We start from the raw sequence: 141,577 nt of genomic DNA, 5'->3' as shown, positions 1-141,577 counted from the left end.
AATGACAAAGCTCAGCATTGAGATCTGGGTGTTTAACTTTCATAGCTTTTCACTGCACTTCCACAACCAAGGTGGTCATTTCCCAACCTCCTCAACCAAGACACTCTGAACCTCCAGGTCCTTTTTCAGAACTTTCTTACCTGTTGTTGACCCCATGGTGCCACTGGGTGAGGTTGGTCAAACCAGGGTGGTTTATTTGGTGGAATCTGATCGTGAGATCCAGGGCCACGTGGTCCACCTGAGGCAGGATCCTGCACTCCAGACCCACTTGTGTCATACTCTGTAGAACCAGCCAGAGGCAGCTGAGATTTACCATCATCTGCAACAATTCAGAGACTATTGTCAGCCATCAAAGTCACGAGCAGTTAATAAAATATCAGCACACCAGGCTCCAGATGAATTTCTTATGCAGAAATCTAATTACTAGGGGGGACAGGATTTCTGATCCATTTAACACTCATCTCTTTGGTCGTTTTTCATAACATTGTCACCCAGTGATTTTTGCACAAGCCCCAGGTGAGCTCAGTACCTGCTTGTGTGACCGGAGCAGATGGTGGAGCCGAGGCTGGGGCTGCTGAGGGGGCTTGAGGTGGCGGTGTGGATTTCACCTCGTTCTCCAGAGGGGGGATTTGGATCTGTTGTTGCTGTTGCTGCTGAGTTAAACTGTTCACAAACTCCTCGTGTTGAGTTTTCAGGTTCTGGATCTGCTGTTGGAAAGCCACTTGCACGGGCTGTACAACCGTTGCGTATTCAGTGATCAAATTCGCCTGATAAAAGAAATAATTGCACATATAATACCCAGCCTATCCTCTTGTTCAGAATTCCCTGCAATGCCCTTCACTCCTAAAAAGCACATGAGGATCCCAGATAATGCTGGCAGAACCACCCAGTCTCACCATGAACCTTTGTGGAGATTTCCAAAATATTCTCTCAAGCAGCCCGGAACCCACCACCTTTCGTAGTGTCTTTCCAATACAGCTCAAATTAACAGCATTCATTATTATTATTATTATTATTATTATTATTATTAATAATAATAAAAAGGAAAAGTTCCTGCTGCCACAATAATTTTTATACTCAATGTATCCAATTTAAAGGATGTTTGCTTGTTTCCTTTTGACCAAATTGTATCAATCTGTATTCTATGTCCAGGACAATATCAGCAGCAGGATTATTGAACATTTGAAATAACAAGGTTATATTTTACTTTTTTTTTTTTTTTTTTTTTTTTTTTTTTTTTTTTTGTAATCCCTTGTAAGCGACTTCAAGGGAGGGGAGGTGGGGATCAGAAATCGATATTATTCTTTGAAAAGGAAAATAATTTTCAAAATATTTGATATTTTTGTGGCTAACCTGGTACTGGCCAAGTCCAAGAGCTGGGCTTTGTAACTGCTGAATGATGGACTCGTCAAAGTACCCATTTTTCTCCCATAGCTGAAGAAGCTGCATAAATAATAGTGAAAGGATTTTAGAAATTATGAACATTAAAAGAAAAAGTGAGGCACAGCGTTTTTGTGTCTTTGGCTTTTCACAAGGCCCAGGATTTTGGTATTTATTTTTGAAGCAGTAAAGCTTCAGGTGCATTCATCATTATGATAACTCTTAAACAAAGCCTAGGTACTTTAAAGTTCTATTTTAAATGTGCACTAGAGCACCTCCTGTAACAGACTTTATAAAGACAATCCGACCAGAAGAATCTTTTCTTGCACCTGCCTAATTTGTGAATTTACACAGCACCAACCTAACAAAGCAAAAGTTACAGTTAAACCAAAACCAGATACTCACCCTGGCAATTTTTTGTTGCTTATCCTCCTCCACTGCTAGAAAACTGGTACAATAAATAGGCACAACCACCTTCTGTAAAGCAGCCAGAAGATCTCGTGCTTGCTTCCGCTGGCTTCAAGAAAAGAATGGGAAGAATTATCTCTTTCACTATAAAACTAAGTGCAGTGGAATATTCAACTCATCTCAACTTCTGCTATACTACAAGTAGTAGAATCATGAAATCAAAGAGTTCTCTCCCCTAACAACTTTATTATAGAATCTTGCCTGGAGGAAAAAAATACACAAAATAGATAAAGCAGTTTTTTTACCTAAATTTGATTACTAAAGGACTAGATCCAAGCTGTGAAAGTCTGAGGACAGCTGCTAATAAATAATACGTTAAAATTATGCAGTGACTACTCAAAACAACACTGTATCTAGGACAGAAAGTTCATCAAATTCATCAAAACAGCAAACTGAAAGCCATAACTGAACTCTCACCAGTGATGCAGGACGTCATTGATTAAGTAAATGAGGTGCAGGCGCAGCTCAAAGTGAGCTCCTTCCGCCGTGATCCGGTTCCGCAGGTGCCCGGCCATCAGCTCACAGTGTGCAGGAGATTTGGCATTGCTGAACATCCAGTTCTTGCCAGCCTTAGGAAAAGCAAATTTGAAATATTTCAAGTCAGTTTAATTGTGTTCCCACAATACTGGGTTTCCCATAGCTCTGAAATAACTGCAGGATGGGGGGTTTTTCAGGTAACAGCTTTCATTTTACCTGCCACACGACACAGATATAAAGCTGTTGTTAAGATAAAGAGAATCTCAAAATTCAAATGAACCCTGTGTGGATTCAGATCACTTACTGAGATTGCGTCTTTCGTGCAAGTGTCAATTATTGGCTGCAACAAGCTGTCAAATTCATTCATATCTAACTGGGTTTCCTCCAAAACCTTTTGCATTTGTTGCTCAATTGCGAGGGCTACTGCTGATGTGACTTGTTCCTGATTAATAAAAAAAAAAAAAAACAGAAAAAAAAATTACATTATAGCCGACATTCTTTTAAAGAATGAAGCTGCTGAATCCTTATCCTCTTGGATGTAAGTAACTATCTCAAGGACCAAAATCTTTTACAAACTTCATGAAAACGTTTTGATTCTTTGGTTCTAAAAAGAAAAGACTCTTCACATTTTTCACAAGTCCAGTTTACTTCTACTTCTAAAATCCATCACGTAATAACAAATAATTGCAAGAAGCTCTTAAATGTAAGGAACATAACTGAGGCACAAGGAACTCTTTGGTTTGGTTTTTCCAGCTAAACATCTCCTGTAAAAATCAGGTAGTTGATAGCACACAGTTCCCTTCCAGCCCATGTCACATCAAAGTCAGAATACACAAACTGGAACATCTCGCAGCATTTAAACCATGGTTAACACAGTCACAATTTATTTCACTCTAAAACTAACAAGGTCTTTCAAAGAGGTTTTAATCAGAGATTAAATCATACCAACACAACCCAGACATCACACACACCCATTGCAGGGGAATTTTCTCACCCAACAAAAATAAGGAAAACAACATCCCTTCTCACCCCCATCAGAACCAAACCATCCTCTCCTCCTTCACCCCTAATTCCTGCAGCCACTGACAGCCCAGGAGACACCAGGTTCATCTTAAACCGACCTGTCTCATGGCGAGAAGATGCTGCTCCTGCTGCTGCAGGTTCCACTGGCTCTGCTGGATGAGTTCCTCCACGGACGGGGTGCCCTGCGGGGCCGGGATGGGCGCGGCCGGTGGGAGCGAGGGCTGCGCCAGGGGCTGGATCTGTGCTGAAGCCTCGATATCTTGGCTTTGCTTGCACAACACTGTTAATAGACAGAGTAAAACTTTGAGAGTAAACTTGCCAGAGAGACCCTCTACCGCCAGCCCACGGGTGAAAAGAGCTCTGGCTTCAAACAGACCCTCACTCTGAGGGGTTCAGAGGGGAATCCCGAGCTGTTTGGACAACGCTCTCATTTTCTCGAGGTGTCCTGCACAGAACCAGGAGCTGCTCTGTAAATTAACCTGCTGTTAATTTACTGCCTGAGAGAAAAGACTGAAAGTAATTATTGGCCAGTCTGACTTTCACATGAGTAAAGATAATCAAGAGATATCATTACTCTTGCTTTGAGCATTATCTGTATTTCATATTCACATGACTCTTAGGAGGTGCCAGGGCTCTGGTGTTAAGTCCTGATCTAGTATTTCATGAGCAGAACCTAAAACTTAGGTAGTATGTCTTTTACCTCTGAACAAGAGGTGCTTTGAGGCACCCATTTAGAGTCCCAGAATTGGCTTAACTTTTGGCTAGAAAAATGTCGTGTTCTATACTCTATTTTCACTCTGAACTAGCTCTTCTAGAATTCTACGATTCTAATGCAAAATCCCGGGTGGATGGTGTTGGCGAAGGGAATCAACAACTCCCTGTACAACACAACTGGAGCGATAACTCCAGGACGAGCCGAGTCCCGGCTCTCCGGGCGCTGAGCTCCCTCTCCTCACTCTGCCCGCCCCAAACCCACAAGGCGGGGGCCGTGAGGAGCCGTGAGGAGCCGCGGGCAGCGCTGAGGCGACTCCCCGGAGCCCAGAGCGCAGGGACAGGCCCGGAGCAGCACAGACAAAAGTGTCTCTGGAGCCCCGGGACGGCCCTGCCCTGCCCGAGCCGCAGCTCCCACTCACGCTGCTGCTGCTCCAGGGCCAGCTTGTACTTGTAGTAACCGTAGAAATCACCCCCGAAGAGAAAGGAGAATTTGGGGTTCTCCTTCTGCTTCTCCATCGTCATCTTCTCGAATTCGGGCCCGTTCCGCGCCACGAACTGCGCCAGCTTGTCGATGACATTCCGCAGCTCCTGATCTGTGGGGGGGAGGCAGGTCGGTCAAGCCCCGCTGTCCCCGCTCTCCCCGCTCTCTCCCCGCTGTCCCCGCTCCCTCCCCGTTCCCGGGGCCGCCCCCTTTGCCCCGATCGAGGGCCCCTCACCCTCGGGCGGCAGCGGCATCTCCATGGCCGCCGGTCCCGGGCCCGCTGGGCCGCGCCGCACGGACGGAAAAGCTGCGACACCCGCGCGGCCGCGCTTTACGGCCCCGTCGCCATGGAGACGGTCGCATTTCCCGCCCTTCCCGCCGTGGCGTCAGCGGTGGGAGTGACAATAGTGACCGGCCGGAAACAAGAGAGAAAGAATGGTTCCGCTGCAGGGACAGCACAGGCAGAGCGCTGCTGTTAAAGCAACTGGCCTGATGTTTGCTCGCGTTATTAATTTGTTTAAAATTAGTTTTAAAATTTAAAATTAGTTGACAGAAGCTGGGTTGAACAACGCCTTGAGGTTTAGTACAACGGTTGGGTGTGTTATATATATTTATTATATTATATATCTATATATTATAGATATAGATATAGATATATATAACATATATTTTATCTATATTATATTATATATATAATATATTTATATATATTATATTATTTTATACATAATGTAATATAATATATATATTATATATATTTTATATAAAGTGGGCTTTTCGCAAAATGTGTGCTATATGGTTAATAATGTTGTGGTAAGGATATGGAATATAAGTATTTTTATTTCTGCTTTTAGAAAATTAGCTATAGTGGTAATAACTGATGTAATGTGCTTAAACTGTCTGTTTGGTCAGAATAACATCCATGAACATATAAAGAAGACCCTGATATTGATATATCAACTATCAGCATCTCCCACCTAAAAAAAGCATAAAGCAAAGCCCAAACTAGAAGTGATAATAAAGACACAGCCATGAAACACTAAATGCTCTAAAAAGGCGAAGCCAAAGAAGAGCCATACAAAACAGTTGCTAAAATATGAAAACTAATTTATGGAATTTTATGAATATTCATTATATTGCTATAACGGGAAGGGCATTTAACGAGTGTCTCTGAAATAGCAAAGTGTGGACTTGGCTGAGTGCAGAGTCACCCAGCCAGCCATACTTGGCCTTTTTTATTTCCTAATTGTCTTAATTATTTTATTGTGGAGGTTCTTGGGCAATGGTTGGTTCCCTGTACCCCCCCTCCTGTTTCTACTAGTTGGTCCTTACAAATCTAACATCAAGAACTTTAACAAACTGGCTACAAAGAATTCTAACTTTGTAAAGGTGCAGGAACTACTGGAGAACAAATAAAACTTAACAGGTTCCAAACACTGGTTACACAGCAGCAAACTGAACAATCTAACAGGGAACAGGGAACTTCATTCAATGTTCAACCCACTGGCTGCATTACAGGAAACCAACAAAGAGCTTTATTGAATGTTTAACCGTAAGGGAGGATTCTAAATTCTATTTCCCACAGGAGCGGCCCGGTGAGGCCGGTCCCGGTCTGGTGCAGTCCCGGTGAGGCCGGTCCCGGTCTGCTGCAGTCCCGGTGGGGCCGGTCCCGGTCTGCTGCAGTCCCGGTGGGGCCGGTCCCGGTCTGCTGCAGTCCCGGTGGGGCCGGTCCCGGTCTGCTGCAGTCCCGGTGAGGCCGGTCCTGGTCTGGTGCAGTCCCGGTGAGGCCGGTCCCGGTCTGGTGCAGTCCCGGTGAGGCCGGTCCCGGTCTGCTGCAGTCCCGGTGAGGCAGGGGAGGGTCTGGGACAGCCCCGGTAATGTCGCTCCAGTCTCGGTGGGGCCGGTCTAGGCTCGGAGCAGCCCCGGTAGGGTCAGTCCCAGCCCCGGTCCAGCCCCGGTACTGTCGGTCTGGGCCCAGAGCAGCCCCGGTGGGGCCGGGGAAGGCCCGAGACAGCCCGGGGAAGGCCCAGGACAGCCCCGGTAAGGCCTGTCCCGGCCCAGAGCAGCCCCGGTACTGCCGGTCCCGGCCCGCTCCAGCCCCAGTAATGCCGCTCCAGCCCCAGCGGGGTCAGTCCAGCCCCGGTAATGCCGCTCCAGCCCCGGTCCAGCCCCGGTGGGGTCAGTCCAGCCCCTGTCCAGCCCCTGTCCAGCCCCGGTAATGCCGCTCCAGCCCCTGTCCAGCCCCGGTCCAGCCCCGGTACTGCCGGTCCCGGTCCCGCCGTTCGCGGCCACGTGGCGCGGGCGGCGCGCGGTGATGACGTCACGACGCGGCGCGAAGGTCACGGGGCGCGCGGGGCGATGGCGGCGGCCGGAGGGTGCCGGGTGAGCGGGGCCGGGACCGGGAACGGGCCGGGAAAGGGCTGGGGACAGCGAGCGGGGCGGGGGGACCGGGCCTCCCTGCCCTCGGGGCCCCGGGGATGGCGGCTCCCGGTGGGGACACCCTGAGGGGACGCCCAGCCCCGGTGAGGGGACACACGGAGGGGACACACAGACCCGGTGAGGGACACACGGAGGGGACACACAGACCCGGTGAGGGACACACGGCCCCGGTGAGGGGACACACGGCCCCGGTGGGGACACACGGAGGGGACACACGGTGGTCACACCCGGCCCCGGTTCCCGGAGGCTCCAGCGGGTCCCTGTCCCGGTATTTTGCGGTGTTGAGACTCCTCCCGGGGCTCTTTTCAGGGCGATTTCCCCGGGAGCGTCACCCGGAGCAGGAGGGGCCTGGATGGGTCTTTTGTGCCCAAAGTTAAAGGAGAAATTCGGGATTTGGGCTCAGTCCTCCTGCTCCAAGGTTTGGTGCTGCTCCTGAGCAAATCCACATTTTTATCTGGGATTTCTCAAATTCTCTCTTGCTCCAAGCTCTGGCTCTTTCCAGAGCAGAAATTTACAGTTTTGAGCTCAGCAGGGGCAGCAGAACCATCCAGGGATGGTCCCAGAGCTGGGAAAAAGTCATGTTTGAAAGAATTTTCCCCAGAAAAAAACCCGTTTCAGCTCCAGGATGGAATTGTGCATCACCACTGTCCCACCAGGATGGATTTGTGTCCCAAATTCGGGTTCTGGGAGCTCCTGGATCCTCCCCTGAGCTGCCCCTGTGCTGTTTTCCTGCAGAAATGTCTCCTCAGTGGCCTGTGGCTCCTCTCCAGGCGTTACCCCATCCCTGCCTTGCCCAGGAGTGCCCTGGACAGGATCAGCAGCTCTGCCTTGGCCCCTCCCCAGGTTGGTCCCACCTCCTTTTATTCCATTTATTCCATTATTTATTCCATTTATTCCATTATTTATTCCATTTATTCCATCCCCAGGGTGTTCTGGCAGCAGAGTCCTGAGCTGGATGTGTGGAAAAAGGCTGGAAATTCCCATTTTTTCAGTGGAATTAAAGGAATTTTGGGGTAGCTGAGGGTCCCTCACCCTCCTGCCTTTGGCACTGGAGTTTTTTGGGGTCTCTCAGCAGAGTCCTGAGCTGGATTTGTGGGAAAAGGCTGAAAATTCCCATTTTTTCCCATGGAATTCGGGGGATTTTTGGGATCCCTCACCCTCCTGCCTTTGGCACTGGAGATTTTTGGGGTCTCTCAGCAGAGTCCTGAGCTGGATGTGTGGAAAAAGGCTGAAAATTCCCATTTTTTTCCATGGAATTCAGGGGACTTTGGGGTCCCTCACCCTCCTGCCTTTGGCACTGGAGTTTTTTGGGATGTCTCAGCAGAGTCCTGAGCTGGGTGTGTGGGAAAGGACTGGAAATTCCCAATTTTTCAGTCAAATTCAGGGGAATTTTGGGGTTGCTGAGCTTGCAGCACCCTGGGGTGGGTGGGAGATGTCCCTGCCCAAGGAGTGGAATTTTCAGCCCAATCCATCCTGGAATTCCATGAAATCCATTGAATTTCACACGTGGATCTTTGAGAATTCCACAAAATCCACTGGAGTGACTTTTTGAGGGATTTTGAGGGATGAGCTGCTGCTTTTCCCACATTTCCCACCCACCCTAAAAATGCTCCAGGGTCTCCCTGGGGTCCCTCACCCTCCTGCCTTTGACCCTTGAATTTTTTGGGTCTCCCAAATATTAAAATATTTACTTTAAATCCCTTTTTTGGCATTAAATGGAACTGGTTTTCTGCAGTCCAGGTGCTCCTCCTCGGGAGGAAGGAAAGGATTCATCTCAGGCTTCGTGGAGAACATCAAACAGGAACTGGCCAAGAACAAAGAGATGAAGGAAAGCATCAAAAAATTCCGGGATGAGGCCAAAAAACTGGAGGAGTCTGATGCTCTAAGGGAAGCCAGGAGGAAATATGTGAGTTTTGGGGGTTTTCAGGTGGATTTAAGTTTATGGAGTTTCCAGGAGGAAATATTTGAGTTTTAAGGAGTTTCTAAGAGGAAATATGTGAGTTTAAGGAGTTTCTAAGAGGAAATATTTGAGTTTAGGGAGTTTTTTCCTGCCCTCAATTCCAGCCCTAATGGATTTTGCTCCATCCCCAGCTGGGTTTCAGTGGTTTCTGTCTCTTGATTAATGTTATTTTTTTTTTTTCCCAGAAAACCATTGAATCTGAGACAGTGAAGACCTCAGAAGTGATTAAAAAGAAACTTGAAGAAATAACAGGAACAGTTAAAGAGGTAAAAAAAAGGGATTTTTTTTTCTCTCAGGGAAACTCTGCTGAATTTGGGCTGGAATTGTCATTATTGGTGATTCCAGAGGTGGTTCAGACCCTGGAGCTTTTTAAAAACCAGAGATTTTAACAAAATAATGAATTGAGGGTGGTCAGAGCAGACTCAGGCAGGGATTCCTTCGGGATTTGGGGTTGGGAGAGAAGAGAGAGACCCACCTGCAGCTCTGAGAGGCCAAAATAAAGACCTGGAGCTGCTGGAGAGTCCAGAGGAGCCCAAAATAAAGACCTGGAGCTGCTGGAGAATCCAGAGGAGCTCCTGGAGCTTCTCCAAGGGCTGGAATCCCCTCTGGAGACACCCAGGGGTGCTCACCTGGAGAGGAGAAGCTCCAGGCAGAGCTCAGAGCCCCTTCCTGGGATTTAAGGAGCTCCAGGAGAGCTGGGGAGGGATTGAGGACAAAGCCTGGAGCTGGAATGACCTTTCCCTGCTTTCCTTTCAGAGTCTGGACGAGGTCAGCAAGAGTGACCTGGGCAGGAAGATCAAGGAGGGCGTGGAGGGCGCGGCCAAAACCGCCAAACAGTCGGCGGAGACGGTCACCAGGGGAGGGGAGAAGCTGGGCAGGACTGCAGCCTTCAAAGCCATCTCCCAGGTACTGCCGGGGCTCTGCAGGGGGCTCAGAGTCTGTGCAGAGGGCTCAGAGGCTGTCCAGGGCTGCCAGGGGCTCTGCAGGATGCTCAGAGCCTGTGCAGGGTGTCCAGAGCCTGTCCAGGGCACCCAGAGCCTGTCCAGGGCTGCCAGGGGCTCTGCAGGGGGCTCAGAGTCTGTGCAGAGTGCCCAGAGCCTGTGCAGGGTGCTCGGAGCCTGTCCAGGTCTCCCAAGGGCTCTGCAGAGGGCTCAGAGTCTGTGCAGAGCACCCAGAGCCTGTGCAGAGTGCTCAGAGCCTGTCCAGTGTGATCCCAGGGCTCCCAGGGGCTCTGCAGAGTGCCCAGAGCCTGTCCAGTGTCCTCCCAGATCATCCAGAGCTTGTCCAGTGTGCCCAGAGCCTCTGCAGGGTGCTCAGAGACTGTGCAGTGTGCTCACAGCCTGTCCAGGGCTCCCAGGGGCTCTGCAGAGTGCTCAGAGCCTGCCCAGTGTCCTCAGAGTCTGTCCAGTGTCCTCCCAGGGCTCCCACAGCCTGTCCAGAGTGTCCAGGGCCTGTCCAGTGTGTCCAGAGCCTGTCCAGAGTGTCCAGAGCCTGTCCAGAGTGTCCAGAGCCTGTCCAGAGTGTCCTGAGCCTGTCCAGAGTGTCCAGAGCCTGTCCAGAGTGTCCAGGGCCTGTCCAGAGTGTCCAGAGCCTGTCCAGAGTGTCCTGAGCCTGTCCAGAGTGTCCAGAGCCTGTCCAGTGTGTCCAGGGCCTGTCCAGAGTGTCCTGAGCCTGTCCAGAGTGTCCAGGGCCTGTCCAGAGTGTCCTGAGCCTGTCCAGAGTGTCCAGGGCCTGTCCAGTGTGTCCTGAGCCTGTCCAGAGTGTCCTGAGCCTGTCCAGAGTGTCCAGGGCCTGTCCAGTGTGTCCTGAGCCTGTCCAGAGTGTCCAGGGCCTGTCCAGAGTGTCCAGGGCCTGTCCAGTGTGTCCAGGGCCTGTCCAGTGTGTCCTGAGCCTGTCCAGAGTGTCCAGGGCCTGTCCAGAGTGTCCAGGGCCTGTCCAGAGTGTCCTGAGCCTGTCCAGAGTGTCCAGAGCCTGTCCAGTGTGTCCTGAGCCTGTCCAGAGTGCCCAGAGCCTGTCCAGCGTGCCCAGGGCCTGTCCAGAGTGTCCAGAGCCTGGAAATGTCTCCCTCCAGTGGGATTTCATCTTCTTTTTGCAGGAAATTCAGAAAAAAATCCCATATTTTGTTATCAAGCTGTGACCGCCCCACCCCTGTCAGCACCCAAACCACCCCAGGAGGGATTTTCACCTTCTGAGAAGCTAAAAATAAAATAAATCCACACTCAGGGGGTTGTTTTCTCTTTGCAGGGAGTGGAAACTGTGAAGAAGGAGTTGGATGAGAGTGTTTTGGGCCAGACTGGCCCCTACAGACGCCCCGAGAGGCTCCGGAAAAGGACGGAATATTCCGGGGAAAGGATCAAAGAGCAGAGAGTGTTTGAGGCCAATGAGTACGTGGGGAGATCCTCTTTTGGGTGTTATTCTCCTCTGTAATTTGATGGAAAATTAGGAATTCAAATCCCAGGAGTTGTGGGAGGTGGGAGGAATTCCCAACAGAAATAGGTGGTGCCAAATCTTGACATTTTAAAAGTCAAAACTTTTAAATTTTGAAGTTAAAACTTGAATTTTAAAGCTCAGATTTTATGTTGAGAGGTGAAATTCTCAGCTGAGCCTTGTTCTGGGTTCAGTTTTAACTTGGGCTGAGGCTGAGCTCCTTTTCCAGCTCCCTCTGAATGGGATTTTTATTTATCTGCTGCTTTATTTATCTGGAGTTTTGTTTATCTAATGTTTTATTTATCTCTGGTTTTTATTTGTTTTGTTTATCTGCTGGATCATTTTATGGGGCTTATCATTTATGGGGCCTGCAATTTATTTGTGATAATTTATGAGGGTCATAAATTTATCTTGTAATTGAGCTCATCATTCCCCTGCTGCCTTTAGCCTCAAAGTGCTGCAGGGAAATTCCTCGGGGTGTTGTTTGTGTTTGTTACCAGTTAATTTTTCCCAAATATCCCATGTTTTATCCCCTTTTTCTGCCCTCTCCAGGGAAGCCATGGGCATGGTGCTGCATAAAGACTCCAAGTGGTACCAGCAGTGGAAAGATTTCAAGGACAACAATGTGGTTTTCAACAGTGAGTGATGGGAGAGAGCAGCAGCTTCCCTTCCCTTCCCTTCCCTTCCCTTCCCTTCCCTTCCCTTCCCTTCCCTTCCCTTCCCTTCCCTTCCCTTCCCTTCCCTTCCCTTCCCTTCCCTTCCCTTCCCTTCCCTTCCCTTCCCTTCCCTTCCCTTCCCTTCCCTTCCCTTCCCTTCCCTTCCCTTCCCTTCCCTTCCCTTCCCTTCCCTTCCCTTCCCTTCCCTTCCCTTCCCTTCCCTTCCCTTCCCTTCCCTTCCCTTCCCTTCCCTTCCCTTCCCTTCCCTTCCCTTCCCTTCCCTTCCCTTCCCTTCCCTTCCCTTCCCTTCCCTTCCCTTCCCTTCCCTTCCCTTCCCTTCCCTTCCCTTCCCTTCCCATTGGAGAATAAAATGAGGAGAAAAATGGGGGAGAAAATCAGGGAATGAAATGGGGAGAAAAACGGGGGAGAAAAATAGGGAATAAATCAGGGGAGAAAAATGAGGAGAAAAATGGGGGAGTAAAATGGGGAATAAAATGGAGGAGAAAAGTGGGGGAGAAAAATAGGGAATAAAATTAGAAAAATGAGGAAAAACCAGGGAGAAAAACGGAAAATAAAACAGGGAATAAACCACCTCACAACCAGCACCTGGACCTGACCAAAGGCATTGAGGAGAGCTCATTCCCTGTCTGGGGGATGCCCTGTGAGCTCTCTGAGCTCCCTTTCTGCCCCTGCAGGGTTCTTTGAGATGAAGATGAAATACGACGAGAGCGACAACGCCTTTATCCGCGCCTCGCGCGCCGTCACCGACCGTGTCACTGACCTGCTGGGTACGGGAACACCCCGGGGTGTCACCACCTCCCTGAGCACCCTGAGGTGCTCCTGCTGCCCCTCCCTGCCCTGGGCACGGGGACACCCTGGGGACCCTGCTCCTCCCTGAGCCCCCTGAGGTGCTCCTGCTGCCCCCTCCCTGCCCCGGGCACGGGGCCATCCTGGGGACCCTGCTCCTCCCTGAGCCCCCTGAGGTGCTCCTGCTGCTCCTCCCTGCCCTGGGCCCGGGGCCACCCTGGGGTGTCACCTCCCTGAGCCCCCTGAGGTGCTCCTGCTGCCCCCTCCCTGCCCTGGGCACGGGGACACCCCGGGGTGTCACCTCCCTGAGCCCCCTGAGGTGCTCCTGCTGCTCCTCCCTGCCCCGGGCACGGCCCAGAGCTCTGCAGGACTGCCCAGGGTTAAATCAGGGGGTGAAGGGGTGGGAGGATAAACCACGGGATGGATTTTGGGTTTAATTTCCAGCCCTGGGTGGATTTTCCTGTCCCTGTGTCTGTCTGTCTGTCCTCACTGAGCTGTGCAGGGTGGATTTCCCTGTGTCTATCTGTCTGTCTGTCTGTCCTCACTGATCCTGTCCCTGTGTCTGTCTGTCCTCACTGAGCTGTGCAGGGTGGATTTTCCTGTCTGTCTGTCTGTCTGTCTGTCTGTCCTCACTGGGCTGTGCTGGGCGGATTTCCCTGTGTCTGTCTGTCTGTCTGTCCTCACTGGGCTGTGTCTGTCTGTCTGTCTGTCTGTCCTCACTGATCCTGTCCCTGTGTTTGTCTGTCTGTCCTCACTGAGCTGCGCTGGGTGGATTTCCCTGTCCTCACTGGGCTGTGCAGGGTGGATTTCCCTGTCCCTGTGTCTATCTGTCTGTCTGTCCTCACTGAGCTGTGCTGGGTGGATTTTCCTGTCTGTCTGTCTGTCTGTCCTCACTGGGCTGTGCAGGGTGGATTCCCCTGTGTCTGTCTGTCTGTCCTCACTGATCCTGTCCCTGTGTCTGTCTGTCCTCACTGAGCTGTGCTGGGCGGATTTCCCTGTGTCTGTCTGTCTGTCTGTCCTCACTGGGCTGTGCTGGGTGGATTCTCCTGTCCCTGTGTCTGTCTGTCTGTCCTCACTGAGTCCCTGTGTCTGTCTGTCCTCACTGGGCTGTGCTGGGTGGATTTCCCTGTCTGTCTGTCTGTCCTCACTGAGTTGTGTCTGTCTGTCTGTCTGTCCTCACCGGGCCGTCCTTGTCTCCCAGGGGGTTTGTTCTCCAAGACCGAGATGTCCGAGGTGCTCACTGAGATCCTCAGGGTGGATCCCTCCTTTGACAAGGATCGGTTCCTGAAGCAGTGCGAGAGGGACATCATCCCCAACGTGCTCGAGGTCACTGCACCCCTTGTTTGCCTTCATTTCCCCTTTATTATCCCTTGGGAAATGTTTTTATTTTAATTTTCCATTGTTATATTGCTTCCCTTTATTTCCTCTTTATTATCCCTTTTTTACTTTTCCATTGTTTCACTGCTTCCCTTATTTTCCTCTTTATTTTCCCTTAGAAGATTTTTTTTTACTTTTTCCATTTTTACACTTCTTTTCCCCTTTATTATCCCTTAGAAAATGTTTTTTATTTTACTTTTCCATTGTTACACTGCTTCCCTTCTTCTTTCCCTTTATTTTCCCTTAGAAGGTGTTTTTTATTTTAATTTTCCATTGTTACACTGCTTCCCTTCTTTTCCCCTTTATTATCTCTTAGAAAATGTTTTTTATTTTACTTTTCCATTGTTACATTTCTTCCCTTCTTTTTCCCCTTTATTATCCCTTGGAAGATTTTTTTAAATTATTTTAATTTTTTTTTTAAATTTTCCATTGCTAAAATCCAAAGCTGGGACAGAATTTGCTTTGGGAAATCCTTGGGATTTTTCCTCCCTTTTCCTCCCTTTTCCTCCCTTTTCCCTCCTTTTCCCTCCTTTTCCCTCCTTTTCCCTCCTTTTCCCTCCTTTTCCCTCCTTTTCCCTCCTTTTCCCTCCTTTTCCCTCCTTTTCCCTCCTTTTCCCTCCTTTTCCTCCCTTTTCCTGAGCTCTGGGAACTCTCTGTTCCCTCCCTGGCACCTTAAACAGGAAAATTTAATGTGAAACTTCACCTGGAATCTTTAAAAATATTTATTTACCCAAATTTTTACATCCCTTGGCTTCACCTCCTGTATTTTTATAAAAATCCTTTTCCCTGTTCCCCTTTCCAGCTCCAATTTCCCTCCCCAGAGTCCCATAAAATATGAGATTTAAGGAGTTTTTGCTGCTGATTTGTCTCATTTTGATCTAAAAGGAACTTTAAAACTTATTTTAAATTTTAAATTCTGTGTGATTTTTTTCCTCCCCAGGCTCTGATCTCAGGAGAGCTCGACATCCTCAAGGATTGGTGTTATGAGGCTGTGAGTGAAAATCCCCAAAAAATCCCCAAAAACTTATTTTTCTCTTGGAAATTTGGGTTGTTTGGGTGGAGGGGTTGGAATTCAGGGAGTTTCCTGAAAGGCAAAACTTTTCCTGATGTTGTTGTTTTTTATTTTGGGTTTTTGTTTCTCTGGAATTGTCGTGGTGGGAAATGCAAAATAATTCTGGTCTTGAAACCCAAAATAATTCTGGTCTTAAAATCCAAAATAATAAATCTGCTCTTAGAATCTAAAATAATTCTCTTAAAATCCAAAAATAATAATTTTGGTCTTAAAATCCAAAATAATTTTGCTCTTAAAATCCCAAAATTATTCTGCTCTTAAAATAATTCTGCTCTTAAAATCCAAAATAATAATTTTGCTTTTAAAACCCAAAATAATTCTGTTTTTCTCTTTAAGACCTTCACTTTACTCTCCAAATGAATTCCCTGTGCTGTTTCCCACCACCAGAGGGCTGGGAGAGTGATTTTTATATTTTAAATTTCATAAATCCTGATGAGCAAATTTCTTTCCTCCCTTTTCCTCCCTTTTCCTTCCTTGTTCTGCCCAGGAAAAATGGGATTTTTAATGGGAATTTAGTGAATCCCAAACCATTTGCTGCAGTTCTTTGATCCCTTCCTCCAGCACATTTACAAAAACAAAAAAAAAGACTTTTTCTTGTGGGTTTTTTGGGTTTTTTGGGGGGTTTTTTTTGTGGCTCTCTCCAAGCAAAAATTCCTTTTTTGTTTTTGCTTTGGTTTGGTATTTTTTGGAGGGATTTGGTTTGGGTTTTTTTTTGTTTTGGGGTTTTTTTGTTTTTGTTTTTGTTTTTGTTTTTTGTTTTGGTTGTTTGTTTGGTTTTTTGTTGTTTGTTTGTTTTTGGGTTTTTTTTTTTTTTTTTGTCTTTTGGGGGATTTTTTGGGCTTTTTTTTTTATTTTTTTGGGTTTTTTTTTTAATCTGCTGCTGCCAAAACAATCCCAAACCACCCCCAACCCTGAATTTATCCCCCCACAGACCTACAGCCAACTGGCCCATCCCATCCAGCAGGCAAAGGCCCTGGGGCTGCAGTTCCACTCCAGAGTCCTGGACATCGACAACATCGACGTGAGTTCCCTGGGGGATCCCCTGGGGCTGGGATGGAACCCCTGAACCCCTGAACCTCCCCTGGGCAGGGACTGAACCCCTGAACCCCTGAACCTCCCCTGGGGCAGGGATTGAACCCCTGAACCTCCCCTGGGGCTGGGACTGAACCCCTGAACCTCCCCTGGGCTGGGACTGAACCCCTGAACCCCTGAACCTCCCCTGGGGCTCCCCTGAACCTCCCCTGGGCTGGGACTGAACCCCTGAACCCCTGAACCTCCCCTGGGCTGGGACTGAACCCCTGAACCTCCCCTGGGGCTCCCCTGGGGCAGGACGGGGGTTTTGGGGGCATCAAATTAGGAAAATCATCCAGGATTGTAAAGTTCAAATTTTCTTTGTTGGGTTTGAGCTTTGGGGTTTGGGATTTCTGCTCTCAGAGGAGAAATTGTTATTATTGTTATTGTTGTTGTTGTTATTATTATTATTATTATTCGTGCTCCTCCTGCAATCCCACAGGCCTGGGGGATGCTGTGGAGTTGTTGTTATTATTATTATTATTATTCAATTTTTTAATTTAGTTAATTATTATTATTATTAGCATCTAAAATATCTCCCATTGCTGGGAGAGAAAATCCCAGGTCAGGGGGATGCTGTGGGGTTTTTATTACTATTTATTATTATTATTGTTATTATTGTTATTATTGTTATTATTGTTATTATTGTTATTATTGTTATTATTCCTGCTCCTCCTGCAATCCCACAGGCCTGGGGGGGTACTGTGGGAATATTATTATTATTACTATTATTATTATTATGTGATTACTATTATTAGTATTATTATTATTATTACTATTATTATTATTGGAATATTGTGGGATTATTATTATATTTTATTTTGTTTTATTTTTATTATTAGCATCTAAAATATCTCAGAAATCAGGCTGCAGTTGATTCTGGGTGGAAAAATTGGGATTTTTTTTATTTGGATGGATTTGAGCTGCAGGCTGGGATGGGATGAGGCAGTTACTGATCCCCCTCAGGGAATCAGGAAAAAAAAATCTAAATTTATAAATAAATTTGTTCCTTTGTGACCCAGCCCAGCCCCTCCTGGGGCTGCTTTCCTTTATTGGGGATAAAAGGGAATATTTGGGAACATTTCCCACAGAGGAAAATCCTGCTGTCCCTCAGTTCCTGGGATTTATTTCCCTTTTTGGGGCAGCACAGGCAGGAATTCCAGAGCCTCAATTCCCACAAAAAATAAAACAAAAAAAGAGATTTCCCACAATGGGCACAAAGAGAATTCTGGGGTTTTTAAAAGAAAAAAAAAGATGAATTTTTACTCCTTTTCCATTCCAGTGAATAAAGTCTTTAAAATATTTAATGGAATGGGAATAAATGGAAAAAAAAATCCTGGCAAAGGGAAGTTTTTCTGGTCAAGTTTTTGTCTGGTTCAGGAACAACTTCCCAACAAAAATTGATTTTAAAGGAGGAGAAAAAGCTCCATTTGATCCTTGTGGGTCCCTTCCAGCTCAGGATGTTCTGATTCCAACCATTTCCAGCAGAAAATTCCAATTTTTTTGTAGGGCAGGGTATTTTTGATTTTTGTTTTTAATTGGGAATATCAGAGCAGAGCTTAGGGGTGAAATAATTTTAAATTATTTAGGGGGAATAAATTTTTTTAATTATTATTATTATTATCATTATTATTAATTTTATTATTATTAAAATCTTTCATTATTTATAATTTAATAATTATTATTAAAATTTTTAGGGGAAATAAAAGTTATTAAATTATTATTAAAAATTTAGGGGGAAATATTTTTTAAAAACCCCAAAATTTGGAGAAAGCTTTGAGATACAAATTCCCAAATAATTTTTATTTGGAATTTTCTTTTTGGGAATATCTTTTCCAGGATATTTGAACATTGGAATTGAGGTCACTGGGCATCCAGGGGTGGGAAATCCAATTTTTACTTGGATTTTTTTTGGGGGGAAAACAGCTTTTCCAGGATATCTGAACATTGGGATTGAGGTCACTGAACATCCAGGGGTGGGGAGGGAAATTCAGGAATATTTTTCATGGAATTTTCTCTTTGGAATTGTCTGGAATTGTCTGGAATTCCCTGGAATTGTGTCCCCCACAGCTGGCCATGGGGAAGATGATGGAGCAGGGCCCGGTGCTGATCATCACCTTCCAGGCCCAGGTGGTGATGGTCATCAAGGACCACAAAGGGGACGTGGTGGAAGGGGACCCGGTGAGTGGGGACGGCTTTGGGGTCTGGGACAAGTCTGGGGACAGGTTTGGGGTCTGGGGCAGGTTTGGGGTGTGGGACATGTTTGGATTGTGGGACATGTTTGGGGTCTGGGACAGGTTTGGGGTCTGGAACAGGTTTGGGGTCTGGAACAGGTTTGGAGTCTGGGACACCTTTGGAGTTAGGGACAGGTTTGGAATCTGGGACACTTTTGGAATCTGGGACACCTTTGGGGTGTGGGACAGGTTTGGGGTCAGGGACACCTTCAGGGTCAGGGACACATTTGGGATCTGGAGCACATTTGGGGTGTGGGGACACCTTTGGAGTCAGGGACAGGTTTGGAATCTGGGACACTTTTGGGGCCTGGAACACCTTTGGCATCAGGGACACATTTGGGGTCTGGGACAGGTTTGGAGTCTGGGCACATTTGGGATCTGGGAGACCTTTGGGCTCTGGGGCAGGTTTGGGGTCAGGAACACCTTTGGGGTTTGGGGTACATTTGGGGTCTGGGACACGTTTTTGATCTGGATTTGGGGTCTGGGACTCATTTGGGGTCAGGGACACCTTTGGGCTCTCCCACTGCAGCCCCATCCCGTTCCCCGCTGGGTTTCCCTCCCCTTTCCTGGCCCAGCAGAACCTCTGGCAAACAGGGTGGGAGCAGAGTTGACTCACTGCATGATGATGATGAATAAAAAAAACAACCCCAAATCCACATTTTTATCTCCCCACACTGCACAAATAATGCCTCAATCCCATGAAAACCCCACAGGGAACACCCACACCTCGGGCTGGCTGTGATTTTTTGGGAACAGGGAATGATCTGTGGATCCCAAATCCCTGGAATATCCTGAGGCTCTTCCCTCCCAGCTGGAATTCCCAGAATTTGTGGCAGCAGCAGCAGCTGGAGGAGGTTCCTGGAATCCCAAATATTCCCAAAATTCTCTTTTCCAGGCAGCTCCAGTGGCTTTGTGGCACTTTATGGAGCTGCCACTTCCCAGCTCATTTTCCTTACAATTAACAAAATCATTTAACAAATAATTGACTTTTTGCAAATCTTGGCCTTTAATCCAGGCTGGGAAAAAAAAAACTAAAAAAAAAATAAATAAATGGGATTTAGGATTCATTTGAATGATGAGGCTGATTCAGAAACAGCTGATCCTGCACTCAATTCCTGCATTTTCCTGGCAGATAAATATTGATGGGGTAATTATTGAACAGGATATCAAAGCCTCGTTTGCTGTCAGGTCCCTCCTGAGCTGCAATAAATCAGAGAGAGGAGGAATTAAAATTCTCCAGTGCAACCCCAAAAAAAAAAAAAAAATTAAAAAAAAATCTCAGCTTTAATCGAGTTGCCTGGGCTTGGGTGGAAGGGCTGAGCAGCTCCTGGAGTGTTGAAAAGGGTTTGGAGAGGCTCAAATTCATGGAAATTTGGGGTTGGAAGGTGGGAAAAGTGTGCAAAACCCCCCTAAAACTGGGATTTTTTTTTTTCTGGAAGAGTGTGCAAACCCCCCTAAAACTGGGATTTTTTTTTTCCTGGAAGAGTGTGCAAACCCCCTTAAAATTGGGATTTTTTTTCCTGGAGAGTGGGAAGAATGTTCAAACCCCCCTAAAATTATGATTTTTTTTCCTGGAAAGTAAGAAGAGTGTGCAAAACCCCCCTAAAATTATGATTTTTTTTTTTTCCTAGAAAGTGGAAAGAGTGTTTAAAACACCCCTAAAATTATGATTTTTTTCCTGGAAAGTGGCAAGAGTGTGCAAAACCCCCTATTGGTGTTGGAAGGAGCTGGAAAGTGGGCAGAGTGTGAAAAACCCCCTAAAATTGTGATTTTTTTTTTTTTATCATTTATTTTCCTGAAAGGTGGGAAGAATGTGCAAAATCCTTTAAAATTGTGATTTTTTTTTTTTTCCTAGAAGGTGGGAATAGCGTACAAAACCCCCCTAAAATTATAATATTTTTTCTGGAAGGTGGAATGAATGTACAAAACCCCTAAAATGTTCTTTTCCCTGGCAGGACAAGGTGCTGAGGATGCTCTACGTGTGGGCGCTGTGCCGGGACCAGGACGAGCTGAACCCCTACATGGCCTGGAGGCTGCTGGACATTTCCTCCTCCAGCACTGAGCAGGTGCTCTGAGCAGGGCTTTGGCAGCAGCTCCAGCCTGGAATTCACCAAAAAAAAAAAACCAACAGGGATCAACATTCCAGGAAAAATCCTGGTTTTTATCCCAAAATTTGATGGATTGAGGGATGGGGGGACGAGCAGCTGTTGGTGCTGCTTCAAGAGGCTCTTCCCAAAAATGGGAAAATCCCTCTGAGCTCTTCATTCCCACCTGCTGGAACTTCGGGAAGGTTTTGGAGGAGGGTCTTGGCTGCCAAATCTGCTCCTGCCCCGAGTCCCCACCATGTCTTGCACTTTTTTCCCAAAGCAAATACAAACCAGGACTTTGCTGGTTTGAGGTAAAGCTGATTTCAGAAGGATTTTTTTCATCCACAGCTTGTCAGAGGGGAAAATTTTGTGGGTTTTGGCCACAAAAAGGCAGAGTTGGATCCTTTGGGAGGGTGTGGATGAGCAGAAGGATTGTGAGGAGCTTTGGGAAATTCTGATTTTTTTTCTGTCCCAATCCTTGTCTCACTCCCAGGAGGAATTTTTGTTGCTGTGTCTAAAAACTTCCTCAATTTGCTGCTGGATTGTGGGGTGAAATCCCCTTTTCAGACCCAATCTTAAAAAAAAAATGGGGTTTGAAAACCCCAAATCATGAAAAAAAAAATCAAGTTTTCCAGTGGGGTTTGGGACTTTCTCCTTCCTGAGCTTCTCCCTGCTGGGGGAATGTCAGAGGGGGATTTTGGGATTCTCCTGGAGGAATCTGGGAGCTGAGGCACCCCCTGCCCGTGGAAAAAAGAGATTGGGAAAAGATTTTGGGACGAGAAAATCCCAGGATTGCTGTGAGGGTGAGGCAGGACAGAGCGATTAAAGACAATAATTCCAGTTCCTCTTTCTCTGCTGAGTTTTCCAGAGCTTTGAACATCCCTGGGATCATCTCAGACTTTTCCCTGAACCCCTGGAACATTCCCAGAGTGTGGGGATGGAGCATTTCCCTGCTGGGACCAGCCCCAGGGCAGGATGAGGGTCACAAACACCCCGGGAGATGCTCCAGGGGCTGGAATTGCTGGGATGGAGCCCCAGGAGAGGCTCAGGGAGGTGGGGAAGGGGCTCAGAAGGGGAAAAAGAAGTTCAGGAGGGACCTGCACAAATCCCTGACAGGAGGGGACAGCCCCAGGCTGGGCCTGGGGAGGTTTAGGGTGGATATTATCCAAAAATAAAATCCTTTCATGGAGAGGGTTGTAAAGCCCTGGCACAGCTGCCCTGGGGTTTAAAATCCGTGGGGATGAGGCATTTGGGGCTGGGAATTCCCCTCCGGGGCTTTTTCATTCCAGCTTGGAGTGAAATGACATTTTTGGCCCTTCCAGCTCTGCCCAGTCCAGGATTCTGTGACCCCAAAGCTGCTTTTGGGGGGGCTGAGCCATCCCTCAGTGCTGTCCTGGGGCACTCCAGGGGCTTTTCCCCCCTGGATCCTGGAATTTGGGACCCCCAGCCCTGCCCTGGGGGTTTTTTCCTACAGTTTGGACCCCCAGCTCAGCCCTGGGAGTTTTTTCTGCAGTTTGGACCCCCAGCCCTGCCCTGGGGGGGTTTGTCCTGTAATTTGGACCCCCAGCTCAGCCCTGGGGGTTTCTCCTGCAGTTTGGGACCCCCAGCTCAGCCCTGGGGGGTTTTTCCTGCAGTTTGGACCCCCAGCCCTGCCCCGGGGGATTTGTCCTGCAGTTTGGGACCCCCAGCCCTGCCGTGGGGGGGGTTTCCTGCAGTTCAGACCCCCAGCCCTGCCCCGGGGGATTTGTCCTGCAGTTCAGACCCCCAGCCCTGCCGTGGGGGGGTTTTCCTGCAGTTCAGACCCCCAGCCCTGCTCAGGGGGGTTATTCAGGTTTTTTCCCAGTTCCCAGCTGGATTTGGATGGATTTGGTGGCTCTGAGCCCATCCCCAGGGATCCCTCTGTGCTCTTTGCTCCTCTGTCCCTCCCTCCAGCGCAGATTTTTTGGGCTGCAGCCCCTGCTGCCAGGTGAAATTGTCCTCCCTGGGCTTTTTCTGGCACTTCTTTCCAGCCTTCAGCAACACAAAACTGCTCTGCCAAGTGACAGCTCCGAGGGCAGGGCTGTGCCAAGCCCGGAGCACAAACCTCATTTAAAAACAATTCATTACAGGGGGAGAGATTTGGGGTTTTTTTGATTTTTCTTTTTTCAATGAGATGTTTTTTCATCTGGGAAAGGAGCTGGGACAGATCCATGGAGCAGCATCTTCTCCAGGGCTCAGCTGCTCTGCCAAAACCTCGGAGATGTTGTTTTTTTTTTTGTGGTGGATGGTTCCAAAATGATTCTTCTCCTGTCTCAGATCAGCTCCAGGAGCTCCGAGTCCTCCCTGGAGCTGCTGGCAGGAGTTTTGTCAGCCCAGGGAGGAGGGATGAGCTTTGCTGAGGGACGTGGGGAGATTCTTCTGCCTCTTGGGCTATTCCTGCCCAATCAAAATAAACAAATAAAGCTTAAATTAAAGGCCAAAGGATTAAGAGAAAACGCTTCTCCCTACGGAGGAAATTCCACCTGGAAAGGTTCTGCCTGGGGCTGCCCCATCCCTGGAGGGGCTGAGGGTTGGATGGGGTTTGGAGCAGCCTGGGATGGTGGGAAATGGGGAGAGGGGTGGGATTGGGGGGAATTTTGGCTCCTTTTAAACCCAACCCGACCCCTGATGGAGCCCAGGTGGGGACCTGGGGCAGCCTCGGGAAAATTCCTGGATCCCAGTGCTGGGCTGGGCTGCAGAGCCCAGCAGAGATCTGTTATCCGGAGGGGAAATGTTACCCCTGCACTTCGAGGGGCAACACGTTGTGACGTGGTGTGGACCCTCGGAGGGGACAGCAGGCACAGCAGGGTCAGACATGGAAAACTCTTTATTATCTGACTCCGATTCTACTTATATACATTTTGTACAGAGGGCCCAGATTGGGAGGTCACAACCTCCTGACCCCATTGGTCACTGTGACCATCAGTCAAATTCTCCTCTCAGGGAACAAGAATGCAAAACACACAGATAAATTCTGAGAATACAATATTGTTTACATGAAGCAGCGTGAGAAGCTGCTGCAAAGACTCAAACACTCGAAAGCAAGAAAGTCAGGGGTGACAGGGAAAAAAGAGTTTCCAAACATCCCCTGGGAGTCCCCAACAGGAGCAGGACCCTGAGACAGGAACAGGACCCTGAAAACAGGAGCAGGATCCTGAACAGGAACAGGATCAGGATACGGGAACAGGACCTGACACAGAAACAGGACCCTGAGAACAGGAACAGGATCCCAATACAGGAACAGGACCCTGAGAACAGGAACAGGATCCCAATACAGGAACAGGACCCTGAGAACAGGAACAGGATCAGGACACAGGAGCAGGATCCCAACAGAGAATCCTGACACAGGAACAGGACCTGACACAGGATCAGGATACAGGAACAGGACCTGACACAGGAACAGGATCCCAATACAGGAACAGGACCCTGATACAGGAACAGGATCAGGGCACAGGAAGAGGATCTGACACAGGAGCAGATCCCAACAGAGAATCCTGATACAGGAACAGGATCCTGACACAGGAATAGGACCCTGATACAGGAACAAAACCCTGAAAACAGGAAGAGGATCCTGATACAGGAACAGGATTCTGAAAAGAGGAACAGGACCCTGAAAAAAGAACCAGGATCAGGACACAGGAACAGGACCTGACACAGAACCCAGAGGGGCTGGAGCAGCCGGGACCAGCCCTGGGCTGTCCCAAAGCCTTGGGGGAGCTCCTGGGGATGTCCCTGGAAAACACCGGGAATCCCACAGAGAAATGGGATCCAGCACCTCTGGACCATCCATTAAAAATCACCCAGATTCCAGGGCAGTTTCCCAAATTCCAGGGCGGTTTCCCAAATTCCAGGGCTTTTTTTGCATTTCAAACCAGCCCCAGGGGAGGGAAATGACCGCGGGTAAGGGATGGACCCATTGATTTTATCCTGCCCTTGATCTCTGCCTTTCCCCGGGATGTTTTTAAAACTGCTTTAATTCATTTTTCCCCTGGGCTGCTGCAAATTGGGAACTGGGAGTATCTGACAGGATTTACACAGATTGTGAAACGGGGAAGGAACAACATCCAAAAATACCTCCCTTTTTTAAACCCGAATGCAGCAGAAACTTCATGAGACCGTTTTTCTTAAAATACCCTGAAAATCCACCGTGATTTTGATGGACCCCAAAATCCCCCGGCTCAGGTTTCCCGGGAATACAGGCTGAGATTTCCCGGGAATAAAGGCTCGGATTTCCCGGTGATAGAAGCTGATTTCCTTGGGATCACAGGCTCACATTTCCTTGGGAACACAGACTTACATTTCCTTGGGAACAGAGGTACAACATTCCCTGGGAACACAGGTTCACTTTTCCCGGGAATACAGGCTCTGATTTCCTTGGGAATACAGGTACAGCATTCCCAGGAACACAGGCTCAGTTTTCCCTGGGAACAGGAGCTCAGTATTCCCGGGAATACAGGCTCAGCATTCCTGGGATCACAGGTTCAGCATTCCCGATGACACAGGCTCAGTTTTCCTTGGGAACACAGGCTCAGCATTCCCTGTGAATACAGGTACATCATTCCCTAGGAACACAAGCTCAGTTTTCCTTGGGAACACAGGCTCATCATTCCCAGGACTACAGGCTCAAAATTCCTTGTGAATACAGGTTCAGAATTCCCAGGACCAGATCCCTTGCTCAATTTTCCCTGGGATCACAGGCTCAGCATTCCCAGGAATGCAGGTACATCATTTCCTGGGAACGCAGGCTCAGTTTTCCCTGGGAACACAGGTTTAGCATTCCCAGGAACACAAGTACAGCATTCCCAGGGAACAGAGGTACACCATTCCCTAGGGACACAGGTACAGCATTCCCTGTGAATACAGGTTCAGCATCCCTGGTGACACAGGCTCAGCTTTCCCTGGGATCACAGGCTCAGCATTCCCAGGAATACAGGTTCAGCATTCCCAGGACCAGATCCCTTGCTCACATTCCCTGGGATCACAGGCTCAGCATTCCCAGGAATACAGGTTCAGAATTCCCGGTGACCCAGGCTCAGTTTTCCTTGGGATCACAGGCTCAGCATCCCAGGAGCAGATCCCTCGCTCACATTCCCTGGGATCACAGGCTCAGCATTCCTGGGAATACTGGTATATCATTCACAAGGAACACAGGCTCAGATTTCCCGGTGACACAAGTTCAGCATTCCCAGGACCAGATCCTTTGCTCCCATTTTCTTGGGAACCCAGGCTCAGCATTGCCAAAACACAGGTACACCATTCCCTAGGGACACAGCTACAGCATTCTCTGGGAACAGAGGTACAGTATTCCCAGGGATCACAGGCTCAGCATTCCCAGGAATACAGGCTCAGATTTCCCTGGGAACAGAGGTTTAGCATTCCCAGTGACACAGGCTCAGCATCCCCAGGACCAGACCCTCTCTCACATTTCCCTGGGATCACAGGCTCAGATTTCCTGGGATCACAGGCTCTGCATTCCCGGTGACACAGGTTCAGCATTCCTGGGAATACAAGGCTCAGTTTTCCCTGGGATCACAGGCTCATTATTCCTGGGAATACAGATACATCATTCCCAGTGTCACAGTCTCACCATCCCCATGACCAGACCCCTCTCACATTCCCTGGGAATACAGGTACATCATTCCCTGGGATCACAGGTTTATCATTCCCAGTGTCACAGTCTCACCATCCCCATGACCAGACCCCTCTCACATTCACTCCCCGGGATCCCATCCCGGTCTCCGGCCCCACCCTGGGACGGGATTTCTCCTTTGGGGGCCCATTTCCCTCCCCGGGGCTGGAGCGGGACCCCCCCGAGCCCCCCGGTCTCCATTGGCACCGGCACGTCCGAGTTCCCCAGGAACGTCTGCCCCGGGCTCCGGTAGCCATGGAGACACCGAAGCCGAGCGCAGCAACACTTCACCAGCCGCTTTTTCCCTTTTTTAAACAAATTTTTATTTTTTTTTCCCTCTATCAGCCTCCTCAGGTCTGTGTGACTCTGTTGCAAGGGCTGATAATTTCTAGGGAAGGGTGGAATTGTCTGTGGAATGGCAGGAGAGCCCTGGCAGAGCTTCTCCTTTGCTCCCATCCTGCCACAGCAACGGGAACATCTTCCCATCTCCAGAATAAATTATTGGGAATAATTTGAGGGATGTGTGGGATGTGTGGGATGGGGGAGAGGGGAAGGAGCCAGGGAGAGCCCAGAGCTCCTTCCAGGGCCCAAAGGGGCTCCAGGAGAGCTGGGGAGGGACTGGGGACCCTCTGCCCTGGGAGGGAGGGCAGAGCTCCAGAGGGATGGATCCAGGTGGGAATGGTGCAGCAGCAGGGATGGGGTCGGGGCAGGGATGGGCTCAGGGAGGGCTGGAAGCTCCTGGCTGGAGGAGAGCAGCAGCTCCATCACCACACTCCTGGCTGTCCCTGCTGGCCCAGGGATCCTCGGTGGGATGGGATGAGCAGGATTGGGATGAGTGGAGTGGGATGGGCAGGATGAGATAAACAGATTGGGAATGATCAGGGTGGGATGAGTAGGAGTGGCAGGATTGGGATGAGCAGGGTGGGATGGGCAGGATGAGATAAACAGGTTGTGATGAGCAGGGTGAGATAAATAGATTGGGAATGAGCAGAATGGGATGAGCAGGATGGGATGGGCAGGGTGGGATGGGCAGGGTGGGATGGGCAGGGTGGGATGGGCAGGGTGGGATGGGCAGAGTGGGATGGGCAGGATGGAATGAACAGATTGGGAATGAGCAGGACACTGAGCACGACCAGCAGCACTGCTGGAATTCCACTCTGGCATTTGGAAAGGATCTTTCCCTGTTAAAAACCCCTGTAGGGCCTGGATCCCTCCTGCCTGTCCCAGCTCGGGGCTGCCCCAAGGCTGTGTCCCCTTCCTGTCACCCCCCCGGCCCCTCCTGTCCCCCTCACCCCCAGGGCCACTCCTGTCCCCTCCTGTCACCCCCCCGGCCCCTACTGTCCCCCCTCACCCCCAGGGCCACTCCTGTCCCCTCCTGTCACCCCCCCGGCCCCTCCTGTCCCCCTCGTCTCCAGGGCCACCCCCCTGGATGCTCCTGCAGCCACCTTGACCCCCAATCCCGTATCTTCACATCATTCCCATCCCTGCCCATCCCTGCATCCCCCGAGTCCTGCAGGACCACGCCCACTGCAGCCCCCTGTCCCTGTCCCCTGTGCTGTCACCTCCCCGGGTGTCCCCACGACAGCAGAGCCCCTGCAGCCCCAGGGTACCACACCCCTGCATCCCTAAAATCCCCACAGGGCAAAACATCCCTGCATCCCCCCAGGGTACCACATTCCTGCATCCCTAAAATCCCCCCAGAGCACCATATCCCTAAAATCTCCACAGGGCACAACATCCCTCATCCCTGCATCCCCCCAGGGTACCACACCCCTGCATCCCTAAAATCCCTATAGGGCAAAACATCCCTGCATCCCCCCAGGGTACCACACCCCTGCATCCCTAAAATCCCCACAGGGCAAAACATCCCTGCATCTCCTCAGGGTACCACACCCCTAAAATCCCCCCAGGGTACCACACCCCTAGCCCCCCCAAGGCCCGGCATCCCCTCCCCATCCCACCTGTATCCCCGGGTTACCATATCCCTAAAATCCCCCCAGGATAACACAACCCTGCATCCCTAAAATCCCCCCAGGGTACCACACCCCTAAAATCCCCCCAAAGCACAGCATCCCTGCACACCCCCCACCCCACCTGTATCCCCGGGTTCCCACATCCCCAAAATCCCCCTCCCGGCCCCGCCTCCCCCCTCACCCCCCCAGCCCCACACCCCTCACACCTTCCCCTCATCCCACACCTCACCCCATCCCCCTCCTCATCCTCTCCCACCCCTCCCTCCTTCCTCCTCCTCCTCCTCCTCCATCCCCCCCGGGCCGGTACCACACCCCCGCATCCTCCATCTCCCGCATCCCGCATCCCTCACCTCCCCCGCCTCCCTCCATCCCTCCGCATCCCCCTGTCCCCTCTCCCCCTCCCTGTCCCCCCTCCCCATCCCGGACCCTCCTCCCATCCTTTTCCCCCCCTTTTCCCGGTTCCTCAGCCCAATCAGGGCCGCTCGGAGGAATTCAAACCCCGCAAAGCCCCGCAAGCGCCTCCGCCGCCGCCGCTCCCGGTGGCTCCGCTCCGTTATTTCCCTCCCCCGGGCGGGAGAGGCGGTGCCGGTGCCGGGGCCGGGGCCGGGGCCGGTCCGGATGGGCGCGGGGAGCGGCGGGGCGGGCGCGGCCCCCGCGCGGTGCCCGGAGCGCAGGTGAGCGGGGAGGGAGCGGGGGGGAACGGGGAGGGGGGAAAACGGGAAAGTTTGAGGGTTTTTTATGGGGGGGTGCACCGGGCACCGCCCGCCCGCGGGTCCGCAGGGGCGCTGCGGGAGGAGAGGGGGCTCCGGTACCGGTGAGATCCCGGTGAGATCCCGGTGAGATCCCGGTGATGATCCCAGTGATGATCCCAGTGATGATCATCATTCACCGGGTGCTCATTCCCGGTGAGATCCCGGTGAGATCCCGGTGTCATCCCCAGTATCATTCCCGGTGAGATCCTGGTGCTGATCCCGGTGCTCATTCCCGGTGTCATTCCCGGTGCTGGTGCCGATCCCGATACCGCTCCCGGTGTCATTCCCAGTGCCAATCCTAGTGTTATCCCGGTGCTGATCCCGGTACCGCTTCCAGTGTGATCCCAGTGCCATTCCCAGTGCTGATCCCGGTGCCATTCCCGGTATCATTCCTGGTGCTGCTCCCGGTGTAATCCCGATCCCGGTGTCATTCCCGGTGCCACTCCCTGTGCTGATCCCGGTGAGATCCCGGTACCGCTCCCCATGTCATTCCCGGTGCCATTCCCGGTACTGCTCCCGGTGCTGATCCCGGTGAGATCCTGGTACCGCTCCCGGTGCCATTCCCGGTGCCATTCCCGGTACCGCTCCCGGTGCTGATCCCGGTGCGATCCCGGTGCCATCCCGGTACCGCTCCCTGAGCTCATCCCGGTGTCATTCCCGGTGCCCATCCCGGTACCGGCTGCCCCTGGGTGTTTCCCTGCGGGTCCAGTATCCCTGGGCAGGTTCTGTATCCCTGGGCAGGTTCTGTACCCCCGGGCAGGTCCGGTATCTCAGGCCGGTTCAGTATCTCTGGGCTCCAGGGGTCTGTGACAACCTGGGGTGTGAAGGGAAGAAAAAGAGGAAAAAAAATGAGAAATTTTAGGAGAATTCTCACCCGGGCTGGGCATTTTGGGGATGGGAAAGAAGAAGAAGTGGAAAACAAGGAATTCCCGCAGCTGCTGCTGCAAAGCCGCTGATTTTGGGGTTTTGGTGGACGGGGAGCAAAGGGGCGGCTGCTGAAGCCCCTCGGGCAATGAGGGATTTTTGGGGATTTTTGGGGTGCCCAGCCCGGCTCTGGGAAAGCGGCTGGAGGGGAAACTTTGGGGATGAAAAGGAGCTGCTGGAGCCCAGGGGGGATAAAGGGCTGAACCCCAGAGCCCCAGTATGGCCCAGTATGGCTCCAGTACAGCCCCAGTACAGCCCCAGCATGGCCCCAGTATGTCCCCAGTACAGCCCCAGTACAGCCCCAGCATGGCCCCAGTATGTCCCCAGTACAGCCCCAGTATGGCCCCAGTATGGTCCCAGTATGGCCCCAGTACAGCCCCAGTACGGCCCCAGCATGGCCCCAGTATGGCCCCAGTATGGCCCCAGTACGGCCCCAGTATGGCCCAGTATGGCTCCAGTACAGCCCCAGTATGGCCCCAGTACAGCCCCAGTACAGCCCCAGTATGGCCCAGTATGGCTCCAGTACAGCCCCAGTATGGCCCAGTATGGCTCCAGTACAGCCCCAGTACGGCCCCAGCATGGCCCCAGTATGGCCCCAGTACAGCCCCAGTACAGCCCCAGTATGGCCCCAGTACGGCCCCAGTATGGCCCCAGTATGTCCCCAGTACAGCCCAAGTACAGCCCAGTACAGCCCCAGTACAGCCCCAGTACAGCCCCAGTATGGCCCCAGTATGGCCCCAGTATGTCCCCAGTACAGCCCAAGTACAGCCCAGTACAGCCCCAGTACAGCCCCAGTACAGCCCCAGTATGGCCCCAGTATGGCCCCAGTATGTCCCCAGTACAGCCCAAGTACAGCCCAGTACAGCCCCAGTACAGCCCCAGTATGGCCCCAGTATGGCCCCAGTATGGCCCAAGTACAGCCCAGTACAGCCCCAGTATGGCCCCAGTACGGCCCCAGTATGGCCCCAGTATGTCCCCAGTACAGCCCAAGTACAGCCCAGTACAGCCCCAGTACAGCCCCAGTACAGCCCCAGTATGGCCCCAGTATGTCCCCAGTATGGCCCCAGTATGGCTCCAGTATGGCCCCAGTATGGCCCCAGTATGGCCCCAGTACGGCCCCAGTATGGCCCCAGTACAGCCCCAGTACGGCCCCAGTACAGCCCCAGTACGGCCCCAGTATGGACCAGTATGGCCCCAGTATGGCCCCAGTATGGCCCCAGTATGGCTCCAGTATGGCCCCAGTATGGCCCCAGTATGGCCCCAGTACGGCCCCAGTACAGCTCAGTACGGCTCCAGCATGGCCTCAGCACAGCCCCAGTGCAGCCCAATACACCCCCAGTACAGCCTCATCCCCATCCCATTATCCCCATCCCCACAGGGATTTAACACCGTGTTCAGGGCACACAGTCACTGCTGTCAGCACTGACAACGAGCCTCCATCACTTTTCCAACACAAACAAACCCCCGACAAGCCGGGACGAGCTCCAGGACCCCAAAAAATCCTCCATCCACCTGTTGCAGGTGTGTCCTGCTGCTCTCCCGCTGCTGGGAAAAATCTGCTCCTTCTCCTTCCCGGTGCCGGGGCAGCGTTCCTGGGGCTCAGCGGGGAGATTAGATGGATGGATGGATGGATGGATGGATGGAGGGATGGATGGATGGAGGGATGGATGGATGGAGGGATGGATGGATGGAGGGATGGAGGGATGGAGGGATGGAGGGATGGATGGATGGATGGATGGATGGATGGATGGATGGATGGATGGATGGATGGACGGACAGAGGGATGGATGGATGGATGGATGGATGGATGGATGGATGGATGGATGGATGGATGGATGGATGGATGGAGGGATGGATGGATGGAGGGATGGACGGATGGATGGATGGATGGATGGATGGATGGATGGATGGAGGGATGGACGGATGGATGGATGGATGGATGGATGGATGGAGGGATGGATGGATGGATGGATGGATGGAGGGATGGATGGAGGGATGGAGGGATGGATGGAGGGATGGATGGAGGGATGGATGGATGGATGGATGGATGGATGGATGGATGGACAGACGGATGGATGGACGGACAGACAGGTGGACGGAGGGATGGATGGATGGAGAGCACCGTGCCCAGCCCAGGGCAGGCAGGAGAGGCCCCAGCAGGGCCGTGGGCGGCTGCCGGAAAAGCCGGAGCTCAGAGCGGTCGCTCAGCGCCTCCCCCGACTCGGCGACAAACGGGTGACAGGAACGGTGACAGCAGCCGGTGACACCCCCGAGGGGCTGCTGGCTCTGCCAGTAAATCCTGTAAAAAAAAAATCCCCGAGGCAGCTGCTCCTCCCGGGGCTGGCAGGCGCCTGGAGCCGGCTCCAAAATATTCCCGACAAAAGTCGAATTGATGGAGCCGAGGCTCCCCTGACAAAGTAAAATTGATGGAGCTGAGGTTCCCCTAAAGGGGAATTTAAGGGCCATTAGGCTGAGGCTGCAGAGCAGGGAGAGGAGATAAAGCCGGGATTAAAGGGATAAATAACAGGGGATGGGAAATAAGAGATGGAGTGTGGGAGCCAGGGATGGGAAAGTGGGATTTGAGTGGGAGCTGGAGGCTGTTTCTGCAAGGAGGAGATGGAACGGGCAGGGAGGAGCTGTGGGGACACACAGAGGGATCTGGGGTGGGTTTGGAACTGAGGGGACCCACAGAGGGATCTGGGGTGGATTTGGAATTGTTGATCCATCTGGAAAACCACCCGAGATTCCCGAGGGGAGGAACCCACCAGGCCTGGCTGGAGGATTCCCAGCTGTGGGAAGGGCAGGATGCTGCTGGGATGTGGCTGAGGTGCAGATTTAGAGCCTGGGAAGCTCCCAGGACCCGCCAGCTCAGTTAAAATCCATGAATTTTATCACCCTCCCAAAGCTTTGTGTGGTTTCCCTTCCTGTCCTGGCCAGTCTCAGCATCCCAACCACCCACAGGAGGCAGAACCTCCTTCAGGGAGGATTTTTGGGATCCAAACCTTTTTTTGGAAGCTCATTTGGCCTCTGCAGGAATCCCTCAGTTTGTGAAATTGGAGCAGAGACCCCCTGAGCCCCCAGGAGAGCAGCAATTTGGGGTCACAGAGAGGAACAAACCCCAAAAAGGCCTGGCAGGAGTTACTGGATCCTATTCCAGCCTGGAATGGGCTCTGGAGATGAACCTGGATGGAGTTTGGAGCAACCTGGGACGGTGGGAGATGTCCCTGAGCCCTCCCAGCCCATCCCACAGCCCCAAAATCCCTTTTGTGGTGTCCCCGCATCCCCTGGCCCAGCCTGGGATGGGATGAGGGACCCTCTGGGGGTGGGAGAATTCCTCATCTCATGGAATCCAGCTGGAAAAATCCTTGGAGCTGCCCGGGGTGGGAAAGGCTCCTGAATTCCCGGGATCTCCCGCAGCCCCTCTGCAATGCAGGGCCGGGAGTTTGTCTTTAATTGAGCCGGGCTGTGCTAACGAGGGGATTAAGGGCTGGAAGGGTGAGCGGTGCCGGCCAAATTCCCTTTTCCCGGCTCCAAGGGCTGGGGTTTTGTAACTGCTGCTCTGCTTTCCTTCCTTCAGCCCTGCCCGGAGCGGGATCCGGGGCTGAGCCCTGATGGGGATGTCCCAAATTCCCAAAAACTGGGGAATAAAGGGCTGAGCTTTCCCAAAAACTGGGGGATGAACCTTCCCAAAAACTGGGGGATGAGGGGATGAATCTTCCCAAGGACTGGAGGATGAACCTTCCCAAGGATGAGGGGCTGAACCTTCCAAAAAATTGGGGGATGAGGGGGATGAACCTTCCCAAAAACTGGAGGATGAGGGAGTGAACCTTCCCAAAAAAACTGGGGGAGAAGGGGCTGAGCCTTTCCAAGGACTGGGGGATGAGGGGATGAGACTTCCCAAAAACTGAGGGATGAGGGGATGAGTTTTCCCAAAAATTGGGGAATAAAGGGTTGAGCCTTCCCTAAAATTGGGGGATGAGGCTTCCCAAAAACTGGGGGAAGAGGGAACACCTGGATGGACCCAAGGAGTCTTTCCAAAATCGGGGGGATGAGGGGATGAGCCTTCCCAAAAACTGGGGGATGAATTTTCCCAAAAATTGGGGGATGAGGGGATGAATCTTCCCAAAAACTGGAGAATAAGGGGATGAGCCTTCCCAAAAATTGGGGAATAAAGGGCTGAGCCTTCCCAAAATCTGGGGGATGAGGGGATGAGGCTTCCCAAAAATTGGGGGAGGAGGGGCTGAACCTTCCCAAAAATTGGGGGAATGAGGATCTGAGCCCTTTCAAAATCAGGGGGATGAGCGTTCCCAAAAACTGGGGGATGAGGGAACACCTGGATGGATCCAGGGACCCTTCCCAAGGACTGGGGGATGAGGGAACACCTGGATGGATCCAGGGACCCTTCCCAAGGACTGGGGGATGAGGGACTGAACCTTCCCAAAAATTGGGGGATGAGGGGATGAGTTTTCCCAAAAACTGAGGGATGAGGGAATACCTGGATGGGTCCAGGGACCCTTCCCAAGGACTGAGGGATAAAGGAACACCTGGATGGGTCCAGGCACCCCCGGGGGTCTCTGCTGGGCATTGGCAGCTTGGGGAATCCCAGTGAGGATCAGGATGGGCTCCAGGGCTGGGGGGGAGACTCTGCTGTGCCAGGAGGGTCTCCAGCAGCTCCTCTGGATCCCACAGAGCTGCTCCATCCGTGGGATCTCTCCTTCCCAGCTCAGGAGTGTGTGGGATGAGCCCAAAGCTCCTCCAGCAAAGGAAGGAGCTGCTGCCAGGGGCAGGGTTGGGATAATCTCATGGAATTCTCCTGGATTTGTGCAGGATGGGGGGATCAGGAGCATTTCCCTGAGCACAAAGGAGGGAAATTTGTCCCCAGGGGACCTGCAGCTCTGCCCTGGCAGTGCCAGGCCGGGGGCAGACACATCCCCGAGGCCCTGGATGGGGATTCCAGGCGGGGCAGCAGCGCCAGGGCCCGGCTCGGTTCCAAAGTGATTCCAGGAATGTCTCCCCTCCCCTCCCCGGGCACGGCAGGGAAATAAATCAGGGCCTGATGGAGAGTGCCTGGCACTGGGATGGCACAGAGTGTCCTGGAACGGGCGGGGACAGCCGGGGACAGCCGGGGATCCTGGCAGGGGATGCTGGAATGGGGTCCTGGAATGGGATCCTGGAATGGGATCCTGGAATGGGATCCTGGAATGGGATCCTGGCAGGGGATCCTGGAATTGGATCCTGGCAGGGGATCAGGCACAGGAGTTGCAGCCCAGAGCAGGGGCCAGGAGGGACATGGATCACCCCAGGCTGGGGGCTTGGACAATCCTGTCCCTCTGTCTGTCCCTTTGTCTGTCCCCCTGTGTGTCCCCTGTCTGTCCCACTCTCTGTCCCCCTGTCTGTCCCCCTGTCTGTCCCTCTGTCTGTCCCCCTGTCTGTCCCCCCGTCTGTCCCTGCCTGGCCCAGGGTGTGGGAAGGGTTCCAGCACTGGGACAAGAGGATTTGGGATCAGGTTCTGGGGACGCTCCTTCCCCTCCTGCCCTGTCCCGTGGGTGTCACCCCAATTGTCCCCATTGCTGGCCCTGGGGAGCCTCTGGCTGGGGGGAGAGATGGGGATGGGCCAGAGGGACCTGCTGGGATCCAGGGCAGAGCTGGGATTGATCCTGGGCAGAGCTGGGATTGATCCTGGGCAGTGCTGGGATCAATCCAGGCTGGGATCCAGAGCAGTGCTGGGATTGATCCAAGGCCCTGCCGGGATCCAGGGCCCTGCTGGGATAGATCCAGGGCCCTGCCAGGATCCAGGGCAGAGCTGGGATTGATCCAGGGCAGTTTTGGGATCCAGGAACCTTCCTGGGATTGATCCAGGGCAGAGCTGGGATCCAGGGCAGTGTTTGGATCGATCCAGGACCCTTCCAGGATCCAGACCCCCCTGGCTCTGTGGCCATTCCTGCTTTCCCTAACCCTGCCCTCCCCCAGCACATCCCTGGAGCAGAATCTGGACCTGGGGGTCTCACCGAGCTCAGCACCTTTGATCCACCAGCCCCTCCCAGCCCCTTCCCCTGCCCGATTTGCTCCAAATTCTGGGAACTGCGGCCAGGTTTGCTCGGGACCTTCCCCTGAGGGAAGCAGGAACGGGGTAAGGGGATCCCCCCTGTCCCCGCAGCCTCCCCGGGGTGGATAAAATCACCGAGAGCTCTGGGCAGAGGAACAGCATCGATTTCCCGGAGCTGAGCCCTGGCCCTGCCATCGATCTGCATTTTTATCAGCTCATCTCGGTGACGGGAGAGGCGCCGGCACTGCGGGGGAGGAGGAGGAGAGGAGAGAGGAGGAGGTGGGAAAGGAGGAGGAGGAGGAGGAGCAGCTCTGGGGGTGCTGCTGGTGCTCCCCCAGATCCTCGGGGCTCCTGCAGGGCCTGGAGGGGTGTGGGGAAGGAGGGATGCAGGGATACAGGGATGGAAGGAATCCAAGGATCCAGGGATGGAAGGAATGAGGGAATCAGGGATGGAAAGAGTGAGGGATGCAGGAATCCAGGGATGGAAGGAATGAGGGATCCAGAGATGGAAGGAATCAGGGAAACAGAGATGGAAAGAGTGAGGGATACAGGAATCCAGGGATGGAAGAAATCAGGGAGTCAGGGATGGAAGGAATGAGGGATCCAGGGATGGAAGGAATGAGGGATCCAGGGATGGAAAGATTCAGGGATGCAGGGATGGAGGGATGGAAGGAATCAGGGAATCAAGGATGGAAAGAGTGAGGGATGCAGGAATCCAGGGATGGAAGAAATCAGGGATCCAGGGAATCAGGGATGGAAGGAATCAGGTAGTCAGGGATGGAAGAAATGAGGGATGCAGGGATGGAAGGATTCAGAAATCCAAGGATCCAGGGATGGAAGGGATGAGGGATGCAGGGATGGAGGGATGGAAGGAATCAGGAATGGAAGAAATGAGGGAGTCAGGGATAGAAGGATGGAAGGAGTGAAGGATGCAGGGATGGAAGGAATGATGGATCCAGGGATGGAAGGAATGATGGATTCAGGAATTCAGGGACATTCTCCAGGTTCAAACTCTCCCCAGGGACAGCCTTGGACACTTGTCCTGCTTTGGGAAGGCCATGGACCCAATCCAGCCGGGCTTTGCTGTCCCTCCTCTCCTCCTCCCTCTCCTGCTCTGAACTATCCCAGAGAATTCCCAGGGCAGGGAATCCTCTCCTCTTTCCTCAGGAATTCCTTGATGGAATAGACCCTTGCAAAGTCCATTTTTCCTTGGATTTCGGGTGGGAGGAGGGGCTGAACCCTCCCCAGGACATGGATTGTCCCCCAGAGCCGGGACTGGACCAGCGGAACTGATTTCATTGGGATTTAATGGGATTTAATGGGATTTAATGGGATTGGGGCCGGAGATGAGCAAGGCAGGGCTGGGGAGGGATTTTGGGAAGGAATTTTTCCTTGGGATGGAATTCCCAGAGCAGCTGTGGCTGCCCCTGGATCCCTGGAATATCCAAGGCCAGGCTGGGACAGTGAGAGGTGTCCCCATGTCAAGAATGACCCTGAGTGAGATTTAAATCCCCTCCAACCCATCCTGGAATTCCATAACAAGACCAGAACTGGGATTGAAGATTATTTTTGGGAGAAATTCATCTCCATGATCCTCCCCCACCTCTCTGGGCGTTGCTTCGGCTCCAAACAGCGACTCCAACCCGGGAAACGATTAAAAAAATCCTTTAATTTTTACCACCGGAGCCGAATCTTTGCCCATTTTACTCAATAATTCATTGGCAGAGCCCCGGTAATTAAACGTTAAAAAGCTGATTTTGCCCGGGCGATTGTTTGCGGCTCCGTCGGTGCTTTTTTTTGAACGCGAGAAATTAGCGAGACATTTAATTGGTAATTAAAAGTAAATGATCGTTTCCCCAGAGCTCCGGGAATTACTCAGCGATTTCTGGGGTTTGTTTGCACACACTGAGAGAAGAAAACGCCCTTCCCCTGTTTGGTTTTTTATTTTTTTTTTTTTTTTTTTTTCTGTAAATTTATCCCTTGGATTTGTGTTCCCGTCCTGTTTTAATGGCTCGTAAAAAAAAAAAAAACAGGGAAAAATGAGAATTAACGCAAAAAAAAGGGAAATTCTTGTCTCTGTTCCCAGGTTCTCCCACTGCTCGTGGGTTTGGGGAGAGTTTGGGACTTTTAGGGGGCTGGATTTGGGTATTTGGACAAGGGGATTGATAAATATTTCCAAAATTATTGGCACGAGGAGCCGGGGTGAAAAAAATTGGGATTTGTTTCCAGGATCAGGCTGGGCCAGGGGAAGTTTAAATTGGAAATTGGGAAATTTTCTTCATGGAAAGGGTTGTCCAGGCCTGGGACAGGTGGGGTTCCCATCCCTGGAGGTTCCCAGGGCCGGTGGATGGGGTTGGGGACAGTGGGAGATGTCCCTGTCCATGGTACTGGAGGGGTTTAAGGTCCTTCCATCCCAAACCATCCCAGGATTGTGGAATTGGTTCCCCCGGCTGGTCCGGGGAGGGGTCAGAGGCAGGTCCTGGATCCCGGGGCAGGATCCCACATAAATCTGGGGGTGATGGAGATGGGGAATGTGAGTCGGGGATGGCAGGAGGGGAAATTCCCTCCTGTGCGGGAAGGGATGGTGACACCACAGAGATCACAGTGATCCCAGTGATCCCACAGTGATCCCAGTGATCCCACAGCAACCGCACAGTGATCCCACAGGGATCCCACAGTGATCCCAGTGATCCCACAGGGATCCCACAGTCATCCAACAGTGACCCCACAGGAATCCCACAGGAATCCCATAGTCATCCCACAGCCATCCCAGTGACCCCACAGTGATCCCACAGTGATTCCACAGTGATCCCAGGGATCCCACATCCATCCCAGTGATCCCGCAGTGACCCCACAGCGATCCCAGCCCAAGTCCATCCAGAAGCCATCCCAGTCTCGGCACCGCAGAAACGTTGTGGGAATGTCGGAGCAGCGCGGGGACATCCCAGTGCCAGGGCAGCCTGAGCCCCGGGCCACGGGCTGGGAACGGGACTGGGGGACTGGGGGGACTGGGATGGGCTGGGAGTGACACTGGGATGGGAGTGGCGCTGGGAAGGGTCAGGAACCAGGCACTGGGATGAACTGGGAAGAGCTGGAAGTGGCACTGGAATGGACTGGGAATGGCACTGGGATGTGTCAGGAACTGGCACTGGGATGAACTGGGAGTGGCACTGGGATGGGAATGGCACTGAGATGAACTGGGAGAGGCATTGGGATGAGCTGGGAGTAATTCCCATCTTTGTGTGCAGAGCCCTGGGAGCTCTGGGATTGCAATTCCAATATCTGGGAACAGAGAACAATTCCCAGATTTGTGTACACAGCCCTGCAATTGCAATTCCAAGATTTGGGAACAGGGAACAATTCCCATCTTTGTGTGCAGAGCCCTGGGAGCTCTGGGATTGCAATTCCAAGTCTTGGGGACAGGGACAATTCCCCAATTTGAGTGCAGATCTCTGGAGCTGAGCACCACCATTCCATGAGGAACTCCAGGCACAGATAACCTTTGATTATTCCCACCCTGGAGTTACCCTGAGCTGTTTTTTTTTCCCTGTTCAAGCCCTTCCAGCTGCCCTTTCCCTGCTCTCCCTCCCAAATCTCCAACTCTGGAGACACCTCGGAGCCAGAATGTGAATTAATAATGTGCTAAGAAAATAAAGACACTTCAACAGCCTCTAAATCAAGGGGAACAGCCTGTTAAAGGCTTTGGACAAATCCCATTACTCGGTTGTGCAGTTTTAGGGCTGCCAGGGATAAATTTCCCGGCGATTTATGGACGGTGACAAATTCTTCCAGGCCCCATGGGACGTTCCTTGTTATCCAGAGATTCTCCTTTGGGAGTTTTGGAGGAGATTGATGGGGAAATGTTGCCAGAATTTGTGGCCTGGAGCTTCTGGGTGACCTGGATTGGCACCAAAATCCTCCCCGGGGGCTCTGGGGGTGACAGGGATTGGGAATTTCCTGTTTTGTGGTGAGGAAAGAGGGATCAGGGAAGGTTTTGTGGCTCTGGAGGTGCCCAAGCCTCTCCTGGGGTTGTCACGGTGTCCCCAGAGCTCCCTGGTCAACCAGGCAGGGCTGGCCCCACTGTCACTGTCCTGGTTTTGGTGTCACCAACCTGGTTTTGGTGTCACTGCCCTGGTTTTGGTGTCACCGCCCTGGTTTTGGTGTCACAAACCTCTCTGGCTCCACCAGGGAGGGCTGGTTTAGGTGGAAAACTGTAAAAATTTGATTATCCACAGCCGTGGATTCCTCTGATTTCTTGTGTTTGCTTGACCTCAGAAATTCCTGCTCCTTTTTCCTTTTCCTTTTCCTCTTTGGAGCATCCAAAGGATTGGGATTTCTCCCCTCTTTTCTCAGTGGGAGCTGCTGGGGACAGGATGGTTTTGGTGTCACAAACCTGGTTTTGGTGTCACAAACCTCTCTGGCTCCACCAGGCAGGGCTGGTTTGGGTGGAAAACTGTAAAAATTTGATTATCCACAGTTATGGATTCTCCTGATTCCTCTGTGGGGTGACCTCAGGGAATTTGGTTTTCCTCCTTGACCTCAGAAATTCCTGCTCCTTTTTCCTTTTCCTCTTTGGAGCATCCAAAGGATGGGGATTTCTCTTCTCTCCTCAGCAGGAGCTGCTGGGGCTGGGATTTTGTGCAGGGAGAGTTCCCATCATGATCAGGGAACAGCTCAGGTGTGAAACATCCCTCACCTGCCCAGGAGAGCTCTGCAGGGCTGGGCTGGGAATTCTCTGCTTGAGCAGGGGAGCCTGGAAAGGACAGGACGGGACAGGACAGGACAGGACGGGACAGGACAGGACAGGACAGGACAGGACAGGACAGGACAGGACAATCCCTCAGTGTCACCAGGGATGGAAAAAAATTTGGGAATGAGCCCTCAGTGCTGCCCTGGAAAGGGGAGTGGGAGCTGCCCGGAATTTATAAATTAATACAAATTTTATTCAGATTTTATTCCTGTTCCCTTAGTAACTCAAAAAGTAACCCTTCAGATTTTATTCCTGTTCCCTTAGTAACTCAAAAAAGTAACCCTACAAATTTTATTCAGATTTTATTCCCTTAGTAACTCAAAAAGTAACTCTCATGGGATTGTGAGGGTTGGATAAAACCTTCAAGAATATGGAGCCCAAACCATTCCCAGCACTGCCAGGGCCCCCAAATTCCCTCCAGGAGTGGGAACTCACCCTGTCCCAAGGCCTTCCCACCTTTTCCATGCAGGAATTTCTCCTCCTGCAGCAGCTCAGTCTCCCAAATAAAGTCCAAAGTGATTTTCTTTCTTTTTCCTTAAATCCAACCTTCCACGGCTGGAACCTGCAGGAATCACAAATGGTTTTTTCCCCCAGCAATGATTTTTTTTTTAATTATTTTTATTTTTTCTTTTTTATTTTTTCTTTTCTTTTTTTGTTTTTTTTTTAATTTTTAAATTTTTTTTAATTTTTTTTAAAAATTTTATTTCATTTTATTTTTTGGGTTTTTTTTTTTTTTTTGGCCTGGAACTGGAGCAGCCAAGTGTGGGATTGTCCTCCAAGCAGGAAGAGTCACTCGGTGCCACAGGGCTGTACCCAGAGCAGCTCTCACAGATCCCTTTGTCAGCACTGAAAAAAAAGGGCTCAGATCCTGCCAGAGATTTATGGCTTTTCACGGGGAAGGGAGTCCTGATCAGAGGAAAACTCAGATTTTCCTCTCCCCAAAGCACAGGGCTGAGTGAGGGGACAATGCAGAGGCTGAACCTCATTTTAATGCCCAGGAGGAACCAAATCCATTCCTGTCTCCACCTGGAATTTGTTCAGCATCCCCCAAATTCTGCAGTTTCAGCTCCAAATCCCTGCTTTGAGGCAGGGCTGGGGTGGATATTCCTGAGTGCCAGAACCATCCCTGTGCCTCAGGGCACCTCCGTCCCCGGTTCCCCCCAAGGACCATCCAGATTTTTTGTGTTGTAAGAGGAAAAATCTCCTCAGCACAAGGATCTCCTCCAGCTCTGAAACCTTTCCAAGGAGAGAGGGAAGATGCACACAGCAATTCCCACAGGATGGGAGTTGGGGGATAAATTCCAGGGGATTCGGGACAGGCAGAGGAATTTTGGGACAAAAGTTTTGGGATTAAACTTGAATTTTAAAAAATAATAATTAAAAAAAAAGCCGAGATGGTTTGGGTTGGAAGGGAATTAAATCCCATCCAGTCCCATCCCTTGGGAATCTCCCACTGAACCAGGGGGGTCCAAGGGTCATCCAGCCCGGGGTGGGAAAATTCCAGGGATTCGGGAGATGGAGGGAGGGATGGATAAAGGAATAAAGAGATAAAGGGATGGAGGGATGGATGGATGGAGGGATGGATGGATGGATGGATGGAGGGATGGATGGATGGATGGATGGATGGATGGATGGATGGATGGATGGATGGATGGATGAAGAGATAAAGGGATGGATGGATCCATGGATGGATGGTGGATGGATAAAAGGGGAGACATTTAGTCACCCCTGGCCACATTTAGGATTTGGGGACAGGGACAGCACCAGAATTTCTCCAGAGGAACTCAGGGACCTGCCAGGGCAGCCCCAGCAGCTCCCGTGGCTCCTCCAGGAGCAGGTGGGGAGGAGACCTTGAGGAATCGTTCATCCATCCCCTCCCAGCCCTGCCAGGGCCCTGAGGACAAACAAAACAAAACCAATTTTAATTTCCCCCTGCTGAGGCTGCCCCGGGCTCTGAGCGCTCCCTGCCCTGCTGGAGTGTGGAAAACTCCCCGTGGGCTCCTCCCAGAAACACCAAATTCCACCAGAGCCGAGCTGGGCAGAGCAGGAAAACCTGGGGCTGTTTCCAAATATTCCCAAGGAATTTTCCCTGTGGGAAAGAGTTTCCCAAGGATCAGATTTGGGATTTGGGGAGCACAGGAGCTCCTCAGGGATCAGAAGGATTTTTTGGGATCCAGGAGCTCCCCAGGAGATCAGAAGGATTTTTTGGGATCCAGGAGCTCCCCAGAGATCACTGGGGAGGTTTTTGGGATCCAGGAGCTCCCCAGGAGATCAGAACGATTTTTTGGGATCCAGGAGCTCCCCAGAGATCAAAGAGGTGGTTTTTGGGGATCCAGGAGCTCCCCAGGAGATCAGAAGGATTTTTTGGGGATCCAGGAGCTCTCCAGGAGATCAGAAGGATTTTTTTTGATCCAGGGATGAGCAGCTCAGCCCATCCCCGAGCCCTCCCACAGTCTGGCTTTTCCCAGGAAACTTCTCCAATTGCTGCGCTCCACCTTTTTTTTTTTTTTTTTTTTTTTTTTAATTCTAATTGATTCCACATCGCCATAGGAACCCAACCCGCTCCAGCAGCAGCAGCGGCTCTGGGAGCTCCGGGATGCCCGGGGATGGAGCCCAGAGCCCGGGGCAGGCAGGTACCGCACCCCCAGGGGGCAAAACCCTGCCTGGGACCCCCAAATCTGCACCCCCAGGGGGCAAAACCCTGCCCAGGACCCCCAAATCTGCACCCCCAGGGGGAAAAACCCTGCCAGGGACCCCCAAATCTGCACCCCTGGGTGGGCTCAGGGCTGGGAAATGGCCCAGAGGGCGGGTGGGAGGATTTGGGGTGGGAACAGCATTTTCTGGGGGTTGGATGGGTTTGGGAGAAGGGTCTTGGTGGGGATTAGGGGGGTCAGAGATGGGAATTTTGGGGAATCTTTCCCTTGGATGGTCCTGAAGGGGATGGGACATCCTGGGCAACCCCAGGGATGGGATCTCCTTGGATTTGGGATCTCCCTGGATCTGGGATTTCCCTGGATTTGGGATCTCCTTGGATTTGGGATCTCCCTGGATTTGGGATCTCCCTGGATTTGGGATCTCCCTGGATTTGGGATCTCCCTGGATTTGGGATTTCCCTGGATTTGGGATCGTCCTGGATTTGGGATCTCCCTGGATCTGGGACCTCCCTGGATCCATCCCCAGTGGATCCCAGTGGATCCCAGCGGGTCGGATTCCTGCCATGGGATCACTTTGATCCCTGCTGGGGCAGCACAGAGGAGCAGCAGCCCCGAGCTGGGGCCACAGGCAGGAACAGGAGCAGATTTCACATTTCCAGGGACAAAACATCTTTGGGATGCACAACAAGGAAAGAGAGAGAGGAAAATTTGGATTATCCCAGCCTTGCCTTTTACTCCCAAAAAAAGAATGGGAACAGCTCTGGTCTCCCCAGGAGCTTTGACTGGGGCACAAATTTGGGATGGGGGGCACAAATTTGGGATAGGGGGTACAAATTTGGGATGGGGGGTACAAATTTGGGACGGAGGGCTCGGGGCAGCTCCTGGTTGATCCTGTTGGAAGTTCAGGATTCCCTGGAGCTGCTCCAGAGGCTGCCAGGCCCTGCCTCAGCAGCAGCATTGACTGAAAAAGGCAAAAGTTTGACTGCAGGAGATTCCAGGAGCTCCGGGGGGGGAGAGCAGGGAGCTGCCTCTGTCCTGCTGGGCACGGCTGGGACAGCTGGGACACATCTGGGACAGCTGGGACACATCTGGGACACATCTGGGACACATCTGGGACACCAGGATCCCGCTGTGGAGGTGAAGGGAAGGAGAGATGGAGCTTTCCCCCACATTGGAGGAGTTCAGGTCCCAAAAAAACACTCCAGGGAGATTTTCCCTGATGAGCAAGGCGAGGGTGGGGTGATGGTTTGAAGGGAAAAGAGGAGATTTGGGGTGGAAAGGAGGGAGGGATTTTTAGGATGAGGGTGGGGAGGGGTTGAGATGGAATTCCCAGAGGGGCTGGGGCTGCCCCTGGATCCTGGAGGTGCCCAAGGCCGGGGCTTGGAGCTGCCTGGGGCAGGGGGAGGTGGCGGGGTTGGCTTTGGATGGGCTTTACGGTGTTTTCACCCCAAACCCAGATCCTGCCCTGCACCCCAAACCCAGATCTCCACTCCAAATCTGGATCCTGTTTCCCACCCCAAACCCAGATCCTGCCCTCCATCACACCCAGATCCTGCCCTGTACCCCAAATCTGGATCCCATTCTCCACCCTAAACCCGGATCCTGCCCTCTACCCCAAACCCAGATCCTGCCTTGCACCCTAAACCCAGATCCTGCCCTCCACCCTAAATCTGGATCCTGTTTCCCACCCTAAACCCGGATTTTGTCCTCCACCCCAAACCCAGATCCTGCCCTCCACTCCAAACCTGGATCCTGCCCTCCATCCCACTCAGATCTTGCCCTGCACCCCAAATCTGGATCCAGTTCTCCACCCCAAACCCAGATCCCATTCTCCACCTCAAACCCAGATTGCTCTTCACCCCAAACCCAGATCCTGCCCTCCACCCCAAACCCAGACCCTTCCCTCCATCCCAAACCTGGATCTTGTTCTCCATCCGACCCAGATCTTGCCCTGCACCCCAAACCTGGATTCTGTTCCCCACCCCAAATCTGGATCCTGCCCTGCACCCCAAACCCAGACCCCATTCCCCACCCCACACCCCACCCCAAATCCAGGCCCCGTTCCCCACCCCACCCCCGGACCCTGCCTGGCCCTGTGCCGACCCCCTCCTTTGCTCCAAACAAACCCCTCATTAGGTATCTGCCTCTTCCCAAATTAACATTTAATTCGTGCCTCATTCCCAGAAAAAACTCGGAATTGTTGACAGTGATCCTGTTCCTTTGTGAGCTCCGTCCCTATTAAGCGATTTCCTCGCTCGTGTCTTTGGAGTTACTAAGGGAACAGGAATAAAATCTTAATAAAACTCCATCAGCTGTTCCTGAAATAACAGCGGCCTCCTCCTCCTCCTCCTCCTCCTCCTCCTCCGAGGGGCCCGAGCCGGGGACGGATCGGCTCAGAATTCCCGGGAAAGGCAGAGAACAGGCAGGGGATGGGATGGGATGGATGGGACTCAAAGGTCGTCCAGTTCCATCCAAAATTCAATCCAAAATTCAATCCAAAATTCAATCCAAAATTCCATTTAAATTTCCATCCAGTTCCGTCCAATTCCATCCAAAATTCTATCCAATTCCACCCAATTCTATCCAAAATTCCATCCAGTTCCATCCAATTCCACACAAAATTCCATCCAAAATTCCATCCAATTCCATCCAAAATTCCACTCAATTCATCCAATTCTATCCAGTTCCATCCAATTCCATCCAAAATTCCACCCAATTCCATCCAAAATTCCATCCAATTCCACCCAAAATTCAATCCAAAATTCCATCCAAAATTGCATCCAATTCCATCCAAAATTCCACCAATTCCATCCAAAATTGCATCCAAAATTGCATCCAATTCCATCCAAAATTCCACTCAATTCATCCAATTCCATCCAGTTCCATCCAATTCCATCCAAAATTCCATCTAATTCCATCAGAAAATCCATCTAATTCCATCCAATTCCATCCAAAATTCCACCCAATTCCACCCAACATAAATAATTTATAATATATATAAATACGTAATTAGTATATATATTACAAATTGTATATAAATTGTATATATAAAATATGTGATTTATATATATAAAATATATGAATCACTTGTATTATATATAAATATATAATTTGCATTAATATCTAAATAGTATAGCTAAAATTGGGTATTGGATACTGGATATTGAATATTGAATATTGAATATTGAATATTGGATATTGAGTACTAGATACTGGATACTGGATGTTGGATATTGGATGATGGGTATTGGATATTGCATATTGGATATGGGATATTGAATATTGGATATTGGATATTGGATATTGAATACTGGATATTGGATATCACTGCCAGGGAGGGCAGGGGATGCTCCTGAGCTCTCCCAGGGAAATTTTTGGGTGTTTTTCCAGGAAAATGGATTTTCTGGAATCTGAATTTAAGCTCCAGGATGCTGAGAGGGGACATTGGTGTGGATATTCCAGGGATATTGGTGCGGATATTCCATGGATTTTGGTGTGGATATTCCAGGGATATTGGTGTGGATATTCCATGGATTTTGGTGTGGATATTCCAGGGATTTTGGTGTGGATATTCCAGGGATTTTGGTGTGGCTATTCCATGGATTTTGGTGCAGATATTCCATGGATTTTGGTGCGGATATTCCATGGATTTTGGTGTGGATATTCCAGGGATATTGGTGTGGATATTCCATGGATTTTGGTGCGGATATTCCAGGGATTTTGGTGCAGATATTCCATGGATTTTGGTGCAGATATTCCATGGATTTTGGTGTGGATATTCCATGGATTTTGGTGTGGATATTCCATGGATTTTGGTGCGGATATTCCATGGATTTTGGTGTGGCTGCTCTCCTGAGGGGGTGGTGTCAATGTTCTCCCAGGCAGGATGACGTGGATGTTTTCCCAGGCAGGTTGTCATGGATGTTCTCCCAGGAATATTGATGTGGATATTCCAGGAACATTGATGTGAATGTGACACTGATATTGGTGTGAATATTCCAGGGACATTGATGTGAATATTCCAGGGATATTGATGTCGATATTCCACTGATATTGGTGTGGACCATCCAGGGATATCCCTGTGGATATTCCAGGGGCATTTGTGTGAATATTCCACTGATATTGGTGTGAATTATCCAGGGATATCTCTGTGGATATTCCAGGGACATTGATGTGAATATTCCAGGGATATTGGTGTCGATATTCCAGGGATACTGATGTGAATATTCCACTGATATTGATGTGGATGTTCCACTGGCACTGATATTGGTGCGAATATTCCAGGGATATTTGTGTGAATATTCCACTGATACTGGTGTGAATATTCCAAGAATATTGGTGTGGATATTCCACTAATATTGGTGTGGATATTCCAGAGACATTGATGTGGATATTCCAGGGACATCCCTGTGAATATTCCAGGGATGTTGGTGTGGATTTCTCCTGGCTGAGCTCCCCGGAGCCGCTGGCAATTCCAGAGGTCTCCCAGGACATTCTGCTGTGCTCCCTGCAGCTCCCACAACCCCATTAACCCTGTCCCTGTTCTCTCTGTCCCTCCCAAAGCCCCGGACAGACGGACCCCGCCGAGGCTCCCTGGGTGACGGGGCTGTGTGGGCTCAGCCTGGCCCTGCTCCAGGTGGGTGCTCCCATTTCCCTCGGGAATCAGCTCCAAACCCTGCAGGAATCAGCTCCAAACCCTGCAGGAATCAGCTCCAAACCCTGCAGGAATCAGCCCCAAACCCCCCGGGAATCAGCCCCAAACCCTGCAGGAATCAGCTCCAAATCCTGCAGGAATGAGCTCCAAACCCCTCAGGAATCAGCCCCAAACCCTTTGGGAATCAGCTCCAAACCCTGCAGGAATCAGCTCCAGACCCTGCAGGAATGAGCTCCAAACCCTGCAGGAATGAGCTCCAAACCCTGCAGGAATCAGCTCCAGACCCTGCAGGAATCAGCTCCAAACTTGCAGGAATCAGCCCCAAACCCCTTGACCTGATCCCCACCCAGCCCCTCTGCCCCCACAGCTCCTTTTTGGTGGGGATTTCCTGGGATTTGGGTTTCCAAAGGGTTCCTTGGGCATCTCCAGGGGTTGTTGGGGATTTATGGGCAGAGGAGGAGCCTGGAGCTGTGCCTGGAGCTGCCCACCAGCCCTGTGTCTTGTGCCCTCATCATCATCTCCCTGAGCTTGCCAGAAAATCCAGAATTCCCTGTGCACCTCCCCTTTGCCTGGTGCCTCCATCATCATTATCTTCCTGAGCTTGTCAGGAAAATCCAAAATTCCTTGTGAACCTTCCTGGTGCCCCCATCATCATCATCTCCCTGAGTTTATCAGAAAATCCAGAATTCCCTGTGCCTGGTGCCCCCATCATCATCATCATAATATTCCTGAGCTTTCCAGAAAATCCAGAATTCCCTGTGAACCATCCCCTGTTCCTGTTGCTGCATCCCGTGGCCGGTCCCTCCTCCCCATCCATCTCTGCTCTCCCCACATCCAGCTCCTTCTCCTTCTTCACCATCTGTTTTATCACATCCAATCCCTCCTCCCTCACCATCTCCTCTTCCCCCACACCCCAATTTCCTCCTCCCTCGCCCATCTCTCCCCATGTTATCCAATTCCACCTCCATCACTGACTCTGTTTTTGCCTTCCAGGAGCTCTGGGCTTGGCCAGGAGCTTCTCCAGAGGCTTTTTCCATGGAATAGGAGCTTTCCCAGGCTCCTGAAATTGGCTGCCCTGGGTGGGGGAACATCTGAATTCTCCCTTGCTCTGCTTTTCTCCCTCCTTTTCTCAATGTTATCCAATCCCACCTCCCTCACTGACTCTGTTTTCCCCTTCCAGGAGCTCTGGGCTTGGCCAGGAGCTTCTCCAGAGGCTTTTTCCATGGAATAGGAGCTTTCCCAGGCTCCTGAAATTGGCTGTCCCGGGTTGGGGTGACACCCAATTTCTCCCTTGCTTTGCTTTCCTCCCTCCCTCCCTTTCCCATCCCCATGTTATCCAATTCCACTTCCCTCACCAACTGTTTTTCTCTTCCAGGAGCTCCGGGCTCGGCCAGGAGCCTCTCCCGAGGCTTTTCCCATGGAATAGGAGCTTTCCCAGGCTCCTGAAATTGGCTTCCCCTGGTGTAGGACACCCCAATTCTCCCTACCCTGGATCCCCCCCACCTCTGCCATGAATGATGCATCCACCATGGATTATGAACTGCTCTCCCCATCCCTGGTGGAGCACCCGGCCGGCGCCTCGGGCATGGACGCCGAGCAAAAAACCGTCTTCGCCTTCGTCATCTTCCTCCTGGTGTTCCTGGTGATGCTGATGGTGCGCTGCTTCCGCATCCTGCTGGACCCCTACAGCCGCATGCCCGCCTCCTCCTGGACTGACCACAAGGAGGGCCTGGAGAGGGGCCAGTTCGACTACGCCTTGGTGTGAGGGCGGGGATGGGCCGAGTCTGAGCTCTGGGAGCCTCCAAAATCTGATATAAATTCGCTCTTCTGTCTTTTCCTCCTGGGGGATTTAGCTAGCTCAGTTGTCAGGAGGGAGTTATACTAAGGGTGAGGTGAGATATCTCTGTCCCAGGTGTTTATTCTTGGAATTTCTAGGGGGGAAAGAGGTAGAACAAAAGGAAGGGGAGACAAAGAGATAGAGCAAAGGAAGGGGAGATAATTTATAACCTCCTGGTTAGAGGAGAGATAGCTGGGCCACAACCAATGGGGTCAAGGAAGGAAGGAAGGGTCACTCTAAGTAGTAAAGGACTCTAGGGGGTCAGAAGGGAGAGATTATTTTCCTAAAGAATTACAACACACCTTGATCCCGGTATCAGCCCCTGGTCCTGGTATCAGCCCCGGTCCTGGTATCAGCCCCTGGTCCTGGTATCAGCCCCTGGTCCTGGTATCAGGCCCAGTCCTGGTCCTGGTATCAGCCCCAGTATCAGCCCCAGTCCTGGTCCCAGTATCAGCCCTGGTCCTGGTATCAGCCCCTGGTCCTGATATCAGCCCTGGTCCTGGTCCTGATCTCAGTCCCGGTCCCGGTCTCAGCCCCAGCCCCGTCCCCACGGTGGTCTCACCCCGCAGGGATGCTCAGGGCAGAGCAGGGCAGTGCTCTGATCTCTGCTGGAGCTTTTCTAGGCGTTTCTCTTCTCTTTTCTAAGCAGTTCTCTGGGCAGGGCATTGGGGGTTCTATAGGGGGTCTCATTGTCCCCCCAACCCCACCCCACCAAACCCCGGGGGTACCACAGAGGGGTCGGGATGGGGCATGGCGGGACCTGCCCTTGGGACCCCCGGGTTGGTGCCAGCCCCGAGTTTTGAGCCCCGGCCCCTCCTGTGCCCCCCTGGGGTGATGCCCGTGTCCAGTGAGTGTGTGTGTGTGTGTGTGTGTGTGTGTGTGTGTGTCCTGTAGCTGAGCTCTGTCTGTCTGTCTGTCTGTCTGGGGTGCCCTGAGCTCAGTGCTGGCTTTGGTCCTGCTGTGCGCCCCCCAAAAATGAGTGGAGACCCCCCCCCTCAAGGTGTGCAGACCCCCCCTTGGCCCTTCACCCCCAGCCCTGCCCAATTGGTGACACTGGGCTGAGCCAGGGACACTGAGATCCCCCCACCCCAACAGACTGGGGACACCAGGGGGGTCCAGGGTCCCCAAAAAACCCTCGGGAGAAGCTCCTTGGGCAGTTCCCAGTTCATCCAGTCCCTGCTGGGGGAATCCCAGTCCCTGCTGGGGTGGGATCCCAGTTCACCCAGTCCCTGCAGAGTGGGATCCCAGTCTTGGCTGGGGTGGGATCCCAGTGAGCCCAGTCCTGGAAGAGTGGAACCCCAGTGAGCCGAGTTCATGCTGGGGTGGGGTCCCAGTGCTCCCAGTCTGAGCTGGGGTGGGATCCCAGTGAGCCCAGTGAACTGGGGGCATCCCAGTGAGCCCAATCCTGGCTGGGGTGGGATCCCAGTGCTTCCAGTCCTGGTAGAGTGGGATCCCAGTGCTCCCAGTCCCTGCTGGGGGAATCCCAGTCTTGACTGGGGTGGGCTCCCAGTGCTCCCAGTCCCTGCTGGGTGGGCTCCCAGTGCTCCCAGTCCCTGCTGGGTGGGATCCCAGTGCTCCCAGTCCCTGCTGGGGGGGTCCCGAGGGCCTGGGGAGGGTTTTATGGGGGGATTTGAGCTCGGGGGGGGTTGGGGGGAGAACCTCACCCCCTCCATGGAAATAAAGCCGCACCGTGCCCACCCCACGCCGCCCCTGCTGCTCTTTGTGCGCCCCGGGACGGGAACCGGACCCTGAGACAGGAGGAGGAGGAGGAGGAGGAAGAAGAGGAGGAAGAGGAGAGCGGTCATTACCAGGAGTGACCAGCTGGACATGGGGACCCGCCTGTCCCAAATCCCCCAGGAGCTCATCCAGGGGTTTCCAGCTGCTGATCCAGGGGTTTCCAGCTGCTGATCCAGGGGTTTCCAGCTGTTCCAGCTCCTGTTTTCCCCTGCCTGGAGCTGTCCCTAGTCCTGGTTCTGGCCCTGATCCTGGTTCTGTCCCCGGTCCCGGTTCTGTCCCGGTTCTGTCCCGGTTCTGTCCCCGGTCCCGGTTCTGTCCCCGGTCCCGGTTCTGTCCCCGGTCCCGCAGTCCCGCCCGCCCTCTGCTGGCACCGGGCTCGGTCTGCGCTGGGAACTGAGAAGAGTTTCCTAAACCCGGGAATATTCCGGCCTGGAAGGAGCGACCGGGGTGGATTCACCGGCCCGACCCCGGGCAAGCCCCCCCAGGGCCACCCCGGCCATGGCAGGGACCCCTCCCACTGTCCCAGGGGCTCCAAACCCCAATGTCCAGCCTGGCCTGGGACATTCCCAGGGATCCAGGGGCAGCCACAGCTGCTCTGGGAATTCCAGCCCAGCCAGGAATTCCATCCCAATTTCCCACCCAAATTCCCCAGTTCCAGTTTAAATCCATCCCCTGTGTCCTGTCCCTTGTCCCCAGCCCCTCTCGAGCTCTCCTGGAGCCCCTTTAGGGACCTGAAAGCAGCTCTGGATCCTTTTCCCACTTTCCCTGGACCTTCCCAGGGATCCAGGGGCAGCTGCAGCTGTTCTGGGAATTCCAGCCCAGCCAGGAATTCCATCCCAATTTCCCACCCAATTCCCCCTTTCCAGTTTAAATCCATCCCCTGTGTCCTGTCCTTCCATCCCAAATCCCCCTCCAGCTCTCCTGGAGCTCCCTTAGGAACTGAAGCAGTTCTGAGGTTTCTCTGGATCCTTTTCCCACTTCCCTTGGGCACTTCCAGCTGCTCTGGGAATTCCATCCCAGCCAGGAATTCCACCCCAATATCCCACCCAAATTCCTCTTTTCCAGTTTAAATCCATTCCCTGTGTCCTATTCCTTGTCCCCAGTCCCTGGAGCTCCTTTAGGGACTGAAAGCAGCTCTGAGGTTTCCCTGGATCCTTTTCCCACTTTCCTTGGACATTCCCAGGGATCCAGGGGCAGCCACAGCTGCTCTGGGAATTCCATCCCAGCCAGGAATTCCATCCCAATTTCCCACCCAAATTCCCCTTTTCCAGTTTAAATCCATCCCCCGTGTCCCGTCCCTTGTCCCTTTAGGTCCTGGAGCCCCTTTAGGTCCTGGAAGGGGCTCTGAGCTCTCCCTGGAATTTCTCCAGGCTGGAAAATCCCAAATTTTGTCCCCACTGGAGCTCCAGGATGGGCCCTGCCCTTCCCCAGTCAAAGACAGAGCCCCCACTTAACCCAAAATAATTTTATTGTTGTTGCCGTTTGACTTCTGATACAAAAAAAAAAAAAAAAAAAAAAAAAAAAAAAAAAAAAGGAATTTAAGAATTTATTCACCTCTCTGTGAGGGATAAGGGGAACAGGTTTGGGGTTTCAACACTTTCCCCCCACCCCAAAAAAAAAAAAAAATTAAAAACAACCAGCAAGAAATGTCAATATGAAAAAAAAAAATTAAAAATTAAAAAAAAAAAATAAAAACACCAGAGAGGAGAGAGGAAAACCTCAAGCTTTGAAACTTTGGCTCAACACACACACACACAAACCCAGCTCTGCTAATTTATTATTATTATTATTAATAATAATACTTTTTGAATTTTTGGTTTTGTGGGTTTTTTTTAAAAAAAGGCACCTGTTGGAAAAACAAAAAAAATAAAACAAACAAAATAATAATAATAATAATAAAAAACAACAAAACAACAAAAAAAAAATAAATCCCAATCCCAAAAGTCAGGCCACCCATCCTTGCCACAAACTCTGGGAATTGTAAAATCCAGAGTCTTTTTTGAAGGAGCTGCTTTGAAGAGTTTTCAAGTTTACCTGGTACAGTAAACACACCCCGAGCCACGAGAAATTCCCGCCCCTCCAAAAAAAATAAAAAAAAATCCCAAAAAAATAATAATATATATATAAAGCTACGGGAAAATGTCAACACCGAGCACAGAGATCCTTTTTTTGGTGGTGATGGTTTGCCATAAATACGGGAGGGAGGGAGGGAGGGAGGATGGAGACAGTGCAGAACCTGATCCTGTGGGCACCCAGGGGTGGGGCTGGGCCCTGGGGATTAATGAGCACCTTTTTGTCCTGGGATTTGGCACATTTTTTATCCCAGGAATGAATGAGCACCTTTTATCCCGGGATTCGGCACATTTTAGGCCGGGATTCAGCACCTTTTTTATCCTGGGAATGAGCACCTTATATCCCGGGAATTAATTCAGCATTTGTTATCCCAGGAATAAATTCAGCACCTTTTATCATGGGAATTAATCAGGATCTTCAATCCCGGGAATGAGCATATTTTATCCCAGGATTCAGCACCTTTTATCCCGGGATTTGGAACATTTTATCCCGGGATTCAGCACCTTTTATCCCGGGAATTAATAAGGATCTTTAATCCCAGGATTCAGCACCCGTTATCCCAGGAATTTAATGAGCACCTTTTATCCCAGGAATTAATCAGGATCTTTAATCCTGGGAATCAGCACATTTTATCCCAGGGAATTAATGAGCACCTTTTATCCCGGGAATGAGCATCTTTTATCCTGGGATTCAGGACCTGTTATCCTGGAATTAATGAGCACCTTTTATTCCAGGAATTAATCAGGATCTTTAATCCCAGGAATGAGCATCTTTTATCCTGGGAATGAGCACATTTTATGCCGGGAATGAGCACCTTTTTTATCCCGGGATTCAGCACTTTTTATCCCGGGATTCAGCACTTTTTATCCCGGGAATTAATGAGCACCTTTTATCCCGGGCATCTTTTATCCTGGGAATTAATCAGGATCTTCAGTCCCAGGAATGATCATCTTTTATCCTGGGATTCAGCACCTTTTAGCCTGGGATTCAGGCCCTTTTTTTAATCCTGAGAATTAATTCAGCACCTTTTATCCCAGGGATTAATCAGGATCTTTTATCCCGGGAATTAATGAGCACCTTTTAAGCCGGGAATCAGCACATTTTTTCCCCAGGAATGAGCATCTTTTATCCCAGGAACTAACCAGGACTTTTATCCCAGGAATCAGCACATTTTATCCCGGGAATTAATCAGGATCTTTTTTCCCGGGAATTGGTGGAGAACAACAAAAGGATTTTGTGCCAAAATCCAGGGAATGGCTCAGCAGGGATCAGCCAGGAGAGAGACTGTCCTCCTAAAGAATCCCTGGATTGTCCTTCCTTCCCCTCCTGCCCACGGGAGAACCTGAACGGTCCCTTGGCTCAGGGTTGGTGATTTTGGGCTCGGCTCAGGCACCCCCTGGAGCAGAACAGCCTCAGAGGGGGCTGATCCCAGAGGGACATTCCCATGGATGGGACATTACCTATGGCTGAGACATTTCCTGTAGGTGGGACACTCCCCACCGATGTCCCAGAGGTGGCTGATCCCAAAGGGACATTCCCATGGATGGGACATTCCCATGGATGGGGCACTCCCCATGGATGGGACACTTCCCATGGATGGGACATTCCCCATGGATGGGACATTCTCCATGGATATCCCTGTGGTGACTGATCCCATCAGGACACTTTCCATGGATGTCCCAGAGGTGGCTGATCCCAAAGGGACATTCCCCATGGTGGGGACACTCTCCATGGATGGGACACTTCCCATGGATGGGACACCACCCATGGCTGATCCCAGAGAGACATTTCCCATGGATGGGACACTCTCTATGGATGGGACATTCCCCATGAATGAGACATTCCTCATGGATGGGACATTCCCCATGGATATCCCTGTGGTGGACGATACCAGTGGGACATTCCCCATGAATGGGACATTCCCATGGATGGGACATTTTCCATGGCTGATCTCAGACGGACATTTCCAATGGACATTCCCCATGGATATCCCTGTGGTGGACGATACCAGTGGGACATTCCCCATGAATGAGACATTCCTCATGGATGGGACATTCCCCATGGATATCCCTGTGGTGGACGATACCAGTGGGACATTCCCCATGAATGAGACATTCCTCATGGATGGGACATTTTCCATGGCTGATCTCAGACGGACATTTCCAATGGACATTCCCCATGGATATCCCTGTGGTGACTGACCCCATCAGGACACTTTCCATGGATGTCCCAGGGGTGGCTGATCCCAAAGGGACATTCCTCATGGCTGGGACATTCTCCATGAATGGGACATTCCCCATGGATGGGATATTCCCCATGGATATCCCTATGGTGGCTGATCCCATCAGGACACTTCCCATGGTTGGGACATTCCCATGGCTGTCCCTGTGGTGGCTGATCCCAAAGGGACATTCCCCATGGTTGGGACATTCCCATGGCTGTCCCTGTGGTGGCAGGAGAGGAGCCTGTCGTTCCCATTACTGTTCCCGCTGCTCCCATTGTCGTTCCCATTGTTGTTCCCATTGCTCCCGTTGCTGTTCCTGTTGCTGTTCCCGTTGTTCCTGTTGTAGTTCTCGTTGTTTCCGTTGCTGTTCTCGTTGTTCCCACTGATGTTCCCATTGTTGTTCCCATTGTTCCCATTCTTCCTGTTGCTGTTCCCGTTGCTGTTCCCGGGGTGTTGAGGGGCAGGGCTGCGCTGTGGGCTGGGGCTGGGCACTGGGGTGGGATGGGGTGATGGTGTTGGGGGGTCTCTGGTGGCTTTAGTAGAGCTGGAGCTGCAACTTCATCCTCAGTGCCTGGCCCAGCTCCCCCGCCAAATAATCGAGGTGGTTGTTGGCCTCGAGTTTGTGCAGTTCCCGCCGGCGCGGCAGGGCCACGCTCACGATCTCCAGCAGGTACGTGCCCGGCGGGATTTTCTTACGGCCCAGGTGGAGGAAACTGAGCCCTTCCTTGTGGTGGATGCGGAACAGCCCGTCCTCGTTGCCCTGGGAGATGGTGTAACGCACCCGGTTCTCCAGCGGCTCCACGGCCGGCAGCAGCTCCAGGATGTGCTCCTTGTGCGCCAGCTCCGACAGGTTCAGCGCCATGGACAGCGGCTCCTCCACGTCCATGCTGGCCAAGTTCACCGAGTGGTCCTGGAGGGAGTCAGGGAGTTCAGGGAATGCTCAGGGGAAGGGGGAAGGTGGGTTTGGTTTAGGGAAATTCAGCCCCAAATCAGTGACAGGTTTGGGGTTCTTGGTGTCCTGGTCCTGCCCAGGAATGGGGAGGGAGTTCAGGGAATGCCCCAAATCAGTTCCATGACAGGTTTGGGGTTCTTGGTGTCCTGGCCGTGCCTCTGGCACTGAGCTCCCAGCACACAGCCCCAGGGAGGATCAATAATTTCAGGATTATTCTCTTTCCAAGCCCTAAAAAGACCTGTCCTGCCCAGGGCTGTGAAATTCCTGGGAGAGTTTTGGACAGAGGCCAGAACTCTGAGGAACAGCACCATGGAATGCTCTGGGTTGAAAGGAACCTCAACAACAGCCTTGCTCCAGCCCTTTGAGACACCTCCCACCATCCCAGGCTGCTCCAAGCCCTGTCCATCCCAACCTTGGACAATTCCAGGAACGGGAAATGTGAACTTTTATTCCTTGGCTTCACAAGAAGGAATTTGGGGACACCAAACTAGCTCTGCCTGGCCTGAGGCAACAGGATCCTCAATTCCTGAAGGGATTCAGCTCCAGCCCCTCCAGAATTCCCTGAAATTCCTCACCTGGTGGCCCTGGGTGCCGTTGACGCTGCGCCGCTGCCGGCCCCTCTTGGGGTACCCATTGATCTTGCACTCGTAGCAGGTCTCTGGGGACAGCAGGTTGTCCTCATCCTCCTCCTGGGGCGCGGGCAGGTAGGGCCCCTTCCCGAATCCCAAACCAGAAATGCAGTGGCTGGAGGCGGGAGAGCAGAGAGAGGCAGCTCAGAGCCGTGGGAATGTCACCAGTGCCACATCCCTGGTGTTGGGGACACCCCCAGAGTCACCTGTGAGGCTGGGACATGGCACAGGATGTGCCTGAGAGAGGCCATAATGAGGTGGGTTCGTTAATTAATGGACTAATTAATGTCCATCTAGGTGACTTTATGATGTCCAATTGTCTGTTGTGTTTGTGTTGGATATTTTTGTTCTGTACCTTTAGAGGTGGTTCTGAGAGAAAAGGGCGAGGAAGAGAAGTGATTTTTCAGGAAGTTACAGAAAAAAATCCAATTAGTGAGTGGCTTTGGAGTGGAGAGCTTGATTACATGGGTACAGGGTGCATCCCACAGATATGGGATCCCTCCCACAGGTACAGGATGCATCCCAGAATGCACCCCACAGGTACATCCCATGGGTACAGGATACACCTCACACGTATGGGATCCCTTTTACAGGTATGGGATCCCTCCCACAGGTATGGGATACACCCTACAGGTACGGGATACATCCCATGGGTACAGAGTAACTCCCACAGGTACAGGATACATCCCAAAATACACCCCACAGGTACATCCCATGGGTACAGGACAGATCCCACAGATATGGGATCCCTCTCACAGGTACAGGATACATCCCACAGGTACAGGATTCATCCCATGGGTACAGGGGAACTCCCATAGGTACAGGATACACCCCAGAATGCACCCCATAGATACATCCCATGGGTACAGGATAAACCCCACAGGTACAGGATACATCCCAAAATGCACATGGGTATGGGATACACCCCACAGGTATGGGATCCCTCCCACAGGTACAAGATACCTCCCAAAATGCACCCCACAGGTACATCCCATGGGCACAGGATGCATCCCATGGGTACAGGGTAACTCCCACAGGTACAGGACACACCCCACAGGTACAGGATACATCCCAAAACGCACCCCACAGGTACGTCCTATGGGCACAGGACCCATCCCACAGGTATGGGATCCTTCCCACAGGTACAGGACACACCTGCAGCTTCCCGAAAAAATCCCTTCCTCCCAAACCACCACAAACCCATTTCCACCCACAACCCTGCCACCGCCCAATCCCAAACCCAGTACAGCAGGCAACACCACCACCCCAACACAAACCCACCAAAACCTCCCAAACCTCCTCCCACCACCTCCCCAGGTAATTCCCATCAGCAAACACCCCTCCAGCCTCTCCTCACCCCTGTCCTGCTCGGAAATATCCTCCGGGACAGCCGCATAGGTACCCCCCGTCCGTGTTGGAGCAGCCGTAGCTGCAGGGGCTGCCCCCGGCAGAACACTCGTCCACGTCCTGGCAGCCCCCAAAGGCCTGGTCAAAGTCGAAGCCCGAGGGACAGACGCACTTGAAGCTGCCCAAGGTGTTGTAGCAGGAGGCCGAGCCACAGGCGGAGGGGCTGGAGCACTCGTTCTCGTCTGTGGGAAGAGGTGGGGTGGAATCGTGGGGATGTGGGGTGTCCCCCCAAAGGGACAGGGTAAGTTGCACAGGGACAGGATACACCCCACAGGTGTGGGATACACTCCACAGGTACAGGATACATCCCAAAATGCACCCCACAAGCTACATCCCATGGGTCCAGGATACATCCCATGGGTCCAGGATACATCCCACAGGTATGGGATACATCCCACAGGTACAGGACACATCCCACAGGTACAGGACAAGTTCCCCCAGGTGTAGGACACTTCCCCACAGGTATGGGACACCTCTTCCATGTATGGGACATCCCCCAGGCAGGAGACACCTCTCCCAGGTGTGGGACAGCTCCCCCAGGTACAGGACACCTCTCCCATGTATGGGACACACCTCTCCCAGGTATGGGACACCCCCCAGTGTCCCCACTCACCCACGCACTGGTTCCACTGGTAGTGCTGCACGTATCCCTGGGGGCAGCCGCAGCGGTACCCGCCCAGCACGTTCTGGCAGCCGTGCTGGCACCGGTGGTTCCCGTCACACTCGTCCACATCTGCACCAGGGGACACACGGGGGGCTCAGGCACTGTCCCCTGGCCCTGCTGAGGGCTCACACACTGTCACACTGTCCCCTGGCCCTGCTGGGGCTCAGTCACCGTCCCCTGGCCCTGCTGGGGGCTCAGTCACTGTCCCCTGGCCCTGCTGGGGGCTCACACACTGTCCCCTGGCCCTGCTGGGGGCTCAGTCACTGTCCCCTGGCCCTGCTGGGGCTCAGTCACTGTCCCCTGGCCCTGCTGGGGGCTCAGTCACTGTCCCCTGGCCCTGCTGGGGCTCAGTCACTGTCCCCTGGCCCTGCTGGGGGCTCACACACTGTCCCCTGGCCCTGCTGGGGGTCAGTCACCGTCCCCTGGCCCTGCTGGGGGCTCAGTCACTGTCCCCTGGCCCTGCTGGGGGCTCGAGGACCCTCCAGGCTGCTCCTGTGCCTCAGCCTGGCTCTGCAGTGACACCTGGAACTCTGGAACTGACAGTCCTGGCTCCCAGATATCCCTGATGGGGTGTTTGTCAACCTGATCCCAGTGACACCTGGGTTGTCACCAGCCCTGCTCCAGGCTCAGATCTCTCCTGGTGGGATATGGGACCATTCTCTTCCCCAAGGATCATCCAGCCCAACCCCTGGCCCTGCCCAGACACCCCAACCCTCCCACCCTGTCCCTGAGAGCACTGGACAAACTCTCCTTGAATTCACATCTGGACTGAGGCTCTGCAGAGCCTGGGATTGCCCTGGGAATTCCCCCCATGGGAACACCCCAGAGCCAGGAATTCCCCCATGGGAACCCCCCAGAGCTGGGAATTCCCCCATGGGAACACCCCAAACACAGGAATTCCCCCCATGGGAACACCCCAAAGCCCCAGACATAGAAATTCCCCCATGGGATCACCCCAAACACAGAAATTCCCCTATAGGAACCCCCCAACCACAGGAATCCCCCCATGGGAACCCCCCAAAGCCCCAGACCCACCTTCACAGTTGACCCCGGAGCTGTCCAGGGAAAATCCCTTCTGGCACTCGCAGTTGTAGCTGCCGGGGGTGTTGAGGCACTGCCCCTTGGCCCCACAGAGCGAGGGCTGGGCCGTGCACTCGTTATTGTCTGCAAAAAAAAAAAAAAAAAATCATCAGGGCTCAGTGACCACCTGGACATCCAGCCCTGACCACCTGAAAGTCCATCCCAGGCCCCGTGGCCACCTGACACTGCCAGGGTGACTGCACAGGGGAAATATCTGATTTTTCAGCCTTCTGGTGTTTTTGCATCCTTGGATTGGAGTTTTTAGGCTTGTAATAAAAAGCAAGACTGATATTTTGGTAAATATTATGTTGTTCCATGGGCAATAACAAATTGATGGACTTCTAAGTTGACCATTAGAGTCAAAGAGGTGTTAACCTTGTCCCCCAATCCTTGATTAAATTCCAAACATTATAAAAGTCAAAAATCCCCAAATAAACTTCCTCTTTTTTGCTCATCTCACACCCTAATTCCAAACACTGTAAAAGTCAAAAATCCCCAAATAAACTTCCCTTTCTTGCTCATCTCACACCCTAATTCCAAACACTATAGAAGTCAAAATTCCCTAATAAACTTACACTATCTAGGTCAAAAATCCCCAAATAAACTTCCCTTTCTTTCCCATCTCACACCCTGACGAGTGAGTTTAGTCCTTTCCCTGTCCTCTGGTGACAGGGCAGCACTTCAGGGGCAGAATTTGGGGAGCTGGGAAGCCTCTCCTGATCTGGAGCTGCTCTTTGGGGACACTCAGGGCAGGAATTTTGCACTCACCAATGCAGGACGAGTGGTGCTGGGTGAAGCCAGGGGGACACTTGCAGTTGAAGCCCCCGATGACGTTGACACAGAGGAACTGGCAGTTGTGCTGTTTGGTGGAGCACTCGTCCAGGTCTGCAGGGACAGGAAAAGGTCTCAGTTCATCCCAGGGGGGCTGTGGCAGCTCAGTGGGTGCACAGAAGGAGGGACAGCACTGTCACCCTGAGACACATCTAGAGCCTTCACGCCCCAGTCCAGTGTGGCTCCTTCTCCCCACATCGTCCTGCTGATATTTCTCCACTCTGGGTGTCCTGTCCCCACTCCCCAAGCCCCAGTTTCTCCTTCTCCTTTTTGTTCTTCTTCTCCTTCTCCTTCCTCTTCTCCTTCTCCTTCTCCTTCTCCTCCTCCTCCTCCTCGTTCACGTCCTCCTTCACCTCCTCCTTCTCTACCTCCTCCTCTTTCACCTCCTCCATCTCCTCCTCCACCTCCTCCTCCTCCTTCTCCTCCTTCTCCTCCTTCTTCTCCTTCATCTCCTCCTCCTCCTCTTTGTCCTGCTTCTCCTCCTCTTTCTCCTCTTTCTCCACCTCCTCCTTCTCCTTCTCCTTCACCTCCTCCTTCTCCTCCTTTTTCACCTCCTTCACCTCCTTCTCCTTCTCCTCCTTCTCCTCCACCTCCTTCTCCACCTTCACCTCCTCCTCCTTCTCCTCCTCTTTCCTCCTCCTCCCCATCCTCCTCTTTATCTTTCTCTTTTTCTTTCTCTTTCTTTCTCTCTCTCCTCCTCCTCCTCCTCCTCCTCCTCCTCCTCCCACCTTTGCAGATCTTGCCGTCCTCCTGCAGGACGTATCCCCTGGGGCAGGAGCACTGGTAGCTGCCCTCGGTGTTCTTGCAGATGAAGTTGCAGGGCTTTGGGGACTGGTTACACTCGTCCAGATCTGTGTTCCAGGGGATAAAAAACACATCAAGTTTTGCTCCTCTCCCACCTCTCGGACCTCCCAGCCCACCCAGGGGGTCCTGAAGGTGAGGGGATCCCGGGTTTGGTGGCTCAGGGGTGAAATATCCCCATGGATTTGATGGATGAACATCCCATTTTTCTCCAGGAAAGGTGAGCAGAGCCAGGGGCTTTGGGGGAAAGAGCTCAGTTTGAGCCAGGACAACAAATCTGGGGTAAATCCTACAGAGAGAGACACAGCTGTGATTCCAGAGCCAACATCTGGATCCCCAACATCTGGATCCCCAACATCTGGATCCCCAACATCTGGATCCTCAACATCTGGATCCCCAACACTCGGGCTGGGTGGGACCAGCTGTGCTGCCCGGGGAGGGCTCAGCATCTCCCAAATTTCAGCTCAGGATCCCAATCCTCGCCAGCCCCTGTGACTTTGGGGCTCAGGGAAGAAAAGAAAGTCATTTTTAAGGAGTTAAATCTGGACTTTGAAGCACAGAGGAGCCCGAAACAGGGCGGGATATCCAAAACCACATCTCCCGGGGGAGGACGAGGGAGAATTCCCGAGGGAGAATTCCTGGGGGAGAATTCCCAGGGGAGAATTCCCTGGGGAAGAGGAGCAGGATTCCCAGGAGAGAATTCCAAGGAGAGGACTCCCTGGGGAGGATTCCCAGGGGAAAATTCCCAGGGGAGGATTCCCAGGGGAAAATTCCCTGGAGAAGATTTCCTGGGGAGGATTCCCAGGAGAAGGGAGAATTCCCAGGTGGAGAATTCCCAGAGGAAAATTCCAAGGGGAGAATTCCTGGGGAAGGATTCCCGGGGGAGAATTCCCCGAGTGAGGATTCCCAGGGGAGAAAGAGGGAGAATTCCCAGGGGAAAGGCCGGTCCCAGGAGGGGAGAATTCCCAGGGGAGGATTCCCAGGGGAGGAAGAGGGAGAATTCCCAGTGGAGAAGAAGGGAGGGTTCCCAGGGCAGGATTCCCCAGGAGAGAGAATTCCCAAAGGAGAAAGACAGACAATTCCCAATGGAAAATCCGACCCCAGGCAGAACTAAACCCCAAAAGATGACCCCGGGGCCCCCCAGGCCCCCGGCTCACCCTGGCAGGCCGTGCCCGCGATGTCCGGGGTGTAGCCCAGGCGGCAGTGGCAGCGGAACGAGCCGATGCTGTTGATGCACTGCCCGTTCCTGCACAGGTTGGGCAGCACCTTGCACTCATCAATGTCTGTGGAGGTGAGATATATATATATATATATATATATATATAAAAATAAATATAAATATATAAAAATGTGGAGGCGTTATATATATATATATAAAAATAAATATATAATATAATATAATATAATATAATATAATATAATATAATATAATATAATATAATACAATATAATATAATATAATATAATATAATATAATATAATATAATATAATATAATATATAAAAATGTGGAGGCGTTTTATAAATAAAAATAAACAAATAAATAAATAAATAAATAATATATAATATATATAAAAATGTGGAGGTGTTTTTATATATAAATATATTATATATATATATATATAAATGTGGAGGCGTTATATATATATATATAAATAAATAAATACATAAATAAATATATATAAATAAATATATATAATATATATAAATGTGGAGGTGTTATACATATATATAAAAATAAATACATAAATAAATAAATAAATAAATAAATAAATAAAAATGTGGAGGTGTTATATATAGAGAGAAATAAATAAATATTATATAAGTATCATATAAAAATTATATAAAATATTATATATAAATATTATACATAAATATTATATATAACTATATAAAATATATAAATATTATATAAAATATTATATATAGGTATTATACATAAATATTATATATAATATATAACTATATATAACTATATATAAAATATAAAAATATTATATATAAATATTATATAAATATTATTTATTTTTTTTTTCCCAGGGAAAATTTTGGAGGAAAAAAAGGAAAAAATTTGGGAAAAAATTAGGAAAAAGTATGGGAAAAAAATTGCAAAAAATTCTTTTCTTAAGGAAAAAAAATTTCAGAAAACTAAAGAAACCAGACCTACACTCCCTCTCATCCCAGGAACTCCCCAGGGTGAAACACCACAGAACCTTCAGGGTGGGAATATCCCTGCCCCACTCACCTCTGCCATCCGTGGAATACCCGGGGCCGTGGGGACACATTTTTTTGTACTGGGCAGTTCCTGGGAGGGGACAGAGCTCACACTGGGGACCCCAACTGCGGCCACTGTTACAGCAACACTCGGATTTGGTCACCAGGTTGCGGTTGGTGGACGACATCTGGCACATGGTCTGCAGAACCTCCGTGAAACAGAAACCCTGGCGGGTGTCTGGGGGTGGGAAAAATGAGGAATAAATGAGGGGTTTGAGGGAGTGGGAGAACCAAGGGGAAAGAGCAGGAGGTGCCAGAGGTGGTGGGGAAGGGATGGATAAAGGTGATGCTCCAGGTGAGAGGGATCCTGTCCTGCTCATTAATCCCAGGATGGGTTAAAGGGGCACAAATGGAGGATTTGAGGGAGTTGCAGCACCAGGGGGAAGGAACAGGAGGTGCCAGGGGTGGTGGGAGGGTGGGGGGAGTTGGATAAAGGTGATGCTCCACGTGAGTGGGATTTTTTCCTGCTCAGGAGTAAAGAATCCCAGAATGGGTTGGGTTAAAGAGGCACAAATGCAGGATTTGAGGCAGTGGCAGCACCAGGGGGAAAGGAAAAGGAGGTGCCAGGGGTGGGGTGGGGGGCTGGATAAAAATGATGGTCCAGGTGAATGGGATTCTTTTCTGCTCAGGAGCAAAGAATCCCAGGATGGGTTGGGTTAAAGGGGCACAAATGGAAGATTTGAGGCAGTGGCAGCACCAGGAGGAAGAGCAGAAGGTGCCAGGGGTGGTGGGAGGGTTGGATAAAGGTGATGCTCCAGATGAGAAGGATTCTTTCCTACACAGGAGCAAAGAATCCCAAAGGTGGGTTGGGTTAGAGGGAACTTAAATCCCACCCTGTCATGGGCAGGGCCACCTCCCACTGCCCCAGGATGCTCCAAACCCCATCCAACCTGTCCTTGGACACTCCCAGAGATCCAGAGAACCCCCAATCCCTCCCCAACACCCCATCCAACAGCAGAAACACATCCCCTTCATCCTTCTCCTCCCTCCCTTATCCCAAATCCCTCTCCCTCCCTCTGAGCCCCCCCAGCAGGTCCCTGTGGTGCCCTGGGGGGGCTGGAGCATCCCGGGGAGGGGGGAATTACCGATGCACTCGGTGCCCGAGGGGCTGACTTCGAAGCCCTCGTTGCAGTCACAGCGGTAACTGCCGGCCGTGTTGACACAGCGCCCGTTGGGGCAGATCCCGGGCTTGGTGCGGCACTCGTTCTCGTCTGGAGGGGAGGGAGCACACAGAGCACTGCTGAGCACCGGGACAGGTCTGTTCTAGATCCTGCTGTTCCTGGAGAGGTCTTACAGAGATCCTAAAAATCCTTTCCATGTGCTGGGGGAGCGGGGAGGAAACTGCACCTGTCCTGGGGAAACTTTCACCTGCTCTCGGGACAAATCTTCACCTGTCTTAGGGAAAAAACTCAACCTGTCCTGGGGAAAACCTTCATCCGTCCTGGGGAAAAACCTTCCCCTGCCTTGGGGACAAATCTCCACCTGTCCTGGGGGAAAAACCTTCACCTGCCCTGAGGAGAAAAACCTTCACCTGCCCTGGGGAAAGGCCTTCACCTGTCTTGGGGACAAATCTCCATCTGCCCTGGGGAAAAAACCTCTACCCATCCCAGACCTCTCTCCCAGAGCAGGGTGGTCACAATTCAGCTCCCTGCCTTGTCCACGCTCCAGCTGCTGCTGGGATTGGATTGGATTGGATTGGATTGGATTGGATTGGATTGGGTTGGGTTGGGTTGGGTTGGGTTGGGTTGGGTCGTGTTGGGTTGGGTTGGGTTGGACTGGGTTGGATTGGACTGGGTTGGATTGGACTGGGTTGGATTAGATTGGGTTGGATTGGTTTGGGTTGGTTTGGGTTGGGTTGGATTGGGTTGGGTTGGGTTGGGTTGGGTTGGATTGGGTTGGATTGGGTTGGATCAGATTGGATTGGGTTGGATTGAGTTGGATTGGATTGGGTTGGATTGGATTGGATCAGACTGGGTTGGATTGGATTGGATTGGATCAGATTGGGTTGGATTGGTCTGGATTGGGTTGGATTGGATTGGTTTGGGTGGGATTGGATTGGGTTGGATTGGGTTGGGTTGGATTGGGTTGGATTGGGTTGGGTTGGATTGGGTTGAATTGGATTGGATCGGATTGGGTTGGGTTGGAACTGTCCCTGTCCTGTGCAGCTCTGGATTTTTCATTCCCACCCATCCCAAAAGCAGCTCAGCACAGACTCGGGAAAACTCAAAGGGAAGGACACATTGCCCAGGGCTGTGTCACTCCGGGGGTCACACACAGCTCCAGGCATGGACAGAGGTTTTGTGTGTCCTGTTGGGACACTCTGGAGTCTGTGACACCCCAACCCTCCCACCCTGCCCCTGAGAGGGTTGGCCAAACTCTCCTTGAATTCCCATCTGGACTGAGGCTCTCCAGAGCCTGGGATTGCTCCGGGAATTCCTCCCCATCGGAGCCCCAGACCTGCCTGGGAAAGGCCAGGGAGGAGCCCAAGGATGTAAAATACAGAAGGATGTAAAGGAAAGAAGAATGTAAAAGACAGAAGGATGTAAAACATCGAAGGATGTAAAATACAGAAGGACGTAAAATACAGAAGGATGTAAAAAACAGAAGGATGTAAAACAAAGAAGAATGTAAAACAAAGAAGGGTGTAAAATATAAAAGGATGAAAATTAAAGAAGAATGTAAACCAAAAAATTATGTAAATTAAATAAGGATGTAAACCAAAGAAGGATGTAAAATATAGAAGGATGTAAAAGACAGAAGGATGTAAAATAAAAAATTACGTAAATTAAAGAAGGATGCAGACCAAAGAAGGATGTAAAATACAGGAGGATGTAAACCAAAGAAATAAAAATAAATAGATAAAATAAAATAAAATAAAATAAAAACACAGGAGGATGTACAGCAAAGCCCCTCAGAGGCCGTGGCCCGTACCTGTGCAGCCCTCGCCGTCGGGCCTGCGCTGCATCCCGGGGGGGCAGATGCACATGAAGGTGCCGATGAGGTTCTTGCAGAGCATCCCCCGGGACTCACAGTCGTGCAGCCCCTCTGCACACTCGTCCAGATCTGTGGGGAGAGCCATCAGAGCCCCTGCCAGCCCTCCCCTGCCAGCCCTGCCCTGCTCCAGCCACCCCTGCCTGGCACTCAGCTTAAAAAACATCATGGAACGAGTTGGGACTTTGAAACTCATCCATTGCCAGCCCTGCCGTGGCCACGACACCTTCTACCACCCCCAGGCTGCTCCAAACCACATCCAGCCTGGCTTTGGACACTTCCAAGGATCCAGAAACCTCCCCATCCTCCCAGGGAAGGATCCCTCCCTGCCAGGAGAACACTGAGGTGGGTGACGGTGAGAGAAGCTGGCACAGAATTCCCACCTTCCCTGCTCCCAGCTGGCCAAAGGGAGGGGCTGGGGGCAGCCTGGGCCGTGCCCCGAGGGCTGCAGGAGGGTTTTTACCTCTGCACATCCTCCTGTCCTCCCTCAGGGCGTAGCCAGAGGGGCAGGTGCACTCGTAGGAGCCGAAGGTGTTGATGCAGCGGAAGGCGCAGAGCAGCGGGTTCAGGGAGCACTCGTTGATGTCTGCAGGGAGGGCAGGGCGGGGCAGGGTTCACCTGGGTGCCCTCAGCCCTCCCCAGGGCATGTCCACCCTCCCTGGGCATCCAAACCATGAGAGATTTGTCCAACCCCTGCTGTGGTGTCCTCATGTAGAGGGACAGAGCCCTGGTGTCCTTTGATGGGAACAGGCTCTAATGCTCCTCCGGGAGGCAGCGCCTGTGCCCAGCCAGGGCTCCAGGCCTCCTCCTGGGGCTCCAGAGGGAGATGAAGGAGCCCAGGGTGCAGAGGAGCCTCATCCAGCTTCTCCACACCATCCATGGGGGGCTGACCCAGGCTGGGACATGGGGGGCCCACAGAGCCCAGAGTGGTGGGAATGAAAAGGCTGGACCAGGCAGGGACATGGGGGTCTCACAGAGCCCAGTGTGATGGGAATGAAGGGGCTGGACCAGGGGGGTCCCACACATCCCAGAGTGGTGGGAATGAAGGGGTTGGACCAGGAGGTCTCACACAGCCCAGAGTGGTGGGAATGAAGGGGTTTCCCCCCAGCTCCTCACCTTCACAGGTCATCATGGGCCCCGGCTCAAAGCCCTCGTCGCAGGCGCACTCGAAGCCTCCCACCACGTTGGTGCAGGTGCCGTTCCCGCAGGGATTGCCAATGGAGCACTCATCAGTGTCTGCGGAGAACAGCAGGAGGAGGAGGAGGAGGAGGAAGGGCTGGGCTGGGTTCTTGCAGAGCATCAAACCATCCCAGCAGAGCCAGGAGGGGAAGGGAAGGGAAGGGAAGGGAAGGGAAGGGAAGGGAAGGGAAGGGAAGGGAAGGGAAGGGAAGGGAAGGGAAGGGAAGGGAAGGGAAGGGAAGGGAAGGGAAGGGAAGGGAAGGGAAGGGAAGGGAAGGGAAGGGAAGGGAAGGGAAGGGAAGGGAAGGGAAGGGAAGGGAAGGGAAGGGAAGGGAAGGGAAGGGAAGGGAAGGGAAGGGAAGGGAAGGGAAGGGAAGGGAAGGGAAGGGAAGGGAAGGGAAGGGAAGGGAAGGGAAGGGAAGGGAAGGGAGAGCAGCAATTCCCTCCCTGCACATTCACACACAGATCCATCACCTCTGCAGTGAGAAGGACAGAGCAGGAGGGACCAGAACACCCCCAGAGACCCCCCCAGAGCCCCCCAGAGCCTCACCCACGCAGTTGACCCCGGTGTAGTCCAGGTTGTAGCCGAAGGGGCACTCGCAGCGGAAGGAGCCGTCCGTGTTGATGCAGGCACCGTTGATGCACACGCCCAAGTTCTCCGAGCACTCGTTCACGTCTGGAAAAGGAAAATTAAACTTCACACGCCCACAAATAGCCCTGACCCCTCGGGATTGACAGGGGAGGTTCAGGTAATCCCAGGATTTCAGGTGTTGCCTCTTGCAGAGCTGAGGATGAACCCCTGGTGATCAGTGGGGGTTTGGGGGTGCCCAAAATCCCTCAGGATCCCACCCTGAGGCTCAGCTCTGCTCCATTCCAGGTAAACCCTCCCCAGCCCAAAGTTCTGGCCGTCCCTCCAGGCCCCCTCACCTTCCCGGGTGTCCCCTGGGCCCGGGATGGCCCCGTGGCCATACGGACACAGCTCCTGGAAGGCGACTGCAAGAGAGGACACAGGGTGTGCTGGGGGGACTCTGCTCCCGGCAGGGAAACGGGCTGGGGGGGCTTCGGGAGTGCCGTGGGGACACAGCTCCCTTGGGGACAGACCCACTGATCCCATGGGGACAGAGCCACTGCTGCTCCCATGGGGACAAAGCCACTGATCCCATGGGGACAAAGCCACTGATCCCATGGGGATACACCCATTGATCCCATGGGGACACATCCACTGACCCCATGAGGACAAACCCACTGCCCCATGGGGACACACCCACTGATCCCATGGGGACACACCCACTGATCCCATGGGGATACTCCCATCCCTCCCATGGGGACACACCCATCCCTCCATGGGGACACACCCATCCCTGTTCCATGGGGACACAGCCACCCTTCTCCCATGGGGACACCCTCACTGCTCCTATGGGGACACACCCATCCCTCCATGGGGACACTCCCACCACTCCCATGGGATCCCACCCATCCTTCTTCCATGGAGACACACCCACCTCTCCATGGGGACACCCCATCTCTCCCCTGGGGACACCCCACCCCTCCCCGGCACACCCCCGCCCCTGTCCCCTCCGTACCGTTCCCCTCCTGCGGGCACAGCTCGCAGGGGTCTCCCCAGCCCTCCCCGGGCATTTTGCTGCAGCAGCACCGAGCCTTGGTGGTGTTGAAGGCTTTGGGCACCGAGCACTTCCCGTTATCGAAGCGAGTGAAGCAGAAACTCTGACGAGTGTCTGGGGAAGGACAAGGAGGTTCCAAGATGCGGAAAACTCCCTGGAATTCCGCTCCCTCCCGCCCAGCAGCGGCTGCACTGACCGAAGCAGCGGCGGCCGTTGTCGGACAGCACAAAGCCCGGGGGACACACGCACTGGAAGCTGCCGGGGGTGTTGGTGCACGTCCCAAAGAGACAAATATTGGGCTCCTCTTCGCACTCGTTGATGTCTGTGAGCAGCAGGGACACAACCAGAGGTCACCAGAAGAGCTGAGAGGGGTTTTTGGGTGGGCTGGACACCCATCCCTGTCCTACCCTTCAACCCTCTCACAGCATCCCTGAGGCCCTTGAGCTGGTCCTGCCCTGTTCCCAACAAGGATTTGGGGATGGTGACACCCTTGGGTGGCCTGAACCCCTTGGGAAGGATGGGATGCTGGGGACGTGTCGCCCTTGCATTTCTTGCTTTCAAGTGTTTGAACCTTTGCAGCCTGATTCTCACGCTGCTTCATGTAAACAATATCGTATTCTTAGAAATTATCTGTATGTTTTGCATAGTTGTTCTCTGAGAGAGAACTTGATCAAAAGTAAGAGTGACCAATGGAATCAGGAGGTTGTGACCTCCTTGGGCCAATCTGGGCCCTCTGTACAAAATGTATATAAGTAAATATGGGGATTCACGAGAGTAAGACAGACTTAATTAGCACATCTAGACTGGGATGCCCTGGAAAGAACAAACAGAACTTGGAGCTCATGAGAAGATGGGATTAGAAACCTGCTTAAGAGAAGAAAATTCAACCAACCCCCTACATGGATACGTTGAAAAATATATGAGTTGTTTGTATGATCTTCTAACCTAATTGTTGTAGTAGAAATTATTAACCTTACTGAAATGGTATAGAAGTTCTTGGATAAACCTGAGTAAAATCGGATTCTGATCATAAATCAGTCTCCCCGTCTCTCCTTCAATCGCCAATAAGTAAATTGAAACCAGATAATAAAGAGCCTTCCATGTTTGACCCTGCTGCTGCCTGCTGTAAAAATCCACACCCACGTCACAACTTGTTACCCCTCTAAAATCAGGGGGACAGGGCCCAACTCACCGATGCAGTTGTCGTTCTGCACCTCATAACCCGGGGGGCAGATGCAGCGGAAGGAGCCCTCCAGGTTCTGGCAGGTGCCCGGGGAGCAGGTCCCGGGAAGGCTCACACACTCGTTGATGTCTGGAGAGGGGAAAACAGACCGGGGTGGGCTCTGGGATCTGCACCGAGCACCCCAAGGTGCACCTGGCCCCAAAGGACTGGACACTGGAGTGGACACTGGGGTGGACACTAGAGCGGACATTGGAGCAGACACTGGAGCAGATACAGAAGTGGACACTGGAGCAGATACTGGGATGGACACTGGGATGGACACTGGGGTGGACACTGGGATGGACATTGTAGTGAACACTGGAGCAGACACTGAACTGGGCACTGGAGGTGGACACTGAACTGGACATGGGTGGACACTGGGGTGAACACTGGAGTGGACACTGGGGTGGACACTAGGGTGAACACTGGAATGGATGTGGGAGTGGACACTGGAGGTGGACACTAGAGTGGACACTAAGGCAGACACTGGAGCGGACACTGGGGTGGACAATGGAGCAGACAATAGAGTGGACACTGACATGGACACTGGAGGTGAAGACATTGAAGTGGACACCGCAGGTGGATATTGAACTGGACACTGGAGTGGACAATGGAGCAGACACTGAACTGGACACTGCAGGTGGACACTGAACTGGACATTGGAGCAGACACTGGGATGGACACTGGAGCAGACACTGGACACTGTAGTGGACACTAGGATGGACACTGCACTGGACACTGCACTGGACACTCACCCACGCAGTTCTTGCCGTCGGGGGTGCGGTCGTAGCCCTCCTGGCACAGGCACTGGAAGGAGCCGACGCTGTTGATGCACTGCCCGTTCCTGCACACCTGCCCCACCAGCGACGAGCACTCGTCCACGTCTGTGTCACCGAGAGCAGCAGGGTCAGACGTCACCTGGGGGTGTCACCCCGCTGTCCCCGGGGCCGGACACTCACCCATGCAGTCGTTGTTGTGGGTGAGCTCGAAGCCGGGGAAGCAGAGGCAGTTGTAGGAGCCCACGGTGTTCTTGCAGGTGCCATTGCCACAGGGCTGCCGGTCACACTCATCGATGTCTGCGGGGACAGGGGCACGGGTGACATGGGGACAGGGACATGGGTGACACAGGGACAGGGACACGGGTGACACGGGGACAGGGACACGGGTGACATAGGTGACAGTGCAGGGGGCTGCAGAGACAGCCTCGGAGGACCGAGAGGGGTGGCACTGACCAGGAGGGGTGACACTGACTGGGGAGGTGACACTAACCTCGAGGGGTGACACTGACTGTGGGGTTGACAATGACCCAAGGGTGGGTGGCACTGACTGGGGAGGTGACACTGACCCTGGAGGGGTGGCACCGACTTGGAGAGGGTGACATTGACTCAGAGGGGGTGACACTGACCCAGGGGAGATGACACTGACCCAGGATGGCTGACACTGATCGGGGGGTGACATTGGCTGGGGAGGTGACACTGACCCAGAATGGGTGACACTGACTGGAGGGGTGACACTGACTGGGGAGGTGACACTGACCAGGGAGGTGGCACTGACCCATGCACATGGTCTGCTCCCCGGTGGCCTTGAAGCCGTTGTGGCAGATGCAGACGTAGCTGCCCTCGGTGTCCACACAGTCGCCGTGGCTGCACACGTTGGGGATCTCCTGGCACTCATTACGACCTGAAACGGAGCCCAGGGGGGCAGGTGAGGGGCGGGGAGGGGACAGGTGGGGACGGCAGAGCCACACCCACCGTTTTGGAGAGGTGACAATGAGATTGATGTGCTGACATCCCCCAAAAAAAGGAGTGGGGTGATCAGGTGTGTCCCCAGGTGTGTTATAAGTGTGGACCAGGTGTGCCCCAGGTGTGTCCCCCAAGTGTGTCCCAGGTGCCCCCAGGTGTGTTCCAAGTTCAATCAGGTGCCCCCAGGTGTGTCCCCAGTGTCCCCAGGTGTCCCCCAGGTGGGTCCCAGGTGTCCCAGGTGTGTCTCAGGTGCATCCCAGGTGTCCCCCCAGGTGTGTCCCCAGGTATGTTCCAGATGCCCCTGAGTGTTTTCCAGGTTCAATCAGGTGTGTCCCAGGTGTATCTACAGGTGTCCCCACTGTCCCAGGTGTGTCACCAGGTGTGTGTAGATGTCCCCAGGTGTCCCCAGATGTCCCCCCAGGTGTGTCCCAGGTGGCCCCAGATGTGTGTAGGTAACTCCAGGTGTCCCCCAGGTGTCTCCCAGATGCCCCCAGGTGTGTCCCAGGTGTGTCGCTGGTGTCCCCCAGGTATCCCAAGTGTGTCCCGAGGTGTGTCCCAGGTTTGATCAGGTGCCCCCAGGTCTCCCCAGCTGTCCCAGGTGTGTCCCCCAGGTGTGTCCCAGGTGCCCCCAGGTGCCCCCAGGTGTCTCCAGGTGCCCCCAGGTGTGTCCCAGGTGTGCCCCGGGTGTGTCCCTCACCCACGCAGGCTCCCCCCGGGGACAGGCGGTATCCTGTGGCGCACTCGCAGCGGAAGCTGCCGGGGATGTTGACGCACTCGGCGTGGCGCTGGCACAGCGTCTCCCCGCTGCTGCACTCATCGATGTCTGCGGGGACAGGGGCCCGGGGCCCGGGGTGGTGTCACAGTCTGTCCAGGGATGTGATTTGCCTCACCACTGTCTCTGATGGTTGGGGACTGAGACCCCAGACTCTGAAAGGAGCCCCTGGCCTGGCTGAGGTGGGACGTTTGTCGAGTTTTGGAGGACTGGTGTGGCATCTCCATGAGAACGGAATGCAAGAACAATGGGACTGGTTACGGTGGACTGAGCCGAGACTGCTTGTCCCAACTGGTCTGTCCGTACCAGGAGCGTCAGTTTGTTCCTGAGCATCCAACCTTGACATAAGTTACTCCTGCCTTGGCTCTGTGCCCCTCGCTTTGGTCCCCTTTGGCTCTGTCCCCTCACTTTGGTCCCCACCTTGACCAACCTATAAAATCTCTGCAGACCCCGCTCACTTTTGTGATCACCCCACTGGAGAAGATCCCATCCATGGGCATCTCCAGGCCTTGAGGACTCGTCCCTCCACGTTGGTAGCTCTAATCCCCTTCCCCTCTTTCTCTCTCTTTCTCACTATTCTCTATTTTCTCTCTCCACTATCGCGTTTGTTGGCACTAAATAAAGGTGCATTATTTTGTTTAAGTAAACTGAGATGTCCCGGGGCTAGGAGGAGCCAGAATTCCCAGCTTGGGGTGTCCCGATGCCAGGAGGAGCCGGAATTCCCAGCTTGGGGTGTCCCAGGCCGGGAGGAGCCGGAATTCCCAGGATTGGCGGCGGTACCTTCGCAGATGAGCAGGATGTTGTTGTAGCTGAAGCCGATGGGGCACTCGCAGCGGAAACTCCCGATCTGGTTGATGCAGACGCCGTTGGTGCAGATGGCCGGGATCTCGCTGCACTCATCGATATCTGCAGGGATCCCACATCAGAGCCCAGCCCGGCACCCCGGGAATGCTCCTCAACATCACAATCCCTTCTCTGCATCCCGGGAATGCTCAACAATGTCAGAGACCAGCCCGACATCCCGGGAATGCTCCTCAACATCAGATCCCCATGAAGAGAAAATCAACTTATTTTCCACCTCTTCATTCCTGGCAGTGCCAAACCTCTTTTCCTTGCCCCAACCTTTCATTCCTCCAATGCAGCTCCCAGGGGGTGAGAGCAGAGTCTCAGGAGCAGCCCCAACTCACCGATGGGTTTCCTCGTGTGGATGTCGATGACGAATCTCAAAATCCGAACCCTATTTAAACCCTAAACCCAAACAAATTTCCTTCTTCTTCCTCATCTCACATCGTGACAGGTGAGTGTAGTTTTCTCATGTCCCTCCAGTGACACATAAAAGGCAGTGAGAATTTAGACAATAAACTCTTCTTTTTCTTCTGAAATATTTGGAGTTTTTCGTGTCCTACAGCGACACTTCACCACCAATTCCCTCTGCTGCACTTTCTCCCCAGGGAAAGAAAATCAACTTATTTTCCGCTTCCAAACCTCTTTTCCTTGCCCCAATCATTAATTCTTTTAATGAAACTCCCAGGGGGTGAGAGCAGAGTCTCAGGAGCAGCCCCGACTCACCGATGGGTTTCCCCGTGTGGATGTCGATGATAAATCCCGGGGCCTGGTTCCCACACAGGATCTGGTACTCGGCTGGGAAAGGGAACACCGAGGTCACTGCTGGGCCCAGGGAGGGACAAGTGGGCTGGAATTTGGGGGGCCTGAGGGGGCACCAGGGGCTCACTGCTGGGATTGGAGTCACCCCCAGAGTACAATCCTCTCTCCCTGTTTGTTTTGGGGGTGTCCGTGCCCCAGAATTTTATGGGAAAATTAATTTTTTCCCTTGAATTGGAGGGAAAATGGGAAAAAGGATGGGACAGGCACTCTGTGAGGGCACTTAGGGGTGGGACAGGGACCCCCTGAGGACACTCACGGCTGGCAGGGGTGGGACAGGGCTCGCAGGGTTTGTTCCAGGCCTTGCCAATGTTGTAGGAGCAGCAGCACATCTTCTTGGTCATGTTGAAGGAGAGCTCGTTCTCGCAGGTGTCGTTGTAGTTGCGGTAGCAAACGCTCTTCCTCATGTCTGCAACGGCAGGGCCGGGCTTGGGACAGCCCTGGGGGTGGCACTGACAACCCTGGAATTGTCACTGCCAGCCCCAGGATGGGAAATGACAACCCTGGGGACCCTGGGGATGGCACTGCCAATTCTGGGAATGGCACCGCCACCCTGGGGATGGCACTGACACCCTGGGAATGGGAAATGACAGGCTCAGGAATGGCAGGACAGACTCCCCAAAATCGAGCCCAACCCCTGCCTGATCCATCACCCAGCTCAGATCACCAAGTGTCACACCCAGCTCGGAACCCCAGCCCCCTTTTCCAACACTTCTGCTCCATCCCCTTGGCACAGCCCACTCAGGGATGGCAGTGCCAGACCCCTCCCCATGGGTTTGGGACCCTCTCCTTGGATTTGGGGCCATTCCCTGTGGGTTTGGGGCTCTCCCCATGGGTTTGGGACCCTCCCCGTGGGTCTGGGACCATTCCCTGTAGGTTTGGGACCCTCCCCGTGGCTTTGGGACCCTCCTCGTGAGTCTGGGACCCTCCCCGTGGGTCTAGACCATTCCCAGTGGGTCTGGACCATTCGCTGTAGGTTTGGGACCCTCCCCATGGGTTTGGGACCCTCCCCTTGGGTTTGGGGCTCTCCCCATGGGTTTGTGACCCTCCCTATGGGTTTGGGACCATTCCCTGTAGGTTTGGGACCCTGCCCATGGTTTTGGGACCCACCCCGTGGGCTTGGGACCCTCCCCATGGGTCTGGGACCCTCCCCGTGGCCCCAGAGCCGTACCCATGCAGTTGTTCCCCCCGTTGACCTGCATGTACTCGGGGGGGCACACACAGGTGTAGTTGCCCAGGGTGTTGTAGCAGGTCCCGGGGCCACAGATCCCGATGTGGGCAGAGCACTCGTCGATATCTGGGGGGAGAAAAGGGCTCAGGGCACTGGGCATGGATGGAAAAGGGCACAGGGTGGGGTTGGAGGTGAGGGATTGGGGTGGGTTTGGCACAGCGTGGGGTGGGGATGAGGGATTAGGGTGGTTTTGGCACAGGGACCAGGCTGGGCTGGAGTGGGGATGCGTTTGTGATGAGGAAATATGGAAAGGGAAGGGGAAGGGGAAGGGGAAGGGGAAGGGAAGGGAAGGGAAGGGAAGGGAAGGGAAGGGAAGGGAAGGGAAGGGAAGGGAAGGGAAGGGGAAAGGGAAGGGGAAGGGGAAGGGGAAGGGGAAGGGGAAGGGGAAGGGGAAGGGGAAGGGGAAGGGGAAGGGAAGGGGAAGGGGAAGGGGAAGGGAAGGGAAGGGGAAGGGATGGCCCCGACCATTGGTGGGGCAGCTCGGGCACACACGGGGCTCCTGTCACACATACAGGGTGTCCCCAGTCCCAGGTGCCACACCTTGTCCCAGTCCCAGTCCCAGTCCCAGGTGCCACCCGCTGTCCCCAGCCCCTGGAACAGGTCCCACCCCATGTTCCCAACCCCTGGAGCAGGTGCCATCCCATGTCCCCAGCCCCTGGAGCAGCTGCCACCCCTGTCCCCATCCCCTGTCCCCACCTCCTGTCCCCTACCCGTGTCCCCAGCCCCTGTCCCCAGCCCTGTCCCCACCCCTGCCCCGTACCCTCGCAGATCCGGGTGTCCTCGTTGAGGTAGTAGCCCAGGGGACACTCGCACTGGAAGCTGCCGAAGGTGTTGACACAGTTCCCGCCCTGGCACAGCCCTGGCAGCTCCTGGCACTCGTCAATGTCTGAGGAGGGACAGCAGGGGGACATTGTCACTGACTGGGCCACCCCTGCAGCTCCAGAGGGTTCAGCCCACCACGCTCAGCACGGCCAAGGAGAGCCACAATTTGTGTCCAGAGCTTGGTGGTGACACTGCAGAGTGTCCCCAAAGGCCACCAGTCATGGCACAGTGACCCCAAAAGGCACCACCAGCCATAGAGTGTCCCCAAAGGGCACCACCAGTCATAGATTGTCCCCAAAGGGCACCACCAGCCCAGTGTCCCCAAAGGGCACCACCAGCCCATGGCGGTGTCCCCAAAGGACACCTATGGCACAGTGACCCCACAGGGCACCACCAGTCATGAGAAGTGTCCCCAAAGGGCACCACCAGCCATGGCACAGTGACCCCACAGGACACAATTCCCAGCCCATCCCTCGGGAAGGGCTGTGGGAACGGGGCTCACTCACCCTCCAGGATGACCGTGATGGGGTTGGGCCGGAACCCTTCTCCCCCAGGGCACAGGGTCTTGTACTCGGCTGTGGAGAGAGGCGGTTGTGAGGCTGAGGGGGCTCCCCTGAGCCAGGACAATCCCAGCACGAACAGCCCACGAGGGTGTGCCCGGGGCCCAGCTCCATCCCCATCCCCTGCCAAACCAACCGAGCCATCCCACACCCTAACCCCAACCCTAACCCTAACCCTAACCCTAACCCCTAACCCTAACCCTAACCCTCCTAACCCCTAACCCCAACCCTAACCCTAACCCCTAACCCTAACTCCAACCCCAACCCTAACCCTAACCCTAACCCTAACCCTAACCCTAACCCCTAACCCTAACCCTAACCCTAACCCTCCTAACCCCTAACCCTAACCCTAACCCTAACCCTAACCCTAACCCTAACCCTCCTAACCCCTAACCCTAACCCTAACCCCAACCCTAACCCTAACCCCTAACTCTAACTCCAACCCCAACCCTAACCCTAACCCTAACCCTAACCCTAACCCTAACCCTAACCCTAACCCTCCTAACCCCTAACCCTAACCCTAATCCTAACCCCTAACCCCCAACCCTAACCCCCAACCCTAACCCTAACCCTAACCCCCAACCCTAAACCTAACCCTAACCCTAACCCCCAACCCTAACCCCCAACCCTAACCCTAACCATGAGGCAATTCCACATTCCCTCAGCACATTGCGAACAAAATATCCCAACCTGCATCCCCCAAACACACCAACCTTCCCCTCCTCACCACCCCACTCCACCTCTGCCCTGGATGGACCATCAAACCCTGAACTCAGCACCTCTATCCTGGCTCGGGGATCCATCTGGAACCTTCCCTGCCCCTCTCCCCTCCTTCCCAAGGCCACCCCAAGCTTGTCCCCACTCACTGGTGTTGGCAGGAGGGCAGAGCTCACAGGGGTTGCCCCAGGCCCGGCCCAGGGAGCAGCAGCAGGAGGCTCTGGTGACTCCCACGCCGATCTCGGCGCTGCAGGAGATGCCGCCGTCCCCTCGGTCCTGAGTGTCCAGGAAACAATTCCCAACACGGGTATCTGCAGGGAGACAGGGCTGCTGAGAAAAGCCTCTCCTGGGAAAACTTGTGGGTGTGGAGAGTTGATATTTCCCAAGCCTGAAAATTGCTGAGCTTCTCCCCGAGGAAAACTTTTCAACGGTTTTTCTTTTTCCCCAAAACAACCTGGTGTAAACAATATTCCTTTCCCATAACAACAAGTGTTATTTACTATTTCTGTCACTGAGTCAATGGGAGAGGTGTCAGTTCTGTGGACCAATAATGTGCCTTTAGCACAGGTTTATTATAAAAAATAAACCTTCTGATTTCTCCTGCCTCCTGACTGGAGTCAAGCATCTTTATTTCATGTCCTATTACGACCTGGGTGCAGGAGGAATTGTGGAATTGTGGAATGGTTTGGGATGGAAGGGAACTTAAAGGTTCCTCATCCTGCCATGGGGTGGAAAGGAATGTGAAATCTTCCAGGGGTAAGGAAAAATTGAATTGAAGGTTGCTGGGGCTCTGTGCTGGGAGCTCACAGAATCCCAAAAGGTTTGGGATCATCCTGGCCACGGGCAGGGACACCTTGGACTGTCCCAGGATGGTCCAAGCCCCATCCAACCTGGATTTGGACATTCCCAGGGGAATAAAACAGCCCCAGAGCTGCTCTGGAGCAACATTGCTGCAACCAGAGGGGCACCCACTGGGGTGACAGGGACAACCAGGAAGGGACAACCAGGCTGGGACACCAGGAGGGGACAGTCAGGAGGGGACAACCAGGTGGGGACAACCAGGAGGGGACAGCCAAGAAAGGACAGTCACTCTCGTGTCCAGTCCCAGGCACACAGGACCACCAAGAAGGACCCCAGGGTGCAGTGGAGGGTCCCAGGGTGTTGTGGGGGGTCCCAGGGTGTGGTGGGGGGTCCCAGGGGTGGGTGGAGGGTCCCAGGGGTGGGTGGGGGGTTCCCAGGGTGCAGGTGGGGGGTCCCAGGGTGCAGGTGGGGGGTCCCAGGGTGTGGTGGGGGGTCCCAGGGTGCAGGTGGGGGGTCCCAGGGGTGGGTGGGGGGTCCCAGGTGTGGTGGAGGGTCCCAGGGTGCAGGTGGGGGGTCCCAGGGGTGGGTGGGGGTCCCACTCACCCACACAGCCCACCCCGGTGGGGTTCAGCTCAAAGTCCTGGGGGCAGTTGCACAAGTAGCTGCCGGGGGTGTTGACACAGAGCCCGTTGATGCAGTTCACAGGGTCCGCACACTCGTTGATGTCTGGAAGGACGGACAGACGGACAGATGGACAGAGATCAAGGTGAGCACTGCCAGCCCAGCCTGAGCTCTGTGCCCTCAGGTGTATCCTCAACCCACGGTGCCCCTCAAAACCCCTCCCATATATATATATACATATAAGTATATAGATATTTTTATGTATATGTTTACATATAAATAAATATAAATGTATAAGTGTATTTATATATACAGGTGTTTACATAGCAATAAATATAAATATATATTTAAATATTTATATAATGTATATATATGTATATATTTATTATATATTTATATTTTTTGTTATATATATGTATACAAATGTTTACATATCAATAAGTATAAATGTATATATATTTATATATAATGTGTATATATATGTATATTATATATATGTATATTTGTGTATATGTATATATTTATAAATTAATTTATATTTTTATATATAATGTATATTGATATGTTTACATATCAATAAATATAAATCTGTGTATAATTATATATATTATATATATGTATATATTAATACATTTATGTAAATATTTATATAATTTATATTGATATGTTTACACACCAATAAACATAAATATATATTTATATAAATATAAATATATTTACACATCAATAAAGATACGTCTCTAAATAAATGTATACATATAGATAAATGCATACCTATAAGTATATATATATTTATTTATATATAAAATGTGCCACTCCCACCCCCCTGCCCAGAGGCAGAGCCACACCCATCTGTCCCTCCTGGCCACCCCCAACAGCAGAGACACCACAGGGGACTCTGAGCTGCTCTTAGGCTGCCCTGAATGAGCCCAGCAGAGCCCCGAGCAGCCCAGGAGCCCTGACCTGTGCAGTTCCCCCCGCTCCTGTCCAGCTCATATCCATCGTCACAGGCACAGCGGAACATCCCGGGCAGGTTCTGGCAGGTGCCGAACACACAGATGTTCTGGAAGGTGCATTCGTCGATGTCTGCAAGACAGGGACAGCTGGGGACAGCTGGGGACAGCTGGGGACAGGGACAGCTGGGGATAGCTGGGGACAGGGACAGCTGGGGACAGGCTGTGGCATGGACAGGTTGTGACAGGGACAGGTTATGGCAGTGACAGGGACAGGCTGGGGCAGGGACAGGGACAGGCTGGGGAAGGGACAGGGACAGGCTGGGGCAGGGACAGGGACAGGCTGTGGCAGGGACAGGGACAGGCTGGGGCAGGGACAGGCTGTGGCAGGGACAGGGACAGGCTGGGGAAGGGACAGGGACAGCTGGGGACAGGGACAGGCTGGGGCAGGAACAGGCTGGGGACAGGGACAGTCTGGGGACCCCGCTCACTTTTGTGATCCCCCCACTGGAGCAGATCCCGTCTATGGCATCTCCAGGCCTCGAGGACTCGTCCCTCCACGTTGGTATCTATAATCCCCTTCCCCTCTTTCTCTCTCTTTCTCTCTCTTTCTTACTATTCTTTATTTCTCTCCCTACTATCTCATTTGTTGGCCCTAAATAAAGGTGCATTTTTGATGGAGCAAACTGAGTTCTCCCCTCGCTGTGTCTTTTGCCCTCTGAGATCCCTAAATAGAACCATCAGGTTCCCTGCACATATTTACAGAACTGATGGAGAGCCTGGTGCCGAGGGAGGGGACAGGGCTGGCTCAGGAGGTGACAGCAGGGGACAGGGAAGGCCAGCAGGGGATCAGAGCCCCAGGACACTCACCCTGGCAGGCCCTGCTGTCCTCGGTGGGGTTGAAGCCCATCTCACACTCGCAGCGGTACCCGCCGGGCGCGTTCAGGCACTGCCCGTTCTCGCACAGGTTCACGTTGTCGGCACACTCGTCCACGTCTGTGGGGAGGGACAGCAGAGTCCTCACGGGGCTGGGGGCTGCCCTCAGCCAGCCCAGGAGCCCACCCACCCACCGCAATCCCTGCCTGGTCAAAGCCCTGCCAGGAGGTGCTGGAGGGGTGTGTGGGGCTGAGGAGGCTGTGCCAGGCTTGGGGGGACCTGGGTACAGGGAGAGCTGAGCCAGGATGGTGGGGCAGAGGGGCTGGGGGCACAGAGGGGCTGGTGGCCCACAGGGACTTGTGGCTCTGAGGGACTGGTGGCTACAAGGGGCTGATGGCTCTGAGACACTCATGGCTCAAAGGGGCTCATGGCTCTGAGGCTCTGGTGGCCCCAAGGATCTGGTGGCTCTGAGAGTCTGGTGACCCAGAGGGTCTGGTGGCCCCGAGGGGCTGGTTGGTGGCTCTGAGGGACTGATGGCTACAAGGGGCTACTGGCCCTGAAAGGCTCATGGCTCTGAGGGTCTGATGGCCCAAAAGGGCTGGTTGGTGGCTCTGAGGGTCTGATGGCCCCACGGGTATGGTTGGTGGCCCAGAGGGTCTAGTGGCTCTGAGGGTCCAGTGGCCCCGAGGGTCTGGTGGCCCCAAGGGTCTGATGGCCCCGAGGGTCAGTTGGTGGCCCAGAGGCTCTGGTGACCCCAAGGGGCTGGTTGGTGGCTCTGACAATCTGGTGGCCCCAAGGGTCTGGTTGGTGGCCCAGAGGCTCTGGTGACCCCAAGGGGTTGGTTGGTGGCTCTGACAGTCTGGTGGCCCCAAGGGTGTGGTTGGTGGCCCCAAGGGTCTGGTTGGTGGCCCAGAGGCTCTGGGATGACCCCTCGAGACCAGCCCCTGCCCCCTCCCCAGGCGTGGCACCCCAGGCTGACCTGAGCAGGAGAAGCCGTCGCCGTTGAAGCCATCGCGGCAGGCGCAGCGGTACGAGCCCGGCGTGTTCACACAGTTGGCGTTCAGGTTACACTTGTGCTCCTCGGTGGCACATTCATCCAAGTCTGGGGACAACAACAACACCCTGTCAGTGCCTGGTCTGGCTCAGCCGGGATGAGCTCGGGCTCCTGGAGGAGCTGGAGTTGTTTATTGTGGAACCACAGAGTGGGTTGGGTGGGAAGGACCTTCAGGATCATCCCAGGGACACTTTTCACTGGCCCAGGTTGTTCCAAGCTCTGTCCAGCCTGGCCTTGGCCACCTTTTCTTGCCTTGGCCCTGAGCCTGAGCAGCTACAGGGACACACAAATGGCCCAGGAGACTCTGTGGGCACTTGGAGGCTCCAATACACCCCTGGGAGTCTCTTAGGACGCTGCTGAGCCACTGACCACGTCCCCAAGTGCCACATTTACATGGCTTTAAATCCCTCCAGGGTCAGGACTGGACTTTTCCATGAAGACACTTTCCCAATACCCACCCTGACCCTCCTCTGGCCCAGCCTGGGGCCGTTCCCTCTTGTCCTGCTGTCCCCTGAGAGCAGAACCCGACCTCCCATGGCTGTCCCCTCCTGTCTCCAGAGCCACAAAGTCTCTTTTTCTCCAGGCTGAACCCTCGATACCCCAATGGAAGCTCATCCCAGCTCTCCCAGGCACCTGCAGAGCACCTGGAGAGGGCTCAGCCTGGGGACTCACCGTTGCACTTGAGGCCGTCCCCGAGCCACCCCGAGCGACACTTGCACTTGAAGCTGCCGGGGATGTTGATGCAGGAGGCGTGCATGTCACAGTTGTGGGCCCCGATCTCACACTCATCGATGTCTGCAGAGGAAAGGACAGCCAGGGCTGGCTCAGCTCAGCTCTCCCAGCGCTGCAGGGATGAGCCTGGGATGATTCTGGGCTGGTCCTGGGCTGGTCCTGGGCTGGTCCTGGGCTGGGGTTTGGGCACTGAGAGCTCCGGGAGCTCCTGGGGTCAAACAAAGCTCCCCAGAGCTCCCAGGGTCACATAAATCTCCCCAGAGTTCCTGGGGTTAAAGAAATCTCCCCAGGTCAAACAAAGCTCCCCAGAGCTCCCGGGGTCACACAAAGCTCCCCAGAGCTCCCAGGGGTCTAATAAAGCTCCCCAGAGTTCAAACAAATCTCCCCAGAGTTCCCAGGGTCAAATAAAGCTCCCCAGAGGTCCCAGGGTCAAAAAAAGCTCCCGGGGGTCACACAAAGCTTCCCAGAGCTCCCAGGGTCAAACAAATCTTCCCAGGTCAAACAAATCTCCTTGGAGCTCCCAGGGTCACACAGAGCTCCCCAGAGCTCCTGGGGTGAAACAAATCCCCCCAGAGCTCCCAGGGTCACACAAATCTCCCCAGGTTAAACAAATCTCCCCAGAGGTCCCAGGGTCACACAAATCTCCTTGGAGCTCCCAAGGTCAAATAAAACTCCCCAGAACTCCTGGGGTCAAACAAAGCTCCCCAGAGCTCCCAGGGCTTTGGGGTAGAGGCTGCCCGGGGTTGGAGGCTGCAGCTGAGGAGGCTGAAGGTGCAGGAGGAAGGGCAGGCTCCTGGCTTGGCCGTCACCTGGGGACAGGTGAGTTCCTGGCTCTCTGTGCTCGCCCAGCTCAGTGCACATCCCACAGCATCCCCCACACGGGATGGGGCTCTCTGCAGCTCTGGGAGCTTTTTTCTCTCTGAAAAAACGTCTCCTGTTTCCTCTCACTGGGAGCCCTTGTCCTGATTTTTCATCCTTCTGATGTTTTACATTCTGTACTGGAGTTTTCTCACTCAATGTGACATGAACAAAGAGAAAAACTCTGCATTTTTTTCCTGGGAGAACAAATTGATGGATTCCTAACTTTACCAGTGGGCTCAGAGAGGTGTCAACCTCATGGCCCAATTGCTGATCAAATTCCAAACACTATTTAAACCCTAATCCCAAAAATAAACTCAACTGGACAATGTCAGTGTGATTCTTTCATGTCCACACCACATCCCTAAAAACTGCTCACAAGTGACAGGGAAGGATTTCCACCCCTGAGGAAGATGAGGAGGGAGAGTGGAGCTGGTTTAGAATATCAGGGATGGTCTTTTTAACCCTGATTTTTTCAGCTTCTGATGTTTTGCATTTCTGGACTTGGGTTCTCACTCATGTAACATGAACAAAGAGTGATATTTTGAAAAACTGCATTTTTCCCTGGGAGAAGAACAAATTGATGGATTTCTAACCTGACCAGTGGGCTCAGAGAAGTGTCAATTACTGATCAAGTCAACACTATTTAAACCCTAATCCCAAAAAATAAACGCCTTTCTCTCTGCTCCCACAACTAAACAGTGTCAATGTGATTCTCTCATGTCCTCTGGTGACCAGCCCTGTCTCCAGGCGTGCTGAGCTCCCACCTGTGCACCCCGTGGTTCCTTTCTTGACAAAATACCCCAGCTGGCAGTGGCAGATGAAGGAGCCCTTGGTGTTCTCACACTCGCCGTGCAGGCAGATGTTGGGGTTCAGATCACACTCGTTGACATCTGCAGGACAAAACCACACCCCAAAGTGACTCTGGCGTGACTCTGGGGACAGGATGAAGGGCTGGGGACGTGCTCAGGGTCTCACCAATGCAGGTTTTCATGTCCAGGGATGCCATGAAGCCGTCGAAGCAGAGGCAGCGATACTCCCCAGGGATGTTGGTGCATTGCCCCCCGTCACAGATCTCGGGGTTGTCCTCACACTCATCGATGTCTGCACACAGGAGACCAGGGTGAGCACAGTGAGGGGGCAGGAGGAAAATCCCAAATCATGCAAAAAATCATCCCAGGAAAATCCTTGAAAAATGAGCTCCCCCCCCCATTGCCATAATTCTAAGCTTTCTGATGGTTGTTGACATATTTTCCTCAAAAAAACAGTCTGTGTTGGTTTCATTCTTCTCAGTAACGGACTTTTAGATTGACCACTGGGGGTCAGAGAGGTGCTCCCCTCATTGACCAAATCCCAAATACCATATAAACCCTAAATCATAACAAACTGTCTTATTTTTCCTGCTTCTACCTGAGTGTGGTTCTTTTCATGTCCATAACTGCAACATTGTCCTGGGTTGTGGTGTAGGATGTGCACACAGTATTTATCCCATCCCCATCCCCATGAGCTGTTGGAACCAGGTGGGGCAGTGTTTTCCCAGGCCCCTCCTTTGGGCTCTTCTGCTCATGGCCCATCAATGCCTTGCCCAGGACTCACAGGGAACTCCCTCCAGGAGCTCTCTCTGTTTAATGGGCCATCAAGGAGCCACTGCACGACTCCTCATCCCATTGGGAGATGCTCCCAATGCCCAGGGGGAGGAGCCAAGCATTCCCACCTGGAGAGAATCTGGGATTTGGGACAGGACAAGCAGCCCTGAGCCACTGGATTCCCAGAGGAGCAGAGCTCCCAGACCTTTCTGTGGGATCACTGCTTCAGGAAGAGCCCCTCACCTGGACTGCTCCCCCCACCCTGCTCAGGGTGTGTTCTGACTCTGGCAGTGCTCCTTTGTGTTATTGCATTGATTTTATTTTATTTCTACCTTTTTCCCTTTCTTCTTATTAAATGGTATCTCTGACTTGGAGCCTCTCACTCGATTTGCTTTCAAACCACGACAGACATGCTGGAGGGACACAGAGGACCCTGCAAGGGCCACCAAAGTGGTCACTGACCTGCACAGGACCTCTTGTCTGGCATCAGGGCGTAGCCCTCGCTGCAGCTGCACTCGTAGCTGCCCTCGGAGTTGGAGCAGTGGGTGTCACAGCCCCCGTTGGTGATGGTGCACTCGTCGATGTCTGGGGACACAACCAGAGGGGCCTGAGTTGGGAGGGACCCGCGGGGATCCAGCCCCAACCCCTGGCCCTGCACAGACAAGAGCCCAGGGAGAAGTTTGGGGCAGGAGGTGATGACACAAATCTCCCCCAACAACAGGAAAATTCCTGATCCTTCTCAGACAAGAGCCCAGGCTGCAGTTCGGGGTGAGAGATGAGGACACAAATCCCCTCCAACCACAGGAAAACGTCTCCTAATTTCTGCCCAACCCCTGGCCCTGCACAAACAAGAGCCCAGGCAGAGATTTGGGGTGGGAGATGAGGACATAAGTCTCCCCCAACCACAGAAAAACTCCTCATCCTTCTCCCCCAAATCTCCTCCAACCACAGGAAAACCCCTGACCCTTCTCCCCAACCCCTGTCAGAGCCATCACATCCCCATTCCAACACATCTTCAGCTGTCACTCCTCCAGGACATTTTTACCCTCTGAAAACAACACCCAGGAAGGTTCTGGGCTCACCCCAAACTTCTGTGAGGTCCCTTTGGGGCAACACTCACCCACACAGCCCTGCCTGTCCGGCGTGGCCTGGAAACCAGAGTCGCAGGAGCACTGGTAGGTGCCGATGACGTTGACGCAGCGCCCGTTGCGACACAGGTTGTCACTGAGGGAGCACTCGTTGATGTCTGAGAGGGGAAAAGGGCACTTTGGAGAAGCCAGCCCTGCTCAGGGTCATTATTTGGAACCCACCCTTGGGTGTCCCAGCTGGATTTGTCCCATTTGGGCAGCAAAGTGTCCCATTGGGCAGCATTTTGTTGTTATAAAATGCTGGGAATGAGCTCAGTCCCTCCTCTTGGATGAGATGGACTCAGTTATCATGGAAATTCAGAAGGTTTGGGGTGGGAAAGACCTTCAGGACCATCCATGGGCAGAGGGACATGGACAGGGACACCTTCCCCTATCCCAGGCTGCTCCCAGGGATGGGATGTAGGACCTGCTCAGGGCCATCAGCTGGAACCCACCCCTGGGTGTCCCAGCTGGATTTGTCTCATTTGGGCAGAAAAAGGAACAACAAAATGCTGGGAATGAATCTCATCTCTGGGATGAGATGGACTCAGTTATCATGGAAATTCAGAAGGTTTGGGGTGGGAGGGACCTTCAGGACCATCCATGGGCAGAGACAGGGACATGGGACACCTTCCCCAACCCCAGGCTGCTCCAAGCCCTCGGCCACTCCCAGGGATGGGGTGTAGAGAATTGGGAAGGAAACACCACCAGCCCTGCAGGATTCCCCTGTAGGATTTGCAGGATTTCCCTGCTGTGGCCCCCTGTAGGATTTCCCTGCAGGATTTCTCTGTAGAATTTCCCTATAGGATTTGCAGGATTTCCCTGCAGGATTTCCCTGCAGGATTTCCCTGTAGCATTTCTCTGTAGGATTTCCCTGTAGGATTTGCAGGATTTCCCTGTAGGATTTCCCTGTAGGATTTGCAGGATTTCCCTGTAGGATTTCCCTGCAGGATTTGCAGGATTTCCCTGTAGGATTTCTCTGTAGGATTCCCCTGCAGGATTTCCCTGCAGGATTTCCCTATAGGATTTGCAGGATTTCCCTGCAGGATTTCCCTGTAGCATTTCTCTGTAGGATTTCCCTGTAGGATTTGCAGGATTTCCCTGTAGGATTTCCCTGCAGGATTTCCCTGTAGAATTTCCCTGCAGGATTTCCCTGCAGGATTTCCCTGTAGGATTCCCCTGCAGGATTTCCCTGTAGGATTTGCAGGATTTCTCTGCAGGATTTCCCTGTAGGGTTTGCAGGATTTCCCTGCAGGATTTCTCTGCAGGATTTCCCTGTGGGATTTGCAAGATTTCCCTGCAGGATTTCCCTGTGGGATTTGCAGGATTTCCCTGCAGGATTTGCAGGATTTCTCTGCAGGATTTCCCTGTAGGATTCCCCTGCAGGATCCCCTGCTCTGGCCCTCACCGATGCAGGTGTTGCCCTCTGCAGTCAGCTCGTGGCCCGGGGGACAGATGCACTCGAAGCTGCCGTCGGTGTTCATGCAGATCCCGCCCCGGCACAGCAGCGGGTCCCGCTCGCACTCGTTGATGTCTGCAGGGAAAAATGGGATTGGTGTCCATCCAGAGGCTTCTCCAGGGGAGGAACGCCCCAGGACTGGGAATATCACAAAGGGAACAGGGCAGGGAGCACAGGACAGGGAATATCACACAGGGAACAGGGCAGGGATACCAGAACATGGAATATCACACAGGAAATGGGGTTTGGGTCCCAGAACAGGGAATATCACACCCATAACAAGGCAGGGAGTGCAGGGTTTGGATCCCAGAACAGGGAATATCACACAGGGAACAGGACAGGGAACAGGGTTTGGATCCCAGGACAGGGAATATCATACAGAGAACAGGGCAGGGATCCCAGGACATGGAATATCACACAGGGAACAGGGCAGGGAACAGGGCAGGGATCCCAGAACAGGGAATATCACACAGGGAACAGGGCAGAGAGTGCAGGGTTTGGACCCCAGAACAGGGAATATCACACAATTAACAGGGCAAGGATCCCAGAATATGGAATATCACACAGAGAATGGGGCTTGGACCCCAGAACATGGAATATCACACAGGGAACAGGGCAGGGATTCCAGGACATGGAATATCACACAGGGAATGGGGTTTGGACCCCAAAACATGGAATATCCCAGTGAACAGGTCAGGGAAAGCTGGATTTGGATCCAGGGTCTCCTGGCTGGACTCTGAACGTTGGGAAATCCCAGCAGGACCCAAAAGCCCCTCAGTGACAGCACAGAAAGGGACTGAGGTTGGGTATATTTGAAAAACCTCAATTTTTCCTCTCACGTTTCTTTCCCTGACCCCAGCCTTGGAAATTAAAAATGGGATGTTTTCCCTGACTTGCATAAAACAGGGATGAGATTTTTTTTTGGGTAAAGGTCCTGCCAAACACCCCCAGACCAGCGAGATCTGGTGAATCCCAAGCTGATTTTTCCTTTCTGGTGTTGTCTCCCTGCCCCAGGCTGGAAATAATTCCTCCCTCAGGAGGCTGAAGTCAAATTTCTTTTGCCAAAAACAGGTGGGAAGAAGTTAATCCCTGACCACAGGCAATGAGAAAATACAAAATGTCATCACCTCCTTTGGAGTGAGATGACTCAGCTCCCTGTCATCCAAAAGTAAAAAATAAAAAAATAATTAAAAAAAATAATAAAGTGGAATTGGATAAATAACAGCATTAAAAAAAAATTAAAAAAAAATAAGACAATGAAAAGAACAATAAAATGCTGTGAAAACCCACGCCACAAATTTTATGGAAAAGGCAAAAAACCCCTGCCAGGGTCAGCCATTTATTTTAAAAAGCACAGAGAATAAAAAATATGAAAAAAAAAATTAAAATAAACGGTGTTGAATCACAGCTCAAAGTAGTTTGAAAGCGCAGATTTATTTTAAAGAGCACAGAGAATAAAAACATGAAAAAATTAAAAATAAAAATAAATGGTGTTGAATCATGGCTTGAAGTGGTTTGAAAGTGCAGATTTATTTTAAAGAAGGGAAGAAACATGGAATGCCAGGAATTAAAGGACAGACAGAGTCTGGCTGAGCTGCTGGAGACAAACTGAGGTCACCGATGGGGTTTTTTTTCAAGCTCCAAACAAGAATTATTCAATTGGAAACAGATGAGAATAAAAATAAGGCTTGGGCAGACGGGAGGAGCTGTGGGGAATTGGTGGAGTAATTCTGAGTGATATCTGTTGTATTATTATAATCATTATTATGATACTTATTTAGATAATATCTGTATCTGAATAATATCTATTATATAATAATAATTAATATTATAGTATTTATTCAGATAAGATCTGTATCTGAATAACTGAATATCTGATATCTGAATAATATCTATTATTATTATAATCATTATTATAATATACTGAGCCAATAAAAAAACTCCTGTATAGAAACTGTAACTGCGGCTTTATGTAAACACCAAATGTTTAGATATAAATAAATATATATAAAAATATATATGCTTACATATAAATAAATATAAATGCATATGTGTATATTTATATATAAATGTTTACATATAAATAAATATATACATATAAGTGTATATATATTTATATGTATGTTTACATATCAACAAACATAATTGTATATATTTATATAAATATATACATATAAATATATACATATAAGTGTGCATATATATTTATTTATATGTTTACATATAAAAATATAAATTTATATGTTTACTTATAAATAAATATAGATTTATATGTTTACTTATAAATAAATGTATAAGTGTATATATATTTATGTTTACATACAGATATATTTATATAAAAATGTTTACATATCAATAAATACAAATGTATATATTTATATAGAAATAAATATACACATAAAAATAAATCTATACCTATAAATACTTACATATACACACATATAATTTACATTTATATCCAAACAACAAACACCTTCTATCGGACTAATACTGATTAATTTATTTCAATAACCCATTTTCCCCCTGCCCAGGTTGGGGGCCCAGCCTGACTCACCCATACAATTCTTCATCATCATGAAGCCGCTCTCGTAGCCCTCGAAACACTCGCACTCGAAGCTGCCCGGGGTGTTGACACACGAGCCGTGGCCACACAGGTCCGGGGAGATGCGGCACTCGTCGATGTCTGGGGACAAGGACAGGGACAGGGCAGGACAGGCCACCAGGGGCCGAGGCCAGGCGATCCCTCTGGGTGCCTTGGGAGGTCACAGAGCTCAATAGAGAGGCCTGGGACCCAAAAAGGGGGTCTGGGGTCTGTGCAGGAGGGTCTGGGATTGGTCCGAGGGGTCTGGGGTCTGTGCAGGGGGATCTGAGGTCGGTCCAGGGGGGTCTGGGGTCTGTGCAGGAGGGTCTGGGGTCTGTCCAGGAGGGTTTAGGGTCTGTGCAGGGGGGTTTGGGGTTGGTCAAGGAGGGTCTGGGGTCTGTGCAGGGGGGTCTGGGATTGGTCCAGGGAGGTTTGGGGTCTGTGCAGGGGGTCTGGGGTCTGTGCAGGAGGGTCTGGGGTCTGTCCAGGGGGGTCTGGGGTCTCTCCAGGGGGGTTGCAGACCCTGCCCCAGAGCCCAGGAGGACACAGGCTTTGATTTTGGTCCTTGAGAAAAACTTCCAACAGAGAGAAGAATGACAAGTCACAAATGTGTGACAGACAGTGGTGTGGGTTATCACCGGGTGGAAGATTTTGTAGTTTTGGGGTTTTTAGAATGGAGGTGCAAAGGGACAAGATGGTGGAATTAGGGTGGAACCCTGAGTTCTTCTCCTTCTCCCTTGGCATCCGTTGTCTGCAGTGACGTGGGCACAAGGTGGTTTGAGGGGATTGGGGCAAAGTAGAAATGACTCTGCTAGTACAGGTGATGGGCATTGGTATGAAATGGTAAATAATAGACACATAATTATCTGTATAAAGGCAGAGTGACCTCCCATCACGGGGGGAGTCCCCTCGTGTCCGAGCTGCTGTGAACACCTTGGCTGGACACAGAATTGTAAGATAAGAATTAATAAACAACACGAGAAACCAAGAAAACCAAGATCTTGAGACTCCTCATCCTTTTCGCACAGAGACACAGAATCAGACTCAAATCCTTCGGAGGTCAGGAGGGAAAAACACTCCCTCACACCCATTTGAACCACCAGCCTTGGAATCTCAGGTGAGAGAAACATAAAACCCGAGAACCAGAGGAATTCCTGTCCCTGGATGGGCTGAGGTCCTGCTGCTCCCTGGGGCAGGGCTGAGCCTCCACCCCAAAGGCAGGAGGAGCCTCATGGAATTCCAGGATTGGGTTGGAAGGACTTTAAATCCCATCCAGTGCCATGGGCAGGGACAGATCCCACTGTTCCAAGGTGGTCCAAACCCCATCCAACCTGCTGCCCTTGATGCTCCTGCTCATGGCCCCTAAATAAATTCCAGGGCTCCTCTGGGCAGCCCCAGCCTGCTGAGCCCCCCAAAAAATGAGCAGGAAGAGTCTCAAAGGTCTCCCTCACCTGTGCAGTTCCTCTCCTCAGCGTCCAGGGCGAAGCCGTTGCCGCAGATGCACCTGAAGCTGCCGATGGTGTTCCTGCAGGTGCCGTGTGTGCACAGCCCGGAGAACACCTTGCACTCGTTCACGTCTGAGAGGGGAAAAATCAGGAAAAAATTCAACCCAGGGTGGGGGGATCGCTATGAACCCTCTGAGGCAGCAGCTGAGGGGGACCCAGCCTGGATCAGCCAAGCCCAGTCCGGCCTGGCCCAGTCGAGCCCATCCCGACCCATCCCCATCCCATCTCATCCCCATCTCATTATCCCCATCCCATTATCCCCATCCCCATCCCCATCCCCATCTCCACCTCCATCTCCATCCCATCCCCATCCCATCCCATCCCATCCCCATCCCCATCCCATCCCCATCCCCATCCCCATCTCCATCTCCATCTCCATCTCAATCTCCATCTCCATCCCCATCCCAACCCAGCTGAGCCCATCCCATCCCATTATCCCCATCCCCATCCCATCCCAGCTCATCCCATCCTGGCCCAGCCTGGCCCAGCCCAGCCCGGCCCAGCTCAGCTGAGCCAAGCCCATCCCATCCCCATCCCCTCCCATCCCATCCCCATCCCCTCCCATCCCATCCCATCCCATCTCATCCCATCCCATCCCATCTCCATCCCGATCAAGCCCAGCTGAGCCGAGCCCATCCCGACCCACCCCATCCCAATCCCATTCCCATTCCTATCCCATCTCCATCCCATTATCCCCATCCCATCCCCAAAATCCCCCCTGACCTTTATAGAAGGGCCGTCCCGAGAGCACATCCCCTCTGTTGGCAAAGCCGGGCCCGCGGGGACAGAGTGCTTTGTACTCCGCGGAGCCGGGACGGGGACACTCCTCACAATCCGAGCCCCAGGCGGAGCCCACGGAGCAGCAGCACATATCCATGCGGAATTTCCCTGGCAGCGGCTCCGTGCACTCGTCCTCGTCCCAGCGCATGTAGCACTGCTCCACCCGCACGTCTGGGGGGGCACGGAGAGCCTCAGACCCCTCCGAGGGTTTGGTGTGCCCGGGGTTTGGGTTTGGTGTGCCCAGGGTTTGGGTTTGGTGTGCCCAGGGTTTGAGTTTGGGTTTGGTGTGCCCAGGGTTTGGGTTTGGTGTGCCCGGGGTTTGAGTTTGGGTTTGGTGTGCCCAGGGTTTGGGTTTGGTGTGCCCAGGGTTTGAGTTTGGGTTTGGTGTGCCCAGGGTTTGGGTTTGGTGTGCCCAGGGTTTGGTGTGCCCAGGGTTTGGTGTGCCCGGGGTTTGAGCTTGGGTTTGGTGTGCCCAGGGTTTGGGTTTGGTGTGCCCAGGGTTTGGTGTGCCCAGGGTTTGGTGTGCCCGGGGTTTGGGTTTGGGTTTGGTGTGCCCAGGGTTTGGGTTTGGGTTTGGTGTGCCCGGGGTTTGGGTTTGGGTTTGGTGTACCCAGGGTTTGGGTTTGGTGTGTCCAGGGTTTGGGTTTGGTGTGCCCAGGGTTTGAGTTTGGGTTTGGAGTGCCCAGAGTTTGGGTTTGGTGTGCGCAGGGTTTGGTGTGCCCAGGGTTTGGGTTTGGTGTGCCCAGGGTTTGGGTTTGGTGTGCCCAGGGTTTGGTGTGCCCAGGGTTTGGTGTGCCCGGGGTTTGGGTTTGGGTTTGGTGTGCCCAGGGTTTGGGTTTGGTGCGTCCAGGGTTTGGGTTTGGCGTGCCCAGGGTTTGGGTTTGGTGTGCGCAGGGTTTGGTGCACCCAGGGTTTGGTGTGCCCAGGGTTTGGTGTGCCCAGGGTTTGGGGTTGGCGTGCCCAGGGTTTGGGTTTGGTGTGCCCAGGGTTTGGGTTTGAGATTTTGGGGTTTTTCCAGGTATCCCAAAGGATTCCTGGTGTGGAGGGAGCAGCCGGGAGGGCAGGATGGGGGGTCCTTACCCACACAGGTCCTGGCAGAGCCGTCCAGGGTGAGCCCCTCGGGGCACTCGCAGCGGAAGGAGCCGGCGGAGTTGACACAGCGCCCGTTGGGACACACGCCCGGGAACACCTCGCACTCGTTCACGTCTGCGACACGGGGAGGGGACAGTGAGGGATGGCACAGGGTGGGGACATGGCACAGGGTGGGGACGTGGCACAGGGGTGGGGACATGGCACAGGAATGGAGACATGGCACAGGGCTGGGGACATGGCACAGGGTGGGGACGTGGCACAGGGGTGGGGACATGGCACAGGGTGGGGACGTGGCACAGGGGTGGGGACATGGCACAGGAATGGAGACATGGCACAGGGCTGGGGACAGTGAGGGACAGCACAGGGGTGGGGACAGTGAAGGGTGGCACAGGGGACACAACCAGGGGGGCACCAAGTGGCTCCTGGATGAAGAGGAGGAGGAGGGAAGAGCCCAGAGATGCCCACCAGGCTCTGAATGGTAACTTATCGATGGAAACTTTTATCCATGGAAACTTTTATCTATGGAAACTTTTATCTATGGAAACCAGGCACAGAGGGAGCTGGGACCTGGGCACAGACACACAGACACACAGACAGACACACAGACACACAGACAGACACACAGACACACGGACAGACAGACACACGACCAGAGAGTGGAGATGCCCCCAAGACTCAGAAAAGCAGGAGAGCAGCAGGAAAACAAGGCTCCCATTCCCAAGAAAATCAGATTTTCAGATTTCCCCCCCTGCAGCACTTTACCTTCACAGGTGACCCCCTTCATGCGGGCGTAGCCGCGGGGACAGGCCGTGTCTGCGGGGAAAGGACAGGAATGTCACCAAGGGTTCCACAAAATCCTGGAATATCCAGAGCTGGGAGGGACCCAAGGGACCACCGGGCTTGACCCCTGGCCCTTCACAGCACCCGACAATCCCACCCTGTCCCTGAGAGTGTTCTTGGGGTCAGTGCTGACCCCCCCAACCACCCTCTGGGGGTTTTCCTGCTCTTGATCTCCATCCCAGCACCCGGCTGGGATATTCCCAGAATTCCCTTGGGAATAGCCGGGCCCAGCACAGCCCAGTAAAACCCAGTATAACCCTGCACAGCCCAGTACAGCCCAGTACAGCCCAGTAGAACCCAGTACAGCCCAGTACAGCCCAGTACAGTCCAGTACAGCCCAGTACAACCCAGTACAACCCAGTACAGCCCAGTACAACCCAGTACAGCCCAGTACAGCCCGGTACAGCCCGGTACAGCCCAGTACAACCCAGTACAGCCCAGTACAACCCAGTACAGCCCAGTACAGCCCAGTAGAACCCAGTACAGCCCAGTACAGCCCAGTACAGCCCGGTACAGCCCAGTACAACCCAGTACAGCCCAGTACAGCCCGGTACAGCCCAGTATAACCCCGCACAGCCCAGTACAGCCCAGTACAGCCCAGTACAGCCCAGTACAGCCCGGTACAGCCCAGTACAACCCAGTACAGCCCAGTACAGCCCGGTACAGCCCGGTACAGCCCAGTACAGCCCAGTACAGCCCAGTACAACCCAGTACAGCCCGGTACAGCCCGGTACAGCCCAGTACAACCCAGTAAAACCCAGTACAGCCCAGTACAGCCCAGTACAGCCCAGTACAGCCCAGTACAGCCCAGTACAACCCAGTAAAACCCAGTACAGCCCAGTACAGCCCAGTACAGCCCAGTACAACCTTGCACAGCCCAGTACAGCCCAGTAGAGCCCAGTACAACCCAGTACAGCCCAGCACAACCCAGTACAGCCCAGTACAACCCAGTACAACCCCACACAGGCTGGCACAACCCAGTACAACCCAGCACAACCCAGCAAAACCCAGCATAATCCCACAGAGCCTGGCACAGCCCAGTATAGCCCCGCACAGCCCAGTACAGCCCAGTACAGCCCAATACAACCCAGTACAACCCAATACAACCCAGTACAACCCCACCCAGACCCCACAGAGTCTCACCGATCTCGCAGCGCTCGCAGGGGCTGCCCCAGGCCGCCCCCAGGGTGGCGCAGCACTCGGATTTCAGCGTGGCCCCATTGATGTTGACCTCACAACGCCCGTCCTGGATGTTGAGCCAGCAGGTGCCCTTCATGCTGTCTGCAGGGACAGGGGGGGATTCATTAAAGTGAGACAGACTTAATTAATAAGGCTCAATAGTCCGGTGATTAGGATGCCATGACGAGGAGAAACAGAATTTTGAGTTTATTAAGAGGATGGGATTAAAAACTTGCTTAAGGGAGAAGGTTCAATCAACCCCCTACGGTGAAGATGTTGGAAAATATGTGAGTTGCTTGTATGATTTTTTAAGCTAATTATTGTAGTAGAAATTATTAACCTTACTGAGATGATATATAAATTCTTGGATAAATCTGAGTAAAATCGGATTCTGATAATGACACTATTTGACACTCTCCAACATCCCACCCTATGGAGATCCCCAGATAAACTTCCTTTTTTTCTTTTCCATCTCACATCCTGATGGGTGACTGTGGTTCTTTCCATGCCCTCTTTGATACTCCCCAACAATCTCACCTTGTGGAGATCCCCAAATAAACTTCCCTTTTTCCATTTCATCTCACACCCTGATGGCTGAGTTTGGCTCTTTTTGTGTCCTCTTTGACTCCCCAACAATCCCACCCTGTGGAGACCCCCAAATAAACTTCCCTTTTCCATTCCATCTCACACCCTGATGGGTGAATGTGGTTCTCGTGTCCCACACTGAGGAGATCCCCAAATAAACTTCCCTTTTTCCTTTTCCATCTCACCCCCTGCCATGGGTGACTGTGGCTCTTTTCGTGTCCTCTTTGACACTCCCCAACCTGTGGAGATCCCCAAATAAACTTCCCTTTTTCCATTTCCATCTCACACCCTGATAGGTGACTGTGGCTCTTCTCGTGCCCTCTTTGACCCTCCCCACCCATCCCACCCCGTGGCGCTCCCTGTGCCGGGCCAGGTGACCCTGCAGGTGACACGGCTGGCGATGTCACCCAGCTGGCCCCGCTCACCCACACAGATGGTCCCGCTGGGGTCCAGTTTGCTGCCCGGGGAGCACTCGCAGGCGAAGGAGCCGGCGTTGTTCCGGCACAGCCCGTTCACACACGGGTTGGACGTGCACTCGTTGATGTCTGTGGGGACAAGGGACAAGGGGACAAGGGGACAAGGGGACAAGGGGACAAAGGGGCAAGGGGACAAGGGGATAAAGGGACAAGGGGATAAAGGGATAAAGGGATAAAGGGACAAGGGGACGAGGGACAAGGGGACAAGGGGACAAAGGGTCAGAGGTCATGGAGGAAGTGAGAGAAGAGAGTGTGAAGAGTGGTGGGTTTAAATTGGGTTTTTTGCATTGTAATTTAAGGTAATTTCATTGATTTAAAAGAGATATAAATATGCTTATATCAAATATATATATACTAATATTATATATTATATAGTACATCATATATATAATATATATTATATGGTATGTTATATCTCTATTATATATTATAATTGTTATAATATAGATATATTATTTACTCTAGATTCTATTCTATAATATACACTCTATACATTATATAATACATAATATACAATATAATTAATATAATCTATATTATATAATCTACAATATAATAATTATATATAATACATATAAAAATATCTAATGTCTAATATATTATGTATTATACATTATGCATAATATATCATTTATATAGTATATTATATATTATATAATGTATATTATATACTATATACTATATATTATATAGTATGTATTATATAGTATATATTATATGCTATATATTATATATTATATATTATATATTATATATTATATATTATATTACACATAAGAAATAACATATTCTACAATAACATAACATAGAACGCAACAAATACTACATAATGTATTATATAAATAATAGATTGTAAATTATATACATATTCCATATAAATACAGAAAATATAAGCATAAACCTGTAACACAGGCAGCTCCAGTAACAATATAAAAAATACAAGATTTTAAAAAAAATGTATTTAGATTGAGGAGTGTGCAAAGTGCCACTTCTCAAATATTTGAGTCCTCTGCACACAGGAAACCATTTCTTCCTCTCCAAATCACAGCCTTTCAACCCAAATTCCCAAACCTTCAATTTTGGTCAAGCCTCAAGCTCAGATTTTTGTGGCCCTGGAGGAAACGACTCTGGTTTTTCCAGGCTCGGATGTTTTGGGGTCAGGTGTCCAACTGCTTTGAACCCGATGTGAAATACCACTAAAAACCATGGGGAAAAACCCTAAAAAAATGAGGTAAAACCCTAAAAAATGAGGCAAAACCCTAAAAAATGAGGTAAAACCCTAAAAAGGATGTAAAACCCACAGAACCCCAAAATTCTGCAGCCCAGGGCAGTGGGGTGGGGAGGAAATCAGGGATTCACAGCCCTGGGCAGGAGCTGAGGTTTTGCCTTGATTTTTTCAGCCTTCTGATGTTTTCATTCTTGGACTGGAGCTTTCTCACAAATTGTAAGAAAAGTAAAGACTGATATTTTTGTAAAAACACATTCTATCCATGGGGAAAAGACAAATTGATGGACTTTGAGTTCACCACTTGGCTCAGAGGGATGAACACGCAGAGGGCTGTTCCTCTCACCCCTCGATCCTCAACCAAACCCCAAAAACGACATAAATCAAGATCCCCAAATAACTTTTCCCTTTTCATCTCACATCCTGATGGCTGAGTTGGTTCTTTTCACATCCTCTTTCACCCTCAGTCTGTGGGGTTTTTTGCCCCCCAGCCCTGGTGGCCCCGTTACCTTCGCAGGTGTCGGTCTCGGTGCGGAACACGAAGCCCTTGGGGCAGGTGCAGGTGTAGCTGCCCGGGGTGTTCCTGCACAGCCCGTTGTCACACAGCAGACGGTTGACGCTGCACTCGTCCACATCTGGGGACAGATGGTGGCATCTGTCAGCTGCTTTGGGCTGGGGAGGGGTAATTTCCCACCCCACACACAATCACAGGATTCATGGGATGGTTGATCCAACAATCCCAGACTCTACTGGAGTTCTGGATGTGGCCGTTCCCTTTGGGAATTCAGTGCCCAGGGGGGAAAGAACCTTCCCCTGATCTCCATCCCGACCCCTGACACAGCTCCAGGTGTTCCCTGGCTCCCATCCCTGCTCCCAGGGCAGAAATCAGAGCTGCCCCTGCTCTTTTCCTTCACAAAGAACTCATGAAGTCTCTCCTGCTCTCTTGAGAGGACCTGAAAACCTTCCAGGAAAAAATTCCTTGTTTTCCTTATCATCCAATCCTTATCCCAACCCACGAGTTCCACCTTCCTCTTTTCCTTCCCCTACTGAACCACCCTTATCCCAACCCACCTTCCACCCTTCCCATTCCACCCCCAGCCCAACCAACACCTGGGGATGATTTTTGGGGGGATCAGCAGCTCCTGGAGGCACCAGGCACCCCCAAAAAGTGACTCACCCACGCAGTTCTTGCCCGTGGGGTCGGACTCGTAGCCCAGGTTGCAGATGCAGCGGTAACTGCCCCGCAGGTTCTCGCACATCCCGTTGGGGCAGATGTCGGGGTTCAGGGCGCACTCGTTGATGTCTGGCAGGGAAAAGAGGGAGGCAAATGAGGTGGAGCCCAGTGAATGCAGGGACAGAAAATTCCCCACCTCTGTCCCCCTGATTTTTCAGCCTTCTGATTTTGTTTGAGTATTTCTGATGGAGGTTCTCACCCGTTTAACATAAAGTAGATTGTTTTTGGGTTTCTCTCTGTGACAGACTGCTGGTTTCACCCCTGGGGTCAGAGGGGTGTTCCTCTCGTCCCCTAATCCTTGACCAAATCCCCCAAAACTATATAAGTTGAAATTCCCCAAAATAAAACATGTTTTTCCTCGCTCTCAACCTGACAGTGAGTGTTGTTGTTTCACGTTCTGCTCATTACACATCTTCTGGCTCTCCTCTGCAGGAATCGTGGAGCCTCACAATGATTTGGGTTGGGAGGGACTTTAAACCTCATCTCATTCCATTTTCAGCCTTCCAGGCTGCTCCAAGCCCTATCCAGCCTGGCTTTGGATGTGTTTGGATCCAAGGATGTGCTTCTTTCTCCCTGTCCTGACCCAGCCTGGCTTTGGACACATCCAAAGATGTTTTTCTTTCTCCCTGTCCTGACCCAGCCCGAGGCTCTGAGCTCAGGAGGAGAGAGCTGGACCAGGGGCTGGGATAAGCCCAGTTTTATGTCAAGGGCTCTCAGGTCCTTGTGTGACATCTCAGAGTCGTTTTTATCCCAGTGATGAGCTCAGACCCTTTGATTATCCCTGGATTGAGCACTGAAGGGTGGCAGCCAGGTGGGCACTGTCCCTTCCCTGCAGGATCATCCCTTCCCTGCAGGATCATCCCTTCCCTGCAGGATCATCCCTTCTTCTCCTCCTTTGGGGCCAATCCCTGGTGCCAGGGCAGAGATTTCACCCTGTGAGCCCCAGCCCATGGCCATGGCTGTCCAGTCACTGCTGGTCTTTGTCTCCACGCTCCTGGAGCTCAGTTCCAGCCAGGGAATCACAACCTGGAGAGCTCTGAGCATCCAGGGAATCACAGCTCAGAGCTCTGAGCCAGCCCTGGCTCCAGGCAGGATGGGCTGACCACAGCCTGGCCTTGCTGGAAGGAGTCTGACCATTCCCATGGGATTTCCCCTGGCCAGGACACGGAGCCCTGGATGGGAGCCCGAGGAGCCACTGGAGCTTCTCCTCTGGCTCCTTCCCATCTGCAAGGCTTGGCCAGGGCTGCTCTGGGCTCTCCCTGCTGGTCCAAGCCCTGCCCAGGGCTGGCACTGCCACCTCTCTTGGATCTCCAACTGCCTCATTTGTCACCTCCCTGTGCCTGGCACAGCCCCAGGAGGAGCTGGAGGGCAGAGCAGGGGACAAGGGGAGGGTCACAGTGCTCAGGGCCATCCCAGAGGGGAGAACAGCCCAGCACAGCTCCCACTGATCCATCCCTGATCCAGGGAAACAGCTGAGAGTGCCCAGGGAATCCTGCAGGAGGAATTCTGAATATCCCTGGGGAATCCTGCATGTCATTGAGGGATCCTGCAAATTTCTGAGGAATCCTGCACGTCCCTGAGGAATCCCTGGGGAATCCTGCACATCCCTGGGGAATCCTGCAGGTCCCTGAGGAATCCTGCACATCCCTGGGGAATCCTGAACATCCCTGAGGGATCCTGAACATCCCTGGGGAAATCCTGCAAATTCCTGAGGGATCCTGCACATCCCTGAGGAATCCTGCATGTCCCTGGGGAATCCTGCACATCCATGACAGATCCTGCATGTCCTTGAGGGATCCTGCACATTCCTGAGGAACCCCTGGGGAATTCTGCACATCCCTGAGGGATCCCTGTGGGATCCTGCACCCACCTCTGCCGTCGGCCGTGATGCCGATGCCGCTGCTGCAGAGCGCCTGGAATTCCGCTGTGAGGACAGAGCAGAGCAGAGCAGAGTCACCAGTGGGGCAGGACATTCCCCACGGGGACATTCCCCAACCCCCCGAGGGTTCCATATTTCCCTCCCAGAGGGGCAGTTTGTGCTCACATAACACAAACACCCCGAGGATGGTCCAGCCCAACCCCAGACACCCCAAAAATCCCCACCCCGAGCCTGGGAGTGTTGTCTCAACCCTCCTTGAGCTCTCCCGGCCTTGGTGATGTGACTTTGTGCATTTTAATGCTGAGACTCCCAGCTCTGACATCCCAGTGGATTTGGGCACCCACTCCCCATTTTTTGGCTGCCTGGCACCTCTGGCTCCATTACTACAGTTCTCCAGACTGCCCAAACCATCCCAGTGACCCTCCAGGACATCCCTGCCCACCCAGGCACAGCCAGGGCTGGACTCATCAGAGTTCTTGGCTGGGCAGGGCTCCCCGAAGCACCAGATATAATAGAATAGAATAGAATAGAATAGAATAGAATAGAATAGAATAGAATAGAATAGAATAGAATTTCTATATTCTATATTATATATTATATGCATTTTTTGGCTTCCTGGCACCCGTAACCCCATTCCTGCAGTTCTCCAGACTGCCCAAAACACCCCAGTGACCCACCCAGACACGGATTCACCAGAGTTCTTGGTAGGGCAGGGCTGGCAGGGCTCCCCGAAGCCCCAGATTAATTATATTATATAATTATAATTTTTTATATATATATATATATATATAGTATATACATAATATAAATTATAAATATAATATCATGTAATATAATATATACATATCTTATATGTATACATATAATACATACATTATATATAATATATTATCCAGTATATTATGTAATATTTATATTATATTATATTATATTATATTATATTATATTATATTATATTATACTATACTATACTATATTATACTATACTATAGTATACTATACTATACTATACTATACTATATATATATAATATATATTTTATGCACTTTACTATACGCTGCCCAGCACCCATTTCCCCATCCCCACAGCTCTCCAAGTGACCCCCCCAGACATGTCCTCACCAGAGTTCTTGGCGGGGCAGGGCTGGCAGGGCTCCCCGAACCCATGATCGGGGTTGGCGCAGCAACACTCGGATTTGGTGACGGCGCCAGGGAAGGGACGGGCGCAGGAGCCCTTTTTGATGCCCCCGTAGCAGGTGCTGCGCATGTGGGTGTCCACACACACCCGGCCGTCCACGCCGATGGCCAGGCCCCCCAGGCACTCGCAGCGGAACGAGCCCTCCGTGTTGATGCACCAGCCGTTCATGCAGATCCCGGGCGTCTCGCACTCGTCGATGTCTGGGGATGGGGCAGGGAAGGGGAAAGGGGTGAGTTTGGGGGGTGGGATATGTGGGGAGAGGGGTGGGATGCGTGGGGAGAAAGTTGGGATGCATGGGGCAGGGTTGGGATGCACGGGGAGACGGTTGGGACATGAGGAGAGGGTTGGGATGCATGGAGAGGGTTGGGATACACGGGTAGAGGGTTGGGACATGAGGAGAGGGGACTGCGACATGAGGAGAGGGGGTTGGGACACACAGAGAGAGGACTGGGACACAGAGAGAGGTCTGGGACACAAGGGGAGAGGGTTGGAACCCATTGGGAGAGGGGTGGAACACATCGGGAGAGGGGTGGGATATGAGGAGAGGGTTGGGATACATGGGGCAGGGTTGGGATGCATAGGGAGAGGTCTGGGACACATGGGGAGAGGGTTGAGATGCGTGGGGAGAGGGTTGGAACACACAGAGAGAAGGCTTGGACACATGGAGAGAGGGTTGGAAAACATGGGGAGAGGATTGGGACACATGGGGAGAGGGTTGGCATGCATGGGGAGAGGGTTGGGACATGAGGAGAGAGGACTGGGACACACAGGGAGAGGGTTGGGACATGAAAGAGGGGACTGGGACATAGGGAGAGGGTTGGAACACATGGAGAGAGGGCTTGGACACATGGAGAGAGGGTTGGGATATGAGGAAAGGGTTGGGACACACGGGGAGAGGGATGGGACATGATGAGAGGGTTTGGATGCACAGGGAGAGGGTTGGGACACACTGAGGGAGGGCTTGGATACATGGAGAGAGGGCTGGGACATGAGAAGGGGACTGGGACATGAGGAGAGAGGATTGGGACACACAGGGAGAGGGTTGGGATACAGGAAGAGGGTTGGGATGCATGGGGAGAGGGCTGGGACATGAGAAGGGGACTGGGACATGAGGAGAGAGGATTGGGACACATGGGGAGAGAATGGGGACACAAGGAGAGAGAGCTGGGACATATGGACGGGGGCTCACAACATGCAGAGAGAGTCTCAGGACAAGGGACACATGGACAGGGCCTCAGCACACACGGACACGGGGTCAGGACACACGGACAGGGGCTCAGGATGGGCTGAGGCTGGGACTGGGACTGGGACTGGGATGGGACTGTGATGGGACTGGGGCTGGGGCTGGGACTGGGACTGGGACTGGAAGGGATCATTCCCTCACCCACGCAGTAGCGCCCGTTGGGGGCCAGCACAAAGCCGGGCTTGCAGATGCACTTGAAGCTCCCGTCCTCGTTGATGCACATCCCGTTCAGGCACATGTTGGTGGTGGCACACTCGTCGTGGTCTGGGGGCACAGAGCTGCAGCAAGACCCTCTCCCCTGTGCCCCCAAACCCCTCCTTGGGCCCCCAAACCCTCCCTGTGCCACCAAAACCTCCCTCCCCAGGAGCCTCATCCAGGCAGTTTCTCATGGAAACATCTCCCTGTGCTTTGGGAACACCCCAAATCACTGCCCCAGGATGAGGGTGACCCCGAACATGCACAGGAGCCTCACCCACACAGTTTCCCGTGGAAACACCTCCCTGTCCTTGGGGTATCACTGCCCCAGGGTGAGGGTCACCCCCAACATGCACAGGAGCCTCACTCATGCAGTTTCTCATAGAAACACCTTTCTGTCCTTGGGGGACACCCCAAATCACTGCGACAGAGTGAGGGTGACCCCCAACATGCACAGGAGCCTCAGTTTCTCATGGAAACACCTCCCTGTGCTTGGGGAATCACTCCCCCAGGCTGAGGGTCATGCACAGGAGCCTCACCCACACATTTTTCCAAGGAAACACCTCCCTGTCCTTGGGGGACACCCCAAATCACTGCCCCAGGGTGAGGGTGACCCCAAACATGCACAGGAATCTCAGTTTCTCATGGAAACACCTCCCTGTCCCTGAAGGATCAATGGCCCAGGGTGAGGGTGACCCCCAACATGCAAAAGAATCTCACCCACACAGATTCCCACTCCCTGTGCTTTGGGGACACCCCAAATCTCTGCCCCAGGATGACCCCAAAGATGCACAGCAGCCTCACCCACGCAGTTCTTGCCGTCGGGGGTGATCTCGAAGCCGGCGTTGCAGATGCACTGGAAGCTGCCGTCGGTGTTGACGCAGCGCCCGTTCCTGCACATCACCCCGTTCATGATGCACTCGTCGATGTCTGCAAGGAGGGGAAAACACCCCCAAAAAGTGGGAGCAAGAAGAGGGCAGGAGCAGCCCCGGTTTGATATTAATTTCTGGTTTGATATTAATTTATTAATTTTTGGTGGGAAACCCTCGGACGCGGGAATTCGCCCCCCAAAAAAATCCCACTGGGAGAATCAGAATAATTTCACTTTTCTGGGCAGTTTGGAAGCCACTTTGTCAGAAAGAGAGGAAGAAAATCAAGATTTCAAAGGGAAATCAAGATTTCTTGGGAACTGCCAAGTGGATTTCCAGTGGAAATCTGCCTTTGCTTGGTTGTTGCCATGGGGGAACATTCCCATCTCTATTTTTTGGCAGTGCAGCCTTGCAGGAAATCCTGCACCCAAACCAATTCTGACCCAGAATTGTCAAATTCTCTCCCCCTCCTTTTGTCAAATAAAGTGGGAGAAATCTGTTCTTGGGGACGACTCTGCAGGTCCCTCCATTGCCACCAGAAAATTTTAAGGTGGAGGGAACTTTTCCTGGGCAGATCCCATCCCAAACGTGGCAGTGTTGACATTCCTCGCCCCATTTCACCCCTACAACCCTTTTGTGGTGCCAGGGGCTCTGCTGACCACTCTGCTCTCCCCCAAAAAAAATGAAGAACAGCTGTTGCCTTGATTTTTTCAGCCTTTTGATGTTTTCATTCTTGGACTGGCGCTTTCTCCCAAATTTTAAGAAAAATAAAGACTGATGTTTTGTAAATAACACATTCCTTCCATGGGGAAAAGGACAAATTGATGGATTTCTGAGTTGACCAGTGAGGTCAGAGAGGTGTTGTCACCCTAATCCTCAGCCTTCTGATGATTGTTGACATATTTTCCTTTGGAGTCTCTCAAAACAATGTAGATTTTTATTCCTCTCAGTGATGGACTTCTGGATTGACCACTGGGGTCAGAAAGGTGTTCTCCTCATCGACCAATCCTTGACCAAATATACCAAATATATATGGTATATATGGTATATACCATATAAATATATACCATATATAGATGGTATATATACCATTTGGGTATCCCAAATACCATATAAACCCTAAATCATCACAAACTGACCTTCTTTTTCCTGCTTCTACCTGAGTGTGGTTCTTTTCATGTCCCTAATTGCGACAAGGTGTCCCTCTCATTTCCCAATCAAACCCCAAACCCTATATAAACCCCGAACCGTAATAAAATTTCTCTTTCTCTTCTCACTCCTCGACTCGACGAGGAGGTTTTTTGTTGTCCTCCCTTACCAATGCAGGCCTGTTTGGTGGGGGTGCTCTGGAAGCCCTCGTGGCACTTGCAGTGGTAGGAGCCCGGGGTGTTGACACAGTCACCGTGGACACAGGGGCTGCTCGAGCACTCGTCCACATCTGCAAGGGGAAAAAAACCAAAAAAACCCACCTTCAGGAAGAACCACCTCACCTGGACTGCTCCCACCACCCTGCTCAGGTTGTGTTCTGACTCTCTCAGTGCTTTTTTGTATTATCGCATTTATTTTATTTTATTTTACCTTTTTACATTTCTTCTTATTAAATCATATTCCTGACTTGGAGCCTCTCACTGGTTTTGCTCTCAAACCAGCACACCCTGGAGCCGTGGCCCCACTCACCGATGCACTCCCCTCTCACGTCCTGTTTGTAGCCCATGTTGCACTCGCAGCGGTAGCTGGACGGGGTGGGGATGCAGCGCCCGTTCAGGCACAGGTTGGTGAAGTGTTTGCAGATGTCGATGGTCTGGTTGAGCGTGGCCGTTCCTGGGGGGGCACAGGGAGGGTTGGGGTGGAGCATTGGGAGGGTCACAGAGCCCTTGGGTGTCCCCAGGGTGGTGGCAGCTCCTGGGGGCACAGGGAGGGTCACAGAGCCCTTGGGTGAAGCACCCAGGAGGGATGAGAGGGTTGAGAAGCCCTTGGGTGTCCCCAGGACTAAGGATGGGGGCACCCCCTGAGGAGCACAGGGACAGAGCCCTTGGGTGTCCCCAGGATGGTGGCAGTTCTGGGGGACACAGGGTGGGTTGGAGAGCCCTTGGGTGTCCCCAGGATGGTGACAGTTCCTGGGGGCACAGGGTGGTTTGGGGAGCCCTTGGGTTGAGCATGGGATGGGTCACAGAGCCCTTGGGTGTCCCCAGGGCTCAGGGTGGTGGCAGTTCCTGGGGGCACAGGGAGGATCACAGAGCCCTTGGATGTCCCCAGGATTCGGGATGGTGGCACCTCCTGGGGAGAACAGGGACAGAGCCCTTGGGTGTTCCCAGGGCTCAGGATGGTGGCAGTTCTGGGGGACACAGGGACAGTTGGGGAGCCCTTGGGTGTCCCCAGGGTGGTGGCACCTCCTGGAGAGCCCAGGGAGGGTTGGGGAGCCCTGGAGTGTCCCAGGAACTCTCTGAGGGGTGTCAGAGGGTCCCAAGCTGGGGATCAACTGGGGATGATGAGACCGAGGAGGTGCCAGTAAAGCTCTGCTCCTATCTGGATCTTTTGGGAACCCATTTGGGAATCGGGGACATAATTCCCTGGCTCATCCTCTCCCCATCCCGAGTGTCACATCCCTGCTGTCCCCTGATCCAGGACATCCCCTCCAGCCCTGGGGACCCTCCCTGGGCCGGACAGCTCGGGATCACACCAGGAATTACCGATGCTGGAGCTCCCTGGGCCCATCCCGGGCAGCCCCGGGATCCCTCCCTGCCCGTTGGCCCCATTGGGGCCGATCCCGCCGGGCCCGTTCAGTCCTGGCCCGACTCCGTTGGGGACAAATCCGGGAATTCCTGGATAATTCCCGGGAAAACCTGGCACGACAGGGAGCCCCTCGATGCAGAGCCGGCGATACTCGTCTGGAACAAAAATAGGGATTTTTCCAGCAGTAGGGATAGGAAATTATGGGAATGGGGATGGGAAATGATGGGAATGGGGATAGGAAATTATGGGGTTTGGGGTGCACTGGGTTTGGGGTGCCCTGGGGTTTAGGTTTGGAGCACACTGGGTTTGGGGTGCACTGGGGTTTAGGTTTTGGGGTGCACTAGGATTTGGGTTTGGGGTGCACTGGGGTTTGGGGTGCACTGGGTTTAGGTTTGGGGTGCACTGGGGTTTGGGTTTGGGGTGCACTGGGGTTTGGGTTTGGGGTGCACTGGGTTTAGGTTTGGGGTGCACTGGGGTTTGGGTTTGGGGTGCACTGGGGTTTGGGGTGCACTGGTTTTGGGTTTGGGGTGCACTAGGGTTTAGGTTTTGGGGTGCACTGGGGTTTGGGTTTGGGGTGCACTGGGGTTTGGGGTGCACTGGGTTTAGGTCTGGGATGCACTGGGGTTTAGGGTGCACTGGGTTTGGGATGCACTGGGGTTTAGGATTGGGGCGCACTGGGTTTGGGGTGCACTGTATTTGGGGGACACTCACCCGAGCCCCGCACCGGGCACACCTCGGGGGTCTGGCCCATGGCCCAGCAGCGGCCCGAGTCACAGCAGCACTGCATCCGGCTGGCCTGGCCTGGGATGTCCCCGGCACAGCGACCCCCCAGCAGCGCCGAGAAACACGTCCCCAGGCGCTGGTCTGGGGACAGGACAGGGACAGGGACACAGGGACACAGAGACAGGGACAGGGACACAGGGACAGAGACAGGGATGGGGACAGGGACACAGGAACAGGGACACAGGGACAGAGACAGGGAGAGGGATGGGGACAGAGAGAGGAATGGGACAGGGACATGGATGGGACATGGATGGGGACAGGGACAGGGATGGGATAGGGAGAGTGACAGGATGGGGACAGGGAGACAGGGACAAGGACAGGGAGAGGGATGGGACAGGATGGGGACAGGGAGAGGGATGGGACAGGGACACAGGGACAGGGATGAGGACAGGTACAGGGATGGGATGGGAACAGGGAGAGGGATAAGGGACAGGCACAGGGATAGGATGGGACAGGACAGGGATGGGACAAGGATGGGGAGAGGGACAGGGATGGGACAGGAACACAAGGACAGAAGAGGGGCAGGGACACAAGGGAGAGGGACAGGATGGGACAGGGACAGAGAGAGGACAGGAACAGGAACAGGGATGGGAGAGGGACAGGGAGTGGGATGGGGACGGGGACAGGGAGGGAACAGGAGATGGACAGGGAGGTGGAGAGAGACAAGGACAGGAACACAGGGACAAGGAGGGGACAAGGACAGGGACAGGACAGGAACACAGGGATGGGACAGAGACAGAGACAAGAAAACACTCAGTCACAAGATGCCACCAGCACCTTCAGCCACATCCCCAGGGCCCATTCCCGATGAAATCTCTCCCAGCCTGACCCCCTGAGCCTCCCCTGGCCCTGCTGGGGGGTTGTGGCCCCTGGCCAAGGCCCAGGGGACAGAGGGGACCCAGGGGACAGAGGGGACAGAGGGGACCCACATCAATCTCCACCTGGAGCCATCCAACCCCTCCAAGAAAACCTTCAACCTTCCCCTCCTTCCTCTCCCACCTTGTTTTTTATTATTTTTTTTATTTTATTTTTTTCTCAAGTCAATTAATGAAGGGGAAAAAAAAATCTCCCGGTGCTGTGGCTGCCACTTTCCTGGGAAAATTAATTGGAATTAATTGCCCGGGGCTGTTTGATCTGCTGCTCCTGGGACAGCTCGGGGACCTGCAGGGGACAATGACCCCGACTCAAATCCCTCAGAGCTGGAATCGCCCCTTCAGGGAAATTTTATCCACTGGAAAAGCGGCGGGGAGAAAAGTCAGACCTGGGGGAAATGGGGGATTTAAAAGCCGGGATTGAATTCAGGGGCTGGAGCTGCTCCTAATCCTGGGGAAGGGGAGGAGAAAACCCTGGGGGTGTTTTGGGTTTGCACAAAACCCCAGGAAAAGCAGAAAGGAGGGAGGGGAGAGGAAATTCCAGATGGGATTAGAGAGAGCTCTGAGCTCCCAGGTGGGGACTGAGCCCTGGGGGTGCCAAAATCCAGCCGGGATGGGAGGGGGAGTTTGGTCCTGTTCATTCTGGGGGGAAAAGGAACAATCCCAGGATGGACCTGGGGGGCTTCACCCACCCCAAGGGATGTGTCCTGACCACAGGAACAGCAGGAGGGTTTATCCAGCCCAGAAAATCCCCAAAAATTCTGCACCCACCCCAAGGGCTGTGTCCTCACCCCAGGAGCAGCAGGGGGGTTTATTCAGCCCAGAAAATCCCCCAAAAATGAACAGGGGGGTTTATTCAGCCCAGAAAATCCCAAAAAATTCTGCACCCACCCCAAGGGTTGTGTCCTGACCCCAGGAGCAGCAGGAGGGTTTTTCCAGCCCAGAAAATCCCCAAAAATGAGCGGGGGGGTTTATTCAGCCCAGAAAATCCCCAAAAATGAGCGGGGGGGTTTATTCAGCCCAGAAAATTCCCCCAAAAATGAGCAGGGGGGTTTATTCAGCCCAGAAAATCCCCCCAAAAATTCTGCACCCACCCCAAGGGCTGTGTCCTGACCCCAGCAGCATTTTGTGCCCATTTTGTGTCCATTTTGTGTCCATTTTTTTGATCATTTTGGGTCCATTTTGGGTCCATTTTTTTACCATTTTGTGTCCATTTTTTGCCCATTTTTTGCCCATTTCGGGTCCATTTTATGCACATTTTGGGCCCATTTTGTGACCATTTCGTGTTCATTTTGTGACCATTTTGTGTCCATATTGTATTGATTATTGATTATTTCCATATTGTGTTTATAGATTATGTTTTTATTATATTGATTATTGATTCTTTCCATATTATATTTCTATATTATATTTCTATTATATTGAATATTATTTCCGTATTATATTTATAAATTATGTTTATATTCTATTGATTATTGATTATTTCCATACTATATTTCTATATTATATTTATATCATACTGATTATTGATTATCTCTATATTTATATATTATATTTATATATTACATTTATATTATATTGATTATTGATTATTTATGTATTATATTTATATATTATATTTATGTATTATATTTATATATTATATTTACATATTATATTTATATATTATATTTATATTATATTGATTATTGATTATTGATTATTGATTATTTTCTCCTGGGGCAGGCACTGAAATCATCTCCTGGCCCTGGGCATCAGCTCCAACTCTGGCTTTTGCTCTTCCAGCTGCAAAAAACTACAGGACGTTCTTGCAATGCCATTAAAAAAATAAAAAATAAATAAAAAATTTCTTTGCTGGGAATGGATCAAACGCTCCTAAAATTCTCCCAAAATTTTGGGTGCCAGGGCAGCCCCAGCCCAGCAGGAGCTCCGGGTTTGGCCAAAACAAACCCAGCCCGTCCCAAAAAGGGAATTGTGGAGTTCAGGTGGAGTCACAGTCCACTGCAGCTAAATCAGCTCCGGGATTATTTTTAAATCCGGGCTTTCTAATTTTATTTATTTTTCGTTCCTCGAAGCTCTTGGTTTCAAGGGAATGTCCCCATGACTCATCCCAGGGCTCGTGGAAACAGCAGGAGAAAATTCCATTCCCATTAAAATTTATCATTTTCCCAAACATGAGGATTTGGCCTTTATTTTTTACTCACACTTCACAATTTTTTTTTATTATTATTTTTTATTTTTTATTTCCCTCCTGGAACTAAAACATTTAATTCTGCTCCAGAAAAGAATTTGGAACTGATTTTTTTTTTTTTTTTCTGGATTTGTTTGCACGGAAAGCTGCACCTGACACTTTGAAGGGTGAATTTCCTTTTCCCAAATCTGCCCATCCTCATCCCCCTGAGGGCAAATGGATTTTGAGAGCAGGAAATTTGGAGAGGGAGAAATTCCGGGATGGAGAAATTCCAGAGAGGGAGAAATTCCGGGATGGAGAAATTCCAGAGAGAAATTCTGGACAAATTCTGGAGTGAGAGAAATTTTGGAGGGGGAGAAATTATGGAGGGAGAGAAATTTCAGGATGGACAAATTGTGGAGTGGGAGAAATTCTGGAGAAATTCTGGAAAGGGAGAAATTCTGGGATTAATAAAATCCAAAGAGGGAGAAATTCTGGGATGGATAAATTCCAGAGAGGGAGAAATTCTGGAATAGGCAAATTACAGAATGGACAAAATCAGGAGAGGAAGAAATTCTGGAATGGAAAAATTCTGGAGAGGGACAAATTCCAGGATGGATTAATTCCAGAGATGGAGAAATTCTGGAATGGACAAATTCCGGAGTGGGAGAAATTCTGGACAAAATCCGGAGAAGGAGAAATTCTGGAATGGACAAAATGTGGAGAGGGAGAAATTCCAGGATGGAGAAATTCTGGAGAGGGACAAATTTCAGGATGGACAAATTCCTGAGTGGGAGAAATTCTGGAATGGGCAAATTCCAAAGAAGGAGAAATTCCAGAGAGAGAGAAATTCTGGGATGGACAAATTCTGGATATGGAGAATTTCTGGAATGGATAAATTCTGGAATGGACAAAATCCAGAGAGGGAGAAATTCTGGAATAGACAAATTCCGGAATGGACAAATTCTGGAGAGGGAGAAATTCTGGAAAAATTCTGCAGAGGGAGAAATTACAGGATGGACAAAATCTGGAGAGGGAGAAAATCTGGAATAGACAAATTCTGGAAGGGAGAAATTCTGGAGAGGGAGAAATTCTGGAATAGACAAATTCTGGAATGGACAAATTATGGAGAGGGAGAAATTCCAGGAATTCTCTGGACATGGAAAAATTCTGGAATGGACAAATTATGGAGTGGAAGAAATTCTGGACATGGAGAAATTCTGGGATGGACAAATTCTGGAGTGGAAGAAATTCCAGGATGGACAAATTCCTGAGAGGAAGAAAGACCAGAACAACCCAACCAGGACAGAACAACAACCACCTGTAAAAACAACCCCTTCCCACCCACCACCAACCCCGGCTCCCTCTGTGGACACTCCCATCCCTCTTCTCACCCCAAACCCCGTTTTCTCCCCTCTCACCGAGGCAGCGGGAGCCGTCGGGGCTGCTGGCGAAGCCGCGGGGGCAGGAGCACACGTAACTGCCCACGGTGTTGGTGCAGTCGCCGCCGTCGCACACGCCGGGGATGGCCCCGCACTCGTCCACGTCTGCAAAAAAGGGACACAAAAATAAAAAAATCCAGCTGGGAGATGCCAAAAGTGGCTTTTTCCCACTCAAATCCAGGGAGCGTTTGGGGACACTCAATCCATAGAGGTGTCGCCGTGATTTTTTCGGCTTTCGGATGTTTTGCGTTTGTGGATTGGAGTTTTCTCATTCGTTACATGAACAAAGAGTGATGTTTTGTAAATCGTGGAGGTGCCAAAAGTAACTTTTTCCCAACCTAAATCCGGGGCGCGTTTGGGGACACTCAATCCGTAGAGGTGTCGCCGTGATTTTTTTTCAGCTTTCTGATGTTTTGCGTTTCTGGATTGGAGTTTTCTCGTTCATTACGTGAACAAAGAGTGATGTTTTGTAAATTGTGAGATTTACAAATCTTTCCTGGAGGAAAGGACAAATTGATGGATTTCCAACCTGACCAGTGAGCTCATGGAGGTGTCAACCTCATGGTCCAATCGCTGATCAACTTCCTAAATCTATTTAAACCCTAAATCCCAAAAATAAATTTCATTCTTTCCGCTCGCACAACTGGACGGTGTCAATGCGGTTCTTTCGTGTCCATCTGGAGACAGAGATGGGGGTTGGGGGTGCTGGAGGCCATAAAGGGTCTCCAAAATTATCCCAGAGGGGATTTGTGGGGTCTCTGCTTCTCTCCATTGGGGAGGTTTAGGTTGGAGAGCAGGAAATCCTTCCCAGAAAGAGGATTTGGGTATTGGAAGAGGGGTCGGATATTGGAAGAGGATTTGGATGTTGGAGGAGGATCCGAGCCCTGGGAGCTGCTGATGGGTTTGTGCCTCTGACATCCCTCCCTCAGCCCAGGGCAACATCAGGGGCAGGAATGAACCCCAATCCTCTGAAAAACCCGGGAGAATCCAAGAGCTTCCCTCAAATCGCGGCTCCGTGAAAAAATAAAAATGAAAATCCATGGAAAATAAAAATGAAAATCCATGGAAAATCCACCCCATGAAAATTCATGGAAAATGAAAATCCATGAAAAATAAAAATGAAGATCCATGAAAAATAAAAATGAAAATCCATGAAAAATAAAAATGAAGATCCATGGAAAACTAAAATCCATTAAAAATCCACCCCATGAAAATCCATGAAAAATAAAAATCTATGAAAAATAAAAATGAAAATCCATGGAAAATGAAAATGAAAATCCATGGAAAATGAAAATAAAGATCCATGGAAAATCTACCCCATGAAAATCCATGAAAAATCAAAACAAAACCCCACAAAAAAATTAAAATAAAACTAAAAATCCGCCCCATGAAAATCCATGAAAAATTAAAATAAAAACCCACAAAAAAATTAAAATAAAAATAAAAATCCACCCCATGAAAATCCATGAAAAATCAAAATAAAACCCCACCAAAAAAAATTAAAATAAAAATAAAAATCCACCTCATTAAACTCCCATCTCCGAGGGGCAGGAAAGGAACCAATTCCTCCAGGATTTTCACATCCTGAACTTTGGGAACCTGAGCCTGGGGAGGGCTTTGTTGTTCCTTTCAATTCTTTCTCCCACCACATTTTTCCTTCTCAATTTTCCTTTTGTGAGTGACCCGGTTCATTCCTCCCTCATGAACACCCAGCTCCAGGCAGGGAATTCTGCCAACTCCAGCCTTGGCTCCTTCCCGACTTTTCCGACCTTTCTGTTGGGAATTAAATCGGGATCCTGCTCAGACAATGGCAGGATTCAAGGCAAACGTTGATTTTGGAGCCGGGATTGGAATTGGAATTGGATTCGCCCAATTAAGGTTGAAAAATGTTGGAAAAGCCAAAGGTTGCAGAGTTAATCCCAACCTTTGTGGGAATTCTGATTTTTTACCGTGGGGTGGAAACGCCCGGGATTTGATGGAGAAAATGAAAATTCTGGGGATCGTTCAGGGGCAGAACCGGGGATTTGCCTCGGAAAAAGGGACCACAAAAGGGGGAAATGGAAGCTCTAAAAACACCCAAAATCCAAGAAATGGAAGCTCCAAAATCCAGGGAAATGGAATCTCCAAATCCTTGAAAATTCAGGGAAATGGAAACTCCAAACCCACCCAAAATCCAGGGAAATGGAACCTCAGAAATCCAGGGAAATGGAACCTCCAAAATCCAAGGAAATGGAACCTCCAAATTCCAGGGAAATGGAAACTCAAAAATCCAAGGAAATAGAACCTCCAAAACACCCAAAAATCCAGGAAAATCAAACCTCCAAACCCACCCAAAATCCAGGGAAATGGAACCTCCAAAACACCAAAAATCTGAGGAAATGGAACCTCAAAATCCAGGGAAATGGAAACTCAAAAATCCAGGGAAATGGAAGCTCCAATATCACCCAAAATCCAGGGAAATGGAACCTCCAAAATCCAGGGAAATGGAGCCTCCAAAACACCTAAAATCCAGGGAAATTCAACTTCAAAACACACCCAAAATCTGGGGAAGTGGAACCTCAAAATCCAGGGAAATTGAACCTCCAAAATCCAGGGAGATGGAACTTCCAAAACCACCCAAAATCCAGGGAATTGCTACTCAAAAATTCAGGGAAATGGAACCTCCAAAACACCCAAGTTCCAGGGAAATTGAACCTCAAACGACACCCAAAATCCAGGGAAATCGAACCTCCAAACCCACCCAAAATCCAGAGAAATGAGCCCAAAAAAATGGAGCTCTTTGGAGGGGTTTTGTGAGGAAATGGTTATGGGAACTCCCTGTGGTGCAAAAACATCAGGAAATTCAGGATTTTTGTGCCTTGGTGACATTTTGTACCCCGGATTTTGAGCACCTCACACCTAAAAGGGACGAGATAAAAAGGAGATTTGTAAATCCCAGGGTTTCTCTGTCAGAATTATCCTGGAGAGGCCAAAAATGGGCAAATCCCGACAGCCGGGCTGGAACCTTCCACTCCCTTTCCTGGTGTCTCCCTTGCGGATTTTTTTTATTTATCTCTTATCACCCCGGATGGGTTTTGGATGCAGGAAAAAATTCCTTTGGGAATCCTGGATGAGGCCCTGGCGTTCCCTCACTGATAGCACAGCTCAGCTTTTGTCCTGCAGCACAGGAAGGGCTGTTAAAAAAGCAAAAAATTCTTGGCAGAGAAACCCTGGAATTAGGGCAGGAAAAGCGGCGATTCCACCCCCCGAAAATCCCAAAAAAATGGAATTGTTCCCTCCGGTGCCGTTTTTTTCCTGTTGCTTCCAGGATAATTTAAAAAAGGGCCACAATCTCCTCTTTGGCGGTGATTTATGGACTCGGTGTTGTTCTCCCAGTCTGGCTTTGATCTTCCCTCTCTCTGTTTTGCACCAGGAATTTTCTTGTGTTTTTAATGATTTTCCTCCCGGTGCCTTCAGCGCTCAACCCTGCCCTTCTCCCCGGGTTCTCATTCCCATAAAACCTCAACAAATCCTGATTTTTTTCCCTTTTTTTCCACTTTAATCCATGTGTAGGATCAGTTCATTCATCCCCAACCTCACAATTCCTGCTCTCTTTGCTCATTTTTTTTTTTTTTTATTTTGCACAACCCAAATCTAATTTTTGGCGCTTCCTGAGTCGAACTCGCCTCCGACGGTTTTTAGGGAGTAAAAAAAAAAATCCTAAATCCTGACCAATCCCTTCCCTAAAGCCAACATTTCCCTCTTTCCCAGCCTGCTGGGATCCCTCAGGAAAGAACCAGCAACGCCAGAAATTCTCGTCACCCGCGGAGCTGCCGGAATACAATGGACAATGGGATGACTTTGGAATTGTCTCATCCATCGGGAACGGAGCGACTCGGAGGAGCTTCAGCTCCAAATCCGGGCTGGATTCAGAGGAAAAAAAAAATTCTTTTTCAAATCTGGGCTGGATTTAGAGGGAAAAAAGGATTTGTTTTTCAAATCTGAAATCTGAAATCCATTTCCAGGGAAATGGAACCTCCAAACCCACCCAAAATCCAGGAAAATGAGCTCTGGATGGATCAAAAAAAATTGAGTTCTTTGGAGAGGTTTTGTGAGGAAAAGGACTGAGACTGAGAGGAAAAAGGATTCATTTTTCCTGCTGGAGTTGAGGATCCATCCTGGGAATATCCAGGGAGATCTGGGGGCCTCCGTTATCAGCAAAGTGACTTTATCCTCTTTGGGAACAGAATTCCAGGTGTCGGGAGATAAGGGTTGTGTCAGGAGATAAGGAGGCACCACAGTTATCTCTGTTTTCCCCTCCCAGGATAAGGCTGGGGGTGATTCTGGCCCGGGGTTAATGAGGGGACATCGCTAATTAGGGGACATCGTTAATGAATCAGCGAGGGCACAGAATCCAGCCTGGAATAGGAGCTCTGTCCCACCTTTAACTTGGAAAAAAACAGGATTTAAATGCCCCAGGGACAGGATCCAGCCTGGAATGGGATCCCATTCTCCCATTTCCACTTCATAAAAAAACAGGATTTAAATGCCCCAGGGACAAAACCAGGATTTAAATGCCCCAGGAAGAGAATCCAGCCTGGAATAGAAGCTCTGTCCTATCACTATCTTAGGAAAAAATAGGATTTAAATGTCCCAGGGACAAAAACCAGGATTTAAATGCCCCAGGGACAGCATCCAGCCTGGAATGGGAGCCCTGTCTCACCTTTAACTCAAGAAAAAAACAGGATTTAAATACCCCAGGGATAAAAACAGGATTTAAATGCTCCAGGGACAGGATCCAGCCTGGAATGAGATTCCGTTCTCCCATTTCCACTTCAGAAAAAAACAGTATTTAACAGTATTTATAAAAAAACAGGGATAAAACCAGTATTTAAATGCCCCAGGGACAAAACCAGGATTTAAATACCCCAGGGACAGAATCCAGCCTGGAATTGGAACCCTGTCCCATCTTTAACTCAAGAAAAACCCATGATTTAAATGCCCCAGGGGCAGGGGGAATGGAGCCTCCCTTACCTTCACACCTGTGGCTGGTCTCGCTCTGTTTGTGCCCCGCTGGGCACTTGCACTCGTAGGACCCCACGGTGTTGATGCAGTTCCCACCTTGGCAGAGCCCGGGGATGGCCTGGCACTCGTCCACATCTGCAGGAGGAGGGTGTAAATCAGAGATTTCTGGGCCTGATGGATTTTTTTTTTTTAACCTGCTGGCAGCTGCTGACTTTCTCCTCCTCCTTCTCCTTCTCCTTCTCCCCATCCCGGCTGCCCATCCCCATCCTGGTCCCGGTGCCGACTGACCCATTCCCATCCCCATCCCCGTCCTCCTCATCCTCCGCCTCCTCCCCATCCTGACTGACCCATCCCCATCCTCCTTCCCATCCTCCTCCTCCTCCTCCTCCTCATTCTCATCCTCATCCTCATCCTCCTGGCTGCCCATCCCTGTCCTCCTCCTCCTCCTCCTCCTCCTCCTCCTCCTCCTCCTCCCAGCTGACCCATCACCATCCTCCTCCCCATCAGGGCTGCCCATCTCCATCCTCTTCCTCCTCCTTCCTATCCTCCTCCTCATCCCCATCCCGCTGACCATTACCATCCTCCTTCCCATCCTCATCCTCCACCTCCTCCTCATCTTCCTCCTCCTCATCCAGGCTGCCCATCCCCATCCTCCTCCTTCTTGTTATCCTCCTCCTCCTCCCCCTCCTCATCCTCTTCCTCCACCTGGATGACCCATTCCCATCCTCCTCCTCATCCCCATCCTCCTCATCTTCGTCCTCGTCCTCATCCTCCTCCTCTCCATCCTGGCTGACCCATCCCCATCCCCATCCCCATCCCCATCCCCATCCCCATCCCCATCCTCCTCCTCTTCCTCCTCCCCATCCTCATCCCAGGTGACCATCCCCATCCCCATCCTCCTCCCCATCCCATCCCCACCCTCTCATCCCCCCCACGCTGACCCTGGCAGGCCCCGGTGCGGATGTTGGGGATGAAGCCGCGCCGGCAGGGGTGCGGCTGTGCCGGGCACATCTCGCACGGGTGTCCCCAGGCGCGGCCGATGGTGGCACAGCACATGGTCTTGGTGCACACGATGCCGCTCAGCTGGCCCTGGCACATCTGGTTGTTCACTTGGCTGAAACACGGCCCCGTGCGGTAATCTGGGGAGGAAACGGAATCCATGGGGTTTGTCCTGGATTTGTGGTGCAAGATGTACCAAAAATATTTATTCTTCATGAGCTGTTGGAACCAGGTGGGGCAGTGTTTTCCCAGGCCCCTCCTTTGGGCTCTTCTGCTCATGGCCCATCAATGCCTTGCCCAGGACTCACAGGGAACTCCCTCCAGGAGCTCTCTCTGTTTAATGGGGCACCAAGGACCCATTTCATTACTATCTCTGTTTAATGGGCCATCAGGGACACACTGTATGATTATCTCTGTTTAATGGGCCATCAAGGGCTCATTTCATGACTGTCTCTGTTTAATGGGGCAGCAAGGACCCACTGCAGGACTGTCTGTGTTTAATGGGCCATTGGAGACCCACAAAGGACTGTCTGTGTTTAATGGGCCATCAAGGACCCATTTCATTACTACCTCTGTTTAATGGGCCACTAAAGACTCATTTCATTACTATCTGTGTTTAATGGGCCATCAAGGGCTCATTTAATGACTATTGTGTTTAATGGGCCATCAGGGACGCACAGTATGATTATCTCTGTTTAATGGGCCACCAAGGACTCATTTAATGATTATCTCTGTTTAATTGGCCACCAAGGACCCACTGCATTGTTATCTCTGTTTAATGGGCCATCAAGGACCCATTTCATGAGTGTCTCTGTTTAATGGGCCACTGAGGCTCATTGACTGTATTTAACGGGCCATCATGACTGTCTGTATTTAATGGGCCATCGAGGACCCATTTAATGGTTATCCGTGTTTAATGGGCCATCAAGGACTCATTTCATGACTATCTGTGTTTAATGGGAAGTGCCCAAGGACGGGGCTTGGAGCACCCCGGGATAGGGGAAGGTGCCCAAGGCGGGCGGTGGAATTCCATGATTTTTATGTTCCCTTCCATCCCAAACCAGTCTGGGATTCTGGGATTCTCCAACTGGGATTCTGGAATTGTCAGACTCTGGGATTTTCCGACTCTGGGATTCTGGAATTGTCAGACTCTGGAATTCTGGGATTCTCAAACTGTGGGACTCTCAAACTCTGGGATTCTCAGACTCTGGGATTGTCAAACTCTGGGATTTTCAGACTCTGGGATTCTGGAATTCTCAAACTCTGGGATTTTGGAATTCTCAAACTCTGGGATTTGGGAATTCTCAGACTTTGGAATTCTCAAACTCTGGAATTCTGGAATTCTCAGACTCTGGAATTCTGGAATTCTCAGACTCTGGGATTCGGGAATTCTCAGACTCTGGGGTTCGGGAATTCTCAGACTCTGGGATTTTGGAATTCTCCAACTCCTGAATTCTGTCTCACAATTAATTTTCTCTCTTTAACTCTCAAACCTCTCCTGGCAATTCCACCTTTAAACCCCGGACTCTGCAGGAAGAACCAGCAGGTTTCCCATTCCCAATTAAGATCCTCCCACCCCTTAAAAAACCCCCTAAAAGGATTTTAAAACCCGATTTTTGCGGGTTTTTTGCCCTCAGGAATGTGAAATTTGACCCTCGACGAGGGACATTGGCACAGCAGGAATCAAAAATCCTTCCTTGGGATTTTTTTTTTTTAACTTCAACTTTTGATCTGTGGCTGGGAAAACTTAAAAAAAAAAAAAAAATACCCAAAACAAGCTCCTGGTGAGGCCAGAAAATTCCCCATGAGGTGTCTGAGCTGTCAGGGAATTTCCAGGGCTGGAATTAAGCATTAATTAGGAACTGCTCCTGACCCTAATTAGGATTAACCCTGCAGGGAAAAAGGTTTGGAGCAACAAAAAAAAAAAAATAAATTTCATGTGGAATGAGGGTGAGAGCTCCAGGTAAATCCATGGAAAAACACCCAGGAAATCTTCCTGTCTGGGGATGGGATCAATTAGCAAAAAATTCCTTATTTTTTCAGATTAATTCTCCCTCTGATCTTTGCTCTGCAGCAGCTCCTGCCTGGAAATTAAAGGTGAGGAAAATCGGGTTGTGGGAGTCGCAGGGAGGGTGAGAGGAGGAGGATTTGAGGGGGAAAAAAATAAGGGAATGGTTTGGGAATTTAATCGGTGTGAAGGTCCCAAAAAAAAAAAAAAAAGCCTTTTTTTGGGGAATTTGATCAGAAATATGAACCATGGGGAGCTGCCAAATAATGATCCTTTTTTTTCTATTTTTTTTCCTTTCTTTTCTTTTTTTTTTTCTTTCTTTTATTTTTTTATTTTTTAATATTTTTTCCTTTTTTTTCCTTTTTCCCCTTTTTTTCCTTTTTTTCCTTTTTTCTCTTTTTTTCCCTTTTTTCTTTTTTTTTTCTTTTTTTTTCCTTTTTTTCCCATTTTTCCCTTTTCCCCTTTTTTTCCTTTTTCCTTTTTTCCTTTTTTCTTTTTTTTTGACACGAATTTTTTTCTTTTTTTTGACATGAATTTTACAATTCCCCACCCCAATCACTACACAGTGAACCCCAAAAAACCCTCACATTAATAAACCAAAAACCCCAAAATTATTCTCTAAACAGACCCTACACCCTCCCACCTCATCTCCCCCCAGGAATTCCTGGACAGGGATAATGAATACGCGATTGTCAGGATTTTATTTTTTTTTTTTTTAAAGCCCATAATTGCCCCAAAAATAACTTTTCCTATGCAGAAAACTCCTCTGGAAGGGAACAGAGCCAAGGAAATCTCAGTCTGGAGAGCCCTGGCTGCCTCCCAGCCCCAGCTGGTGCTAATTTTAATGGGGCCAATGATTAAATTTATTTTTTAATGAGGCACCGAGGAAATTTTATGAAGGAAATTGGGACGGTTAGAAAATGTCTGAAGTTTTTTCCCAGCTCAGTGTTCCAGGAATTCTGGAAGCTGCAGGTACCTGGTCCTTCAAGAGCTAGTTTTGTTTTTTTTTTTTTTTTTTCCTTGGAAAAACCCAGGGATTGGTTGTTTTCCTATCCCAGATCCCAAAAAGCAGCTCCACCTCTACAGCTCCAGGTAAAAATTTAAAAAAAAATAAAAAATTAGGGATTGATTGGGAAAAAGGGATTGAAAAAAATCCTGAATATGGGAAAATTTAGGGAACCCCTCTGAGCTCTGAATCCCTGAAAATTCCAAAGATAATTCCCATTAAAAGACTGCAAAAAATCCTGATTATGGGGAGATTTAGGGAACTCCTTGAGCTCTGAATCCCTGACAATTCCAATGACAATTCCCATTAAAGGGCAGCAAAAAATGATGAATTTGAGGGTATTTAGGGAACCCCCTAGAGTTCTGAATTCCTGAAAACTCCAATGACAATTCCTATTAAGGGACTGCAAAAATATCCTGAATTTGGGGGTATTTAGGGAACCCCCCGAGCTCTGAATCCCTGACAATTCCAGTGAAAATTCCCATTAAAGGACTGCAAAAAATCCTGAATTTGGGGGGATTAATGGAATTCCTCAATCCCTGAAAACTCCAATGACAATTTCTATTAAGGGAGTGCAAAAATATCCTGAATATGGGGAGATTTAGGGAACTCCCTGAGCTCAGAATCCCTGACAATTCCAAATATAATTCCCATTAAAGGACTTCAACAAATCCTGGATCAAGTGGGGGAGGAACTTTTGGAATTATTTGATCGGGAACTTTTGAAATTATTCACAAAGAAAAGAGTTTCCTTTGCTCCTGCAACGTGTGTGGAGTCAGGAGAGTGTCCCTGGGTCAGTTCCAGTGGGAATTCAGATCCCTGGAGATGGAAAAATGGGGATAATCCCAGGATTTGGTGGGTTATCTAAAGAACAATCCAATAAATCCATTGGGGGAGGGGAGGGGAGGGGAGGGGAGGGGAGGGGAGGGGAGGGGAGGGGAGGGGAGGGAAGGGAAGGGAAGGGAAGGGAAGGGAAGGGAAGGGAAGGGAAGGGAAGGGAAGGAAAGGAAAGGAAAGGAAAGGAAAGGAAAGGAAAGGAAAGGAAAGGAAAGGAAAGGAAAGGAAAGGAAAGGAAAGGAAAGGAAAGGAAAGGAAAGGAAAGGAAAGGAAAGGAAAGGAAAGGAAAGGAAAGGAAAGGAAAGGAAAGGCTTTTCTCCTCTCCCACCCTCTGGAATTCCCTCCCAAGACGGGCCAGGGGCTGAATTCCTCCTCTCCAAACAAACACACAGAGCCGAGGGAGAGGAGCTTTGTCCTTTGCCAGAGCCCCAATTCCCTCTCACAATAAACAATGGAGGCTTTTCCCTCAGAGCTGCAGGGCAGGGGCGGCCTCTGGATCATCCCCAGGGAGCTCCGGGATGGGGCCACAAATCTGGGACTGGGCAGGAGGGAGGGGATGGGAGAGACTGGGATGGGAGAGAGCAGGGAGAGACTGGGATTGGGGTCAGGGAGAGACAGAGATTGGGATTTGCAGAGACTGGGATTGTTCTTGTTGTTTTCCAGCCTGGATCCATTGTCAGTGTTGTTTTCCAGGTGTTTCCCAGCCTGGATTGACTGTTCTTGTTGTTCCCCCAGTGTTTTCCAGCCCAGATAAATTGTTCTTTTTGTTCTCCAAGTGAATTCCAGCCTGGATCAATTGTTCCTGTTGTTTTCCAGCCTGGATTGACTGTCCCTGTTCTTCTCCAGGTGTTTTCCAACCTGGATTGACTGTTCTTGGTGTTTTCCAGGTGTTTTCCAGCCAGTATCAATTGTCCCTGTTGTTCTTCAGGTGTTTTCCAGCCCAGATCCATTGTTCCTGTTGCTCTCCAGGTGAATTCCAGCCAGGATCAATTGTTGCTTTTGTTTTCCAGCCTGGATTTACTGTTCCTGTTCTTCTCCAGGTATTTTCCAACCTTGATTTACTGTTCCTATTGTTCTCCAGGTGTTTTCCAGCCTGGATCAATGTCTCTGGTTTTTTTCCAGGTGTTTTCCAGCCTGGATAGATTGTTCTTGTTATTCCCTCAGTGTTTTTCAGCCTGGATCAATTGTTCTTTTTCTTTTCCAGCCTGGATTGACTGTTCCTATTGTTCTCCAGGTGTTTTCCAGCCCAGATCCATTTTTCCTGTTGTTCCCCAGGATTTTTCCAGCCTGGATCCATTGTCCCTGTTCTTCTCCAGGTGTTTTCCAGCTCAGATCAATTTTTCCTTTTGTTTTCCAGCCCGGATCAATTATTCCTGTTGTTTTCCAGCCTGGATTTACTCTCCCTGTTGTCCCCCAGGATTTTCCATCCCCAGGTGTCTCTCACCCCTCGGGCTCTGATGGACCAGCCCAGCCCGAGGGTCTCCTTTAGGGGGATCTCTTTTCTCATGGAATATTTTCTCCATCTCCTCATTTCCTCCCCCTTCACCCAAACACAGCCACATTCCTCACCCTTTAACTGTTTGGATTTTTTTTTTTGTGCAGAGGAGAAAAAGCTGGTGGGGGGGGGGGGGCTCTCCCCGAGGCCAGACATTCCAAGAGCTGGAAAAACACATCCAGAGGAAATTGTAAAGGGAGAACTTTCTCCCAGCTTTTCCTGTCCCTGGTTTTTTTTTTTTTTTTTTTTTTTTTTTTTTTTTTTTTTTTTTTTTTTTTTTTATGGTTTCCTGAGAGAGTCTCGGGGCTTGATGGAGCCACAGGGAGATTTTCCAGGAGGACAAAAGACAGAGGGGGACACAGGGGTGGGGGTTCCAGAGAGGGAAAAATGGGTGGGAATGTCAGAAAATAGGATTGGGAATGTCAGGGAAGGGATTGGGAACCCCTGGAATTGCCCTCAGGGTCAGGATTTGTCCTGTTTGGTCTCAGCAGGGCCTGGGCTGGCACTTCCAGAGCTCCAGACTCTTCCCAAGAATTTGAGTGGAAACCTGGCACTGCCCAGAGTCCCTTGGAAGAGACCAGGGGTCCTGGATTCCAGGGAAAAACTCCTGGATCCAAGGGAAAAAGTCCCTGGATCAAAGGGAGAAGTTTCTGAATTCCAGGGAAAAGCTCCTGGATCACAGGGGAAAAGTTTTTGGATCTCAGGGAAAAGTTCCTGAATTCCAAGGAGAAGCATCTGGATCTAAGGGAAAGGGTCCTGAATTCCAGGGAAAAGTTCCTGGATCCAAGGAAAAGGGTCCTGGATCTCAGGGAAAAGCTGAATTCCAGGGAGAAGCTCTTGAATTCCAGGGAAAAGTTTCTGGATTTCCGGGAAAAGTTCCTGAATTCCAGGGAGAAGCCTCTGGATCCAAAGGAAAAGTTCATGGATCCCAGAGAAAAGCTGGATCCCAGGGAAAGTGTCCTGAATTCCTGGGAAAAGGTCCTGAATCACAGGGAAAAGTTTCTGAATTCCAGGGAAAAGGTCCTGGATCCCTGGAACTTGCTCCTGGATCCCAGAGAAAAGCTGGATCCCAGGGAAAGGGTCCTGGATCACAGGGAAAAGTTCCTGGATCCAAGGGAAAAGCTCCTGAATTCCAAGAAAAAGCTCCTGAATTCCAGGGAGAAGCCTCTGGATCCAAAGGAAAATTTCCCCTTGGAGAGGCTGAAACTGTTCCCCGACTCCCCAATTCCCAATGCCAGGATCTCACCTGGCTGCAAAAAAAAACCCCCAAAAATCCCTTCCCAGGCCGGGCCCTGTTTGTCTTGGCAGGGAGGAGCCGTGTGGACACAGCTGCAGGATTTGTTTTGTCTCTCTTGCACAAAGTTCTGGCTCCAGCCAAAAAATCTCTGCAGGCTTTGTGAAAAAATAAAAAAATAATAAAATAAAATTAAAAAATGCTCCTTTATGTGAAGGGTTTTTATACAAAACGGCCCCAAAGTCTGGCCTTGCTCAGCCTCTTCCCCTCTCCACACACACAAAGAGGATATTTGGATTTTTCCAGCTTTTTCCAGAAGTTTCTTTCAGGGATTTCCAGCTCTCTAGAAGATATATATATATATATATATATATATATATATATATATATTTTTTATTTTTTTTTTTTTTTTTTTTTTTTTTTAGGAATCTCAGCACTTCAGGAGAAAAAAAAAATAAGGAGCTCCCCAAGTTCTGGAACTCAGATTTAGGGAATTGCAGCCCCCAGCCCCATTTCCCTTACCTCTCTCGCACTGGGGGCCGGTGAAGCCGTACACGCAGGCGCAGCGGTTGGGCCCGATGCACCTGCCCCCGTTCTGGCAGCTGTTCTCACACACGGCTGAGAGAGGGGGAAAAAAAGAGAAAATTCCATCATTTCCCATCCTGGACACCCCCTCAGGGGTTTGGGATGTCGCATCCAAGGTGGGTGGAATGTCAGAGGTGGGAATGTCAGCTCCGTGTTCTCCTGCCCGCAGTGAATGTGGAGAAAATTGATGGTTTTATTTCTTCTCTTTGGAAAAATTGTTTCCTGTTGTTGCCCGAGCCTCTTTCTGCAAAGGTTGAAAGTTCTCATTGCACTGGGGAGGGTTTGCTGCCCTCTGGAATCTCAGTTCCCTCAGGACAGTGTTGGGATTTCAGTGGGATGAGTGGGCACAAAGAGGGAATAGGATGGTCAGGGATTGAATCCCAGAGTGAGGAACTGAGGTCTGGGCAGCATTTGGGTGTTTTCTGACCTAAAATAGTCACTGGCTTAAAATATTCCTGAGTGAAAATATCCCTGACTTAAAATAATTCTGAGTGAAAATATCCCTGACTTAAAATACTCTTGAGTGAAAATATTCCTGAGTTAAAATACTCCTGACTTAAAATATTCCTGACTTAAACTGAGTCCTGGTACCTTCAGCTGAACCCTGCACTCTGGGATTGGAGGCAAAGGAAGTTTCCTGATTGAAATTATGGATTGGTGGGATCTCCAGAGTGGGGAGGGACCCCCAAGGACCCCACTCAGTGCCCAGCTCTGATCCCAATTCCTGGGAGCCGGGCTGGGATGGGGACAGGGGGAGGGATGGATGGATGGATGGAGGGAGGGATGGATGGATGGATGGATGGATGGAGGGATGGATGGAGGGAGGGATGGATGATGGATGGATGGATGGATGGATGGATGGATGGAGGGATGGATGGAGGGAGGGATGGATGATGGATGGATGGATGGATGGATGGATGGATGGATGGATGGATGGAGGGATGGATGGAGGGATGGAGGGATGGATGGAGGGAGGGATGGATGGAGGGATGGATGGATTGATGGATGGATGGACGGATGGAGGGATGGATGGAGGGAGGGATGGATGGAGGGATGGATGGATTGATGGATGGATGGATGGAGGGATGGATGGATGGATGAGTGGATGGATGGATGGGGCCAAGGGGACTCAGCATTCCCCATCGGGCTGGGATGGGAAGAGGGGATGGATGGGGCCGGGGTGATGGATGATGGATGGATGGATGGATGGATGGATGGATGGATGGATGGAGGGATGGATGGAGGGATGGATGGATGGAGGGATGGATGGAGGGATGGATGGATTGATGGATGGATGGATGGATGGATGGATGGATGGAGGGATGGATGGAGGGATGGATGGGAACAGGGGACTCAGCATTCCCCACCGGGCTGGGATGGATGGATGGATGATGGATGGATGGATGGAGGGATGGATGGAGGGATGGATGGATGGATGGATGGATGGATGGATGGATGGATGGATGGGAACAGGGGACTCAGCATTCCCCACCGGGCTGGGATGGGAACAGGGGATGGACGGACGGACGGATGGACGGATGGGGCCAGGGGACTCAGCATTCCCCGCCGGGCTGGGATGTCCTGCCAGGCCAGAACGGGGTGGAGCCGGGAGCTGCACGTAGCGAGGGCTGCACGTCCCAGCCCCAGCCTGGGCTGCTGCTCCGGAGGATTTTCCCAAGCTTTTGCTGCTCGGGATGAAATTTTCCATCTGGAGCCTCTGCCTCTGGCTGAACTTTTGGGAGAGTTTCAGCACCGAGGGATCAGGCGGAGCTGAGGGAGAGTTTGGGGAATTTTTGGCTTTAAAAATCCTCATTGACTTCAAGGGGAGTGATTCCCTGGGAATTGGGATTTTGGGAATTGATCCAATTGATAAGAGATTCTTCCAAAGATTTTGTGCTTATTTTCTTATTAAAGGCTCCTTAAAATGTATTACATGGCAGAATATATATAAAATATATAAATGTGTATAATTTATAATTGATATAATGTATTAATGGTAATGCACTAAATATAATTATATCATGGTAATATAATAAGGGAATATATTATTATAGAGATATATAATTGTATATATAAATGCATGTTATATATCATATATTGTGCATATATTATCTCAAATATAGTAATATAATATCATAATATATATGTATATGTATATATATGTATATGTATATATATGTATATATAATATACATATATATGTATAATATCATATATCATATGAGATGTATTATGAATATCCTACACATTACATTCCATATTATTAATATATTATATATTAGATTATTTAACATATCTTATCTATATATTCTGTATTATGTATATATTATATCTATACAATAGTACCTATATCTTTTATCTATAACAGATTGAAAAATCTATATTGTATTAATATACATTATACTGGGAAATAAATTAATCCATTAATTCTATTTAATGTCTGTATTTTGATACAGAGCTGGGTCTGTGTTAGTCACAAGAAAGGGCTGAGATTCTGAGGGAAGGAGAACACGGTGCTGATGTTGGAGTGTCGTGGGGACCCTTTCCTGTTCCTGCTCCCGTTCCCATCCCCATCCCATCCCCATCCCCATTCCCATCCCATTCCTGTCCCCATCCTCATTCCCATTCCCATTCCTATTCCTATTCCTGTTTCCATCCCCATTTCCATCCCCACTCACACTGCCCAGAGTAGGTGCCAGTGAATCCCTTCTGGCACAGGCAGGACCCATTCCTGTCCCCTTTCCTGCTCTCATTCCCATTCCCATTCCCATTCCTGTTCTTGACCCCATCCCCATCCCCATCCCCATCCCCTTCCCCATCCCCATTCCTGACCCCATTCCCATCCCATCCCATCCCATCCCATCCCATCCCCATCATTCACGCTGCCCACAGTAGGTGCCAGTGAATCCCTTTGGCACTGGCAGAACCCATTCCCGCTCCCATTCCTGCTCCCATTCCCGTCCCATCCCCATTCCTGTTCTTGACCCCATTCCCATCCCCACTCACGCTGCCCGCAGTACGTCCCGGTGAATCCCTTCTGGCACAGACAGGACCCATTCCCATCCCATCCCATCCCCATCCCATCCCACCCCATACCATCCCACCCCATCCCCATTCCCATCCCATCCCCATCCCATTATCCCATCCCATTCCCATCCCATCCCCACTCACGCTGCCAGCAGTAGGTCCCGATGAATCCCTTCTGGCACAGACAGGACCCATTCCCATTCCCATTCCTGCTCCCATTCTCATCCCATTATCCCATCCCACCCCATTCCCATCCCATCCCCACTCACGCTGCCCGCAGTACGTCCCGGTGAATCCCTTCTGGCACAGACAGGACTCCTCGGAGCAGCTCCCGCCGTTCATGCAGCGCACGCTGCAGCTCTGCACTGGGGACAGGGACAGGACAGGGTCACCCTGGGGTCCCCAACGGGAATTCCTGTCCTGGGGACAGGGAATGGCCACTGGACTCAGGGACATGGATCATCCTGGGATCCCCAGCTGGGAATTCCCATCCCAGGGGACAGGGAATGGCCACTCCTCACAGGGACTGGGACAGGGACAGGGAGACATCCCGGGATCCCCAGCTGGGAATTCCTGTCCCTGCTGACAGGGAATGGCCACTGCCCTGAGGGACAAGGGACACTGCCCAGGGACCACAAATCCCACTCCTGGCCCCACACACCCCAACAATCCCACCCTGGGCACCCCTGGAGTGTTGGGAATGTTCCTTTCTCAAATCTCCATCTCAACCCTCCTCCCCCACCCACCAAAGGCTCCATCCTTTCCCTTCCCTAAGAAATCCCCCCCAATTAAACCTTTCCACCTTTGTCCCTCCTGCCAACCATTCCTGATGTCTCCTTATCTTTGACAACCCTGTCCCCGTCTTTTCTTTCAGTATTTTGTACTTTTCTGATATTTTTCCCACCCCTTTTTACCATTGTTTTCCATTATTGCTCCATTTTCCAACCCTTCCCACACTTTGGGCCGTCCAATCCCTCCCTGAGGGGTTTGTGGGGATGGAATTTCCTCAACTTTAAAACATTTTCTCCTCCATTTGCAAACGCAGAGATCCAGTTACTTGGGAAATGAGGGTTTTTTTGGGTTTTTTTGGGTTTTTTTATAAAGAATTTAGAAAGAAAAGCACGAATCCCTCATTTTTCCATATGAGAACTCAGCTCTCCCACTGGACTGTGACCCTCTGGATGTGACTGAGGCACCAGCAGGAGAACAATGGCAATAAACAAATAAAATGGGGGAGTTTTTAATCCCTGCTGTGAACTCTGAGGCTTTAACTGTTTCCTCGCTCCGTGTTTGAGGAATTTTAGGATTAAAACAGCCCAAAAAAAAAGTGAGTTAAAAACACAAATTTCCCTCTGGGACAACACATTTCTCCTCTGGAAGGTGTGAGGGTTGTGAGGTTGGAGGAAATAATGGGAAAAGTGGATTTTACACCAAAAAAAAATGGGAGAATTCCCTGGTTTTTGGGAATTTAAGGAGCTGGGAGGGCTGGGCTGGGAAATCTCAGTGCTCCAAGTGCTCTGGGGTTGGGAAAACCCCAAACCAACCCCTAAAACACCTTTAATCCCTGGAGTAAGAAACTCCTCTCTTTGTTGCTTTTTCTCCCCTCTGGAATTTACAATTTGTCGGTTTTTCCACCCAAAAATCCAACCCCCAGCTGTGAATTCCAGCTCTTGGCATTCCTGGAATTCCTCCCTGATGGAGCCTGATGATCCCACATGGAGTTTGGGGGCTCCAGCACCTTCCCCTGCCCGAGGGCTGCAGGTTCTGGGGATTTCCTTCTCCCAGAAAACCTCCTGAGTGTGGATTTTGAAGGGTCACTTTGTCCCAAAAGTTTCCTCTTGAAGCAAATTGATGGGAAAATTAATGAACGGAAATAATGGAAATTATTGATGGAAAATTAATGAATGGAAAATTGATGAAATTGAAAATTAATGAATGGAAATGGAAATGGAAATGGAAATGGAAATGAAATTGGAAATGAAATTGGAAATGGAAATGGAAATGGAAATGGACGTGGAAATGGAAATGGAAAGGGAAATGGACATGGAAAGGGAAATGGATGTGGAAATGGAAATGGAAATGGAAATGGAAATGGAAATGGACGTGGAAATGGAAATGGAAAGGGAAATGGAAATGGAAATTAAAATGGAAATGGAAATGGAAATCAATAATGGAAATTAATGATGGAAAATCAATCCTTTGAGATGTGTCTCTCTCCATCTGAAACCTTAAAATACTCCAAAAATCCCATTTATTTCTGCAGGGAAAGCACCTCAAAACACAGGAAATCACAGAATATTTTGCCCAAAACACGGGAAAACATGGAATATTTTGCCCAAAACACGGGAAAACATGGAATATTTTGCCCAAAACACGGGAAAACACAGAATATTTTGCCCAAAACATGGGAAAACACAGAATATTTTGCCCAAAACACGGGAAAACACGGAATATTTTGTGCTCAGGGCAGAACTGCAGAGGTTGGATCATTTTTTCCTTTCGGGAGAGCAGGGAAAAGGCCCGGGAAGAGCAGGAGAGTTCCCTCACCTCCAGCGGAGCCGCAGTTGGGGGACAGTTGGCCGTTGGAGCAGGTGCACATGTTGGGCCGGGAGCAGAATCCGTCCCCGCAGGAATTCCGGCAGATGGCTGAGGGAACACGGGACACAGGGTTATCCCGAGGGAATTCAACCATGGAGATGACTCTGGGTTTGTCCAGTGGGAGAGAAATCACTGGGAATTCACAGCCCTGGATCTGGATCCATCCATCCCTTGGGAATTCACACCTGGCTCTGCCTTTGGATCCATCCCTTGGGAATCATCAGGAATTCACAGTCCTGGATCTGCCCCTGGATTCATTCCTTGGGAATCACCAGGAATTCACAGCCCTGGCTCTGGATCCAACCCTTGGGAATGGAATCACTGGGAATTCACAGCCCTGGATCTGGATCCATCCATCCCTTGGGAATTCACACCTGGCTCTACCTCTGGATCCATCCAATGGGAATTCACAGCCCTGGATCTGCCACTGGATTTATCCAATGGGAGAGAAATCATCAGGAATTCAGAGCCCTGGATCTGCCTCTGGATCCATCCCTTGGGAATTCTGGATCCATCCCTTGGGAATTCTGGATCCATCCCTTGGGAATTCTGGATCCATCCCTTGGGAATGGAATCACCGTGAATTCACACTCGACTTTGCCTCTGGATCCATCCAATGGGAGAGAAATCACCAGGAATTCACCCTTGGATCTGCCTCTGGATTTATCCATTGGGAATCGCTGGGAATTCACACCCAGAGCTGCCTCTGGGTTTATCCAATGGGAGAGAAATCACTGGGAATTCACAGCCCTGGCTCTGGATCCATCAAATGGGAGAGAAATCACCGGGAATTCACCCCTGGAGCTGCCTCTGGATCCATCCATTGGAAAAGGAATCACCAGGAATTCACAGCCCTGGCTCTGGATCCATCCCTTGGGAATGGAATCATTGGGAATTCACCCAGACCTGCCTCTGGATTCATCCCTCAGGACAGGAATCACTGGGAATTTACAGCCTCAGCTCTGGATCCATCCCTTGGGAATGGAATCACCGGGAATTCACAGCCCTGGATCTGCCTCTGGATTCATCCCTTGGGAATTCACACCTGGATCTGCCCCTGGATCCATCAAATGGGAGAGAAATCACTGGGAATTCACAGTCCTGGCCCTGGATCCATCCCTCGGGACAGGAATCCCCCAGGGAAGGGCCAAAATCCCATCCCACCCACGGGCAGGGTCACCTTCATCCCACAGAAATTCCCATCCGTGGATAAAACAATGGATAAAATAACAGATAAAATAACAGATAAAATAACGGATAAAATAACGGATAAAATAATGGATAAAATAATGGATAAAACAACAGATAAAAAAACGGATAAAACAATGGATAAAACAACGGATAAAACAACACATAAAATAACAGATAAAATAACGGATAAAATAACGGATAAAATAATGGGTAAAATAATGGATAAAACAATTAATAAAGTGTCTCCAGACCAAGGGGATACTCACGGACAATGCACTGGTTCCCTCCAGGCAGAGTTTTCCAGCCGGGGCAGCAATAGGAGTGGAACCTGGAGCCGCAGACGTTTGGGCTGAAAAAATAAAAAAAAAAACCCACAATAATCAAAATCAAAAAAACAACATGGGAGAAAACTGCAAAAAATGGGGGAAAAAATTGGGGAAAACCTGCAAAAACCAGGGAAAAAACTGCAAAAAATGGGAAAAATGGGAGGAACAGAGTCTGGGGTGGGAAACCCTGGGTGGGAAACCTGCAGGGGAGGAGGAGCCGCATCCCAAATCCAGCCCAGACCCAGGACACGGGAACAGGACATTGGGGTGGGGTTGAAGAATCCCAGGAAAACCATTGGGAACATCAGGATGGGGCTGTGGGAACCAGGAAAAGCATCAGGAACACCAGGAAAAGCCCCGGGAATATCGAAATGGGGGTCCAGGAACAGGGAAAAAGCATCAGGAATATCAAGATGGGGCTGTAGAATCCCAGGAAAACCATTGGGAACATCAGGATGGGGCTGCAGGAACCAGGGAAAAGTTCTATACTATTATATATTATATATTTATATTATTACACATATTATATATTTATATTATTGTATAATTATATAAACGTTATATACTATAATAAATAAATATAGTGAAACGCAGTTGTCAAGGTCACCCAAGTGCCCACAGGGTGAACCAGCCTTGGATTTAAAGATCTGAACCAACTTTTATTTATATTTTCCCCCTTTGGCCACTCTGAGAGAACCAAATCTGGAATTGTCACTGATCTGTTTTTCCCAAAGGGAAATTTTGCAGCACCAAAAGGATCCTGAAACCTCAAAGCACCAAAAACCAGCTCAGGGAAGATCCCAGAATTACCAAATTTAAGAACAAACCTCTGAGATCATCAAGTCCAACCTCCCAACATCGATCCAGAACTAAATTTCAACAACTCCAGAATTATTTCAAGGACAAAGGGTCAGCACATTTTGGGGGATTTGGGGATTTTTGGGGCTCTGCAGGAGCCGCCTGGTCCCATCTGGGGCCGTTTCCCAAGCCCAGCCAGACTTAATTTAAAACATATTTTATTTAAAACACGTCTCATTGCTCATCCCAAGGGCTTGAGGTTTCAGAGAGGGAGAATTCCAGCAGAAAGGGGAAGGGGAAAAATGTGGACACAAACCCAGGGGATGTTCTGGGAACCCTCCGGGGCAGCAGCTCCAGGAATCCCCCACTGGGACCAGGAGAACAATAAATCCTCAGCTGCCTCCAGCTCCAGATTTCCATTTTTTGGGGGGATTTTGGGCTTTTCAGCCTCCCCAGAACTCAAAAGGGGGTTTGAATTTCAGGAATTTTTGCGACTGTGAGGAATTTTTGCAGCTCCAGCCCTGCAGCTCCAGGAATCCTTCACTGGGTCCAGGAGAAAAATGAATCCTCAGCTCCAGATTTCCCTGCCCTTATCCCAAGGGAATTTCTCCTCCTGGGGGAAAGGAGGGCTCAGGGTGATCCCAACCCCACAGCCCCTGGGAGCTGAGCCCAGCCAGGATTTGGGGTGGAAGGGTTGGAAGGGCAGGAGTCATTTATCACTCAAGAATTTTCATTTTTTATTGGGATTTTGGGCTTTTCAGCCTCCCCAGAACTCAAAGGGGTTTGAATGTCAGGAATTTTTGCGACTGTGAGGAATTTTTGCAACCAGAGCAGCAGCTCCAGCCCTGGCAGCTCCAAGAATGGCTGGGATTGAACAATGAATCCTCAGCTCCAGATTTCCCTGCCCTTATCCCATGGGAATTTCTCCTCCTGGGGGAAAGGAGGGCTCAGGGTGATCCCAACCCTGCAGCCTTTGGGAGCTGAGCCCAGCCAGGATTTGAGGTGGAAGGGTTGGAAGGGCAGGAGCCATTTCTCACTCAAGAATTTTCATTTTTTATTGGGATTTTGGGCTTTTCAGCCTCCCCAGAACTCAAAGGGGTTTGAATGTCAGGAATTTTTGTGACTGTGAGGAATTTTTGCAACCAGAGCAGCAGCTCCAGCCCTGGCAGCTCCAAGAATGGCTGGGATTGAACAATGAATCCTCAGCTCCAGATTTCCCTGCCCTTATCCCAAGGGAATTTCTCCTCCTGGGGGAAAGGAGGGCTCAGGGTGATCCCAACCCCGCAGCCTTTGGGAGCTGAGCCCAGCCAGGATTTGAGGTGGAAGGGTTGGAAGGGCAGGAGCCATTTCTCACTCAAGAATTTTCATTTTTTATTGGGATTTTGGGCTTTTCAGCCTCCCCAGAACTCAAAAGGGTTTGAATGTCAGGAATTTTTGCGACTGTGAGGAATTTTTGCAGCTCCAGCCCTGCAGCTCCAGGAATCCCTGTCTGGGAGCATGAGAACAATAAATCCTCAGCTCCCTCCAGCTCCAGCTCCAGATTTCCCTGCCCTTATCCCAACGGAATTTCTCCTCCCAGGGGAAAAAAAGGGCTCAGGGTGATCCCAACCCCACAGCCTTTGGGAGCTGAGCCCAGCCAGGATTTGGGAAGGGCAGGAGGGGATGCAGAAGCCATTTATCACTCAAGAATTTTCATTTTTTTATTGGGATTTTGGGCTTTTCATCCCCCCCAGAACTCAAAATTTCTGCAGCTGGATCTGGTCACTGCAGCCCCACCAGGCACCAGTGACCTTTTCCTCTGGGTGCTGAGAACAATGGAAATATTAATTTCCTTCTCTCTGCCCTCCCTTTCCCTCCTGCTCTCCATGGCCACATCAGCTCCTTCCAGAACTTTCTGAGAGCCAGGAATGAGCCCTGGGATCAACAGGAGCCTCTGGATGTGCCAGAGCAACGTCCCAGGATCAGGGAAAACGGAAAAATCCAAAAATTGGGATTGGGAATGAAGAATTTGGGTGTCTGAGCCAAGTTTGGATTCCCCTGGAGGGAAATGGGGCTGAGGAGAAGTTGGGAATGTTGGGAATGTTGGGAATGTTGGGAATGCTGGAGGTGAGAGGGGTTTTTCTGGAGAAGCAGCTCCTTTTTTAATCACAGCCCCTGGAGTGGGTGGGGCTGGAGGGGACCTCTGGAGATGATCCAGAAAGAGCTGGGAGGTTTTTCTGTGATTTGGGGGGTTTTCTGTGATTTGGGAGGTTTTTCTGTGATTTGGGAGGTTTTTCTGTGATTTGGGGGGTTTTCTGTGATTTGGGAGGTTTTTCTGTGATTTGGGAGGTTTTTCTGTGATTTGGGGGGTTTTCTGTGATTTGGGAGGTTTTTCTGTGATTTGGGAGGTTTTTCTGTGATTTGGGAGGTTTTTCTGTGATTTGGGGGGTTTTCTGTGATTTGGGAGGTTTTCTGTGATTTGGGAGGGTTTTCTGTGATTTGGGAGGTTTTTCTGTGATTTGGGAGGTTTTATCTGAGGGATGAGCGTGGCAGAATTCCCAGGGGATGGACATGGGGAGGTCTGAGAAGGCCAAATCCCTGGATAGACATTGTCCCTCTTTAACAAGTCCAGCACAGCAGGAGGGGAGGCCTTGGAATCCCAGGAGTAAAAGTCTCCGTCCCCATGGGCTGGAATTCCACAGAAGGCTCCTCCATCCCCATAGTGTGGAATTCCAGGAGACTCCTCCATCCTCATAGTCTGGAATTCCAGACGGAAATCCCTTCATCCCCACAGACTGAAATTCCAGGTGGAAATGCCTCCATCCCCATAGACTGGAATTCCAGGAGATCCCTCCGTCCCCTCAGGTTGGAATTCCAGAAGGAGATGTCTCCATCCCCATTGTCTGGAATTCCAGGAGATTAATCCATCCCCACAAACTGGAATTCCAGGAGGAGATCCCTTCATCCCCATCATCTGAAATTCCAGGAGGAGAAGTCTCCATCCCCACAGGCTGGAATTCCAGGAGATCCCTCCATCCCCACAGGCTGGAATTCCAGGAGATCCCTCCATCCCCACAGACTGGAATTCCAGGAGGAGAAGTCTCCATCCCCACAGGCTGAAATTCCAGGAGACTCCTCCATCCCCATAGTCTGGAATTCCACAGAAGATCTCTCCATCTCCACAGACTGGAATTCCAGGAGGACAAGTCTCCATCCCCACAGTCTGGAATTCCAGGGGGAGAAGTCTCCATCTCCACGGGCTGGAATTCCAGGAGATCCCTCCATCCCAATAATCTGGAATTCCAGGAGGAGAAGTCTCCATCACCCAAGGCTCCATCTGCAGCCCAACCCCGGCCCTTTTATTGGGACACTGCCCCCATTCCAGCAACATTCCAACATTCCAACATTCCAACAACATTCCAACACTCCAACATTCCAACAACATTCCAACACTCCAACACCTCAGAGCAGCAGAGCCAGGCTCAGCCCCGGGCCCGGGTGGGAAACGGCCCCGGATTTGGGGGAGAGCAGGAGCTGCCCCAAGGGAAGCAAACTCCAAGGACAAAATCCCACCTGGGACAGTCCCAGTGGCTGGAGCAGAGCCAGAGGGACTCCGGGGGGAAATCCCGGGGGGACAACACCCCACAGAGGGGGGGACAACACCCCACAGGGAGGGGACAACACCCCACAGGGGGGAACAACACCCCACAGGGGACAGGGGAGGAACTGGGACAGCCACCAGTGCAGGGCATGGGATGGGAATAATGGGATGGGGATGGAAAAGTTGGAAAAGATGGAAAAGATGGAGAGGATGGAGAGGATGAAGAGGATAGGATGGCAGAGCGTGGGATGGGGTGGGATGGGGATGGGGATGGGGATGGAAGGGATGGGATGGGATGGGATGGAAAGGATGAGATGGGATGGAAAAGATGAACAGGATAGGATGGCACAGCGTGGGATGGGATGGGATCCATGGGATGGGATTGGGATGGGGATAATGGGAGGAGATGGGAGGGGAGGGGAGGGAGTGGAAAGGATGGAAAAGATGGAAAGGATGAAGAGGATGGAGAGGATGGAGAGGATGGAGAGGATGAGATGGGATGGGATGGAAAGGGTGAACAACATAGGATGGCACAGCATGGGATGGGATGGGATCCATGGGATGGGATTGGGATGGGTTGGAATGGGTTGGAATAGGATGGGGATGGGATGGGGCTGGGGTGGGAATGGGATGAGAATGGGGATGGGAATGGGGATGGAACGGATGAACAGGATAGGATGGCACAGCACGGGATGGGATGGGATCCATGGGATGGGATGGGTTGGGATGGGATCCATGGGATGGGGATGATGGGATGGGGATAATGGGATGGGAGGGACCCTACAGCCCATCCAGGGCCACCCCTGCAGAGTCACCTCCCCCTGCCCCAGGCTGCTCCCAGCCCCATCCAGCCTGACCTGGGGGACACTCCCAGGGATGGAAAATCCACATTTTATCCAGAAATTCTGCGCCCACCCACCCAAGAACAACAAACCCACCCACCAGGTGAGTGTGGGGAACTCACCAAACCCTACAGGGGACCCCAAAAGGAGCTCAGTGCCAGCACTGCCCCCATGGACCTTCCCTTCCTGCTCAGGGATGGCCAATCCCACCATCCCATCTCCACATACTCCAATAACAACCCAAAAATCCAATTTACAATCCCACCATCCCCTCTCCACGTACTCCAGTAACGACCCCAAAAATCCAATTTACAATCTCACCACCCCACCTCTCTGTGCTCCAATAACAACCCTAAATATCCAATTTACAATCTCACCACCCCACCTCTCTATACTCCAGAAATGACCCCAAAAATCCAATTTACAATCCCACCACCCCATCTCTTTGTACTCCAATAACGACCCCAAAAATCCAATTTACATCCCACCACCCCATCTCTCTAACTCCAATAACGACCCCAAAAATCCAATTTGCAATCCCACCATCCCACCCCAAAAATCCAATTTACAATCCCACCTCTTTATACTCCAATAACGACCCCAAAAATCCAATTTACCATCCCACCACCCCACCTCTCTATGCCCTAATAACAACCCCAAAAAATCCAATTTACAATCCCACCATCCCACCCCAAAAATCCAATTTACAATCCCACCACCCCATCTCCACGTACTCCAGTAACAACCCCAAAAATCCAATTTACATCCCATCTCTCTAACTCCAATAACGACCCCAAAAATCCAATTTACAATCCCACCACCCCACCTCTCTATACTCCAGAAATTACCCCAAAAATCCAATTTACAATCCCACCACCCCACCTCTCTATACCCCAATAACAACCCCAAAAACCCAATTTACAATCCCACCATCCCCTCTCCACATACTCCAATAACGACCCCAAAAAAATCCAATTTATTTCAGAAACGAGACCTCAAAACTCCGACTCACCCTCTCAGCGAGTCCTGGCCCCTCCTCCTGACTCTGCTGGGGGGTCTCTCCTCGTAGGCTCCAAACCTGTCGCTCGGTGGGTCCCCCTCGTACTGTCCCCTGGCCGGGGCCAGCAGGGCCAGCAGGGCCAGCAGGGCCGGCCACCGACACCCCATGGTGGCCTCGGTGTCCCCAAGGGCCGCTCCAGGTGTGGGGGCACCAACAAGAGCAGGAGGTGGAGGTGGAGAAGGAGGAAAATGGATTTTGGCACCAGGTCCCACCCAAAGTGTTGAGGAATCGTCCTGGAGTTGCTTTTCTGGAATGAGAAGAAAGGGGAGAAAAGTGGTTTTTAAGGAGTTTTTTGGGGTTTAAGGAGATTTTTTTGGGTTTTAAGGTGTTTTTTGGGGTTTTAAGGAGTTTTTCAAGGAGTTTCTTGGGGTTTTAAGGAGGTTTTTTTGGTTTTTAAGGAGGTTTTGAAGGAGCTTTTGGTTTTTAAGGAGGTTTTTTTTTGGTTTTTAAGGAGTTTTTCAAGGAGTTTCTTGGGGTTTTAAGGAGTTTTTTGGGTTTTCAAGGAGTTTTTCCAAGAGTTTTTTTGGTTTCTAAGGAGTTTGGGGTTTTTAAGGTGTTTTTTGGGTTCTTAAGGAGTTTTTTTGGGTTTTGAGGGGGGGTTTGGGTTTTTAGGGGGGTTTTGGGGGTTTCAGGGGGTTTTTAAGGAGTTTTCTTGGGTTTTAAGAAGTTTATTGGGTTTAAAGGTGTTTTGGGGGGAGTTTTAGGGAGTTTTTTGGGTTTTTAAGGATTTTATTTTATTGTTTTGTTTTTAAGGAGCTTTTTTGGTTTTTAAGGAGTTTTTTGGGGGTTTAATGAGGGTGTTTTTTGTTTTTAAGGTTTTTTTTGGGGGGGGATTCCCAAGGGAAAGGTTCTAAAAGGCTCCCAAGGTGAGAAATCCCAATTAAAAGGTTCTAAAAAGAATCCCAAGGGGAGAAATCCCAAGGGAAGGGCTCTTAATTG

General features: G+C 51.3%; 4 protein-coding genes across 6 annotated transcripts in view; 2 read left to right on the top strand and 2 right to left on the bottom strand.

Annotated features, from left to right (window-relative positions):
* The window catches only part of CHERP (calcium homeostasis endoplasmic reticulum protein), a gene marked incomplete at its 3' end in the record, with an annotated part of 12,644 nt that extends 7,795 nt beyond the window's left edge, over window positions 1-4,849 (bottom strand). For both annotated transcript variants that reach the window (XM_083879932.1, XM_083879931.1), the window contains exons 1-9: window positions 4,779-4,849; window positions 4,482-4,655; window positions 3,447-3,628; window positions 2,630-2,767; window positions 2,266-2,417; window positions 1,786-1,897; window positions 1,354-1,443; window positions 530-767; window positions 141-319 (exon numbers count right to left, since the gene is read on the bottom strand). In XM_083879932.1, coding sequence (XP_083736058.1) covers window positions 141-319; window positions 530-767; window positions 1,354-1,443; window positions 1,786-1,897; window positions 2,266-2,417; window positions 2,630-2,767; window positions 3,447-3,628; window positions 4,482-4,655; window positions 4,779-4,803 — 1,290 coding nt within the window. In that variant the 5' untranslated portion in view covers window positions 4,804-4,849. The remainder of the gene's footprint in view (window positions 1-140; window positions 320-529; window positions 768-1,353; window positions 1,444-1,785; window positions 1,898-2,265; window positions 2,418-2,629; window positions 2,768-3,446; window positions 3,629-4,481; window positions 4,656-4,778) is intronic.
* Window positions 4,850-6,872: 2,023 nt separating this feature from the next.
* TIMM44 (translocase of inner mitochondrial membrane 44) lies at window positions 6,873-21,513 on the top strand. Its single transcript, XM_083879841.1, has 13 exons — window positions 6,873-6,925; window positions 7,718-7,825; window positions 8,718-8,888; window positions 9,128-9,208; window positions 9,699-9,848; window positions 11,187-11,326; window positions 11,922-12,007; window positions 12,721-12,813; window positions 14,034-14,158; window positions 15,150-15,200; window positions 16,213-16,302; window positions 18,423-18,533; window positions 20,542-21,513. Exons 1-13 carry the CDS (start codon window positions 6,902-6,904, stop codon window positions 20,659-20,661), a joined length of 1,350 nt encoding a protein of 449 aa, XP_083735967.1. The 5' UTR covers window positions 6,873-6,901; the 3' UTR covers window positions 20,662-21,513.
* A 22,879-nt stretch (window positions 21,514-44,392) lies between these two features.
* CTXN1 (cortexin 1) lies at window positions 44,393-50,418 on the top strand. Of its 2 annotated transcripts, none has more exons than XM_083880132.1 (4): window positions 44,393-44,556; window positions 47,983-48,055; window positions 49,449-50,235; window positions 50,347-50,418. In XM_083880132.1, exon 3 carries the CDS (start codon window positions 49,584-49,586, stop codon window positions 49,836-49,838), a length of 255 nt encoding a protein of 84 aa, XP_083736258.1. In that variant the 5' UTR covers window positions 44,393-44,556; window positions 47,983-48,055; window positions 49,449-49,583; the 3' UTR covers window positions 49,839-50,235; window positions 50,347-50,418. The 2 variants fall into 2 exon arrangements, with proteins under 2 accessions (XP_083736258.1, XP_083736259.1); XM_083880133.1 differs by having other exon boundaries at window positions 49,449-50,241; window positions 50,359-50,377.
* A 6,061-nt stretch (window positions 50,419-56,479) lies between these two features.
* Window positions 56,480-132,857, bottom strand: LOC310920053 (fibrillin-2-like; the record flags this gene model as incomplete). The annotated part of the gene is made up of 62 exons (XM_083879754.1): window positions 132,791-132,857; window positions 130,513-130,608; window positions 127,154-127,249; window positions 119,994-120,191; window positions 119,062-119,187; window positions 114,028-114,153; window positions 109,493-109,645; window positions 108,739-108,936; window positions 107,726-107,869; window positions 107,367-107,486; window positions 105,984-106,109; window positions 105,126-105,248; window positions 103,666-103,941; window positions 102,536-102,589; window positions 100,609-100,734; window positions 99,941-100,066; window positions 98,156-98,275; window positions 97,110-97,247; window positions 95,889-95,939; window positions 95,115-95,240; window positions 93,978-94,205; window positions 93,201-93,326; window positions 91,723-91,851; window positions 89,118-89,243; window positions 87,703-87,828; window positions 87,045-87,167; window positions 85,975-86,100; window positions 85,764-85,889; window positions 84,079-84,201; window positions 83,332-83,454; window positions 82,347-82,472; window positions 81,487-81,609; window positions 80,506-80,628; window positions 79,251-79,412; window positions 78,331-78,399; window positions 77,763-77,888; window positions 76,943-77,068; window positions 76,031-76,180; window positions 75,679-75,750; window positions 74,890-75,015; window positions 74,035-74,160; window positions 73,150-73,275; window positions 72,555-72,671; window positions 72,351-72,479; window positions 71,566-71,685; window positions 70,570-70,695; window positions 70,335-70,487; window positions 69,679-69,744; window positions 69,302-69,427; window positions 68,689-68,808; window positions 68,036-68,158; window positions 67,513-67,644; window positions 65,667-65,792; window positions 64,553-64,759; window positions 63,466-63,591; window positions 62,236-62,358; window positions 61,445-61,561; window positions 60,632-60,760; window positions 59,546-59,665; window positions 58,883-59,114; window positions 57,472-57,640; window positions 56,480-56,854 (listed from the first exon to the last, which is right to left on the bottom strand). The coding sequence occupies exons 1-62, from the start codon at window positions 132,840-132,842 to the stop codon at window positions 56,480-56,482; spliced, it is 8,322 nt and encodes a 2,773-aa protein (XP_083735880.1). The 5' UTR covers window positions 132,843-132,857.
* Window positions 132,858-141,577: the final 8,720 nt, after the last annotated feature.

The sequence above is a fragment of the Zosterops lateralis genome, assembly GCF_965231275.1.
Source record: "Zosterops lateralis genome assembly, chromosome: 29".
Lineage (NCBI taxonomy): Eukaryota > Metazoa > Chordata > Aves > Passeriformes > Zosteropidae > Zosterops > Zosterops lateralis.
This window is presented reverse-complemented; position numbering and strand designations above follow the sequence as displayed.

Excerpts from the sequence above, each read along its gene's own strand:
- TIMM44 (XM_083879841.1), top strand. The coding sequence starts at position 6,902 with ATGGCGGCGGCCGGAGGGTGCCGG. Across the intron at positions 7,826-8,717 it reads CTGCCTTGGCCCCTCCCCAG|TCCAGGTGCTCCTCCTCGGG; the intron begins GTTGGTCCCACC and ends GGTTTTCTGCAG. Across the intron at positions 11,327-11,921 it reads AGAGTGTTTGAGGCCAATGA|GGAAGCCATGGGCATGGTGC; the intron begins GTACGTGGGGAG and ends TGCCCTCTCCAG.
- CTXN1 (XM_083880132.1), top strand. The coding sequence starts at position 49,584 with ATGAATGATGCATCCACCATGGATTATGAACTGCTCTCCCCATCCCTG.